This window comes from Zonotrichia leucophrys, chromosome 23 (genome assembly GCF_028769735.1).
Source record: "Zonotrichia leucophrys gambelii isolate GWCS_2022_RI chromosome 23, RI_Zleu_2.0, whole genome shotgun sequence".
Lineage (NCBI taxonomy): Eukaryota > Metazoa > Chordata > Aves > Passeriformes > Passerellidae > Zonotrichia > Zonotrichia leucophrys.
Genome location: NC_088192.1, coordinates 625,463 through 734,122, shown reverse-complemented (window position 1 = coordinate 734,122; position 108,660 = coordinate 625,463). Strand labels below are relative to the sequence as shown.

Here is a 108,660-nt window from a genome sequence, read left to right as displayed (position 1 = left end):
TAAAAATTCATTTTAATGCAAACACAGCCCAGGAGCCCACGGAACTGAAGAGCAGACCAAGATTTTTAGGGAGTGCCTCCCTCACAATGAAAGCTTTTCCACAGGCAGGAAACGTTTAAGGTAATTGATATTTGTTTACTGGAGGTGTTTAGGCTGCTACTATATTTATGCTGAAAAACACCATTAAGAAAACGCTCCCTTCGGAATAAATTTGCACTTCCCAACGCGCTGTTGGAAATAATTGAATTTCTGCGGCTCAGACAGGTTGTGGTTTTTTTGAGAAATTCACTCGAAATCTGTTAATTCCTCCCTTAAATGAGAGGAGGAGAAGCGCTGAGCACAGATGGCGACCGCGCCTGCAGCGACAGGGACGGAAATATCAATTAATTGCTTTGATATTGGGGCAACAGAGCCCTGAAATGGCACCTTCAGCAATGGGGCTGCAGTGCCTGGTTCCCAAATCCTGAGGGTGTGGGGGTGACAGGGCTCTGGGGTACAAGGAGAATGTCAGATATTGATGGAATAAAGACAAAGCTCCAGGGACGCTGCTTCCCTCCTAAAAAAATACCCAAACACTCAGAAAGAGTGACCCTGAAATAAGGGATTGTCACCACGAGCAGCTCCATCCCCTGGACCTTGGAGCCAGCCTGGGCAGAATTCCCTTCCAGCTGCCCCTGGGTGTTTTCCATCCTTTAATTCCCAGGAAAATGGGATTATACAGCCCCAACACCATGTGTTCCCAACATCTCCATCCCTGCAGGTGTGTTCCCCTGCTGAAACCATCACAGCTCCCTGTGGGTGCTGCCCCGACCCTCCCCGTGCCCCCAGACCCATTTTGGGAGCCCTCCTGGCCATCTCCTCACTCCCAACCACGCCCTGAGCCATTTCTGTGCTCTCCCCACTCCTCTCCCAAGCCGAGCCCGTAAATTCCCGTTTCCATATGGAGCACGGAGCCTTCCTGCTATTCCAGGCAGCCCGTGAGCATCTCAGCACAAAAATACCCGAGCTGGGAGCCCAGCAAGCACCAGGGGCTGGGTGGGAGAGCAGGAGAGGGGCAGGGCTCGGGGTTTGGGGTTTATCCATGCCCTGATCCCATCCCCAGAGTGCCAGGGCCATCCCCTGGGATGCTGCAGAGGATTTGGGGTTTATCCATGCCCTGATCCCATCCCAGCCCCATCCCCTGGGATGCTGCAGAGGTTTTTCCATGCCCTGATCCCATCCCAGCCCCTGGGATGCTGCAGAGCCCACAGGGGCATCCTGACAAACCCATGGAATAGCCACGCACACAGGAGCTATGAAATATTCAACAGCCACAGAACATTCCAGCACAGTGGGGCTTTGAAAATAAAGAGGAGGGGAGGGGGGGGGGGAAGCTGAAGAAAAGCTGGGTATGGCACTAATTATCCCCCAGCTCCTAATTAGTTGCTTGAATTTAAAATACGGGTTGGGCTGCGGCAGCAGCTCGGCGAGCCCATTGTGCTATTAATACATCCCTGGCGTGACATGGTTAAAAATACTCCCACCCTGTCAAGGCAAAATGAGCCTTGGAAGTGTCACGAGGGGAGGAGTTGAGGGATGGAAATCCTCTTAAAGGAGCACGACTTGCCCAGCACCAAATAAACAAAATGAACGGGTTTGTTCCAGCCCCCACACCCCAAATAATTCTCGGTGCAGAGCTCGTGGGACACCCAAAATCGGAGCAGTTTCTCTGGCACAGCCAAAAGGGAGGAGTTTTTATTTTCCAGGGGCTCTCCTGCCTGGGGAACAGGTGGATTTGCAGCTCTCGGGGGCCTGGGTGCTGAAATTGTGGGCAAAAGGGGGAATTTTATAGTGGCCACCCCTCCTCACAGCCAGGGGATGCAGGAGAGCACAGAGCAGCTGCCAGAGATGATTTTTCCACGGAATATCTATATTATATATAGGTAAATATATATATATATATAAAAATATATAGATATTCCATATATATAAAATATAGATAATCCATATATATATAATATAGATATTCCATATATATACACACACACCTATATAAAAGATAGATATTCCATATAGATATACACACCTCTATATAATATAGATATTCCATATACGTATATACACCCATATATAATATAGATATTCCATATTTATATACACCTATATAAAATATAGATATTCCATTTATATATACACACCCATATATAATATATTCCATATATATTTATACCTATATATAATATAGATATTTCATATATATACACACCTATATATAATACAGATATTCCACATATATATATATACACCTATATATAATATAGATATTCCATATATATATATACACACCTATATATTATATAGATATTCCACATATATATATATATATATATATATATAAAATATAGGTATTTTTGGGTGGGATCCATCAGACACCAGGGGCCTTCTTCCCACAGGATTTGTGAGCCAAGGAAACCACTCTGGGGTGGGGTTTTATGGATCAATCCAGGTCTGAATTCCCACATTTCAGATCCTGTCAGGATGAGGAGCAGCTGCCCTCCTGTCTGCACTGACAATAATTCCACATCCAAAGGGGTTCACTGCTGCTCCCTGCCCCTGGAATCTCAGCCATACCAGCACAGAAACAATTCCTGCACTTCACATTTGCCCCCTGCCTTCTCATCCCTTTTTTTCCCCCTCCAATCTGAGCCCCTGATAGATCAATACATAAATTAAAAGACAAAAGAACCTGACACATCCGCTGTGGCCGGGAGAGCAGGCCAAGCCAGGCTTTCTGCTGGAAAAACATCCATCTTTTATACAATAAACCAGCAATCTGCTGCTCCACGCCAAAACCAGCGCCCTCAGAGGCACCCTCGTGTGATGGGCAACACACGGGCTTTGTTTTAATGAAATTATAAATAAATCATGCCCCAAAAGCAGCGCCCAGCCAAGGCTTTGTGTGGTGAATGGTGGCAGGAGGGGTGAGAACCTGAATGGGTCTGGGGGCTCTGGTGCCCCCCAGGGAGGGCTGGTGGCGGTCTCAGCACCAATTCTGGGGTGAAAATATGAGCTAAAGGGTTAAAAAGGAGGATTTGGGGTCACCCAGCTCCCCAGTTTCCTCTGGGGGGAAGGCAGGAGCACCCACAGGCTGAGCTCACTTCCCAACACGGGGAAAAGCTGGATTCCACCCAAAATGCTCCATTTCCATCTGTCCCAGGGGCTTTTCCAGAGCGCACACACCTCACACAGCCCCTCCCCTGCCTCAGTTTCCCTCCTCAGCCCTTTTTTCCTCCCTGTTCATTCAGGAACCATCCCTGGGTTTGCACGAGGTGGCTCCAGCCCAAAACAGGGCTGAGAGAAAACTGCTGGAAAAGCGAATTGTGCCCCAAAACCCCTTCGGGTGCTGCTGTGGGGTGAATTTTGGGGGGCAGTGAGTGGGAAGAGCCCTGAGCCCGCAGCTCTGAGCTGCTGCAGCCCCCGAGGGTCCGTCCTGCCCCAGCTCCAGCGTGGGAGGAACTTGGGAAGCTTTAAATGTGATTTCCATGTGATTTAAATGTGGAGCTGCATCCCTCGTGACTGGCAGCAGGCAGGCTCCTCAGCTCAGGGATGAGAGGATAAAAATTTCACTTCAGAGAGCGAGAAAACTTGGTTTTCCTCACCCAGGGCAATGCTGGGATTTTGTTTTCCAGTGGAAAAAACCCAGCGTGAGAGGGAGTGGATCCCCAGCAGCCAAAGGGATTTGGGGAATTCTGCTCAAGGAGGGGAATTGGGGCTGGACACAGCCCCAGAGCTCCCACTGGGCTGTGGGGAATCCAGGCTCTGCTATTTTCCTTAAAAACACGAGAAAAAGTGAAAATAAAAATAAAAAAAGTGAAAATAAATACCCAACAAAAACCACGAGAGCCGTACGGTAATCACAGGGAGCTTTAACACCAGCCTGGATTTGCATTAATTAAATCAACAGGGAAGCACCAACTGAAGAAATGAGGTTTTCTATGGATGGCAGCGAGAGCTGGAATTTGGGGTTTGCTGCAGGGATGAGCCCTGGAAGGGGGAGAAGGAGGAGGAGGAGGAGAAGGAGAAGGAGAAGGAGAAGGAGAAGGAGAAGGAGAAGGAGAAGGAGAAGGAGAAGGAGAAGGAGAAGGAGAAGGAGAAGGAGAAGGAGAAGGAGAAGGAGAAGGAGAAGGAGAAGGAGAAGGAGAAGGAGAAGGAGAAGGAGAAGGAGAAGGAGAAGGAGAAGGAGGAGGCTCTGGGCTGTGCTGACACCGTGGGATTGCACATTCCAGGGGGAAGCTGTGGTGGGAGAGCTCACAGAGGCCGTGGGGAACAGGAATGTGCCCATTCACAGCCCAGCCCGGCTGCAGGCACAGCTGTGAGGGGAATATCAATGGGCAGCAGCGCTTGTTGCATTTGGGGCTGGGGTTTTTTCATTTTTAAAGTCATAGGTTTGAGTATAGTTTTTTTAAATTTATTTTTAAAGCCATGGGTTTGAGTATGGCGGAGGGGTTTAATTTTGAAAGTCATGGATTTGAGTATGGGTTTTTTTTTTTTTAATTTTTAAAGCCATGGGTTTGAGTATAGGTTTTTTTATTTATTTTTAAAGCCATGGGTTTGAGTATGGGTTTTTTATTTTATTATTTTTAAAGCCATGGGTTTGAGTATGTTTTATTATTATTATTATTTTTAAAGGCATGGGTTTGAGTAGCCTCTTCCTCACCCATCCCAGAGCCAGAGAACAATCCCAGCCCTTTCCTCACCCATCTCCAAACCATCCCAGGCCCAGCAGAGCGGTTTGAGCTGGCTCTGGGCTGGGCAGGGTTAACCCCAGTGCAAAGGCCGGGCTGGGGCAGGGTTTGGGTTTGTGCTGAACGCAGGGTTGGTAACACAAAGATGTTTTGTTGTGTCTCTGAGCAGCCTTTGGGCAGTGCCAGGGCCTTTCCTGCTCCTGTGTCACCCCCGGGGAGCAGGGAGGGGACACAGCTGGGACAGGTGAGCCCAGGGGTGTCCCAGACCATGCTCAGGATGGAAACCAGGATTAAGGGGAACACTGGGAGTGATGGGTTTGTCTTCTCAGCTCACCTTAGGGAGTGGCTGAGCCCCTTGGAATGGATTCCTGTCCATGTGAAGTGGGGAATGAATTCCTGCCCATAGAAAGGGGGAAATGAATTCCTGGGAATGAATTCCTGGGAATGAATCCCTGTCCATGGGAAAGAGGGAACGAATTCCTGGGAATGAATTCCTGGGAATGAATCCCTGTCCATGGGAAAGAGGGAACGAATTCCTGGGAATGAATTTTTGGGAATTAATTCCTGCCCATGGGAAGAGGGGAATGAATTCCCTGGGAGTGAATCCCTGTCCATGGGAAAGAGGGAATGAATTCCTGGGAATGAATTCCTGCCCATGGGAAGAGGGGAATGAATCCCTGGGAATGAATCGCTGTCCGTGAGAAGGAGGGAATGAATTCCTGGGAATGAATTTTTGGGAATGAATTCCTGCCCATGGGAAGGGGGGAATGAATTCATAGAAATGAACCCCTGGGAATGAAATCCCTGGGAATGAATCCCTGCCCATGGAAGTGGGAATGAATTCCTGGGAATGAATCCCTGCCCATAAGAAGGGGGGAATGGAATTCTGGGCATGAAATCCTGGGAATGAATCCCTGGGAATGAATCCCTGCCCATAAGAAGGAGGGAATGAATTCCTGGCTTCCCCCTGCTCGCACACACAGCTTTTCCTTTCCCTTCCCTATCAAACCTCCCTTATCTCAGCCCACAGGTTTCCCTCAGCCGCGCCGTTCTCTCCCCATCCCAGCGGCTGCGTGGGGCCGGGGTTGGAGCATTCCGGGGAATCCTTCCCGGGGTTGGTGCCGCATCCTCCCATCCCGGCTGGAACGGAGCGCGGGGAGCTCGGGAGGGGCCGCTCCGGGCTGGGATTGAGTGATTCAGGGATTCGGGGTTGGTTCAGCATCCTCCCGGCTATAACGGAGCACCGGGAGCTCCGGAGGAGCCGGCTCCGGGCTGGGATTCAGGATTCGGGATTGTTCAGCATCCTCCCGCTATAACGGAGCAGGGTGAGGGCCGCTCCGGCTGGGATTCAGGGATTCGGGGTTGGTTCAGCATCCTCCCGGCTATAACTGAGCACCGGGAGCTCGGGAGGAGCCGGCTCCGGGCTGGGATTCAGGGATTCGGGATTCGGGATTGGTTCAGCATCCTCCCGGCTATAACGGAGCACGGCAGGAGCCGCTCCGGGCTGGGTTTCCGAGCCGCTCAATGAGGAGGATGCTCAGCACCGCACACCCCACAGAACACAAACTGCAGGGTTCCTGCCCTGCCCCAGAGCCCCCGGGGGCTTTTTTTGCCTCTTTTCTGTCAGGATTTTTCTCCAGAGGCACAAACCCGCTTTTTTTGGGTGGTGGCAGCGCTGCAGGAGGAGCAGAGGGATGCGGGGATGGAGAGGAGGGTCCTGCCTGCTCCCCACGGGCACCGGGGAGGGGAATGAGCCCGCGGGAGGGGAAGGGTTAATGCCAGAGCCCCCCGGGAGCCCAAGGGTTAATGCCGGAGCCCCCCGGGAGCCCAAGGGTTAATGCCGGAGCCCCTCGGGAGAGGAAGGGTTAATGCCGGAGCCTCCGGCAGCCCAAGGGTTAAAGCCGGAGCCCCCCCCGAGCAGAGCCGGTGACCGCCGCCCCCTCCCGAACCCTTTACATAAGCGCCCCGCAGAACTCCAGCCTGTGCCGGCACAAAATGGGATCGGATTGGATCGGATTGGATTCTGCACCAGCGCTGCCTCTCCCTGCCCAGCGGGACCTGCCGGGCTCTGAGTGTCACCCCCGGCTCCATTTGTCACATCCAGCGACCCGGAATGTCCCCCCAGCACAGCCCTGTCCCTGGGAACAGGGCTAGGAACGCTGCTCTGGGTGTAAAACATGGGAAAAAAATCACGTCTGGAAGGGTTAAAAGCGGCAGAATCCTGTGGGTTTGTTCACATCAGTCCTTTGTGTGTCACTGGGGGGCGGAGGGGACATTGAATGGTGTCGTGCCAGGATGTCACCTGTGCTGAGGGATCCATCCCCATCCCCATCCCACAGCTCTGAGGGGTGCTCAGAGACTCCCCTTTCCTTTCCTTTCCTTTCCTTTCCTTTCCTTTCCTTTCCTTTCTCCTTTCCTTTCTCCTTTCCTTTCCTTTTTCCTTTTCCCCTTTTCCTTTCCTTTCCTTTTTCCTTTTTCCCCTTTCCTTTCCTTTTTCCTTTTTCCCCTTTCCTTTCCTTTTTCCTTTCCTTTCCTTTCCTTTCCTTTCCTTTCCTTTCCTTTCCTTTCCTTTCCTTTCCTTTCCTTTTCCTTTTCCTTTCCTTTTCCTTTTTCCTTTCCTTTTCCTTTCCTTTCCTTTTCCTTTCCTTTTCCTTTCCTTTCCTTTCCTTTCCTTTCCTTTCCTTTCCTTTCCTTTCCTTTTCCTTTCTTCCTTTCCTTTCCTTTCCTTTCCTTTCCTTTCCTTTCCTTTCCTTTCCTTTCCTTTCCTTTCCTTTCCTTTCCTTTCCTTTCCTTTCCTTTCCTTTTTTTTTTTTTTTTTTTTTTTTTTTTTTTTTTTTTTTTTTTTTTTTTTTTTTTTTTTTTTTTTTTTTTTTTTTTTTTTTTTTTTTTTTTTTTTTTTTTTTTTTTTTTTTTTTTTTTCTTGCTCTGGGTGTAACATGGAAATCCCTGGAAGGTTAACGCTAGAATCCTGTGTTTGTTCACATATCCTTTGCTGTCCTGGGGCGAGGACTTTGAATGTTCGTGCCGATGTACCTTTGCTAGTTCCATCCATCCCCATCCCCACTCTGAGGTTCAGCTCCTTTCCTTTCCTTTCCTTTCCTTTCCTTTCCTTTCCTTTCCTTTCCTTTCCTTTCCTTTTCCTTTCCTTTCCTTTCCTTTCCTTTCCTTTCCTTTCCTTTCCTTTCCTTTCCTTTCCTTTCCTTTCCTTTCCTTTTTCCTTTCCTTTTCCTTTCCTTTTTCCTTTCCTTTTTCCTTTCCTTTTTCTTCTTTTCCTTTTTCCTTTCCTTTTTCCTTTCCTTTTCCTTTCCTTTTTCCTTTCCTTTTTCCTTCCTTTTTCCTTTCCTTTTTCCTTTCCTTTTCCTTTCCTTTTTCCTTTCCTTTTTCCTTCCTTTTTCCTTTCCTTCTTCCTTCCCTTCCCTTCCCTTCCCTTCCCTTCCCTTCCCTTCCCTTCCCTTCCCTTCCCTTCCCTTCCCTTCCCTTCCCTTCCCTTCCCTTCCCTTCCCTTCCCTTCCCTTCCCTTCCCTTTCCCCTTTCTTTCCTTCCTCCTGCAGGAAAATCCCATAATTGTCCTTCCATCTGCACAGCTTTGCGGGACAATTATGGGATTTTCCTTACCTGGGGATGGTTTAAAGCCCTTCCCAACCCACCCCTGTTGTTTATACTCTGCACACCCAACTCCGTTTTCATCCCTGGGGGTTTTATTCCCTCAGCGCAGGCACAGGGGCAGGGAGGGCTCTGCTGGCACCTTCCCTGGCACTGCCCCAGCTCCTGCTCCCCTCAGGGCTCCTCTGCCCCTCCTGGCTCTCCATTCCGGGTTACAGAGGCCACTTTGCAGTGCCCGGGAGCAGCTACAGGTGAGAGCGGCCAAAGGGCACACCTGGAACCAGCGAGTCCCCAACGCCTTCCAGGAGCTCGTCCCACTGTCCAAACTGCTCCTGCAGCTCTGCACGGGGCACAGGGGGTGGCAGGGTTACCACGGTGTCCCTGTCCAGGTGACAGGGCCACCACAGCCTCCTCTTCACTGACAGAGCCACCAGAACCTCCCCTCCAGGTGACACAGCCACCAGAGCCTCCCCTCCACTGACAGGGCCACCACAGTGTCCCCTCCACTGACAGGGCCACCAGAACCTCCTCTCCAGCTCACAGGGCCATCACAGTGTCCCCTGCAGATGACAGAGCCACCACAGCCCCTCCAGGTGCCCCCAAGGGGCACCCACTGATCCCCCTGTGCTTGGGGCAGCCCCATCCCCAGATTCCCCCATCCCAGGTGCCCCCCATCCCCAGATTCCGCCATCCCAGGTGCCCCCCAGCCCAGAGCCCCCCATCCCAGAGCACCCCATCCCCAGAGCCCCCCGTTCCCCCTGCTCCCCATCCCCAGAGCCCCCCAGAGCCCCCCAATCCCCAGAGCCCCCCATCCCCAGAGCCCCCATCCCAGAGCCCCCGTTTTCCCTGCTCCCATCCCCATCCCAGAGCCCCCCAGAGCCCCCCATCCCCAGAGCCCCCCGTTTTCCCCTGCTCCCCATCCCCAGAGCCCCCAGAGCCCCCCATCCCCAGAGCCCCCCGTTCCCCCTGCTCCCCATCCCCATCCCAGAGCCCCCCATCCCCAGAGCCCCCTGTTTTCCCCTGCTCCCCATCCTGCCCATACCCAGGTGTCTCTGCAGGAAGGCCAGAGCAGCCCGGCTGGTGATGGCCAGAGCCCTGTGAGGGTCCAGGCTGCCCCTCCTGCCGAAGATGAGGCTGAAGAGCCTCCCAGGGAGGAAGGCAAGGTCGGTCTGGCCCTCGTGCACGGTCCCCCTGGGCAGGGCAGGGCAGGATGGGCATCAGGGCACGCGCAGCAGCACCCAGAGAGGTCCCTGCTGGGCACCCACGGGTGCTGCCTGCAGCAGGAGGGGTGGGTGATGCCCTGGCTCACAGCACGGTCACAATCCTCGTCTGGCTGTTCCTGGAGCTCAAACTCCTCATCTTGGCAGCGCTCTCCGGGGTCTGGAAGTGCTCAGTGTTGATGAAGAGCACGGGGCTGGGCACCTCTGGGTACAGCAGGTTCTCCAGAGGGAACATCCAGGCATCCAGAGCCACAGCACACCTAGAGCAGACATCTTTTATGGAAAAGCTTTTCTTTAGGATTTTTATTTCCTGAGAAGCTGAGAGGCCTCAGGGACAAAATGCAAACATGGATTATCTGCTGCTGTGGAATGTAACAGGTGCATCTGGGATTGGTCTCATGTGGTTGTTTCTGATTAATGGCCAATCACAGTCAGCTGGCTCAGACACAGAGCCTGAGACACAAACCTTTGTTATCATTCCTTTCTATTCTATTCTTAGCCAGCCTTCTGATGAAATCCTTTCTTCTATTCTTTTAGCATACTTTTAATATATCATAAAATAATAAATCAAGCCTTCTGAAACATGGATCAGATCCTCATCTCTTCCCTCATCCTCAGACCCCTGTCACAGCCCACCAGGGCTCCCCTTCCCTCCAGGATGAGCCCAGAGTCCCCAGAGCCCCTGCAGCCCCTGGCACGCCTCACCTGAGGCTGGGCACACCTGAGGCTGGGCACACCTGAGGCTGGGCACACCTGGAGCTGGACACACCTGGAGCTGGGCACACCTGAGGCTGGGCACACCTGAGGCTGGGCACACCTGGAGCTGGGCACACCTGGAGCTGGGCACACCTGAGGCTGGGCACACCTGAGGCTGGGCACACCTAAGGCTGGGCACCCTCACCTGAGGCTGGGCACCCTCACCTGAAGCTGGGCTCCTTCACCAAGGCCAGCACTGCTGTCACTCCCCCGAAGGAATGGCCCATGACGGCCACCTTGGTCAGATCAAGGTTGTCCTGCAAAAGGGAGAGGGCTGAGGGCTCTGAGCCCAAACCTCACAGCTGGATCAGGGATTGGGGGAGAAAAAGCCAAGGGAAGGTGAGCAGAGTGCCCCTAGATGGGGAAATGCCATGTTCCACTGCTGGGGTTAGGGGCTGGGGACACTCAGGTGTCACAGACATCTTTTATGGAAAATCCTTTCCTCAGGATTTTTCCTCCTGAGAAGCTGAGAGGCCTCAGGGACAAAATGCAAACAATGGTTATCTGCTGCTGTGGAATGCAACAGGTGCATCTGGGATTGGTCTCATGTGGTTGTTTCTGATTAATGGCCAATCACAGTCAGCTGGCTCGGACTCTCTGTCCAAGCCACAAGCTTTTGTTATCATTCCTTCTTTTTCTATTCTTAGCCAGCCTTCTGATGGAATCCTTTCTTCTATTCTTTTAGTGTAGATATAATGTAATGTAATGAATATAATATAACACGATATAATACGATATAATAATATAATATAATATAATATAATATAATATAATATAATATAATATAATATAATATAATATAATATATATCACAAAATAATAAATCAGCCTTCTGAAACATGGAATCAACATTCTCATCCCCTCCCTCACCCTTGGCCCCTGTGAGCACTGTCACACTGTGTCACTCTGCACAGACCCCTCTTGTGCCAGCAGGACAAGCCTGAGGCAGCCAGGAGCGATCCTGGGGCACCCAGAGCCCCCCCAGAGCCCCCCCAGAGCCCCCAGTACCTTCAGCACGGAGAGATCCCAGTCCTGGGGGAGGATGGCAGGGACAGCCCTGCCACCAGCGATGCCCTGGAAGAGCCGCAGTGCCCGCACGCACTCCTGGGCCCTCTGGTGAACCTGGAACCAGCAGGGTGAGCCCAGCTCCTGCCAGCCCCAAACGGGGGCCACAGCTTCCCCACAGGACCCCCCTGGCCCTTTCCTGCAGTGCTTCTCTCCCTGAACTGAGCAAACACCACCAAACCTCTGCAGGGGATACAGCGCGTGTATTGGGGTGGATCTTTGTGGGGTTTGCTTTAATTCGGCCAATCTGGCAGCAGGCAGCTGGAAATGACCAAAGGTCTCTGCTCTGGGGAGGAAACAGAGCAGGGAGAGCCCAGGATCCTCACCAGCTGTCCCCAAGCTGAGCCATCCCCTGCTCAAACCCCCCCAGAACCCCCAGCCCAGGACACACCTGGGTGTCCCCCTAAACCCACCCAGGAGCACCCCGAAACCCCAAATGGTTCAGGGAGAGGCTGCCCAGGACACACCTGGGTGTCCCCCAAAACCCACCCAGGAGCATCCCAAAACCCCAAACGGTTCAAGGAGAGGCTGCCCTGACTCAGAGCCACTTTGAGGCCACGTCCTCAGCTGCCCTAAGGACACCAGCGCTGCTGTCTGTGCACATTAAAGGTGACAAGTGACAAAAAACTCCAATGAAAACCTCCCTCCTGCTCTCTGCAACACAGAATGGAGACTGACCTGGCAACTATTACCATTTATTTCTCTCCCTCCCTCACCATTTGTGCTCGTGGGCTCAGGAGAGCTGTTTCCCTTTTGTGCGCAGCGTGCCATGAGGCAGAGCACACTCACAAATAACAGTTTGGGAGGTGATTCGAGGCTGCCAAAAGCACCTCCGTTCCTAGAGAGCTTTCCCACACTAATCTGCACTCGCTGCTGTCCTTTTAAACGAGGCAGGAACAGACAGGGGGTGGGGGGAACGTGGCTCAGCAGGAACCCTCCCTGCTCCCCAGCCAGCAGCTGTGCAGGATAATCCCAGAGAGACAAAAATCCCACTGGGAACAAACCCAGCAGCTGCTGCGGGGCTGGGCACAGAGCCCTGCTGTCCCCAGGGCGTGGGGACATTGTCCAGGGCCAGGTCAGCTGGAGCTGGACAGACAGACAGACCCCAGGAGACAAACAGGCTGAACCACGTTTTGCTCATCTCTCAGGAGAAAGCTCAGCCCCAGCAGCATGGGAAGAGCATCCCCAGGGATGCAGGGCCAGCCTGGCTCACAGGAGGAATTCCCAGGGCATCCCCAGGGATGCAGGAAGAATTCCCAGCCCTCCCCTGTGCCCACCCTGGATCCCAGCCCTGGTACCTGCTTGTTTCTGAAATAAAACTCCTTCTGCCCCTGCGGCACCCTCTGGAAGGGGATCCACTCCTCCGTGCCAGCCTCTGCCGGGCAGAAATAGGTGGTGGCAGCAGAGTGGTCCCTGTGGGGCAGGAGGGAAGGGGACACTGGCCACAATGTCCCACCAGCCCCAGGATAAACCCTGTGGGCACCTGGGCACCCACCTGTGCTCCAGAGCTGCCACCACGAAGCCCCAGGACGCCAGCTCCGTGCAGATGGAGGAGTACGAGGTCCTGGAAGGGAGATGGGAGCAGAGGGGGCTCAGGGTGGGGCCAGGGAGGGTCCCCACAGCCCCAGCCCTGCTCAGGGCTCACGTTACCGAAAGGCTCCCAGGCCGTGGGAGAAGATGATCAGGGGGTACCCACGGCTGCAGGGCTTGAGGGGCCCATTCCAGCTCACCGGGACTCTGCAGGAGCCTGCAGGGGGAGAAGCACCAGGAACGGGCGGGGACAGGGACAGGGGGTGTGAGAGGTCTGAATGGGGAGGGGGACACGGGCAGGGGGACGGGACTGAACCCCACCGGGGGTCCCTAAGGGTGGGCACGGGGTGTCCCCTCACCGATGGCCATGCCGAGCAGCGCGGAGCACCAGCGCCGACCCAGGGCGACATCGGCCAGGCCCCCGCAGTACTCGGGCCGGGGCATCCAGAGCGGCTCCGCGGCCCCGGCCCGGGCCAGGCACGGGTAGAACAGGCGCAGGAAGAGCCCCTGAGGGGGACAGGGAAGGGGACACCGTGGGGACGGCACACAGGGGGGTGGCAGTGTCCAAAACCAGCTGGCTGCAGCCACCTTGCTCTGCAGAGAAGCTGTCCCTGTCCTCATTCTTACCGCTGTCCCCATCCTCATCCCTGTCCCCATCCCCATCCCTGTGCCATCCCCATCCCTGTGCCATCTTCATCCTCATCCCTGTGCCCATCCTCATCCCTGTGCCCATCCCATCCCCATCCCTGTGCCATCCTCATCCTCACCCCTGTGCCATCCCCATCCCTGTCCCATCCATCCTGCCATCCCCATCCTTGTGCCATCTTCATCCTCATCCCTGTGCCCATCCATCCCATCCCTGTGCCATCTTCCCTGTATCTTCATCCTCATCCCTGTGCCATCCTCATCCCTGTGCCATCCTCATCCTCACCCTGTGCCATCCCATCCTGTCCCATCCCATCCCTGTGCCATCCCCATCCCTGTGCCATCCATCCCATCCCTGGCCATCTCATCGCACCTTGCATCCCATCCTGTGCCACTCTGTCCCCATCCCATCCCGTCCCCACCCCGTACCTGCCGCGTGTGCCCCACCATCACATCCGTGCATCCCACCGGGTGGGGTCCCTGCCCCGGGGGCAGCGCCAGCATCGCCCCCATGCTGCCTGGGCAGAGACACGGGCTCAGGGTCTGTCCCCACCCCAGGGACCCCAACCCGCTCCCTCCTCCCTTCCCCACCGCTCTCCCATTGCCCAGAGCCCCCCAGCGACCCCAATTCCACCCCGTCCCAGGGCAGAGCCCCCGGGGGCTGCTCAGGGGTGAGACCCCTCCATTCCTGTGCCGGGATCGTGGGGTGCGGGTGCTGTCCCCCCGCGGGGACAGGGACAGGGACAGGGGCACAGAGTGGGGCTGGCACCCCCGGCACCCCGCATCCATCACCCCGAGTGCCGAACTACAGCTTCCAGCAGCGCCCGGGGCTGCGGCACCGCACCTCCCAGTATGGCCCAGCCCCGGACCACAGCTCCCAGTATGCGCTGGGAGCCCGGACTACAGCTCCCAGTTGGCGGTGCTGGACTACAGCTCCCAGCATCGCATCCCCGTGCCCGAGCCGTGCCCGCGGCTCCCGGCGCTCCTCAGCGCTCCCCAGCGCTCCCAGTCACCATCGCCGCTCCCAGTGCTCCCCAGTTCCCTGTGACCGCCCGCTCCCAGTGCTCCTGACAGCTCCCAGTGCCTCCCAGTGCCTCCCAGTGCCACCCCAGCTCCCAGTCACCATCGCCGCTCCCAGTGCTCCCCAGTTCCCTGTGACCGCCCGCTCCCAGTGCTCCTGACAGCTCCCAGTGCTCCATGCTCTCCCATGCCTCCCAGCGCCCCCAGCTCCCAGCTCCCAAGCTCCCAGTGCTCCCCAGTTCCCTGTGACCACCCGCTCCCAGTGCTCCTGACAGCTCCCAGTGCCTCCCAGTGCCCTCACCCATGCAGCTCCCAGCGCTCCCAGTGCCCCTCCCAAGCTCCCAGGGCTCTCCCAGTTCCAGGTGTCCCTCTGTGCCCTCCCAGCTCCCAGTAAAACCAGCCCAGTGCCCCCCAGTACCCCCTCCCCGCTCACACCAGTGCAGCGCTCACAGCTCCCAGCACGCCCCAGTGAACTCTGCCCGGCAGCTCCCAGTGACTCCAGTGCTCACGGACTGCAGCTCCCAGTGGCCACCAGTACAAGAAACCACAGCTCCCAGTGACACCAGGACAGGAAACTACAGCTGCCAGTGACACCAGTACAGGACACTGCTCCCAGTGTCACCAGCAGGAAATCACAGCTCCCAGTGACACCAGTACAGCTCCAGTTCCACCAGCGCAAAACCACAGCTCCCAGTTGTGGGGGCTGTGCCCGTGCCCAGCACCCCAAGCCCAGGGCTGCCCTGTCCCTGTCTGTCCCCAGCCGTGTCCCTGTCCCCAGCCCTGTCCCCCCCAGAGGCCAGCGGTGCTCCGGGGCTCTCTCTGCCCGCCCCCACGTTCCCTTTGTTTAATCCTCTTTCTGCAGCTAAAGCGGCCCCGGGTCCCCGGTAATCCCCTCTGCGGCCGGGGATTAATTCCCTGCGGGGCTGGGCTGGCCAGGCTGGCACAGAAACACCCAAAGGTTTGGTGACAACTGTCCCCAGCGAGGTCCTGCTCACACAGCCCCGCTCCGGGCTCACCGGGGAAACTGAGGCACGGCTGGGCACAGGACAGAGCCCTGGGGAAACTGAGGCACGCTCAGAGCGTTGCACAGAGCCCTGGGCTCGTCCCTGCCGGTGTCCCCGGGGCCGGGGTAGGACGGGAGCGCTGCCCGTGCCCTCCGGGCGGGGCCGGCCGGGCTGTCCCGCCCGTGGCCGCCATCCAGCGCTCCGGTCCCGGCTTGCCCGGCCGGCGGGGCAGGGAGGGAGCCGGGACGGGCTGGGACAGACGAGCCCCGACCTGTCCGGCCCACGCCCGGCTCGGGGAATGGGGACAGCACACCCAGCACCCCAAAATACCCGGGGAAAGCCGCCCTGGGACACAGGGGGACACGGGCACGGGGAGTCACAGGGCCAGGGGGGCACAGGGACAAGGGAACAGGGGGACACGGGGACAGGGGGACAAGGGGACACAGAGTGACAGAGGGACACAGGTCCAGGAGGACAGGGGGACAGGGGGACACAGAGGGACAGGGGGACAAGGGGACACGAGGGCAGGGGTCCATGGGGACATGGGGACACAGAGGGACGGGGGGACAGGGGTCACGGGGTCCATGGGGACAGGGGGACAAGGGGACAGAGGGACAGGGCTCGGTCCCCCCTCAGCCCCGGCCCCCCCGGGACCCCCCGTGCCACGTGGGCGCGGCCAATGGGCGCGCGCTGGGGGCGGGGCTCCATTTGACACGCCCCACTCCTGTGAGGGGACAGCCAATGGGAGGCCGGGGGAGGGACAATCCGAGGAGGAGGGGGCGGGGCCAGGGCTCCGTGTAACAGATGCGGGGGGGGGGGGGGGGCACGTGGAGCGCGGGGGGGACGCGGGACCACCGGGACCGACCGGACAGGAGGGACAGAAACACGGACACGGGGACAGCCACACGGACACGGGACAGCCAGCCCCGCGGGACTGACCGACGGACAGCACAGCCAGCTCCCGGCGGGAACGGGGGACAGCCAGCCCTGGGCGGGACAGACACACGGACGGACGAGGGACAGCCAGATCTGGGAGGGGACAGGGGACAGACAGTCCCGGAGTGACAGACGGACAAGGGACAGCCAGCTCCGAGGGGTGCAGGGCACAGCAGGATAGTTAGCCCCGGAGGGGACAGACAGACAGACAGACGGACAGGGGACAGGCAGTCCCGGACAGGGGGACAGCGGAGAGCAGCCGGGGTCTCGGTCTCGGGGGGACACGGGAACAGAGAGCCCAGCGCAGGGACAGACGGACAAGGTGACCAGGGGGAAGCACACCCAGCGCCCCGGGAGCGGCTCCTCCGCCCGACCGCGCACCGGGAGCCCCGGCGGCCGCTCCGCCGCCCTCCCCGGCCGGGGATGCAGCCCGGAGCCGCGGGCAGGCGGCGATCGGGGCTCCGGGACACGGCCCGGCACCCACCGGGGCCGCGGCACCCCGAAGGTAACGGAGCACGGAGGGATGGGGGCTCCGGCGGCTGCGGGAGGGTTTGTCCCGGGTTTGTTCCCCAGGGAGCCGCGGACGCCAGTCCCGCCGCAGGGATGTGTGGAGCCACTTGTGGTGGCACGGCTGGCGGCGGCAGGACGGTGACGACGCCACCTCTCCCTTTCTGCAGGGATTTGAAGCTGGGTCAAGCCATGGAAATGTCACTGTGGCGGCTCGGGGGCCCGGAGAAGTGAGCGGCTGGGACACAGGGACACCGGGACACCGGGCTGGGCTCTGCACACCGGGACGGCCCCGAGAAACCAGCACAGCCCTGGGACTGTCACGGCCTGAAGGACACAGGACAGTGCCCGGGGCCAGGAGCCGTCCCACTGCCCACCCGGGGCTGGGAACACCGTCCTGACCGAGCTCTGGCACCCACGAGAGCCCGATGAGGAGCTGGGGCTGCGTGTGAACCTATGCAGACCAGGAAGAAATACATTTTCCTGGCTTTCCTGGCCTCTTGGCTCCTGCTTTTCTTCTTCGGAGGGGACCAGCTGCGCCGTTTCGCTTTGTTTTCCGCCAGGAAAGCAGAAGCCCCGAGGAGCTGGCCCCGCTGGACGGATCAGTCCCTCCTCAGGAGCTTTGCAGAGCCCGAGGAGCTGCAGAGGGATGGGGACGCTGCCCTGCTGTCCCCCCGGGAGAGGCGAGCGGCCTGGCTGAGGGCCTATAGGAGCAGCAGGTGCCGCATGGAAACCTGCTTCGACCTCTCCAGGTGCGAGAGGAACGGCTTCAAGGTGTTCACCTACCCCCAGGAGCGGGGCCAGCCCGTCTCGGAGACCTACAGCAAGATCCTCAGCTCCATCGAGCGCTCGCGGTACCACACGGCCCGGCCCGAGGAAGCGTGCCTCTTCATCCTCAGCGCCGACACGCTGGACCGCGACCGCCTCTCGGAGCACTACGTGCGCGACCTGGAGGGCAAAATCCACAGCTCCCCGCTCTGGAACGGCGGCCGCAACCACCTCATCTTCAACCTCTACTCGGGCACCTGGCCCGGCTACGGCGGCGAGCTGGGCTTCGACCCCGGGCACGCCATCCTGGCCAGGGCCAGCTCCGACAGCCGCACCTTCCGGCCCGGCTTCGACGTCTCCATCCCCCTGATCCCCCGGGAGCACCCGCAGCGCGGCGGGCACCGCGGCTGGCTGGCAGAGGTGCCCCCCAAGAGGAGATTCCTGCTGGTGTTCAAGGGCAAGCGGTACCTGACGGGCATCGGCTCCGGCACGCGCAACGCGCTGCACCACATCCACAACGGGAAGGACATCATCTCCCTGACCACCTGCAAGCACGGCAAGGACTGGCACAGGCACAAGGACACGCGCTGTGACCAGGACAACGCGGACTATGAGAGGTGAGGCAGAGATGGGGGCGATGGGACACCCCACAAATGTCCCACCAAATGCCTCTCTGTGAGGTGCAGCTGTGCAGGAGGGCCAGGGGCAATGGGACACCCCACAAGCGTCCCCCCAAATGCCTCTCTGTGGGGTGCAGCTGTGCAGGAAGGTCTGGGGACACCCCACAGATGTCCCCCCAATGCCTCTCTGTGGGGTGCAGCTGTGGTGAGAGGGAAGTTTTGGGTTCTCCTGAGAGAAATTCACTGAGGATTTCACTGCACGGTGGGGAGCGAGGTGCTGACTGCTCAGGGCTTTCCTGCTCTCTGTTAAAGTTGGAGTAATCTGGCCAGAGCAGCTCTTATCTGCCGTCGTGCCACCGCCTCTAATACGATTTCCCTTTCTCCCGACGCTGATGAATGACGCTTTTCTTCTCCCCCCTCCCGCTCTCCCCCAACACAAACGTTTCTCTTGGAGATGAGCCCGAAACATCCCCCCCTCACTGGCTCCACTGGAAATCCCACAAAACTGGCGGGGCTGTGGGCGTCCCAGTGTGGGCAGCCCTGAGTTTAATTGGTGCTGGTGGTGCCTGGGGGTCCCACTGCGTCCCCCACCACAAATGGACACAGTGGCAGCAGTGTGGGATGGACACAGTGGTGGAAAAATTTGGGGTACAAAGTTCTGTGAGTTTGGGGGCTCCATTCTGCAGGGAGCTCCTCACCTCCCCATCCAACTCCTTGGGACCCATGACCAGCTGATGAATCCAGGGCTGGTAAACACGGAGCCCATCCCACAGACAATGGGCAGGTGCCTGTCCCACTGCCTGGGGACATCCGGCTGGAGAGCAGATGGGGAGAGGCCACGTTGGGCATCATCCTCAAAGCGTCTTAGGAGGTGCTGGGAGGTAAAAGTGGAGCTGGGGTGCTGGCACTGGGATTACCGGGGCTTTGGGATGGGTCAGGCACCACATGGCCCTGTCTGGAGGTGCCCCCAGCCCAGCAGGGTCAGCCCCTGCAGCAAAGGCTCTTTGGGACGGGGCACCTCAGGACAGTGGGGCTGGCAGGGCAGGGGGCTCGGGTCAGCCCCACGCTGTGCCAGGGGGCAGCGGGGTGAGGATTCCCCCCCATCCACCCGCCCACCCAGGTAATCCCCTAATGCTGTTTGCAAACACGGGGGGATTTACACCTCTCCCAGCGCGGCTTTGGCCGGGGATCGATGGGGAACACGAGGAGCGGGCAGCGTGCTGTGTGTGACCCCGAGCCTGGCCTGCCCTGCTCCTCCCTGCGGGACACCGGGCACAAAACCGCGGGCACGGCCACCGGGGCCGGCTCTGCGGGGGCACCGGGGCCCTCCTGCCCGGGGAGATGCTCCCGTACCCGGGCAGGGGACACGGCGAGACCCGGCCGTCCCGTTCACCCGCTGTGTCCGGTGCTGGAGGCGCTCGGGGAGCAGAGGAAGGCTCTGCTGTGGGTTCCATCATCCTCCTCACGCCCGAGGGGCTGCCCCGAACGATCTGGTTCTGTTCTGGGATGAAGGGCGATTGTGGCCTCGCTGCCCCGTGCCCGGAGCGCTCGGCGGAGCCGGGAGCGGCTCTGCGGTACCGGTGGCCCCGTGCCCGGCCGGAGCGGCGCTCGGAGCCCCCGGTACCGGTGGCCCCGTGCCCGGCCGGAGCGGCGCTCGGGACCGGGAGCGGCTCTGCGGTACCGGTGGCACCGTGCCCGGCCGGAGCGGCTCTCGGGACCGGGAGCGGCTCTCGGAGCCGGTGGCACCGCGCCCGGCCGGAGCGGCTGTCGGAGCCCCCGGTGCCGGTGGCACCGCGCCCGGCCGGAGCGGCTCCCGGGGCCGGGAGTGGCTCTGCGGTACCGGTGGCACCGTGCCCGGCCGGAGCGGCTCCCGGGACCGGGCGGAGGGAGCTCGGCGGGCGCCCGTCCCGGCTCCTGACAAAACAAGGAAGCCCTGCCGGCGATTGCCCGGAAACCGCAGCGCGTCAGGAGCGAATGTTTCCATCGGGAGCGCTCGGCCCCGCAGCCCGGCCGGCGCCAGGGCCCCACCGCACCGGCTGCGGGCCAGGGACACCCCCGGGCCGGGTCCCGCTGCCCACCGGGGCTGCCGGGGGTCACGGCAGGGTCTGGGGCACCCAGGAGAGGTGACAGCCGGCTCTGGCCCCGGGATGTGCCTGTGGCTGCTGTGGTTCCGTGGGGGTTTGAGCCGCTGCCACCCCTCCGGCTGCCCCGCCGGGGGTTTGGGTGTTATCGGGTCAGGGATTTTGGCGTCTTTGGAGACACTGGGAGGTTCATCCAGAGGCAGATTTTATTGTGAAACTCTGTGCCTTGGCACTGGGGCTGGTTTCCCACATCCCGGAGCGCTGGGACGTGCCAGGGTGCTCAGGCACCCACAGGGGTGACACAGCCTCAGCTCCCAGCCTGGCACCAGCACCAGGAACACCCTCCCTCCTGGGACCAGCACATTGCAAGGGCTCTTTTTGCCTCCCACTCCCCCGGCTGGCCCATGCGGGTCCCCCCCAGCCCGTGCAGCAGCGCTGCCCCTCCCCGCGGGCAGGAACAGACGGGGTCTGTCCCGACCTAAAGTCAATATTGGATTTTCCGGCGCGGCCGCAGGGACCCGGCGGGGCCGAGCCGCTCCCAGCACGGCACAGAAGGGGCTTTGAGAGCCCCAGGGGCGAGCCCGGCACCCCCTGCCCCTCCCTGAACGCTGCCAGGGCAGGCAGGGCTGGTCCTGCCCAGCAGGTCTGGGCACGGCTCAGGAGCCGCTGCAGTTTCGGGCTCGGGGGCTCGGGTGGTGGCTTTGTGTGGGGTTTCACTGCTGGAGCGTGGGAGGAGCTGGGTCAGTGCCTTCGAAGGGCACTGGGGTCCCTTCCTGACCCCCCCTCTTTAAGGGATGCCCAGGTCCATCCCTTCAGCACCCAGGAGATCTCTGCTCCCACAGACCAGGGATGTTCAGAGCCAAAATCAGCCCAATCCGCTCCTAACCCTGCCCTGGCTTGGCTCCACACCTGGCAGGTGCCAGCAGCACCTCTGGGGTGCCCCCAGGAGGGGAAGGGGCCACGGCTGACCCCTGCCCATCTCCCACACCAGGTTTGATTACCAGGAGCTGCTGCACAACTCCACGTTCTGCATCGTGCCCCGGGGCAGGCGCCTGGGCTCCTTCCGCTTCCTGGAGGCTCTGCAGGTACAGGGAGGGCAGGGGGACGGGGGAGACCCTCACCTGGTCTGGGGGCTCTGTCCCAGCCTGCGGGGTCCCTCCACAGGCCGCCTGCATCCCGGTGCTGCTGAGCGACGGCTGGGAGCTGCCCTTCGCCGAGGCCATCGACTGGGGCAAGGCTGCTGTGGTGGGCAGCGAGAGGCTCCTGCTGCAGGTACGGGGCCCAGATCCTGCCCCACGCCAGCCCCAGACCCCAGTCCCAATGCCAGCAGCGGTGGAGCCCCCAGACAAGCCTGGGGATGAGACCCCAACATCCTGTGGGCAGTGCAGGAGGGTCTGGTCCACTCTGGAATGGGGGTCCCACCTCAGTGCAGCCCCTGTGGGCAGTGCAGGAGGGTCTGGCCCAGCCTGGAATTGGGGTCCCACCCCAGCTGCACTGTGGGCAGTGCAGGAGGGTCTGGCCCAGCCTGGAATTGGGATCCCACCCCAGCTGCACTGTGGGCAGTGCAGGAGGGTCTGGCCCAGCCTGGAATTGGGATCCCACCCCAGCTGCAGGCCCGGGGCTCTGTTCATCTGGGGGGAAGGTGGGAAGGATCTTCCTGGGCACAAACCTTTGGGAATCCTGGGCCTGATCCTGTTGCAGGGAGAGGAGATGCAGCCCTCTCTCTGTGCTGGCACCACATCCGTGGGCAGGGGCTGTCCCTGGCATGGTTGGGGGCACAGAGGTGACCAGCCCAGCCTGGGGGCACACTGAGGTGAGGACCCCTCTGTCCCCCGGCACAGATCCCCTCTGCCGTGCGCTGCATCCGCCCCGAGCGTGTGCTGGCCTTCCAGCAGCAGACGCAGTTCCTGTGGGATGCCTACTTCTCCTCGGTGGACAAGATCGTGCACACCACGCTGGAGGTGAGGCTACCCCCGCCCCCCGAGCCCCCTCCCCGGTCACGGCCGGGGCCCTGGGGCATCACTGGCGCCTCCGGCAGATCATCCGGGACCGGCTGGACCCGGCCCGCTCCCGCTCCCGCCGCCTCTGGAACGCGCTGCCCGGGGGGCTCCTGGTGCTGCCCGAATTCTCCACGCACCTCGGGGATTTTCCCTTCTACTACCTGCACCACGGTAGGGCCCTGCCCGCCCCGGCTGAGCGCCGCGAACTCGGGCCGTGCCCAGCACCTCTCCTGTCCCTTTCCCACCCCTTTTTCAGGCTACAGTCCCTCCAAGAAGTTCACGGCTTTCATCCGGGCGGTCTCGCAGGCAGGGTCGCTGTCCCAGCCCCTCCTCAGGCTCATCCAGGCCGTGTCTGGATCCCAGTACTGCGCCCAGGTGGGAGGAGCAGAGTCCCAGGGATCCGGGGGATGGTGGGGCTGGGCCCTGCGGGGAGCAGGAGAGGGGATGGGTGGGTTTAGGGGTGGAGGGGGTGGCTGGTGGTGTCACCTTTGGGTGGGCAGAGCTGTCTCCCAAGGCCTTTGCACCACCTGGGGGTTTATCCTGGTCCAAACTGCCACGAGACGGTTCTGGGATGGTCTGGGCTGGAGCAGAGAACGCACCCAACCCCTCCAGCCACGCCTGTCCTGCCCTTTGCAGATCGTGGTCCTGTGGAGCTGCGAGAAGCCGCCACCCCCGAGCGGGAAATGGCCCCAGAGCAGCGTGCCCATGACCATCATCCAGGGCAGGAGGAAGGTGAGGGGACAGGGACAGGGGCAGGGGGCTGGGACGGGGGACAGGGACACGGATAGGGGACAGGGACACGGACAGGGGCCAGGGATAGGGGCAGGGAGCAGGGACACGGGCAGGGGGCTGGGACAGGGGACAGGGACACGGACAAGGATCTGGGACACGGGCAGAGGGCCAGAACAGCCACCCCAGGGCATCAACCTGCCCTTCCTTCCTCCCCCCACAGCTCAGCGACCGCTTCTTCCCGTTCGAGGCCATCCAGACGGACGCGGTGCTGAGCCTGGACGAGGACACCGCCCTGTCCACCAGCGAGGTGAGGGCCCGGCCCCGGCTCCCTGTGGCTGTCCCCATGTCCCCGTGTCCTGCAGGGGCAGCGTGGTGCCCTGCCGCAGTCCCCGCGGTGGTGGCACTGCCCGGGGTGACACCGACACCGTGCCCCGGCCGTGCCAGGTGGATTTTGCCTTCTCGGTGTGGCTCAGCTTCCCCGAGCGCATCGTGGGCTTCCCCACGTGGAGCCACTTCTGGGACGCCGAGCGGGGCCGCTGGGGCTGCACGTCCCGCTGGACCAACGAGGTCTCCATGGTGCTCAGCGCCGCCGCCTTCTACCACCGGTACCGGCCCGGGACGGGGCTGGGGGGCTCGGGAGGGTCTCACCCACCCCCTGGCCCTCACCCCGCTCTCCCCACAGGTACTACCACAGCCTCTTCACCGAGTACCTGCCCGCGGGGCTGCGGGAGCTGCCGGCCTGCGAGGACATGCTGCTGAACGCGCTGGTGGCCGCTGTCACCAAGCTGCCGCCCGTCAAGGTGACCCAGCGCAAGCAGCACAAGGAGGGGGCGGCCCGGCAGGCGGGCTGCGGCGATGATGGGGCTGCGGGGACCCCCCCGGGCCCGCCCCCCGCTCCGGCCGGGGCACGGGGCACGGAGGGCGGCCGGCGGCTCGGGCAGCGCCAGGACTGCCTGAAGCAGCTGGAGAACTGGTTCGGCTACATGCCCCTGGTGTCCTCCCGGCTGCGCCTCGACCCCGTCCTCTTCAAGGACCAGGTGTCGGTGCTGCGCAAGAAATACCCGAGCCTGGAGAGGCCGTGAGGGTCGGGCCGGGCCCCAGGGGCAGGATCGCTGCTGATGCTGACGGGGTTTTACTCGTTATTGGCTTTCACCAGTGCAATAAAGGAGGGCGAGAGGTAGGATCAGATGGTGGAATGGAGGAAAGGCTGTGGGATTTGGGGGGCACCAGGTTTTGGGTGCTGCAACCCTTCTGCCATCGCACCCTGGGAACAACCCGGGCAGCCCTGCGGGGAGGGAGAGTCCTTCACCTTCCCGAGAGCAAACAGAGGAGCGATAAGAGCCGTGTGTGACCTCCCTGCGTGGCTCCAGCTGCGTCCCCCGCAGGCCCTGGGCAGCCCAGCACCCCCCATTGCCCAGCAGCACTCCCCACAGAAGGGAAAAGGGTGTTCCAGCTGGCTTTCCTCCCAGCTGGACGGAAATACGGAATGTTAGGTGCCTCCAACAGCCGCTCTGGGTGTGTCCTTGGCTGCTGCAGATAGCGGAGATAAAGCCGGGCCCAGCATCCCCCCGCACACACAGCCCCGTGTGCTCTGCTTTATTTGCCGCACATGGAAGGTGCCGGGGGTCAGTCGCGGGGGGGCTGGCACTCCCGGCAGTCCCGCATCTCCTCGGAGTAGCTCTCCACCTGGATGGTGGTGCTGTGGAAGCGGAAGGCGCCCTGCAGCCGCGAGCTCGCCTCCTCCAGCACCTCCTGCGCGCTGGCGGCCGCGTCTGAGGGGGGAAAGGTGGGGATGTGGGGGTGCGGGGAGCCCCGGCCCTGCCTGCCCGTTGTCACACTCACTGAGGGTGACATGCGCCGAGAGCATCGGCTCTGGCACCCCTGCCCCATAATGTGACACTCCCTGGTGGCTCTGGCACCCCTGTCCTCCCTGTAGTGACACTCAGTGGTGCTCTGTCCCGCTATAGGGACATTCACTGGTGGCTCTGGCAGCCCTGTCCCCTGTGCTGTGGCACCCACAGATGGCTCTGTCTCCCTGCTGTGACGCTCCTTGTCCCCCCTGTCCCCTCCCTGCGGCACTCACTGATGGCTCTATCCCCCCTGTCCCCGCACTGTGACACCCACAGATGGTCCTGTCCCCGTGTTGTGGCACTCACTGATGGCTCTGTCCCCTGTCCCCCATGTTGTGACGCTCCCTGGTGGCTCTGTCCCCCCTGTCCCTGCACTGTGACACCCACAGATGGCTCTGTCCCCCCCGTCCCCCTATTGTGGCACTCACTGATGGCGATGTACCTGGAGAGCAGCGGCTGTGGCAGCCCTGTCTCCACATTGTGACCCTCCCTGATGCCCTGTCCCCATGTTGTGACACCCACAGATGGCTCTGTCCCTCTCTGTGACACTCCCTGGTGGCTCTGTCCCCCCTGTCCCTGTGTTGTGACACTCACTGATGGCGATGTGGACCGAGAGCAGCGGCTGTGGCAGCCCTGTTGCTGTGTTGTGACCCTCCCTGATGCCCTGTCCCCCCATGGCACTCCCTGGTGGCTCTGTCCCCGTGTTGTGACCCTCCCAGATGCCCTGTCCCCCCTGTCCCCGTGCTGTGGCACCCACAGATGCCCTGTCCCCCCATGGCACTCCCTGGTGGCTCTGTCCCCCCTGTCCCCGTGCTGTGGCACTCACTGATGGCGATGTGCACCGCCAGCAGCGGCTGTGCCGCGGTCAGCGCCCAGATGTGCAGGCTGTGCACGGCCTCCACGCCCCGCACCGCCAGCAGCGTGTCCCGCACGGCGTTGAAATCCATCCCCTTGGGGGTCCCTGTGGGCAGAGCCGGGGGGCTGCAGGGACGGGCTCAGGGCACCCCTGGGTGCCCCTGTCCCCATTCTGGGGGTCCCTACCCTCCATGAGCACCAGCAGCACGTCCCGGAGGATGGTCAGCGTCGTGCCCAGCACCAGCGCCGAGAACAGGAAGGTGCAGATGGGATCCACGTACTTGTACTCGGGCTGGGGAGGGGGACAGGGGTGAGACCCCCGGGGCACCATCACTGCACCCCAAACCCCCATTGGGACCGGTGGGGCGGGCACACGGTCCTGGTTGTACCACCCTGGGCCTGGCCACAGCTGTTTGTGTCCGTGTCCCCAGACCCCATTTGCCCCCATCATCCTCTGTGCCTCCAGCACCCCTTTTGCCCCCAGACCCCCTTTTCCCCCAGCACCCCCTTTGCCCCAGTCATCCCCTTTACCCCCAAACCCCCTTTGCCCCTAGACCTTGTTTTCCCCCAGCCCCCCGTTTACCCCCAGACCCTGTTTGTCCCCAGCACCCTGTTTGCCCCCAGACCCCCTTTGCCCCCAGCACCCCATTAGCCCCCAGCCCCTCAGACCTTGAAGAAGATGATGTAGGAGGCGATGAGCACGCCGAGGCTCTGCAGCAGGTCCCCCAGGACGTGCACGAAGGCGGCTCGGACGCTGGCGTTGGGCTGCTCGCCGCCTGCCCCGTGGCTGTGCCCGTGGCCCGTCTGGTGCAGAGCCAGCCCCATCCTGCGGGCAGGGCACTGGTGACACCCCCGGGGGCCCTCAGGCTCAGGGAGGGGACACTGGGGACAGTGTGGTGGCACCTACACGATGTTGACGGCTACGGCGCAGGCGGAGGTGATGAGCATGACCCCTCCCTCGATGTCGTAGTCACCCGAGAGCAGGCGCTGCGCCCCCAGGTAAACCAGGACCCCCGTCACCACCCAGATGGAGAGCACGGAGAGCAGAGCGCCCAGGATCTCTGCGGAGAGACCCCCCATGGCTGTCACACTGCCGTGCCACCCCCAGCACCATCCCTGGTGATGCTGGGCACGGTGTGGGCACCCAGCACCCATCCCTGGGGTGCTCCTTGCACAGGGCTGGCAGCGCCTCTGCCCTGCCTTGTTCACGGTGCCAGGGCTTTACCAGGGCTCCCCAGGCCCCTCAGGGCACCCCAGCGCCCCTGTTCCACACGGGGAGGGCACCTTGGGGTGCTCTGATGTCACCCTGGGGTGGTGCCACCGTGTTACCTGCTCGGTGCCAGCCGAAGTTCATGGTTTTGGTGGGGGGCCGTGAGGACACCCAGAGGGCAAAGAGACTGATCATGATGCTGGCAAAGTCCGTCAGCAGGTGGGCAGCGTCCGTCAGGATGGCCAGGCTGTGTGCCAGGTACCCACCTGTGGACACGGGACATTGGGGGACATGGCCAGGCTGTGTGCCAGGTACCCACCTGTGGACACGGGACATTGGGGGACATGGCCAGGCTGTGTGCCAGGTACCCACCTGTGGACACGGGACATTGGGGGACATGGCCAGGCTGTGTGCCAGGTACCCGCCTGCAGACACATCGGGGGACATCGGGGGACACGGCAGGGTCCTGCCCCGAGCTGGGCACAGCTCAGCTCACCCCGTGCCACAGGCGGGTCCCACTGGGTGTCCTGACCCACACAAAGCCAGCAGGGAGCTGTGGCCGCTCCCTCAGGGCGGAACCAGGACAAGAGGGGCCCTGGGGCGACCCCCGGGTACCCCAAAGGAGCCGGCCCCCCGCACTCACCCACGGCCTCCCCCACCATGAAGAAGAGGCAGATGCCAGCCGCCAGGTAGAGCTTCCTCCGTGCCCGCTGCTGCTGCCCGGGGTGGGCGCCGTGTCCCCGCGTGTGGCAGTGCTGCCCACGCCGCGTGCCCAGCTCCAGCGCGGGCTCCTGTCCGTGCGCCGCGCTCTGTCCGTCCTTCCCCACCGAGCACCTGCGGCCAAGCCTGGGGCTGGGGGGCTTCGGGCGCACCCCGAGCGCTGCCCCCAGCCCGGTCCCCCCCAGACCCCGCTCGGGACCGCAGAGCAGAGGGGGCACAGCACCCCCAGCCCCCCGGCACCCCCGTACCCGCCGCTGCCCTCGCTCAGCAGGCGCCGCTTCTCATCGCCGCCCGCCATCCTCCTCCTCCTCCCGCTGCGGCCGGGGCTCGGCGCGGTGACCCCGGCGCTGGTGGCAGCCGGTGGCCTTGGCTCGTGTGAAGAGCCGGGATTCGTGTGCAAATCCCGGCTGGAGGAGGGACGGCCAGGCCGGCTGCAAAGCGCCCGCGGGGCCTGCCGCGGGCAGGGCCCCTCTCCGGCCAGCCGGGGGCTGTGCTGCTGCTGGGGGGGGATTAATGTGGGACCCCCACCCCGAGTGTCCCCAGGGGCTGCACAGACCCGGGCTGGGGGCAGAGGGGGATGGAACGGCCCCATGTCCCCTCCAAGGCACACGGTGACCCCCCATCTCTGCTTTGGAACCCCCCCAGTTTGGATCCAGCTGTGTGATGGATTAACCTGGACCCCCCCAAAGCAGAGGCTCCTGCCCCTGTCCTGGCTGAGCAGCGTTAATTACCCTGGGCTAATTGCCCTCGTGGCTCAGCTCTGGGTCCTGCCTTGGTTTCCCCTCTGAGCAGGACGCATGGTTTTGCAGGAGAAAAGCATTAATGGGGTACTTTCGCATTTAGGATGTGTATTAGAATTTATGGTGTATTTTTTCACCCCAGGTGCATTTCTGAGCTCAGCCAATGCATTTCACCCCAGGTGCATTCCTCAGCAGCAAACCAGCACCTCGCTGCCCACACCATCCCCATTTTGGGGGCTGGCCCAGCCTGGAGCACCCTCAGCCCCCCTGTGCCACCTCTCCAGGCCCAGAGCAAGCCCTGGACAGGACACCCCATCCCCAGGAGATAAATCCTGCCGGGTGCCAACCTGTCATACCCCGGGCGGGCGGCCAGGAGCGGCTGCCAGCGCTGCCAGAGGTGCTAATGAGGCTGGAAATGAAGAGCTGGACCCGAGGTGTCCCTGTGCCACGCCGGGTGCTGGCAGGGACACTCTGATGGCACCAGCCTGGCAAAGCCACCCCCGGTACCCACAGTGAGCCGAGAGCGAGAGGCGAGCAAGGAAAGAACCACTCGAAGCAGCGGTTTTTCTTTACAAAATACACAAATTCCAAATGCGTGACAATTATATACAAAACAAGGGAATTACAAAACGTGCGGAATTGTCCCGTTTGCACCCGTATAGAAAAGTGTCCTGTGCTGGAGCAGGGCCGGCTCGCCAGGCTGCCGGGCCCTGCCCCGTGTCCCCCCCATCCCGAAGGCGTCGCCGGACATCCCGTGCCCGTCCCAACGCTGCTGCGGCTACAGGGAAGCTGCCGAGGGAGAGGATGGGGTGAGGAAGGAGAGCCCAGGCCCCCAGAGCTGCCCCGTGGGTGCTGGGGGCTCCTGGGGACGTGGGCTCAGCCCTTACCCATCACTGTCCTCTCGGGCGCCCCGTTCTCTTCCACCTCCTCTTCCTCCTCCCCATCAAAGTACTCCTCATCTTCCTCTGCTGCAAACAAGCGGCCAGGGGTCAGCGGGAGGCACCGGGAGGAGCAGAGGGTGCCACCAGGTGAGGGGGGTCTGGGGGCTGCATTACCAGGGTCGAAGTCCAGGGCGTGCACGGCCTCGCTGAGGTGCTCCAGGCTCACCGAGAAGGCGTCCATGCTCTCGTAGCCCTGCTCGATCTTGTCCAGGCGAGCGCCCTTGGAGGCCTCCACGATCCTGGGCAGGAGAGCACGGATGGGTGCGGGTGTCCCTGTCCCCTCCCTGGGCTGGGGGCCGGGGGGCAGCAGGGCAGGGGCTCAGGGCAGCCCCCACTCCTCAAATCCTGCCCGTGGGGCTCGGATTGAGGAGATTGCCCCGGTTTGAGCACTTACGTTTTTATGAGCTGCTTGGCATTCTGTGGAGAGAGAGAAGAGGAAGGAGGAGGTGAGTGAAGCCGCAGCAGCCACCAGGCTGTCCCCAACAGTGGGACCCCACATTGGGGCAGGTCTGGGGGTCTCACCATGAGGAAGGCGGCCCCCCCGGTCTCCTCGGCTGCCTGGATGGCCGTCTCCACCAGGCGGCTGGACTTCTCCAGCTGCTCCTTGTACTGGCAGATGAGGCTCTGGATGAAGGCGGTCTTGTCCGCCTGCTCGCGGCTGATGCGCTGCAGCAGCTCCGCCTTCTTCTCCTCCAGCAGCGCCGCCAGCGCGTCAAAGCGAGCGCACAGCTCCCTCTTGGCCGCCTCGCTGTTCTCCTGCGGGGACAAGGGACAAGCGATGGCACCCGTGCGTCCCTCCGGCGCCTGCAGCATCCCTGCTCCGTGGGCTCCACACCGTGCCCCGCTGGGGTTTCACCCCCGGGTTTTGGGGGTTCCTTCCCTCTTTCCTCACCTCGGTGCTCTGGCAGGAATCCTCCAGCTGGGAGATGATGGTCTGGATCCGGTCGTTCCCCGCCACCAGCATGGAGATGCAGTTGTTCAGCTCAGTCTGGTGAGTGACAGAGAGGAGAATTTGAGGACAGGAACCTCTCCCAATGCCCAATGCCCAGCTGGGCATTGCTCATCCCAGCTCTGCTCCCCCACATTTTAACTCCTTTGGGGACAGGAACCTGTCCCAGTGCCCAGCTGGGCATTGCTCATCCCAGCTCTGCTCCCCCACATTTTAACTCCTGTGGGGACAGGAACCTCTCCCAATGCCCAATGCCCAGCTGGGCATTGCTCATCGCAGCTCTGCTCCCCCACATTTTAACTCCTTTGAGGACAGGAACCTGTCCCAATGCCCAGCTGGGCATTGCTCATCCCAGCTCTGCTCCCCATTTTAACTCCTGCAGGGACAGGAACCTGTCCCAGTGCCCAGCTGGGCATTGCTCATCCCAGCTCTGCTCCCCCACATTTTAACTCCTGCAGGGACAGGAACTTGTTCCCGTGCCCAGCTGGGCATTGCTCGTCCCAGCTCTACTTCCCCACATTTTAACTCCTGCAGGGACAGGAACCTGTCCCAGTGCCCAGCTGGGCATTGCTCATCCCAGCTCTGCTCCCCATTTTAACTCCTTTGGGGACAGGAACCTGTCCCAGTGCCCAGCTGGGCATTGCTCATCCCAGCTCTGCTCCCCCACATCCCAACCAACCACAGTTGCTCTGAATATTCTAAATATAGCCTGTCTCCTGGGCGAAGTCACCCGCGGGCTATTAATACCCCGTGAGCCATCCCCAGAGTTATTTGTCACTGTCCCAGCTCAGCACATGGCCCTGAGCCCCCCCGGGTCCCCCCTCAGGGCACCTTCTGTCCCTGGAAGACGCTTTCCAGAGGGGCCACCTCGCAGTCCTTGTGGGCACCAAAGACCTTGCACATGGAGCAGGTGGGCACCTCGCAGGTGACGCAGTAGATGTTGATGCGCTCGTCCTCGTGCTCCTTGCACATGGGGTGCTCCCCCTTCTTCAGGGGCCTGCTGGAGAGGGTGGCACAGCCTCGGTGACGTCCCCAGCATGGTGACAGCCACACCAGGGTGACAGCCACACCAGGGTATGTTCCCATAATGGTGACATCCACACCAGGGTGATGTCCCCACCAGGGTGATGTCCCCATCATGGTGACATCCACACCATGGTGATGTCCCCACCATGGTGGCATCCACACCATGGTGATGTGGATGTCACCTGTGATGATCCCTGTCTCCCCTACAGGGACACCCCTGCCACCACGGTGTCCCCACTTCAGCCTCACCCCCACCATGGGTGACACCCCCTCTGTCACCCCAAAATCAGGTCCCCGGGAAAGAGGGGACCTGGCACAATCCCACAGGTCCCCTCTGGGAGCCGCCAGCCCCTGTGTGTCCCAGTTCAGGGCACCATGGCAGGGTGGCACTGGGGACGGGGGGGCTGCGATCCAGAGGCGCTGCACCAGTGCCTAATTTTAGCCCTGTGCTGCCCGGATTTATTGTCACCATCGTGTGACCGGGGTGGGGACACCCAGAAAGCCCCGGGGGCTCCCAGACAGGGGCTGCAGCTCAATCGTGCCATGCACAGCGAGGAGGGACAGGGGGACAAGGCAGAGCTGTGACACACGGACAGCCCTGGGCCCCCCGGCCCCCCCGGCCACCTGCCACGTGCCATCGTCCCCGTCCCCATGGCTCTCACACAATATTTACAGCGACCCAGGGGATTTGGCTGGGATCACGCTCTGCCCCGAGAGCCTGTGACCCCTCTGTCCCCCCCAGCTCCATCCTTGTCCCCACTGGGCCCCCCAAACCATCCCTGTCCCCCTTATCAGCCCCGGTGCCTGCTGTCACAGCAGAGCCTGCGTTCCTTCCCCACACCTCTTATCTGCCCCCGAATGTTCCAGCAGGAGCACGGGGACAGCAGGACGTGCCACAGCCCCCAGGGACCTGCCATCCCCCTGGGACAGCCAGGGGCACTAACTGCTGGGGAAAATTGGCCTGGGGGAAGAAGTTTTGGGTCCAGGGAGGAAGTTTTGGGTTCAGGGAGGAAATTTTGGATCCAGGGAGGAAGTTTTGGGTCTGGAGAAGAAGATTTTGGTCGAGGGAGGGAGATTTGAGTCAGGAAAAGATCCGAATCAGGGATCACTGAGCAGAAAGGCCCCCAGGGTGATCTCTTGGGGTCTCAGTGCTGCTGCTGGGACATGGCAGGGCCACCCCCGTGTCCCCACGTCCCCACAGCCCCGGCGCCCACCTGGAGCACTCCTGCTTGTAGATGTCGATGATGTTCTCCACCAGCAGGTTCCTCTGCAGCCCGTAGACGCCGTGGCGGTCCAGCAGCACCTCGTGGCGGCACGAGGGGCACCGGAACCGGCCCCCCGAGATCAGAGTGCCCCGGCTCTGCCAGTACGGGTTGGCGGCCTGCCAGGGGGACACGAACGCGGGGAGGGTCCCTCTGTGTCCCTCAGTGTCCCTCGCTGTCCCCAGCCCGGCACAGAGACCCCGCTCACCTGGAACACGTCGTTGGCGCACTTGCGGCACAGGTTGTGCTGGCAGGGCAGGATCACCACGGGCTTGCTGAACATCTCCAGGCAGATGGGGCAGATGAGCTGCTTCTCCAGGCTCTCCATGGCGCTGCCATCGTGCAGGATCCCCGCTTGGAACTCCATGGGCTCGGCCGTGCTCCGCTCGCGGTGCTCTCGCTGCCGGCGCCCCCCGCCCCGCTATTTATCGGTGCCCCGGTGTCACGCGGCCGCCGCGGTGTCGGGTGTCCCGGGACAGCACCTGACACCCGGGCCGGGCCGGGAAGGGCCGGTAAACAAGACGGGCACAGCCTGTCCAGGCGGCGCTGCCCGCCCGTGCCGCGGACGTGCCCGGGCCGGCGCTGCTGCGGGGTAAACAGGGCCAGGCATCGAACCAAAGGGGACCCCAAACATCACCCTGGGGACAAGGGGGACATCGGGGTAAACAGGGCCAGGCACGGCTCCAAAGGGACCCCAAACATCCTCCTGGGGACAAGGGGGGACATCGGGATAAACAGGGCCAGGCACGGCTCCAAAGGGACCCCAAACATCACCCTGGGGACAAGGGGGACATCGGGGTAAACAGGGCCAGGCATCGAACAAGGGGACCAACATCACCCTGGGACATCGGGATAAACAGGGCCAGGCACGCCAAAGGGACCCCAAACATCCCCTGGGGACAAGGGGGACATCGGTAACAGGGCCGGCATCGACAAGGGGACCAATACCCTGGAGAGAAGGGGACATAGGTAAACGGCGGCACGGCTCCAAGGGACCAAACATCGTACAGAGGTGACACACAGCCGGGCATCGGGATAAGGGATGCAAGGACCCAAGGGACCCCAAACATACCCATGGGGACACACACTGGCATCGGGTTAACAGGGCCATGCATGCCCAGAGGGGACCCAAACATCCCTGGGACAAGGGGCACACACAGCCCGGGGACACTGGGGACATGGTGGTGGCGTTCCGAATCGTCAGAGCTGCCAGCTGCCAGTGGGGGTTTGTACAGTTTGTCCCTTTGCCCACCCCAAAACATGAACGATGTGATGTGCCAACATCTCACTGTGGTTCCCTGAGTGCCAGGAGGGGAGAGGCAGCTCTGGGGGCACACAGACCCCGTGCCTGGCACTGGCACAGGGCTGGGGGGCTCCTCGATGAGCCAGGCACAGTGGGGGCTGCTCAGGCTGTGCCCCAGAGCCCTGGCACAGCCCTGGCACAGCCATGGCACAGCCCTGGCACAGCCCTGCCATAGCCCTGGCACAGCCCTGGCACAGGGATGGCACAGCCCTGGCACAGCTGGCCTCGCTGCTGGGGCTCAAGAGCTGACCCAGAAACGGCCGTGGGGGCAAAGGGTGAGCAGAGCCCTGGCTGCCAGCAGCCTGACACGGTGCCAGCTGGCTGGGCAGGGCCAGGGCTGGCCCCAGGGAGAGCTGGCAGCTGCACTGCGCTGGTAACCCTACCCCTGGCACAGGGGGCACCGGGGGGGACAGTGTGGGGCAGGGTGAGCAGCCTCTCAGCTGTTTCGGGGTGCACTGACCCCCCTGTTCCCTCCAGGACAGTTCCTCAGCTGTTTTGGGCTCCTTCCTCGCTGGCTCACGTGTGCAGCGAGTGACTGTGCCCAGACCCGCCGGGCACATCTTGCAAAATCGTTCCTGTCCGGGCACTTGGGGCTCTGCCAGCGAGGCCCTGGCAGCAAACGGGGCTGGCTGGGCTCGGACCCTGCCCGGACCCAGACACGACCCGGCCCTGCCCGGGTGACATTGATTAATTAATTGCTTCTGGACTCGGTTAAGGGGATTCACAGGAACCGAGGGGGTGTAATGCCCTAAGCAGCTTTCCCAACCCACAAGGGGCTCGTTGGCCCCTAATTGGCTTGGGACAGCTTAGGCAGGACCCAGGGCATTAATCACGCCGGGATCCTTCCCAATTAACCCCGCAGAGCCCGCTGCAGGGATGGGTCTCCCTCTGCTTGGCTTCGCAGGGCTCTGGGCAGTGGGCGGCCTCTCCCAAAATGTCCCTGGGGTGGCTTTGCAATGCTTGGGGCAACAGCAGGGCCTGTGCCAGGGCTCCCGGGCATGGGGGGCACTTCCAGCCCTGCAATGCTTGGGGCAACAGCAGGGCCTGTGCCAGGGCTCCCGGGCATGGGGGGCACTTCCAGCCCTGCAGCCTGAGGAGGAAAGGGAACCATGGCACAGAACAGGGAACAGAACAGAACCGCTCTTCTGTCACTGTCACACCAAGCCAGAGCACAACAAGGGCGAGAGGAGCTGTACTGATTTTTTTTTCTGGACGCCAAGCAGTAAATCACAGCGTCCCAGAACTGTTTGTTTTGGAAGGACCCTAAAGCTCATCCAGTGCCACCCCTGCCATGGCAGGAACGCCACCAACTGTCCCAGGCTGCTCCAGCCTCACTGTCCAGCCTGGCCTGGGGCACTGCCAGGGATCCAGGGGCAGCCACGGCTGCTCTGGGCACCTGTGCCAGGGCCTGCCCACCCTCACAGGCACCAATCCCTTCCAAATTCATAAACAGAAATGTCAGTAATTAATAGATTAATTCATGTAATTAAACATTACCCACGCTCTCGCCCCGCCCCCTGGCCTGACCAATCACAGGGCAGCGTGCATGGGATGGGCGTGCCCTCTCAGTGGGCGTGGCGGCGTGGGCGTGGCCGCGCTGAGGAAGGCGGGCGGGCGCAGCGCAGCCCTAAGATGGCGGCCGGGCGGCGGCGGCGGTGGCGCTGAGGTAACGCGGCTGCTCCGGCCCGGCTCGGCCCGGGGCCGGCCCCTGTCCTCCCGGTCCCCGGGGGTTGGAGCGGGCGGGATCCGCGCTGCAGGTTGGGCGGGGTGGGGTCGGTGTCCACTGCAGCGGGCAGGGCCCAGCGGGCCGGCATCATCCCCGCTGTGGGGCGAGCGGTGCGCCGGTGCTTCCCTTCACAGGTGGGGGCCCGGTGCGGCCGCGCCGAGCGGGAGGGGTGCGTTTATATTACCTGTATTAATTACCTACATTCTCTATATATTTATATTATTCCAATGATATAAATTAACGCGGCGGGCGGTGCTGCCCGGCCCGGTGTCCGCTCGGCCGGGCCGGCCCCGGGGCCCCGCAGCACCGCGGGCCGGAGCGGGGCCAGGGGCGGCCCCGGGGCTCGGGAACAGCTCCCGGTACAGGGGCGGTGTGTGCCCGCTCGGAACCCGCTGTGCTGTGCCGGAGGAACGCGGTGTTTGCCCTGGAGCTGTTTGGCTGCTGGGAAATTACAAATTACACTCCTGCCCTTGTTGGCCCCTCGGATCTCGGTGCCGATGGGAAATTGAGGCTCCGGCCCTTGTTGTCCCTCAGATCTCGGTGTTCGGGCTCTGACCCGGAGCTCCAGCCCTGCTGCAGGTGCAGCCCCGGCCCTTCCCGCGTTCCTCACCCACGGCACATCTCGGTTCAAATCCTTACTGCCAATGTCCCTCGCACAGCTTTGCTGAAAGGTTAAAATATTGCTCTAGCATTGCCTGAGACTGATGATACCTTTTTTCTCTCTCTTTTTCTTTTTTTTTTATTTTTTTTCAAAAAAAAAAATTGCCTAAAGCAGTGGAAATACTTGAAATCTTCCTACTAATAACAGGCTGTTTCAATGTGGTCCTTATTGCCTGACATAAAGAGAATTACCTTTATCACTGGCTGTCTTAAAGCTATTGTAGTTCTGATCTATCAGTGTGATTTTATTTATTTATTTACTTTTGCGTTTCATTCTGTTTGACCAGTGATCCTTGGCTAGTCAAGCTCGGTTTTTTGGTTTTTTTTTATTTTATTTTATTGCTGTCTCTAGTCAGTGTCCTGTTTTGGTTTGGTTGTGTGAAGCTGGTGCTGGTGTTTGGTTTGTAATCCTGTAGGGCAGCGTGCAGGGAGGGTCATAAATCTGCAGCAGGGTTTGGTGGCTTTTTTTTTTTTTCCTCCTTTTTTTTGTGTGTGTGTGTCTCTTGTTTTACTTCCAGAGCAATAACTTAACTTTTGTCCTTGCTCTGTTGAGCAAAAGTGAAAGCTAGATGCTGGGCGCAAACTTCTGCAATCAGCTATCCTTTTTAACCTTTCATAGCTGTAGATCCCTCATGCAGAGGAGGCTTGGTGAAAAACCAGTCACCTCAAAAGACAAATGGGGAGCGATTGAAGCTTTCTCTTGTCTGAGTAAAACAATTATAACAGAAACGTTTGCTCCTGCAGCCACGCGCACAAAAAGGCAGTTTAATTAAGATTGCAGCCCAGGCAGGGGTTCAGCTGGGACCTGCTGTGCTCTCCGGGCTGGATGGGGAGCATGCCAGCGTGCTGCTGTTCCTGCAGATGCTCACGGAGGACGCTGAGGCAGAGGAGCAGGAGCGCTCTCCAGAGCCCTGGCTCGGCGCCGTCCCAGTCTAGGTTTGAATTGCTGCCACCTTGAACACGCCGGGCTGTATTTGAAATTGTAACCAACAAAAAGATGTGATTTCACTTCCACCTGGTCCGTGGCAGGCAGGTGCAGGTTTATGGAGGAGCTTCTGGAACGTTCTGAGCCCCCGTTAACGGCGGGGTCTGGGCAGGCCAGCCCCTAGGGGGGGAAATACAGCCCGGCTCCTGTGCCTAAGCTTTAGCTGTGTGGGTTTCTCCCCCTTCCCCAGAACCTTTGCTCTTGAAGATGGTGAGTAGCCAGCCTAAGTACGATCTAATTCGGGAGGTTGGTCGTGGCAGTTATGGTGTGGTGTACGAAGCGCTCGTCAGGAGGACCTGTGCCCGCGTGGCCGTCAAAAAGATCCGGTGCCACGCTCCCGAGAACGTGGAACTGGCTCTGCGCGAGTTCTGGGCCCTTAGCAGTATCAAGAGCCAGCACCCCAACGTCATTCACCTGGAGGAGTGCATCTTGCAGAAAGATGGCATGGTGCAGAAGATGGCCCATGGCTCCAGCTCCTCCCTGTATCTGCAGGTACACGAGGCCGAGGGGACGGGGTGGAAGGAATTGGTGATGCTGAGCTGGGGGGAAGGAGGTTGGAGAGCCCAGGGGTTTGAGCCGTGCTCAGCAAGGCCAGGGGATTGTGTGCATTGCTGACACCCAGAATGTAATAGAGATTTAGATAGAATGTAAAAGAACCTGAACAATCACCTGGATCTTGGGTTTGAAGCTGGGGTTCCATGGCTCCAGCTGCTCCCTGTATCTGCAGGTACACGAGGCCAAGGGGACGAGGTGAGGTGGGGCAGCCCAGGGGTTCAAGCTGTGCTCAGCAAGGCCAGGGGATTGGCTGCATTGCTGACACCCAGAATGTAATAGAGATTTAGATAGAATGTAAAAGAACCTGAACAATCACCAGGATCTTGGGTTTGAAGCTGGGGTTCCATGGCTCCAGCTGCTCCCTGTATCTGCAGGTACACGAGGCCGATGGGACGGGGTGAGGTGGGACAGGCCAGGGGTTTGAGCTGTGCTCAGCTAGGCCAGGGGATTGTGTGCATTGCTGACACCCAGAATGTAATAGAGAGCTTTAAAAACAAACTGAGCAATCACCTGGATCTTGGGTTTGAGGCTGTGCTGCTCTGAAAGACTCCAGAGTTTGTGTTTAGTGCAAATCTGCTGTGATAACCTGAGGAAGCCCAGGGCAGGTGCAGCCTGTGGAGTTCTTGGCAGGTGCAGGTTCAAGAGCACTCCTGTCCTGGGACAGAGCTTGGAGGAATTCCATCCTGGGTGCCTTGGAAATCAGTGTCTTGATTTATAGGAAGCCAGCGCTCAAAATTCTTTCAGAAACAAGCATCAATTGGTAGCACATCATGAGCTGGTTTTAGTTTTTAATAAATAACTGTTTAAGTTAATCTCTTCAAAGAGTATAAATTAGGGAGTACATATCACTGTGGAAGTGCCCTTTTAAGTTTGAAGCTGTGTATGTTTGAAGAATAAGTAGCTCTGGAAAGACATTGAAAGACAATCTAATTAATTCTCTTGTCAAGAAGCAGCCCTGAGTATAAATCACCCCCAGGCAGAAATCAGTGTTCCTGGTTCAAACAGCCACAGCCTGCTCAGTGTTTGCTGTGTTCTCCCTACCCAGCTGTTCATATTTCAGTGTTCATTGCCACCCTGCTGTCTCAGAACCAGAATCCCTGGCTGTGCCAGCTCCCCGTGGCCTGGGAGCTGCTCCTGACTTGTTCTCAGGGAAGGATTAGGCTGAAATAACAGGGGCAGGAGTCAGAGCCTCACCTTCCTGGTGTGCTGGAGCTGCAGGGAGGGCAGGTGTGCAGGGAGGAGCTTTGAAGGCCCTGGGGTGGAGCTGAAGGTGGGGAAGAGGCCCCAGCTCTGGCTGGGATGGCGGTGCTGGGAGCAGCTGGCACAGGTGCCAACAGCACGGATTGTTTTGCTGCTGCAGGGAGGAGGGCAAAGGGCAGAGCTGAGCTGAGTGCCAGGGTCACTGTGGGGCAGCTGGGCTGTGCCAGGGGCAGGCAGAGCCCCTCTGCTGTCCCAGGGATGGCACAGAGCTGAGCTGAGTGCCAGGGCTGTGCCAGGGGCAGGCAGAGCCCCTCTGCTGTCCCGGGGATGGCACAGAGCTGAGCTGAGTGCCAGGGCTGTGCCAGGGGCAGGCAGAGCCCCTCTGCTGTCCCGGGGATGGCACAGAGCTGAGCTGAGTGCCAGGGCTGTGCCAGGGGCAGGCAGAGCCCCTCTGCTGTCCCGGGGATGGCACAGAGCTGAGCTGAGTGCCAGGGGTGAGGCCTGGGCAGACCCATGAGCAAATCTGCAATTGATCCTCAGTCATCTGTGTGCTGTGCTTTGCCACTGGCACAGATGTGGGGGTGGATTTTGTTGTCTGAACTCTCACAACGTCTGCAAGTGCAGCTGCTGTGACTCTGTGTTGGTGCCCTCTTGGCAAGGGAGGCTCCCTGCTCTCCTGAGATACCTTAATCTCACAGCTCCTGGCTACAAACCCTAAATAAGGCATTTCTTAGCTCTAAAATAGATTTACTGTTAAAGAAGATGCCTGTAAATTACTATCATTTTTCTCTAGAAAAGGTCACTTTTTAAAAGCATTTCAGAATGCCTGTCTAGATATCAACACACCCCTTCATTTTTGAAAGCCAGTTTGATTTAGCATCCATTGGTTTACTACTAACAGAAATAATTGCAGGATTTTCCTTCCAGAGCCACCTCAGAGGAGCTGAAGAGGCAAATGCAGTGGTGTAAACAGGATTAGTAAAATGATTGCAGGTTTTACTTTGCTTTCTGTGTGGAGCAGCTGTAAGAACTGGCTGTTCCTGAAGATACCCTGTGGGTAATGATGGTGGGAAGGGTGTTCTGTGCTCAGCTGTGCCTGCAGATCAGCGTTCTCCTGAGTTCAGGACCCTGTGTTAGCTTGCTGGAAGTCATGGATGTGTCAGGAATGGAGACCAGGCTTTAAAAATCTCTCCTGGATAAATACAGCTCTGTGGAGTTACTTGTGAGACTTTGTTTATCCCGAAGAGCTGTTGGCAAAGTGGGTGGGACGGGCTTTGTCAGGGTGGGACACTGTCCAGCTGGGACAGATGGGAGGGCAATGGCCACTGGTATCTCTAAAACCTCTGTTATCAGGGTCGAGCTCTGCTGCTGGGCAGGAGCCTGAGCTTGATACGCTCCACACCAGGGAAGATAAGGAGGCTGGCAAATACATTGTGATTTTGTTTTTCTCTTTTACATAAAAACATTTGCATCGTGTTTTCTTTCCCCTGCTGCAATACCTTGTCTCTGGATTGTTGAGGGGAGGGTCAGACAGAGTGGTCTGGGTTGGAAGGGATCCTAAACCCCATCTCATTCCCGTGGGCAGGGACACCTTCCACTCTGCCAGGCGGCTCCAGCCTGGCCTTGGGCACTTGCAGGGAGCCAGGGGCAGGCACAGCTGCTCTGGGCACCTGTGCCCTCTGCAGCCCCCCAGGGAACAGTTCCTGCTGTGTAACTAACCCAGATTTCCCCTCTCTGTGAAGATCCTGACTCCATGCACTTTGCCATCAAACCCTTCCCTTCCCACCATGCCCAGGTACTCACATCCCCTCTTCTCCTCACTGCAGCTCGTGGAGACCTCACTGAAAGGAGAAATAGCCTTTGACCCCAGAAGCGCTTACTACCTGTGGTTCGTGATGGATTTCTGCGACGGCGGCGACATGAACGAGTACCTGCTGTCGCGCAAGCCCAGCCGCAAGACCAACACCAGCTTCATGCTGCAGCTCAGCAGCGCCCTGGCCTTCCTGCACAAGAACCAGATCATCCACCGCGACCTCAAGCCCGACAACATCCTCATCTCGCAGGGCCGCGCGCCCGCCGAGCCCACGCTGAAGGTGGCGGATTTCGGCCTCAGCAAGGTGTGCTCGGCCTCGGGCCACAGCGCCGAGGAGCCCGTCAGCGTCAACAAGTGCTTCCTGTCCACCGCCTGCGGCACCGACTTCTACATGGCCCCCGAGGTGTGGGAGGGCCACTACACGGCCAAGGCCGACATCTTCGCCCTGGGCATCATCATCTGGGCCATGCTGGAGAGGATCACCTTCGTGGACACCGAGACCAAGAAGGAGCTGCTGGGCAGCTACGTGCGGCAGGGCGCGGCCATCGTGCCCGTGGGCGAGGCGCTGCTGGAGAACCCCAAGATGGAGCTGCTCATCCCCGTCAAGAAGAAGTCCATGAACGCCAGGATGAAGCAGCTGATCAAGGAGATGCTGGCGGCCAACCCGCAGGACCGGCCCGACGCCTTCGAGCTGGAGCTGCGCCTGGTCAACATCGCCTTCAGGGACAGCAGCTGGGACACGTGAGGGCGTCCTGCAGGGGTGCTGAGCCCCTGGCTGCTGGAGATTTGGAGATTCCCCACCGGAATGTGGAGTTGGCCGGCTGTGAAATCCCCGAGGGCGTTCCTGGGGCTGCTGCGCTGGCACGGGCATGGCACAAGAGCCAACACTACTTGATTTCCAGCACTCTCTCGTGGAGTGTCCCACACATTCCAGTTTCCTATGTCAGTATTAGGAACTCTCATGGAAAAAAAAAAAAGGAGAAAAAATCGATTTGCATGCTGGCAGTGCAAATCTTGAGGCTTTGTAATGTAGTCTGTGTATATATTTATGTATATGGGTGACTGGGAGTGTGTGGCACTTAAATTATTTGCTGTGGGTCTGGATGATTGGGGCCTGCTAGAAATCTGGGTGAAGAAAGTGAGTGAGAAAAACTCCTTCTTCCCCAGGCCTGAATGACTTTATTATTTATTTTTGTTATCTAATTTCAAAGACTTGACTTTGTAAACAAAAAAAAGCAATGCAAGGGGATCAGCTGCTTTCAAAGTGCTAACATGGCTGGTCTTGGCACTTGGAGCTTAATGAGCTCATCACTGAGGGAGTCAAATTAGAAATGTACAGTCAGGTGCTGGCAGGGGGGCTGGCTCACTGATCAGTTGATTTTGCTTTTATTAATCAGTTAATTTGCCTTTTCTCACCTGGAAATGGCTGTAAGTATTTCCTTGTACAATTTGCTTTTTGAAGTCTGTTCCCTCTTAGTGTTGGGACAGCAGTTCTGGGCACTCAGTGTTCATTTTCCGAGTGCAAATAAACAAAATGTTATTTTTTGGTTTTCCAAAAGCAAAGGATTCTGATTCCACCCAACTTGTGAGGCTTTACAGGCCGCAGGTGGCTCTTACCTGGTGCTGTGTGAGCTGGTGCCTGTCCCCAGCTGGCCTTAGTTCATAATTCTTGTTATTTCCTTTCACTTCATCCTCGTAGGGAGTGATCCTCAGACAAACACACTTTGCTTGTGCCAACTCTGCCTCTCAGTTCTCACATCTCAGCAGGGTGAGAAAAGGAGGTTTATTATTCATGTTAAACTTGGGAGCTGTTTAACACCAAAGGGGTGAGCATCCCCTCCCTTACCCAGCCAGAATGGCAGAATTACAGAGCCAGAATCAGCACTGCTCCCCTCTGAGGTGCTCTGTGAACCACCTGGCTCCCCTCTGCCTGCAGGGCACAAATCAGGGGCTGGCACGGGGAACTTTCGGGGTTTTTGACTCCCAAAGTGTTTCTTTGCACTGATTGCCACTTTATAGGTTGGGGGTGCCTGAAATCCCTCTCATGGTGCTTCTCCTCGCTGTTGGGTGACACTGGTAGTCCTCGAGCTCTGTGTTCTCTTTGATTTTTTTTGTTGTCTGAGGTCTTTTGTTTTGAGAAAATAAATCAAGTTGTTGTAGCAGCTGCGGGGTCGTTCACCAGCGTGACACGAAGTCAAGACACTTTTCAGCACTTGGGAAAGATTTTTTTTTTTGTTTTTTCCATGTTTTTCCTTTAAAAACTGTAAAATATATTTTACGGAGAATTTATAATGAGGAAAATTATTGTGTAATTTATTAAGTTCATGACTGTTTTTGAAATAAAACCTTGAATTTCGATGAAGTTTTAGGAAGTGCTTTCAGTGCAGTGTCAGTGCTGCCCTCCAGGGACAGCCCTGAGAAACCTTGGGAGTGGAGCTGAGGGAACATCATTACTGATCCATGCCAGGAAAGTGTGGCCCTCATTTGCATGTTTTAATTAGCAGCGCTCAGGACAGAGGGATCTGCAGGCTGGAAATGCTGTGAGTGAGTTTCTGTTGGAATTTCTTACACCCACAGCAAACCCAAGCCCAGCCCTGTGGGTTCCTGTGCCAGGAATTCCCACCTGGAATGGGCACCTGGCAGGAGCCTGGTGCTTGGGTCAATGCAGTTTGGGTTTAGATTCATTTTTTTAGGGGGGTTAAAGAACTGTAGTAAAGGAGAAAGTCCCACTTTTGGATTAGCTCTAAGAGTGGTGATTTTAAATAGAGGCACAGGCTGAATTCCTTCCCCACAAAATGAAGAATAGTAAACCTGAGATATATATACACACACATATATATATAATATATATTATATATATATGCTGTACTTCAAATATATTTAGCCCCTAGGGAGGGTGTGGAAAGCTGCAGGGAGATGCCCTGGTGCAGAAATGAGATATAATTAAAGCTCATTGGGCTGGGAGAGCCCAACCCCAGAGGTTCAGGCTCCAGCCTGCCCCTCCCCATTCCCAGGGCTGGGAACTCGCCCTGTTGGTGGTTTTGGTTTGTTTTGGTTCAACCAGAGCTCGTTTTTGGTTTGTTTTGGTCCAACCAGAGCTTCCCTGGGCCTGTGTGGGGGAGGCAGAGCCCTTGGGAGGTTGCTCAGCTGCTCCCTCCTTGGGGCACAGCCAGCCCGGGGTCTGGGGGCTTTTCCCTTTCTCACAGCCCCTGGGACATCCCAGGCTCCGTGGTTTGGGTCCCTCCTGGTGCTTTGGGGACAGAAGGGCCCAGGGAGAGCCAGTGAGGAATTTAAACCCCAGCCTCAGTGGTGCGGGTGGTGCTGCCAGGGGTCCCCTTTCCTGCCCAGGAAATCCCTGTGCTGCAGCCCAGGAAAGCACAGGGATGTGCCCAGAACGCCACAAACCCCCCAGAGCGTCTGAGGGACGCAGGTGAGGTGGGAACACCAACCTGAGCTGCTGCAGAAGGGTTTGGGGAAATCTGAAACCCCATTTCTAGGAGCAGGGAGGTGTCAAGTGACCACTGCTGGAAGAGGAGCCCAGCCCGGGCTGTTCCTGTTCGTTCCAGAGGCTCCTTCACCCGCAGGTTTGGGATGGAACCAGATGCAACCCAAAAACCTAAAAAACTTTGTGGCAGTGCTGGGTTCAGGCTTCATCCTGACCCTGGGCTGGTTCCCTCAGCCCCGGCAGCTCCTCCTGTCCCTGTCCTGGCTGTCCCTGTGTCCCTGTGCCGTGGCTTTGGAGCCTTTTGGGATTGGAGCAGCCCCAGGAACTCGTCCTGTCCCTGTCCTGGCTGTCCCTGTGTCCCTGTGCCGTGGCTTTGGAGCCTTTTGGGGTTGGAGCAGCTCCAACCCCGACCTGCCCCGACACGCGGTGCCTGCTCGGCCGGGGCGCTGCTCTCGGGTTTGTCCGTGCCCGTTTGAGCCCTGAGGTTTGAAACTCGTCGGACAAGCTCCCATCGCCGCCCCGTCCCGAGGGAAGCCCGAGCCGGGGGCAGATCCCAGAGCTGCCGAGGGTTCCTCCATCGTTGGCCTGATCCTGTTCCCTCTCCTCCACCAGATTGGCTCCAGCGCAGCCTCACCGAGTGCTGCCGGCTCTCCAGGGTTATTACAGAGGTGATCCGGCCCTTCCTTGCTGTCACTGGGGTTTTTCCAGCCTGCAGAGCTCAGACCAGGCCTGGCCCCTCTCCCCCTGCCCAGGCCCCATCTCAGGCCCCGTTTTCCCGCACAGGACTCCCGGCCCCAGCCCCTTCCTGCCCCGCTGCCGTCGGCCGGGAAGGTGCCGGGCACAGCCCCAGGCCCGTTCCCGGCAGCTCCTCAGGAAGGAACCGGGCTGGGGATGGAGAGCTGGGGCACAGAGCCCCCCTCATGCCGGGGTTTGTGCCCCTGAGCCCCCTCACTCCCTGTGAGCAGCCCGGCTGTGCCCCAGCTCTCCCCAAACCCGGGGGCGCAGGGGCTGCGGCTCCCGGGGAGCTCCGGGGCTTTCTCTGGTTCCTCTCCGAGGGTCGGGAGCCCAGCTCGGGGGGCACCAGGTCCTTCTTTCCTTCCCCCTCTGCTCCAGTGCCACGTTCGCGGCCCCCCGGGCTGGACTGGGCATGGAGGGGGCCGGGATTGTCCCTGTGGGAGCGCTCGGGAAGGGAAGAGGGCAGAGATAAAAATAACCCCTGGGCCAGCTCCAGCCCATTGTGGCTTCCTGCGATTTACAGCCCTTCCCAGGGGGAAGAGGCAGGAACGGCCGGCTCGGGGCCGGCTTTGACCCTTTCACCGCCAAGAAGGGCCTTCCCTCCTCCTTCCCGCCTGTGGGATCCTGGGGAGGGGATGGTGGAAGGAAGCGGAGGGAGGAGAGGAGCGGGCAGAGCTGGAGCTGCGGGAGGAGAGGGGTTAATGCTGGCCAGGGTCAGCACGGGTGGGCTCCTGCCGCGGGGCTGGGCTGGCACGGGTTAATGGGTGGCTCTTCCTCTTCCTCATCCTCTATATGAGGCTGCTCCCGGATCTGGGCTCAGTTTTGTGCCGGAGGGGCTGGAGCTGCGTGAGGCTGGAGCATCGCATCCCTGCATCCCATCCCTGCATCCCTGCCAGGGCTCAGGTGAGCGAGAGCATCCCCCACCTGCCTGGCGGTGTGGAGCCCGTGGGCTGCGCGTGGGGCTGCGTGGCCGAGGCTCGCTGGGCTCTTTGCTCCCCTGAGCTCTGCTCGGCCCGGCCCCGTGTCCCTGCTGTCCCCAGGGCCGGTTCCGTGTCCCTGCTGTCCCCAGGGCCGGTTCCGTGTCCCTGCTGTCCCCCAGGGCCGGTTCTGTGTCCCTGTGTCCCCCAGGGCCGGTTCCGTGTCCCTGTGTCCCCCAGGGCTGGTTCCGTGTCCCTGCTGTCCCCAGGGCTGGTTCCGTGTCCCTGCTGTCCCCCGGGGCCGGTTCCGTGTCCCTGCTGTCCCCAGGGCTGGTTCCGTGTCCCTGCTGTCCCCCGGGGATGGCTCCGTGTCCCTGCTGTCCCCCGGGGCTGTTTCCGTGCCCTCCGCACATGGCAAAATGGGGAATTTTCCCTCCCAGCCCAGCCTGGCTGTTGGGGGGCCCGGCTCCGGACCCCCCAGCCCCGGGCCGCTGTCCTGAGCCCGGCTTTGTTCCGCCGCCCGGGAGGACAAGGCGGCGGCCGGCCCCGGTATTTTTTCCTGTTGGAAGCCGCTCCTGGGATGCGGCCGGAGCCGGCGGATGCTCGGCGCTTCTCCCTTCCTGCCCGGGGCTGTTCCTGCCTGGAGTGCCAGGACTCGCTGTCCGTGTGCCATTGAGGGGACCCTCAGCTCTGCTTCAGCCCCATCCTCATCCTCCTCCTCCTCCTCACCGCTGCACCCTCGGGGCTGACCCTGACTCTCCTCTCTCCTCCAGGGCTGAATCCAGGAGCCAAACGAAGCTTCGGGAGCCTCCTGACACAGAGCGATCGGCAGCGATCAGCAGCGATCGGCAGGATCGGCAGAGACCATCAGTGATCAGCAGATATCAGTAGCGATCAGGAGCGATCGGCAGAGACCATCAGTGATCAGCAGAGATCAGCAGCGATCAGGAGCGATCGGCAGCGATCAGCAGCGATCGGCAGGATCGGCAGAGACCATCAGTGATCAGCAGATATCGGCAGAGACCATCAGTGATCAGCAGATATCGGCAGAGATCAGCAGCGATCAGTAGCGATCGGCAGCGATCAGTAGCGATCAGGAACGATCGGCAGAGACCATCAGTGATCAGCAGATATCGGCAGCGATCAGCAGCGATCAGTAGCGATCGGCAGCCCCGTTCCGGGGCCATGGTGCCCTTGGGCAGCCCCACTCTCGCCGTGTGCGCCTCCAGCAACCTGCGCCTCATGGCCCCGGGGCGCGGCTCGCCGCTGGCCTGGCTGAACCGGGGCCCCGAGTGCCCGGGGGGCAGCGGGGGCCGCAGGGCCAGCGCCGTGGAGCGCCTGGAGGCCGACAAGGCCAAGTACGTGAAGTCGCAGCAGGTGATCAGCCGGCGGCAGGAGCCGGCCCTGCGCGGCTCCCCGCGCCTGTCCCCGCACGGGCGGCGCCGCCTGGCCCGGCAGCAGTGCGGGGAGCTGGGCCCGGAGCTGCCGTGCCCCCCGTCCCCCGTGTCCCGCCGCAGCGGCGGCCGCCGCCTGCTCAGGCCCGACTCGCTCATCATCTACCGCCAGAAACGGGACTGCCTGGGCGGCGACAAGGAGAACAACGCCAAGGGCTCGGGGCTGGTGCGGCGCCTCTTCCAGGGACCCCTGAGAGCCACCCCGCCCAGCTCGCCCCCCGCCCGGAGCCCCCAGACCCCCATGCTGTGGGCGCCGGCCGAGAGGGAGGAGCGGACACCGGGCGGGGACAGCGGCGGGGACAGCGGCGGGATCCCCCCCGTGCCCGTGCCCGTGCCCGCGGAGCAGCCGCCCGGTGCCCCCGGGAAGGAGCCGCTGGCTCTGCGCGTGTCGCTGCCGCTGTCGGAGCAGGAGCGCTTCTTCAACTACTGCGGGCTGGACCGGGCGCAGGTGGAGCTGCTGGGCCGGGAGCGCTTCGGGCCCGCGGGCTGGGACAGCGGCTCGGCCCGGGCCGGCTCCGGCGAGTCCGAACCCGGCCGGGCCTCGGGGGGCAGCGAGGGGGACGCGGGGCCGGGCGAGGAGGAGCCGGACACCCGGGCGGGCTCGGCCGTGTCGGTGGTGGAGCGCAACGCGCGGGTCATCAAGTGGCTCTACGGCTGCCAGAGAGCCTGGGCGGCTGCCAGGGAATCCACGGTGTGAGCGGGGACGGCTCGGCCGGGACCGGGACAACCGCGGGGCTCCCGCTGGCCAGACCGGGCCCCGAGAGCCCGCGGGATGTGGCCGAGGGGCTGGGGGCACCCCTGGCCATGGTGACACCCCTGGCCCCGGTGCAGTGGGGATGCTGCGGGCTGGGAGAGCCGCCAGGTCCTCAGGCTGAGTGTGATGGGGACGCCTGAGGGCAGGTGAGGAAGGGCCACCCCCGCTGCTGCCCCCCTGCTGTCCCCACCTTCTCCCTGTCCCCAGACCAGAGGGTGGCACGGGCCCGCAGCCCCCACTGATACCCAAATCCTGCTCTGGCTGGGGGTGGGCAGAGCCCGAGCCCCCTCCCGTGGGCAGCGCCCACCCCTCAGCCCCCTCCTCCTCCCCAGAACAGCGGCTGCTGGGGCCAGAGCTGCCCTCAATAAATCTGTTTGGGGTGTTTTCTAGCCTGGCATGTGTGTGAGGCTGTGGGGGGATGCCCAGGGCTGGGGGCCCGTGGGGCTGTTGGGGGGTGAGGGAAGGAAAGCAGCAGGCAGAGCTCAGGGAAAAGGGAATTTCGGGGTCTTTGTGCAGCTGTGACCCCCAAACCCAGGGCAGAGCCCTCGGGCACGGGCGGGGCGCTGCCCACCAGCAATGGGGACCGCAAATAACTTCTGTTGAGTCCTGCTGCTGCCCCCTCCTCTAGTTGCCCTTGGGGGCGCTTTTATTGCGGATCTCGGCCAGTTTGCCGGCCAGGAAGCCCCAGTGGAAGGCGCCTTCCTCCGGCTCCCGCAGGTCGCTGCCGTCGTCACCCGGCGGCTCCCCCGGGCTCTCGTCGGGCTCCGGGGGCGGCCCCGCCTTGTCGGGCCCCGCCGCCTGCTGCCACTTGGTAGCGAAGAGATCCCAAAACCCGGGGGCCTTCTCGGTGTGGGGCGGCTCGGGCGGCTCGGCCAGGGGGCTGCGGGAGAGAGCGGGGACGGGAATGTCGGGGCAGGGACCGGGACCTTTCCCCCCGGCCCACCGTGCCCCGTCCCTGCCCACCGGGCAGGGGATGCAGGAGATGGGGTGGGGGGATATGGGTGGGCTGGGCAGGTCCCGGGGGTCGGATCGGGGTTCTGGGGTGGGACCCGGGTTCTGGGGTCGGATCCGGGTTCTGGGGTCGGACCCGGGTTCTGGGGTCGGATCGGGGTTCTGGGGTCGGATCCGGGTTCTGGGGTCGGACCCGGGTTCTGGGGTCGGATCCGGGTTCTGGGGTCCCCCCAGCGCTCTGTAACTCACTGGTCCGGGCAGGGCTCCGGGCTCAGCAGCTGGTGCTCGTCCTCGCGGGTGAAGAGGGACGAAAGCGTCCGCCAGCCGCGGGCCCCGACCCCCTGCACCTGCGGGGGCAGCGCCGGGGTCACCGGGAGCTGCGGCCGCCGCTGTGCCCCCGCCCCGCCGCCCCCAGCCCCCTCCTCACCTTCCGGGCCAGCTGGGACACGGGGCTGGCCCCCTCCTCCAGCAGCGCGGGGGGCTCGGCCGTCTCCATCAGCTCGGGGGGCTCTGCCTGCAATGAAGCCCCGGTGAGGGCACGGCTGCAGGCAGGAGGGGAGCACAGGAAGGTTGGGCAGCCCCTTTTGGGGACCCCCCACCGTACCTCGTCCTGCAGGGCCCCGTCGGGGCGCGGCGCCCCCAGGGTCTGCAGCACCTTGGCCTTGTAGAGCCGCCAGAAGCCCTGGGCCATGGCGAGGGGCTCGGCGGGGCCGCAGCCGGCAGAGCCGCGGGCAGCGGGGCGGGCCGGACGGGCGATCCGGTGGCTTCATTAAAGTTTCAGCGGCCGCTTGCTCAGCACAAAAGGAATCTGAGCCCGGGCCGAGCCGGGGGCAGCGCGGGGGCGGCTCCTCCGGTCACCCCCAAAACCCATCCCGAGCCCCCCGCCCCAGCCCCCCGGTGCCCCTCGCCCACCCGGGACCCCCAGGGCTGGGACACCCACCCCATAGTGCAGAGGAGGCGCTGGAGCTCCGCGCTCCCCCCGCCGCGGGTCCCCATCTATAATTGATCACGGGGGAAACACGATCGGTGCCGGGACACGGCGGGACACGCTGAGCCCTGCCCCGCTCATGGCAGCGGTGACCGGGGCAGCGCAGGGGACACGGGGGGACACGGGAACAACATAGAAACGGTGGCACCGGGGCCAAGGGGGGGCGGGGAGCGTCCCGGGACCGTCCCGGTACCGGGGACACGGGGCTGGGGGCGGGGTCTGACCGGGCTGGGCGTGGCTTCACGCGATGGGCGTGGCCATGAGCGACGCTCATTGCATATGGGCGGGGCGTGCTGCTGTGTGGGCGTGTCCCGCGCCTGCGCACTGCAGCACAGCGGAGCATGAGGCCGCCATGTCGCCGCGGAACGGGCGGCGCACCGGGGCGCACCGGGCGCACTCGCTCGCTCGCCAGCTCAAAACCAAGCGGCGCCGGCGCGACCTGGACGAGATCCACGCGGACCTGAAGCCCGAGAACGCCGCGCGGCTGCTGCGGCAGGAGATCGACCCCGACCTGCCGGGCTGCGCGCAGTTCTACTGCCTGCACTGCGCGTGCGTGCGGCGGGGATACCGGGGGTCCCGGGGCTCGGGGGGCGGCTCCAGCCTTGGCATGGGCTTGTCCTGGTCCGGGGGGTTCCGGCTTCCCGGGGCAGGTGGGGGAGTTCTCCCGGTCCCTGAGGTTCCTGGGATGGGGTCCTGGTCCCGGGGGTCCCTGTCCCTGGTTGGGGTGTTCAGCCTTGGGGGTCCCTGTCCCCTCAGAGGTTGATTCTGGGGGTCCCTGTCCCTGGTTGGGGTGCTCAGCCTTGGGGTCCCTGTCCCCTCAGAGGTTGATTCCTGGGATCCCTGTCCCTGTCCCCCTCTAACCCCTGGGGGAGCATCTTGTCCTGGTCTCACGGTGACCCCAGGGCTGTGGTGGGACCCTGCCCCCTCGGCAGGAGCCCCCCAGCCCCCCTTCAGTCTCAGGGTCCCCCTGACCCCCATCCTTTCCTTTCCCAGGCGTTATTTCGTGGACCTGAACAGCATGAAGGAGCATTTCAGATCCAAGGTGCACAAGAAGAGGTGAGGGGTGGGGGCAGACCCCAGATTGAGGGGGTGCAGGGGCGGTTGTGGGCAGTGCAGTCTCACCCCCCGTGTGCCCCCAGGCTGAAGCAGCTGCGAGAGGCTCCGTACACGCAGGAGGAGGCTGAGCGTGCTGCCGGCATGGGCTCCTACGTGCCCCCAAAGAAGGTGGAGGTGCAGACCCAGCCCCTGGAGGAGGTCACGGAGATGGAGACGTCGGGCTGAGCGCAGGGACAGGGGCTGAGAGGCTCGGTGGCTCTGTAAGGACGCCTTTGTCTCAGCTCTGTGACAAAACCGTGTCCCAGCTCTGCCAGCCAAATCCACCCTGCTCCTCCCACAGCCCAGGCACTGACAGGAGCAGGAGCCAGCAGGACCCTGGGTGCCCTCCCTGAGTGTCCTCCTCCTCAAAGGGACACATTCATTGTTCTCTGAGTGTGCTGGGACTGCACGCTCGTCTGCCTGCCTTTGGAGCAGTTCTGCTCTGTCCTTGGCTCAGAGGTTGTTCCAGTGATGCACCCATTAAAATATGTCAGCTGACGGTGTGGCAGTGTTGAATGTGAGGGTGACAGTCCCCCCAAGGGGTGAGGGGACACCTCAGTGTTGTTCTCTTCCCTGTTATCCAGAGGTGTCCGTGCCAGGAGCCTCGTCCTGGAGCTCTTGCCTGCTAAAAGTCCCTCTGCCCTGGCAGCTTTTTGTGGGGAATGTGAGCTCGGGTCACCTCTTCATGGAGCACTTGGGTTTGCAGCTGGTTTGGCCCTTGAGGGGGCAATGCTGGTGTCCCCTTGGTGAGGGCACTTTGAGGCTCCTGTCCCCAAAAACTCAACTCCTGCAGTGATTTCATGCTCCTGTTGGGCTGCATGGTGATCAGCCTGTCCCTGAGGGGACACTGAGCGACAATGGCACCGAATTCCTGCAGAGTTCGTGTCCCCATTCATCCCTCCTGCCCAGCTGGGGACTGGGAACTGCTGGGAACTCAGAGCAGTGACACGGCCGTGCTGAGGCACACAGAGCAGTGACAGAGCAGTGACACAGCTGTGCTGGCTAAGGAAGGGTTTATTTCCACGCAGCCTGCCTGGATTTGTCCCCGAGGCTCTGGGGGAGGGAGGGAGAGCTGCAGCTCTGCGGGAGCTGGGGAGGCTGTGGGATGTGCCAGCCCAGGGACACGGATGGGATGTGCCCATCCAGGGACACGGATGTGATGTCCCTGCCCAGGGTCACGTCACCGCCCGTGTCCCCCCTGCCCGTTATCTAACACAGCGCTGCCCTCATTCCTGCGGGGCCGCCGCGCGTTCCCATGGGGACAGAGGGGCTCTGTGGCCCCAGCGGTGTCCCCAGCCCCCTCTGCTCCCGCGGGGGATGGGGATGGATGCAGCTCCCGGCTCTTCCGTCCCTCTGTCTGTCCGTCCGTCCGTCCAGCCTCTGCTCTGGCGGTCTGATCCCGCTGTCCCCCGTGGCTCGGGCTCAGCCGGCAGCTCCGGAGCTGGAAGCGGCTTCTGCGTTCTGCATCCCGGCTGCCCGAGGCGGGAACAGGCGGGGACAGCTGGGGACAGGTGGGGACAGCTGTGTCCCCCGTGCCCAGGGCACCCATGGCGGTGGGAAGGGCTGGATGTGGTGCAGGTCAGCTACAGAGCTCGGGTGGATGGAGGGGACCCCGACACCCCCGGGGACTGTCCCCAGGGTCCCCAGCACCCCACAGGGACTGTCCCCAGGGCCACAACATCCCTCGGGCACTGTCCCCAGGGCCCCCAGCCCCTGCTCACGGCTCCGGGGGGGCCTTGGCAGGGTCAGCCATTCTCCGGGCGCTGTAGAGGGACAGGCAGAGCCCCGCGGCCGCCAGCAGCAGGGCCAGGGGGGTCAGCAGCCGCCCCCCCGGCTCAGCCTCGCGTCCCGCTGCCAGCTGCATCTGTGGGGACACAGAGAGCCATGGGGAGCACGAGAGTACCCCAAACCCCATGGGGACAGGGGCCTGGGGCCTGAATGCCCCCATCACACTGCGGGGTATAGAGGTGATGGGGGCAGCTTTGTACCCCTCTGGGTGTCTCAGGGGGGGTTTAGGGTGCCCCTGCAGCATTTGTGGGCCCCCATCGGCAGCAGCGTCACTGCCAGTGTGGAGCTGGGCTGGAGCTGGGCACGGCTCCCATGGCAGGCCTGGTGGGCAGCAAGGAGGGCAGTGAGGGCAGCGAGGGCAGCAGCGCCCGGGGCTCCCCGTGGGCTCCCTGTGGTTCCCCGGCCCTGCTCGCCCCTTACCTGCAGCAGTCTGAAGTAGCCCGGGGTCAGGCGGCGGGGGCGGATGATCATGGCGAGGGGGAGCAGCGGGGCTGGGATAGAGCCCCCCGGTCCCGGCGGGGCGCTCCGTGCGGGGCCGGGCTGGGCTGGAGCCCCCCAAATGCCCGGTCCCGGCAAGGGGCGCTCCGTGCGTGCCGCGGCCCCGGGCAGGGCGCGGAGCAGGAGCCGCTGTCAGCCGCGATCAGCGCCCGCTGCTCCCCGGAGCGGACACGGCGGGCGGGGGGGCCAGCCCGGCCCAGCCCAGCCCGGATCTGGGGGGGCTGAAGGGCCGGGCTTAACCAGAGAACCCCTCTGCAGGCCTGCAGGGGGCTGCCTCAGTTTCCCCACCTGTAAAGGGGTGTGAGCTATGATTTGGGTGAGGGGTGACACCCCAAAAACTCCAGGGCTGAGCAGGGGCTTCCCTCTGGTTCTTCTGGGGGTCTCCGTGGCTTAACTTTGCACCCACAGGGTACTTGGGGTGTCCCACTGGTGTCCCACTGGTGTCACAGGGCTCCTGGGGTGTCCCACTGGTGTCCCACTGGTGTCACAGAGCACCTCGGGGTGTCCCACTCATGTACCACTGGTATCACAGGGCACCTAGAGGGGTCCCACTGGTGTCCCAGGGCTCCTGGGGTGTCCCACTGGTGTCCCACCTCGGGGTGTCCCACCGGTGTCCCAAGCGCTGTGGGGCCTCAGCCCTCGCTGGGGCTGACACCGGTGCCGTTTCCCGGGGTTCCAGGGCCCGTGTGTCACCGCCCGGGCTGTGACTCACTGGCCGCGCCCCACGGCACCGTGCGGGGCCATCCGGGGCAGGCGGGCCCGGCGCTGAGCGGCACCGGGGAGCGCCAATGGGGCCGCGGCTGCGGGCGCAGGTGAGGCCGCGCCCGGCGCAGGTGAGGCCGCGCCCGCCCCGCCGCCGTTCCGGTCCTGCCGTTCCTGCCCCGCCGCCCCGATGGAGCCCCCGCGCTCCTGGGGCCCCGCACAAGCGGCCGCCTGGCTCCGAGGTGAGTCCCGGCTGTCCCCGGGGGCTCTGGGGTGTCCCCAGCCTGGGGACACGGGACAGGGGGTGGCGGCGCTTCCCGTCCTGCTCTCCTGCCCGGAGGGGCATTCCCGGGGTGGGGTCCGGCCGTGCCCACCCTTTCGGCTGAGGCCGGAGGACCCTGCCACCAGCCGGGGGTCACCGCTGGGGTGGCACTGCCAGGGGACACTGCCAGGGGTCACTGCCAGGGGACAGCCCTGGGGTGGCACTGCCAGGGGGCACTGCCAGGGGACAGCCCTGGGGTGGCACTGCCAGGGGGCACTGCCAGGGGGCACTGTCAGGGGACAGTCCTGGGGTGGCACTGCCAGAGGGCACTGCCAGGGGGCCTGCTGGGTGTGGCACTGCCAGGGGACAGCCCTTGGGGCATGCAGGGTCACTACCAGTGGGACAGTCCTGTGGTGGCAGCCGGGGTCACTGTCAGGGGACACGCCGGGGTCACTGCCAGGGGCACTGCCAGGGGACAGCCTGAGGGGCACTGCCAGGGGACACTGCCAGGGGGCACTGCCAGGGGGCACTGCCAGGGGGCACTGCCAGGGGACAGCCCTTTGGTGGCACTGCCAGGGGGCTGGTCTGTGCAGGGCTGGACGCCGCCGTGCAGGGATACCCTTTCGAGGCCTGGGGGCTCTCGGGGCCCGAGCTGCTGAGGCTGGAGCCGGGGCTGCTGGAGGCTCTGGGCGTGCGGCCCGTGGGACACCAGGAGCTGCTGCTGGAGGCCGTGGAGCAGCTCCGGAGCCTGGTGAGTGCCGGGATCGTGGGCAGGAACATGGGGGCTCCCTGGGCTGAAGGACCAGGATGTGGGGTCACCCTGGGCAGGGTGGAAGGTGGGGACACAGGGGCACCCTGACTCAGTGAAGGGGGGCTCTGAGCTGGGCAGCGGGAAGGACATGGTGGCACCATGGGCTGGGTGAAGGTGGCACCCCGAATGCCACCCTGCCCGTCCATCCCCTGTCCCCCCAGGACACAGGGCTGGCGAGCACCAGCCTGCGGACGCTGACGGAGAGGCTGCAGGAGCTGGCCCAGGGCATCCAGGGCCTGATGCAGGGGGGGCTGTGGGCAGGGGATGCCCCCCAGCCGCCCTCCCTCACCCTCCTGGCCCGAGCCATCGAGCTGCTCGGGGCTGCCAAGGAACTCTTCTCCTGGCTCAACAGGTCTGGGGCACGTGGGGGCACCCCTGGGTGCTGGGTGCCCCCACTCTGGGGCTGAGCTCTGTCTCCCCCCCAGGTACCTGTTCTCCACCCTCAATGACTTCTCAGCCAGCCAGGACATCATCCTGCTGTGTGCCCAGCTGGCAGAGACCCTGCAGGCGGTGAGTGCCCAGGCTGGCTGCTCTCCTGACCCCAGAGCTCTGCTGAGCGGACATGGGGTGCAGGGGGTGCCCCACAGGGACCCTCAGCTGGGATGGAGCCACCCCATGGTGCTCATCCCCCATCCTGTCCCCCAGGACCTTCCTGCGGCCCAGAGGAGCAGCGGGATCCTGCAGATTGTGAGTGCAGGGTGAGGAGGGAGGGGGTGGCAGGCCCGGGGGGCTGCCAGGACCCCCCTGACACCCTCACTGTCACCCCCAGTGCCAGCACATCGAGGGCATCTGCGAGAGCATCGTGGGCTGCAGCCCCCCGGCGCTGCTGGACCGCAGGGCTGTGCTGCAGAGCGTGGGGCTGGCGCTGCTGCCCGGCCCACGGGGCAGCCCCCCAGGGTCCCCTGAGACCCCAGCACTGCCCCTCGGCCCACAGGGCAGCCCCCCAGCGTCCCCTGAGACCCCAACGCTGCCCCTCGGCCCACAGGGCAGCCCCCCAGCATCCCCCAGCACCCCAACGCTGCCCCTCGGCCCACAGGGCAGCCCCCCAGCGTCCCCTGAGACCCCAACACTGCCCCTCGGCCCACAGGGCAGCCCCCCAGCGTCCCCCAGCACCCCAACGCTGCCCCTCGGCCTGTGGCAGAGCCCCCCAGCATCCCCTGACACACCAACGCTGCCCCCTGGCCAATGGAGCAGCCCCCCAGGATCTCCTGACACCCCAACACTGCCCTGTGATGTTCTGGGGAGCCCCCAGGCACTGCTCACTGCCCGGCTGGTGAGTGTCCCCCACCCCAGGGCCCCCCTCTGCCCTGGGACCCCCCATCAAACCCACACCTTGTTCCCCCAGGGCTTTGAGATCACCTCCACCAGCTCCTGCCTGCACTTCGTGTCTGCCACCAGCCCGGGGGTGAGTGAGGGGCCCTGTCACCCCCTGCCCCTCCGTCACCCCCTTTTGTGGGGGGAACACCCCCCACCCATGGGATCCTGTGAATCTCTTAGGGCCCTGATCTGCCCGACCCAGACCCAGACCCCAAAAAATTGACAAAAATATTCAGGAAAAAATTGAGAAAAAAATTTGGGGTTAAAAGGTCCAAAAAAGAGCAGAGGCGCTGCCTGTGGCTGAGCCCATGTAACTCATCCCATGAGTGAGCACAGCCCGGGCATGGGGGAGCCCCCTCTGCACCCCAAGCCCAGCAGCAGCTCCGGGGGTGCAGTTGGGTTGAACCCCCCTGGTTCTCCCTGGCCAGGAGAGACCCTGAGTGGGGTTAGACTGGGAGGGAAGGAGGGAATGAAGGCAGGAGTGGGCACCCCACTGTCCCCCTGTCTGCCCAGGCCCTGGCTGCCCACGGGGGCCTCGTCCTGCCCGGGGATGAGATCGTGCAGGTCAACGAGCAGGTGGTGGTGAGTGGGGCACAGGGGCTCAGGGTGGGAGGACATGGGCAGGGAGGGCTCAGGGGTTCAGGTGGGGATGCAGGAGCTGTGAACAGCAAAAAGCAACAGCCATGGCTGGGAAAGGGACACAGGAGGATTGCCAGGAGGATTTGAGGGATGTGAGATCAGTGGCTGGGTGGGTTTGGGGGTGAAGCATCCCCACAGCTCACACAGCATTTGCAGGTGGGTTGGACACCTGTCAGCCTGGCCAGGAAGCTGCTGGAGAAGGGGAACAGGGTGACTTTGGTGCTGAAGAAGATCCCCCTGGACCTGCCCAGCTCGCCCCCCTCTCCCAGGCAGCAGGTGAGTGATCCCAGTGCTCCCAGCCCAGCCCCAGCGCCGCACTGGGAGTCAGGCAGGGATGCTCAGAGCTGGGCATCTCCCATCACCCTGGGGATTCCTAAAGCTCTGGGCTCCATGGTGGGATGGGGCTGGCACTGACGCTCCATCCACAGCCCCCAGGAGCATTTTTGGATGCTGCAGATTCCCCTGGCACCAGGAGTGGTGAGAGCCCGGGCAGCCCCGTGTCCCTGAGCTCCAGGTGAGCCCCATCCCGACACCCCAACACCCCGAGGAGATGTTTGGGTGCACCCAGGGCCCTTTTTAGGGGCAGAGGTGGCAGCAGTGCAGCAGCGGCCTGTGAGCAGCCCGGGACGCTGACAGGAGTCTTAAGGAATGACAGAAAGGGGAGTTTGTAATTCATTCACTTGGTAACGTTTTAGTGGGGCTGGAGCTATATTTAGCCATGACCCTTCTCCCCTCCCGGAATGGAAAGGCGTGCGGAGAGCCAGCGGCAGCGCGGGGCAGGGCAGCCCGCTGGGACGGGGCTGGAACCGGGCTGGAATCGGGCTGGAACCGGGCTGGAACCGGGCTGGAACCGGGCTGGAACTGGGTTGGAACCGGGCTGGAACCGGGCTGGAGTGGGGCTGGAATTGGGCTGGAACCGGGTTGGAGGTGGACAGGAACCGGGCTGGAATTGAGCTGGAGCGGGGCTGTAACCGGGCTGGAACCGGGCAGGAACCGGGCTGGAACTGGGCTAGAGCTGGACTGGAGCTAAACTGGAGCTCTGCAGCGCGCCCCTGCAGCCCCTTCCCGGGCAGGCAGGGAATGCCGTGGGTGCCCCATCCCGGGGCGGATCGGGGATCCCGGCAGCGCTCCCGGAGCTCGGGGCTCAGGGTCCCGTTTCCCTCCCAGCGTCGCGGCCGACCTGGACTCGGGAGCGGAGTCTGTCCCGGACCCCGCCACTGACGAGGAGCAGGAAGAGGCCGAGCGGGAGCCGGGGCTGCCCGGGGCAGCCGTGGAGGAGCGGCCGGGCCCGGCTGGGCAGGGTAGGATGGAGCGGGGCTGGCCGGGGATGGAGCAGCTCCCGAGGACAGGAGGGACAGCTCTGCTCGCTGTTCACAGGCGCTGCAGAGGAGCTGTGGGACAGCGGCACCCCCCTGGACACCCCCCTGGACACCCCCGCTGCCCCTGAGCCCCCTGGCACAGAGCTGAGCCCCAGGGCAGCCGGGGGAGCAGAGCCCGGCCCTGAACAGGTGAGAGCTGGGGGGGTCAGAGCTTCCCCTTGAGCTCCTGCTGTGGGTGCGGGAACTGGGGGTCCCTAAGGGGGTCCCTGTGGCTGTGGTGCTGCTGGGGGGGCTCAGCAAGCACTGCCCTGCACTGTCACTGACATGTCACCTGTGTCCCCACGCAGGGCAGCCCCAGCACGGCACGGAGACCTAAAGGTGAGCAGAGCCCTGCCAGGCTGGGCTGGGGGCTGTGCTGGGGGGCTCTGATCCCCCTGCTGTGCCCTGGGGGTCTCTGCTCTCCCTGCCCTGCTTTGGGGGTCTCTCCCCGCTTGTCCTGACCCCGGGCCGTGCTGCAGGCGTGGCCACGCGGCTGAGCCGCCGGCGGGTGTCGTGCCGGGACCTGGGCCGGGCTGACTGCGACGGGTGGCTCCTCAAGAAGAAGGAGCACGTGGGGTTCATGGCCCAGAAGTGGAAGCGCTGCTGGGTGGTGCTCAAGGGCCACACGCTCTACTGGTACAACCACCCCAACGTGAGTGGGGGCACACCTGGGCAGCTGGCATCTCCCACACGGCTCTCATCCCTGTTCCTGGGGTCCCTGTGCCCGCCCGGGCAGTTGGCATCTCCCACACGGCTCTCATCCCTGTCCCTGGGGTCCCTGTGCCCGCCGGGCAGCTGGCATCTCCCACACGGCTCTCATCCCTGTCCCTGGGGTCCCTGTGCCCGCCTGGGCAGCTGGCATCTCCCAGGATGGTGCCCACACGGCTCTCATCCCTGTCCCTGGGGTCCCTGTGCCCACCTGGGCAGCTGGCATCTCCCATGTGGTGCCCACACGGCTCTCATCCCTGTCCCTGGGGTCCCTGTGCCCACCTGGGCAGCTGGCATCTCCCATGTGGTGCCCACACGGCTCTCATCCCTGTCCCTGGGGTCCCTGTGCCCACCTGGGCAGCTGGCATCTCCCATGTGATGCCCACACGGCTCTCATCCCTGTCCCCACAGGATGAGAGGGCTGCAGGCCTCATCAACGTGGCCACCTACAACCTGGAGAGCACCAGGGAGCAGAAGAAGAAATAGTGAGTGGGGTCTGTGTCACTGTCACCCCCAGATGGTGGCAGAAAAGGAGGGGGGGATGCCGTGCCAAGGCCAAGTGCTGATGTGTCCTGCTGGGAACCACCTGCGTGTCCCCGTGGGGCTGGTGGGGTTTCCATGGGGCTGGTGAGGTCCCCACAGGGCCATTGGGGTTTCCATGGGGCTGGTGAGGTTTTCATGGGGCTGGTGATGGCCCCACAGAGCTGGCACTGGTCCCCACACCCTGAGCAAGGCCTGCCCTGTGTTCCTGGGGTTATCTGGGATGAGGCTGAGGGCTGGGCTGGGGGGCTGCAGGGGTCTGGGGGCTCCCCTGTGTCCCCACAGCAGCCCAGCAGCCACCCCCCTGTCCCCAGCGTGTTCCAGCTGTGCCACCAGACGTACAAACCCTTTGTGTTCGCTGCTGAAACCCTGGCTGACCTGAGCATGTGAGTAACAGAGCCCATGGCCAGCGCTGGCCCCAGCAGCCCAGGCTGGCCAGGAGCCTCCTGTCCCTCTGTCCCTCCCCAGGTGGGTCAGTCACCTGGTGACAGCCAAGACAAAGCACACGCTGGCCCAGCAGGCAGTGCCAGACAAGGAGGAAGGTGAGGAGGGGTCGGTAGCAGGGGTCCCCATGGGGTAGGAGCATCACTGGGAGCTTGGCCCAGGATTTGGGAAGGTGACAAACGCTCCCTGAGGGGCGGCTGGGATGATTCTCAGCCCTGGGAGGGAATTTCTGTCTTCTCCCATGGTCTCCAGACTGCTACAGTGAGACAGAAGCTGAGGACCCCGACGATGAGGCCCCCAGGCACGGATCTGACCCGGTGAGTGGCCCTGGGGACACCCTGGGGTCACAGGGACAGAGTTCCCTGTGTCACCTGCTGCCATCTCTCCCCCAGGCAAGGAAGAGGCTGCAGAACAGCCAGGAGAAGGCACAGCTGTCCCCAGGCAGCAGCCCCCAGGGCAGCCCCCGGCCCTGCTCCCCCTTGGGTAGGTGCAAGGGGGCACACCTGACCCCTGTCACCCTGTGTCCCCCCTTTTGGGTGGGCTGGGGGAACTCCAGTGGGGTGTGCTTGGCTGTGAACCATCTCGGGATGAAGGAGCCTGCAGGGAAGGTGGAGAGGGATTTTATATGAGGGCACAGAGTGACAGGGCAAGGGGGATGGATTTGAACTAAAAAGAGAAGGTTTAGATTGGTTCAGGAGGAGTTGGTTTAGATTGGTTCAGGAGGAGTTGGTTTGGATTGGTTTAGGAGGAGTTGGTTTGGATTGGTTTAGGAGTTGGTTTGGATTGGTTTAGGAGGAGTTGGTTTAGAAGTTGGTTCCGGAGGAGCTGGTTTGGATTGGTTTAGAAGGAGTTGGTTTAGATTGGTTCAGGAGCTGGTTTAGATTGGTTTAGGAGGAGTTGGTTTGGATTGGTTCAGGAGCTGGTTTGGATTGGTTCAGGAGCTGGTTTAGGTTGGTTTAGGAGGAGTTGGTTTGGATTGGTTCAGGAGCTGGTTTGGATTGGTTCAGGAGCTGGTTTAGGTTCGTTTAGGAGGACAGTCCTCCCTGTGTGAGTGATCAGGCCCCAGCACCAGTGCCCAGAGCAGCTGTGGCTGCCCCTGCATCCCTGGCAGTGCCCAAGCCCAGGCTGGATGGAGCTGGGAGCACCAGGGACAGTCTGAGGTGTCCCTGCCATGGCAGGGGTGGAACAGGATGCTCTCTAAGGCCCCTTCCAGCCCAGCCCACTCCCCGGTCCCACAGCTTCGGGCCCCGCGGGGTCCGGGCCGTGCCCTCCCGCTGCATTCCCCTGTCCCCGCGCAGATCCCGGCGGGGAGGATCTGGCGAGCCTGGCGCGGTGCCTGCGGCAGGGCGGGCTGTCCCTCACGGGGCAGCGGCGGGCCCTGACCCAGGAGCAGTGCCGCAAGTCCTTCCTGCGGCGCAACAGGAACCCGCACATCAACGAGCGGGTGCACGCCGTGCGGGCCCTGCAGAGCACGCTCAAGGTGGGACCCCCGAGCCCCTCAGAGCCCCCCAGAGCCCCCTGCCCGCGGCTGGGCCCCATAAAACCTGTGCGGTTTGTACGGGCAGGCCAAGCTGGCGGAGCTGCAGGCGCTGGAGCAGCTGCTGGGAGAGGCCGCGCTCACCTCGGACACGTTCCGGCGCTGGAAGGAGGAGCACCAGGAGCTGTACCAGGAGCTGCGGGAGGGCTGGGCCGGGCAGCGGGGCCAGGGCGGTGCGGGGGAGCAGCACAGAGAGGCGGCCGAGCCCTGACATCCCCCAGCCCTGGCACCCACCGGCCCTGGCACCCACCGGCCCTGCCCTGGCTCGCTGCCCAGCGCGGTGGGTGCTCCGTGCTGAGGGACCTGAACACGTCCAGGAAAGCTCAGCTCCCCGAGGGGCCATCTAATTCCTTTATTTTAAGGGACAGTCTTAATTTTTCCTTGCCTGCACTCGGCAAGGAGGGGATTTTGAGCGCCTGCTGTGGCGCTGCCAGCCGGCCCGGCCATGGGCTGTTCTGCTGTAAATAAACGTGTGGACAGGGCCTGGTCCCGCCGTGGTTTTTCTTGGCGCTGAAATCATCAAATCATGGAATTGTTTTTCTTGGCGCTGAAATCATCAAATCACGGAATTGTTTAGGCTGCAAGAGACCTCCGAGATCAGCGCGTCCAGCTGTAAACCCGGCATTGCCGCGTTCACCGCTAAACCAAGCGCCACATCCGCGTGCTTTTGAACACTCCCAGGGATGGTGAGTCAACCACTGCCCCGGGCAGGCTGTGCCAGTGCCTGACCACCTTTTCCATGGAGAAATGCCTCCTGACGGCCAACCTCACCCTCCCCTGCTGCAGCCTGAGGCGGTTTCCTCCTGTCCTGTCGCTCCCCTGGCAGGAGATCCAGAGGCGCCCCCGATCTCCCATTCCCATTTATTTCCATGTCTATTTCCCTGGACTGAGCGCCCACCCTACGGGTGCCGCCTGCGGCCACTCTTCCCCAGCCAGAGCCCTTCGCGGCGGGGGCGGGGACAGCGTTCAGACGAGCCAATGAGGCACTCTTAGGGGCGTGGTCAGAATATTCAATTGGCTGGTACACCAGGAAGCCACGCCCTCCCCGCCATGTGCCACGCCCCTCCCGGCGGAGGTAACGGTCGCGGCGCGCGGGGGTGGCGGGAGCGGCGGCGATCGGTAGCGGCAGGTGAGGGATAGAGCCCGGTATCGGCACCGGCACCGGCCCTGAGCCGCACACACACGGTACCGGCACCGCCACCTGGCACCGGCATTGCCGCTGACACACCGGCACCGCAGCCCGCACCCTCCCGCCCGTCCGGGACCGGTGTGTCCGCTCCTCGTGGCCGCCCCTCAGCGACCGGGCTCCGCTCTCCCCCTCAGAGACCGGGGGTACCGGCATCCCCCTCCCCGCCGCCTCCTGATCGGGTGCTGAGCCCCCAGAGCCCCCAGGGCTCCTCAGGTCTGCCCCGACCCTCACGGACCGGGACCTCCAGCCCGTCAGAAATGGACCTAAAATTATTTCTGCCTGAATTAACCACACCTGAATTAACCATAATGAGCGCTGCATTTATGTAGAAGCGTTTCGTTTCTTTGCTGAGTAAATTGCTGCTCCTGGTTCGTTATCCTGTTGTATTCCCAATGTTTCAGCTAGCTTGTAGCATCTGTGTACATTAATCTTTTCTAGGAATTAATTTCTTATCTGAGCTCTTTGAATCAGTTTAACAAAAATCTGTAAGAGCTGCTGGTTGAGGATTGAGTATGGGTTTGTAGAGGCCTTGAGTTTCCAGTGTGTAATTTGTAAATTGCACTCGCATTACCAGAGACAGGAAATTGACTGACTGAAGCACTCCGGGAAATGGATAAATTAACCCAGAACTCTGGGCAGATAAGGATTGCCATTCATGGCACAGAAAGGCTGAATTTTGAAGGACTTCTTTCCTCATGTAGTTGCTCAGTGACCTCTACAGAGGGCAGAAATGATCTGGTTGAGAGTTGAGACTTTTAAAGAGAAATTTTTGATCTCTGTAGACACAGATAACAGCTGGAAGGTGCTGCTGAGTACCTGGAGAATGGTGCAAACAGGCATAAAGAAAATCTACAAGGGTTTGGTTTGGAGTTTTTTTTTTATATGTTGCTGCAGGTAAAAACCAGATATTATTGGGAGAAGAAGGTAATTAAATACCAAATGCTGTGCTATTCTGATGAGTAGCTGCTGTGTTGGTTAGTGGGAATGGGGTGTGGATTATACTCAGTCAAAATAAGATTTTTATTCATTTATCCAGCTCTCTAGGTAGATAAGATGGCTGCTCCTGAGAAAGATCCAGACCTGAGGCTGCTGCAGAAGAACCCATTGGGTAAGGACAGTCCTTTCTGCAAAGCTCTGCTGCTGTCAGATCCTATTTCACTTTCTCTGAGGAGACACATGGCCCTCAGAAAATTCTCTACCAGAAGCTTTTTGTTCAAAAAAAGTCTTTTTTTTCTCCCCTTGCCTGCTTTTTCAGCAGTCATTTGGTAAGGAATTTCTCCCTTAAGCTGATAGGGGAGAGTTCTTTAGAGTTAATGTAAAAATATCTCTTTAACTTGCCCAGTTTTGCTGTGCTGCTCCTTTTAGTCAGAGCACCAGCTGGCTGTAACATGACCAAACTAATCAATGGGAATATAATTTACAGCTTCTGCATTCTGACTTCCTTACCAAGGTTGTTTTTCAGTCTCCTGTTGATATTATTTCACTTCCCTGCCATTTCCTTTTGCAAATATATTTTTTAACAGGAACACAGGGAGCGAAGCAAGGAGTGCTTGGGGTTTGGAAGCGCTGGTAATTACATATGGCTTAATTAAAGGGTAAATATCTGTGTTTTTATCTCTGCAGACCCCAGCAGCTGTCAGAAGAGCCAGTTCCTGGAGAGTGAGTGGAAGGCAGCCATGGTGTCCCTGAGGTCGCTGAGCCGCTGTCCCAGCGTGGCCGAGAGCAGGGACGGGGGCATTGGCACCTCCTGCTCGGACAGCACCGAGGGTGAGGGGCACAGGGGGCACAGCCTGGCACAGTTCTGCAGCTGTTCCAACCCAGGGGAGGGCTGTGTTACATTGACTGTGTCCCTGAGCTTGCTTATTGTCTCACTGCAGGGCTTTAACTGACCAAAAGCCACCTTGGCGACTTGCTGGCTCTTATTGTCCAGTGACAGATTTATCAGCAAGTCTGTTGGGTGATTTTAATTTTTTTTTTTAAGGAATAATTTGTGTTTTAAGGAAATAATTTGTGCCTTTGTGTTTGGCTCTGCAGTGTTAGAGCTGAGAGCTCTGCAGCCTGGCCTTCAGCTGAGGTGTGCTCTGTGAAATTTCTGATCCCAGCAATCCTTTCCACCTGTTATTTTAACCTTCATTGATTATCTTTTCAGTAATGAGGGACTTTGTGGTGTTCCTTAAAACACTTCACACATCCCTGTGTTCCAGGGAGCCTTTGGAATGAGATTTGGAATAATTATGGAGATTGTAGATGTCAGTAACGCGCCAGTGAAATGGAGCCTTGAGCAGGTCTGGCTGTTGGAGCTATTGCTGGAATATTACACAGGCACACATTGAAGTGCTCCATCAGTCCTCAGAGGATGATCAAACACCATTTGGCAGCTGGGGGCAGGGGAGATGATTTCCTTTGGGAAATGGCCCTGCTGGGCTCTGGTGATGTCACCGCCATGCTGTAAGAGCCGAGGGTGACCCGCAGGCCTGGCTGCTGCTGGGGCACGCTGAGCTCGGTACATCAGTCAGAAATGTTGTTGTGAGGACCCCGAGCACACTCAGGGAGCTGATTGCAGCACCCCCACGTGATGGGCTGCTCAGGGACCTCGGGTTCCTGACAGTGACACCAGGGGATAAATTTAGGGGCTGTAAAAGGAAATGGTGCTGTCCCTTCCCTGTGCCAAGGTGAACGTGCTTGCAGCTGCCCAGGAGCATGGTGTTCTCTGGAGTCCAGGCTGTGCTGAGAGATTTTCTCATTTGTGATGGAAGGATTGAGTGCATTTATTGTGGCAGGTCTCAATATTTCACTTCCCTGTGCTTCCTGCCATTTCCTTTAGCGTGGTTTTGGTCTTTGCAGAGCCTGATTTGGGCTGTATTCAAATTGTAGTGTTTATATTCATTGTTGTAGCAGTGCTTGGAGGGTACAAACAGGTGTGAGTTGTTGGAGCATCACATGGGGATGGGCCTTGGGCCAAAGCCATGAGGAAATCAAGAGTGTGTTCCTGGGACAGACCTGGAGTTCCTCTGACACAGAACGTCTCGGGACAGGAGTGGGAACAGGCACTTTGCTGTTTGCCTTTCTCAGCCCTGGCTGTTGCTGTATTGAAATCTGAGAGCTGCTAAGAATAACCCGAGTTGCCTGCAGCCAGGTTTGGTGCCCCGCTGGCAGGACAGGGGCTCTGCCTCACTTCCTGTGGCCGTAGGTGAGAGCCATTGCCCTGCTGTGGGACAGGCTCTGCCGAGGTGTCCTGCAGGAGCTGGAAGGTCAGATCCTCGGCTCAGCAATGCTGCAGGCTCATCATGGGCTCAGGGAAGGCTCCTGTTAGCTCTGCTCACCCTTTGGAGTCGCTGAGCTGTGGGACGGGCAGAGCAGGATCGCGGGCTCGGTGTGCAGACCTGTAAGTTTCAGCCTTTTTATTCAGCACCAAGGACTTGATTTCTAAACCTAGAGAAAGATAATCTACTCTAGTATAATCTTGAATCAATGTTAAAAATATGGATTAAACTCGGATTCTTCCCGTGGTGGTAGGAACAGGTCAGCAGGTTCCTGAAGCTTGTAGTGAGGGGGAACACAGGTATGCCTGAGTCATGCTGCTTTCAGTGGGAAAGGAGCTGGTTTTAAGATCATTTTGGACAGCTGACTGGAGGATTGTATTTTCAGGACTGTAATTAGAGTATCACTCTTCTTCTTCCCCCAGACTCCTGCAACTCCAGTAGCGGCTCCTCATTCCACCCCATCAAAACGCAGGTGACCATTCCAACAGCCCACGTTATGCCTTCCACGCTGGGCGCCTCGCCCTCCAAGCTGTGCCCCGCAGGGGACCAGGGCTCTGCACAGCCTGCCGGGCCGGGGCTGGCCAGGAACGGGGAGCTGAGCGCCGGGAAGGCCTCCCAGGTGCCACCCAGGGAGCTGCTGCGTCTGTGCAGGGCCGCGGGCGACGGGGGCTGCGAGCACGCCTGGCCTCCTGCCGCCGACCGCACCCGCACCGAGGGAGCCTGGAAGTTCGACACCCCTGCCATGGAGCAGACCCTGAACCAGTCCCTGCTCACGGACAGCCTGTGCACCGACCCCCTGCACCGGTGCCAGCAGTTCAACCCCAGCTCCGAGGCAGGGAAGGACCATTACAAGGTGCTGCCGGAGAGCAAACAGGCGCCCAATGGAACCTGCGAGGGGCCGTGGCCCAGCGGGAGCAGGGTGATGCCAGCAGGACTCCAGGCCAACAGCTTCTATTCCAAACCCGTGGCAGCTCCCCCAGGCCGAGCCTGGCTGCAGGAGGGCTGCACGCTGCACCCCCACCAGGGAATCTGCGAGCTCAGCGCCTGGAAACAGCAGCTGGACAAAGTGAGGCTGCAGGTGGAGCAGATGCAGGTAGGCAGCTGTGGCTGTGTGAGTTTGAAACCCTTCCTGTCTCTGCAGTCAGGAATTGTTGTCCCAGACTAAGGAGGCAGGGGGAAAATGTCTGCTGCTGCTCCCTGAGTGACAGCAGGAGTCTCCTGAGGGTCTGTTTGTACAGCTTGTGGTGTCACAGGTATCGTTTGACACGCTGCGGGTGCAGAGCAGCCCTGGATTGTGTTACAGCCTGCTCCACCTGCCAGATCAGGAGCTGAAATGGCCTGTCTGATAGAAACTGGGAAGAAAAAGCATGCCAAGAGGTTTTAAGCAGTGTCTAGAATGGCTTTGTTCTGTAGCTAGGGTTAAGAAAGACTTTTTTGAAAAAAATGCATGAAACTCGCTGCAGTTTACTAGGTGGAAACAGTTTGTTTACTACCTCCCACCAGCTGTACCCTAATGGAGACAAATTGTTTCCAGCGAGCTAGGACAGTGATCTAAAATTATTTGTTAATCTCCAGTTGTGCTTGGGCAAACTTTCTTGTTCTTGGACATCACCAGAGACTGAAATAGCCCTGCCCTGGCATGCAGATGAGCACACAGTGTGCAAAATAGCTGCAGCAGTGTTGCAATTACCCCTGTGGGGCACAGACCTCTCCCTCCTTGTTTTGTCTCCTCTTGCAGTTACAAAACGGAGGCACCTGCCCCCATTCCTCTCTGTGTTCCCCATCCCTGCCTGCCCCCGACCCAGCCCAGTGGATCAATATCCTGAACTCCAATGAAAACCTGCTCAAGGAGAAGGAGCTCCTCATTGACAGGTGAGGCTTTGATGCTGACACGTTGTTCAGAGAGTCCAGTCCAGTTCCATTTGGAAAGTACCAAGGAAGGCTCATTTCTCAGAGTCCCTTTTGCCCAGCTGATCTTGTTTTGTTGCAAAGAACAATAAAAGCACCTTAGAGAACAACCTGAGCTCTTCTCTCCTTGGAATTAGGATGATGATCCTAAAGGGCTCAAATAAACTAATTTTAGTTATGGTTTTCTGTGTTTTATAAGGGATAAAGATTTGTGTTCATGTCATGATTATCTGGAATGTCAAAATAACTGCTTTTCTTGCTTAAGGACTTTTTGGGAGCTCTTTGAGACCTTTATTTTAAATTTGGTTTTTGTGACTTGAGGCTGGCAAACAACACTTCTCTTATCTAAGCAAGCTTTTTGAAAAGTCAGTCCTAATGAAAAGTACCTTCAACATCTGGACTGTAAATACTTTTCCTTCCTTATTTTGAGTCATCTGTTGTCTGTTCATTCCACTCCTAAGCTCCAGAGTCTAGCTGGATCCTCCAAAACATGCAAGGCTTGTGTGTTTTATCTGTAATCATGGTTGGGGGAAGGGTTTTGAAGGGAAGAAAAGTTAATAATAATTGTAAAAACGGTTCAAGTGTTTATTTCTCTGCAGGTGAGCCCTGAGTGGCAGCGTTGTGTTTGTGCTCTGCCTGTCACTGAGTGGAGCACAGTGCTGTGCTGGCTCTGTTTGTGCTGTGCTGCTGCTCTCTGTGTTTGGGAGCAGTGAATTGCCTGTTTTGTTGCAGACAGAGGCAGCACATTTCCCAGCTGGAGCAGAAGGTCCGTGAGAGTGAGCTGCAGGTGCACAGCGCCCTGCTGGGCTGCCCAGCATCCTATGGAGACCTCTACATGCTGAGGATGCAGGTACAGCAGGTGCTGGATTTAACAGCCCAGAGTGCTGCTGAGGTGTTGGCTGAGCAGGACTGTGCACAGTCAGATTATAAATAATCCCTTGTGTGGAGTCACCATCACCTCTGTGTCCCTTTGGTTGGATTAAAGCTGTGCTGTGATGCAGGAGCTGTTTCAGATGGGCTGAGGGGTGTTTGGGGTCTGGGCAGGATGAGCACACGGCCCTGGGGCAGTTTGTGACCCCCTCATTGAGGAGCTGTCTGTGCCTGCAGGAGCTGCAGAGGGAGAACACCTTCCTGCGAGCGCAGTTCACAGAGAAGACTGAGAGCCTCAGCAAGGAGAACATTGAGCTGGAGAGGAAGCTGGCTGCTGCAGAGCTGGATGTGAAGCGGGGCCGGGAGTCCCTGAAGGAGACGGTGCAGAAACACGCAGAGGAGCTAAAGAAACAGGAGGAAAGGGTATGATCCTGTTGCTCTAGAGATGGAAAGGTGTTTTCTTGTCAGTGTAGTGCTGAGGTGAAGCTTTTCTGTGGCATTTTCTCATCTTGTTGTAGACTATGGTTTACAAGCAAAAGCCTCTCCTCCTGCATTAGAAGCCTTTCAGTGCCTCCTCTTTTAACCAAAAAAAAATCCTGCCTTTCTCTCAATGAGCAGAAATGAGTGGAGGGGATCTTGTATTTTGCCATTGTGTAGTGTGCAAAAAGCTAAATGAGTGGGCTTACACAAGACTGAAGAATAAATACTAAAATAAAAACTAAACTTGTCTGTAACTGTCCCTGAAGGTAAAGGGAAGAGACAAACACATTAATAACCTTAAAAAGAAGTGCCAGAAGGAATCTGAACAAAACAGAGAGAGACAGCAGAGAATCGAGACCCTGGAACGATACCTGGCTGATCTCCCCACCCTTGAGGACCACCAGAAACAGAGTCAGAAGGTAAAACTTCCTCTGAGCTGCAATGCTGACCTCACATACTTGCTTAGGTGACATTTCTGTAGTTACATCTACTCCTTTTTTGTTGCAGCTGAAGGAGTCTGAACTGAAGACCACTGCCCTGCAGGAAACAGTGCTGACACTGGAAAGGGAGCTTGGAGATGTCCAGGCTGCTTTCAGGGAGCAAGAGCTGCAGCTGGAAACCCAAAAGCACAAGGAGAGGGAGCTCCTGTCCACTGTGCACAGGTAGGAACGAGGGATCAGCTTCATCCTGGCACTGCAGGAGTTGCTGCATGAGGAGAGCCCTGGCAGGTGCTGGGATGCAAACAGGGCAATGCTGATATCTGATATGAAATTAATTTTACTCCTCATATTGTTTCCTTCCTTAAAGTAAGGGAGGGATCATAACTAAAACTGTTTTTTCCCCCGTGGTTCTGCTCATTGCAGCTTGCAGGACAAGCTGCAGCAGTATGCAAAGAATGCAGAGAGAGGAGCCCCTGGCCAGGATGGGGAGAGGCAGAAAATGGAGCATGACTCTCTGAAGAAGGAGTGTGACTGCCTCAGGAAGGTAAGGGGCTGTCCCAGGCAGGAATCACACATTTTTCCTTCCACTGAGTCACGCCAGGCACTCAGAGGAAATCGGGGACTTTTAAAGGCAGACTAAAGCAGCAGTTCCTGGAATTGCAGACTGCAGGGTGCCAAAAGCTGTTCTTGATGTGATAACCACACACTTCTCCAGAAATGCTGGGGAGAAGCTGCAGAATGCAGAAGAGGGGAGAGGAAAGCCACAAGAATACAATGTCTGGTTTTAGCTGATAAATCTAATGGTGCCTTTTATCCAAGTGCACTCCTAAGAGCATCTGTGATTAGAGCAGTAAATGGACAGGAAAGAGGAGAGGAGATGCTGTCTTACTGAAGGAGAATTCCTGGTGGTATTTCTGGATCTGGGTGGCCATTTCTGATGCCTCTGCTTTTAATTCCAGATTGTGGACAAAAAGCAGAAGAAGATGGAGCAGTTATCCTTGCAAGTCAAGGTGAGAGGTGGTGGGGAGGGACCCTGAACTTGGCAATATGCTGTGAAATGAGTTACTTACTGTGTTCCCATGGTCTGTTCCAGAACCTGGAGGAACAGGTGGCCCAGGAGGAGGGGACAAGCCAAGCTCTGAGAGAGGAGGCAATGAGAAGGGAAAATGCTCTGCAGCAGCTCCGGGCTGCCGTGAAAGAGGTCAGGGGGGGTTTGAGTGAACAGTGCATTGTCTCTGAGCAAGGCCCTGAATTCAGTCAGCAGCTCAGTCTCTCCTGCTAGTCATTGTCCTGTCAGGGCTGAGAAGGGAAGCAGGAGGAGCAGGTTGTGCCTCGGGAATTGATGGGGATGGGATGGAGGAGGCTGAGTTTGCCAGCTGGGGGCAGCAGAACAGGAGCCCAAGCACAGCCCCGGGGTCAGAGCTCCGTCCCAGCCCTCTTGGCAAGGTGCTGGGAGCTTTCACTGGAAGCTCCTGGAAGCTTTCACTGCCCTGGCTGGCAGGGACAGGGCAGCTTCAGTTCCCCTGTGGCAGTGACACTCGCTGCTCTGGCCACGGCCTGGAGGGCTGCATGCAGCCCAGCCCCTGCCCCAGTGCTCCCCTCACACAGCAGCTGCTTCAGCATGCAGCGCTGCCCCTGACGTGCGCTGTCCGTGTGTCCAGCTGTCCGTGCAGAACCAGGAGCTGATAGAGAAGAACCTGACGCTGCAGGAGCAGCTGCGGCAGGCGCAGCTGTTGGCGCAGCCCCTGCCTGCTGACAGCGCCCGCCTGGCCCAGGAGCTGCACGGGGAGCTGGCCAGCTGCCTGCAGGACTTGCAGTCTGTCTACAGCATCGTCACCCAGAGGGCTCAGGGCAAGGACCCCAACCTCTCCCTGCTCCTGGGCATTCACTGTGAGTACCTTTCCTTTCCATGGCACAGCAAACCCTTCAGTCTGTGCTGTGGCAGAATGAAATAACTCACATAGAGCATGGGAAGTGCTCTTTCTGGGCTCCTGAATGCTCTTTCTGAGCTTGGCTTGCTTCAAAGGTGCATGTTCTACTTAACATTCAGTTATTACAACCTCTTTTGCAAATGTGAGTTGGTTTTTCTGGCTGATTTGCAAATGTGTGCGATTCTTGCTGAGAACTGCGTGTGAGGAAACTCCTTCTTTCTCTGACCCCACAGCTGTGCAGTGCCCTGTGAAGGAGAAGGGTGACCTGCTGAGCCCTGACGGACTGGCCAAGAAGCTGGTGGAGGTAAAAGAGCTTCACAAAGAGGTGGAGGACTTGAGGACTGCAATATCTGACAGATACGCTCAGGACATGGGAGACAACTGCATCACCCAGTGAAGAGCACTCCCCAAGTAAGGCAGGGAATGAAGACTTGAACCTGTCAGGAGTCCTGTGCTCCTACAACCCTAAACTATTCAGCACTTTACCATCCCTCTGCTTGGGTACAGGACGTATGGCCTGTCTGATCTGTGAGGAATCAGGGGGTTTGTGGCCAGAAGTGTTCAGCTGCTGACTGGGATAATTCAGGGCTTCGGTGTCAGGCTTTGCAGTAGCTTTGATCTTGTGGAATGTGTTTTATGCTGTGTTTGCTGGAGCTGCCGTGGCCTCTGATGCTGGGAGATGGATTCTGACTTGCCTTGCAGGCATGTCAAATGCTGAGCATGCAAGTGTGACAGTTAAAATGATGGCTGAAAGGAAATGTACGCCCTGGTCTCGCTGATAACCTCCCTGTGCAGGTCCTGTGGGACCAGAGGCTGGTCAGGGTGTTTGTGGGATATCTGGGCTCCACGGGCAGGCAGCTGTGCCAGTTCCACTGCTGGCATTTACATCGAGGTGCTGCTGCCTTGCACTGATGGAGCAGGACCTGCTCTCCTCAGGTAATGCAGCAATTCAGCACGAGCTGAGGAGTAAAGCAACACTAAAAGACTCTGGAGCTGCTCCCCCTGGGCACTGTTACCCCAGAAGCCTTAAGCCTGTTGTGCCCCTGCATCAGCACTGGCAGTGGGCTGTGATCAGACTGCAGAGCCAGTGGATTGGTGCTGAAGTGCCTTAATGAGCTGGAAGAACCCTCTGTCCCCACTCTGCTCTGTGCCTAATGCATCCCCTGGCAGGTGAGGGGCTGCTCTTCCCTCTCACAGCCTTTTAGAGCCATCAAACCATCCTGGGGAGCCCCAAGTGTCTGTGGGCCCTGCCAGAGCCCCCAAGAGCCTCTGTGCCCTGGGGACGCCTCTGCTTTACTGGAGAAAGCCATACTGCTCCTGATGTGGAGGGGTGGCACAGGGAGCCCTTCTGCGGCCACCTGGGCTCTGTCCCAGCCCTGTCCCTCCTTCCCTGCTCCTCTGTGAGTGATGGCATTTCTGAATGAGTCCCTGAGGGATCAGTCTCACTGTCCCACCACAGCTTTGCAGTACTGAGGGTGGAACTTGGGTTTTCATCTTAAGAGCAAGATGCCCAAGCTGTGACAGGGAAAGTCCTGCTGCCACTCGTGGTGTTTGGCTGCTCTTGGTTCACCCTGGGGCTGTGAGCCCTGGGTTTGGCAGAAATGCTTTTGTTGTTCCTTTGTGTTACAATTTTAAGACCAAATCTGTTTTGTTCTCGGTGTTTGGCCACCATGGGGGACTGGTTGGTTTGTGCCACACAGGGAGCACACAGCCGTGTCTGTCTGTCTGTCCTGCTGTCCCCGGGTGTTCTGTTCCTGGCTGTGTCTGTCCCCAGGCTGCTGGTGCTGTGTACTGGGGAAAACGCATTTCCAGGGCTGTTTTGAAGCCGTTTGTCCTGACTGCTGGGAGCTCTGCTGGCTCCTGCAGCTTCTCAGGGGCTTTGGGGGTGCAAGATCTCGTTCATGGGTGCTGTGAGGGCACAGCTGTGCCCTCTGCCCCTGCGGAGGTGATTCTGAGATGGGATTATTGTGGCTGGAACCGCCTGGCTCTGTCCCAGCTGCCCTGTCCTGTGTCCCCTCCATGGGGACATGTCCTCTGCTCATCCTGCTGCTCAGCTGAGCCCCTCTGGCCCTGAGGGTGATGCTGCAGGGAAATCCTGGGCTACAGAACACCCCAGCACGGTGTTCCCTCCCTGTCCCCCGTCCTCGTCCCACGCGTGTCCCCCGGTGTCGTGCCCGGTCCCGTTGGGCTCGGTGTCTTTGTCCCAGCCTGTGTCTCGGCGCTTGTTTGTATCGGGTATTTGGAGTATCAAATAAAGCTGCTCTGCCCCAGCGTGCGAGGCCGTCCTGCCTGGGGAGCGAGGGAGGAGCTCCGGGGCTGCTGCCGGTGCGGGCGACGCCTCGGGGCCGCTGGCTCCGCGGTGCCCGGTGGGAGCGGTGCCCGGTGGCTCCCGGTGTCTGCCGGGCCGGTGTCAGTGGTTCCCGGTGCCGCTGGGCGGTGCTGGTGGTTCCCGGCGCCGGCCGTTCCCGGTAGTGCTGGGGCTGTGTTGACGGTTCCCGGTGCCACCGGGGCGGTGTCGGTGCCTCCCCGGTGCCCGTCGGGCCGGTGTCGATGGCTCCCGGTGCTGGCCGTTCCCGATGCCTATCGGGGCAGTGTCGGTGGTTCCCGGTGCCGGCCGTTCCCGGTGCTGCTGGGGCTGTATTGATGGTTCCCGGTGCCGCTGGGCGGTGTCGATGGTTCCCGGTGTCGATGGTTCCCGGTGCCGCCGGGCGGTGTCCGGGGCCGGCCCCGCCAGTTCGCATGCGCGGTGCCGCCGGCCCCATTGGCCGCCGCAGTCACGTGCCGGCCGGGCGGCGGCGGGGCTGCCGCTCCTCCCTCCCTCCCTCCGTCCATCCTCCTCCTCCGTCCCTCCCTCCCTCCCTCGCTGCTCCCCTGGCCGGGCTGGCGCTGGGAGCGGCCGCGATCGCACCATGAGCACCCTCAAGGTCTACAGCACGTCGGTGACCGGCTCCCGGGAGGTGAGCACCGGGCGGGGCAGCGGGCAGGGCTGCGCGGCTCCGTCCGTGCGGCAGCGCAGCCCCCCCGCCCCATCCTCGCTGTCCCCTCTCCCCTGCACCGGCCCCATCCGTCCCCAGAGGCACCGCTCGGTGCTGGCTGTCCCCCCACGGCCGGGGACACCGTGCCGAGCCCCAGTGGCACGCTGGGTGTGTGCCCACCCACCCTCGGGGCTCCTCTCCATCCCCCGTAACCCGCTCCTCTCCCACCCGGCTTCCAGATCAAATCCCAACAGAGCGAGGTAACCCGAATCCTGGACGGCAAGAACATCAAGTACGAGCTGGTGGACATCTCCCAGGACAACGCTCTCCGGGAGGAGATGAGGGCCAAGGCAGGCAACCCCAAAGCCATCCCGCCCCAGATCGTCAACGGGGACCAGTACTGCGGGGTGAGGCTGTGCTCCACGCTGGGCTGGGGGTGGCTGCTGTCCTGTCCTGGATGTGCTGGACGCGTTCAGGGTGCCCTGTAAATTATTTATGGTGAGGTGCAGGGACCAGCACGGCTGTTTGCCTCGGGAAAAGGGGGACCCAGGCGGGGGGTTTGGGTGGCAGCGGGGCTGTGCCCGCTTTGTCCCGTCATCCTTGGCACAAGCAGCTGTGCCAGGGCTGTGGAGCAGATTGTGCCGTGGGCTCAGGGCCCCTCCTGCCTCGGCAGTGACCCTGCGGCGTTTCCCTGCAGGATTACGAGCTCTTCGTGGAAGCTGTGGAGCAAAACACTCTGCAGGAGTTCCTCAAGTTGGCCTGAGCCCCGCTTCCCCTCCCAGCCCGGACTCTACTGCGTTCCTGAGCGCCCTCATCTCCCACCACCCTCACCCGTCAGCGCTGTCCTGGCACCTCCACCTGCATCCCAGCCCAGGGAAACACCCACGACCAAAACTCCTCATTGCAGCTGCCTCCGACTCCCTCCTGCTGACCCGGCCTCGTCTCAGAGGGATCCAAAGAAAGCGCCGCTCGCTGCTCGGGCTGTGAGCAGAGCTGGGCCTGGCTCACGGCAGCTTCCAGTGCCTCTGTAAACAGCAAAGCCTCTGGGGCTGTGCGAGGTGATCCTGGCCTTCAGCCCCCTCCTCTGCCTCGCCACGGAGGGGCTTAGGGCTGCACGGGACTTCCCACTTCTCCCAGTTGCTGTTAAAATTGTAAATTCTGCTGCCTCACTTCCTTTTTTTTTTTTTTGTCTTTTTCCCTCCTCTTCATCTCAACAGCAGAGATTATGGTAACTTAGTAAGGGGTTTTTGTTGGTTTCTTTTGTTTTTTTGGGTTTTTTTTTGTCTTAATTTAATGCAAAAGTACTGCACAGAATTTGGGTGTGAGTGCCCAGCACGGTGGGGCTGGGGCTGAAGGCTGCCTGGGGAATGGGTGGGGCTGGCAGTGGGATCCGTGCTGCTCTGGCCGCCCTCCACCCGAGCAGCTCCCCGGTGAGCATTAATGGCTCAGGGCTGCCCCACAGCAGCTGATGCTCCAGCTGTCCCATCTTCTCCTCTTTGTGTTGGCTTGTTTGCGATCCTGGACCAAGTGCATTTTGTTTTCCTGCCAAAAAGCAAGTTTATAACCAGTGTTGTCTTCCGAGATGCTATTAAATGTTACTGGACCTTTCACGGCGCCGCTCTTGCCTTTCTTTTAAATTCGGTTTTATTTTGGCTACAGGTTAAACACCGCCCTACCTAAGGATTGTGAGTCATTTCCAGCTGAGTGGGTTGTGCCTGCTGCTGCAGCCTGACACAAAGACCTTAACACCTTAGCTTGCTGCTGCTAATCAGAGGCTCCCAGGACGTGTGTGAATGTCCTACGGCGCAGCAGGGACAGGTACCAGAGCATTCCTCCCCTCTGCCCGGGGCAGGGACAGCCTCAGCCAGACGTGGCAGGGAAAAACAAACATTGGCACAGAGATTGGGACACGGAGGGGCAGGGGAAACAGCTGCTACTGACTCTGCTCCAGGTGGGAAGGGAGGAAGCTGAGGGAGAGCTGGGTGGGTTGAGTCAGTGCTCACGGGGAGCTGGGGAAGCTGCTGGTTTGCTTCCTGTGTTTGAGTGGTGCAGCTCTGCCCAGAGGGCTCTGGGAAGAGCTCTGGCCTTCCAACCATGCCTCAGAAATCTGAAGGAAATGGAAATTGCAGTGGAATAAAGGGTTTTATTGGGAGCCTTTGCTGAGGGCTGGGTCTGTGTGAAGAGGGAACCTGCCAGCAGCCCTGCCCCACATGAGTGGGAGTGCTGTCAGCTGGGAGTCAAGTGAGAGCTTGTCACAGCTGGAATGGGAAGAATGTGCTGGGGAAAGGGAAAGGGAAAAGCGCAGCCCCAGCCCACGGCCAGGGAGGAAGATGCTTTGTTCAGGGCTGGGCAGAGAGGGGTTCTGCTGCTCTCAGTGACACGGTGTCCTGTTGCAGCAGCAGGAGGAGGAGGAGGAGGGCGGGTGCCTGCAGGCAGGCTGGAGCCGGGGCCGCTGCAGCTGGGGGCTGTCCAAGGGAAGGAGCCGTGCACGTACAGGAAGCCCAGCAGCAGCAGCAGCAGGATCTCCCAGCTGAGCCTGGCTCGGCCCCAGCCAGGCAGGAGCTCAAGGCCTTCAGGTTTAGCTCCAGCACAGACCGTGGCACTGGGCCTGTGTGTCCCCTGCTGTCCGTGCAGGTGAGAGCTGCAGGGAGCTGTGTGCAGAACGCAAACTGCCCTGGCTGCGTGTCCATCCTGCTGCTGCAGCCCCTGAGCGCTGCCCAGTGCTGGGGGAGGCTGGCAGGCTCCTGGGCAGGGCTCAGCCCGTGTAACCTGCACAGAGAGGAGGAGCCAGGCCCAGGTGAGCTGCTGGAGGTGTCCCTGTGCTGGGGAACAGCAGCCACCGTGGGGCAGCAGGGCTGGCCTGGCCCCTCTGCCACAGGGAGTGGCCAAATGGCTGCTCCCACCCAGCTCTGCTCCATGTCCAGCACGGTGAAACTGAATCTGGAAAGGAAACCTCTCCCTTTTCCCAGCCGGGTAAGGTGAGAGCAGCTCCTAGGCTGGCTGCAGCCCCCTGCCCTGCCCCGGGGAGGGGTCTCTCCTGCGGAGCAGCAGCGAGGCCCGGGGCACCAGCCCGCATTCCTGCAGGCTCCTGGAGCTGTCCGTGTACACCCGCTGGGGAAAGGTGCTCAGGATCTCATAGTCCGAGTTTCCACCCCTAGGAAAGAACAGCACAACCTCCTCCTACTCACGGCATTCCCCAAGGTTCTGACCCATCCAGCTGTGGTTATGCAAGAGCAGAAAAAAGGGTTTGCAGCCCAAAGTGCGGCCTGGCCAGCACACAGCTGCAGTGGGGAGGAAGGAGGCTCCTGCACCCCATCAGCACTGAGCTCATCCTGGGGACAGCAGAGGGGTCCCTCGGGCACCTGCACTGTCCCCAGCAGGCTCAGGGAGCCCCTGGGCAGCGCTGGATGTTTGGGACACAGCTGGCTGTGCCAGGCCAAGGCTGCAGCTCAGCCTCCAGCACCCTGGGAAGGGTGGCAGCAGCTGGGTGAGTGCTGGGAGGAGGCAAAGGCAGCAATGGCCTGGATTGGTGGCAATTTGGAGAGGACAGAAGAAGTTTATCTCTGTTGCTGTGTGGCAAAGGTGGGTATGAAATGCTCTGAGCTTCTCAGAGCACTGGAGAGTGCCGGGTGGGCACGGGGCTGTGCCCCAGCTCGTGTTTGAAGCTCCAGGGCCTCAGGAAGCCTTTCCTGGTGTCCTGCAGGGTCAGGCAGGGTGGGAGGGAGGGCTGGCCTACCTGAGGTGGGCGAGCAGCCGGCGCAGGTCCCCGATGGTGTCTGTGAGCAGCATCCTCAGCTCGTACGTCTGCTCCCCGCTCTCGGACCGGACGCGCAGCCTGCAGAGCTCAGGGGCTCCAGCCTGCTCTGCTGCCCTCCCCCTGCGGCCACAGAGCCCTGTCAGCCCCGGGGACAGCTCCTCTCAGCAGCAACAGCCTCCATGGCCCGACCAGGGCACGGCAGTTTGGTGTTTGGGAATGTCCTTGAGGTGAATGAGGCCCCGTCCGACCAGGGGCACCCAGACCAAGCCAGTGCCCAAACTGCTGAAGGTGCCTTGGGGAGGGTTATTTATGGGCCTTTTTTAGCTTTTTCATTTTAAACCAGGGCTGTCTGCTAAGTGCTCTGCCCTACTTCTTTGATTAAAAATAATCTGCTTGGGGTTTATTTTCATTAGTTATTTGGGTCTTGGCTTGCCAGAAGACTGAGTGGAAAAGTGCTGCTAGTGAGACCTCCCACCATCAGTTTCTCCATTTAATATGACTGCAAAGATCTTCAGTGGTTACAAACTCTTAGGCCTTGGCTTGCTGTCGGGAAAACTTTCACATTAATAAGTGACATTTTGAACAACAGAAGCTTTTTGTTAGAGATGTAAAATATGGCATGTTTGCCATGAAAAATTCAGTGGTTTTCCCAAAGGACCAAACTCGGCCTTTTGTCTCACTGTTTCTAAGGTCTAAAAGGGGAAAGTCCATTCCTCAGCTGAGCTCCCTGAACTAAACCTGCAGAGCTGAAATAGGAGGAAGAGGAGATGCTGAAGGGCAGGGGTGGGGGGCTGTGCCTGTACCTGTCCAGGGCAGCCAGCCCAGGTGTTTCCAGCAGGATTTCCTCGCTGCTCTGCTGCCCATCAGAGCCCTGCAGCCGGAGCAGGTGAGTGTGAGCCCTGCAGGGCGAGCAGCCAGAGCTGGCACAGCCACACAGTGCCACGTGTGCCCTGCTGCTGCCTCTCTGGAGGTTCCGTGGGGCTGAGAGAGGCCCAGGGAGGGGCTGTGGGTGCTGTGCAGGGCGCTGAGCCCAGAGCATCCCCCTGCTCTCTCCTGGGGTGTCTGGGGCTCGCTGTACCTGTGGAGCTGCTCCTTGGGTGCTGTTGATGCTCCCTCTGCGCTTCAGGGGCTGGGAAACCTCATTGGGATCCTGCTCCCAGGAGCATTTGGGACCTAGGGAGCAGAGAGGAGATATTTCCATGTGTGAGCTTTGTGGCAAAGGTTTTGGCTCCAGAAGAGGCAGATTTGGTGAAAGGAGAGAGCAGCAGCCGACAGGGAGAGCTCTCGGCACCCCAGCCGGGCCCAGAGCAGCTCTTGGGCTGAAGCTGTCCCACTTTGTGCCCCACTGGATGTCTGATTGTGAGCATCAACAGTGAGAGCTGTGCACAGCTGGGGTGCACGGCAGGCAGGCAGCTCTGCTGGGAAAAACTGGGGCTGTCACCATTTTTACAGACTTTTTTTCACCTTGTCTGTGAAAAAAGTCTGTAAAAGTCACTTTTTTACCTTATGAGGGTGAATTTGTAGGTGTCCATTCCTTCCTGCTTGGACAATTCTTTATTTTTCTGCTTGGGTAAAGGGGATATTTAGCTTTATCCTTGAGCACACCTGTATGAAGCAGGCAGCTGTTTCTCATGAGGGATACCTGTGCTGGGTCATTCAGTGATGCACCCACAGCCCCACTGAATTCTGACTTCCCAGCCCTGTCAGACATTGCTTACACAGACTGCAAGTGTCTAGAAGCCAAATGAGGAATCTGTGGCCTTTGATGTCCCATATTCTGCTGTGAAAGTCTGAAGAGAAACCATCCTGTGCTGGGTGCAGTTACGGTAAATCTGCCTTGACGATATCTTCATTTTTGGAATGACTCGTTGAAAGGGGCAGTGTTTGCAGGCAGCTCCCCCCAGGCCTGCAGGGTTACCTCAGCATCCTTTCATGTGGTCAAGCTGGAAGGAAGCTTGGCCTTTCAGAAAGGCACGGGGCAGATTTGTTTTTGGAAACCTGCTGAATTTCTATTATTTCATTACTTGTCACGTCTCATTCCTGAGCAGGATTAATGCTGAGAGGATCCTGTGTGAGCTGCTGGCTCACAGAAGGGTTGAGACCCTCACATTCCCCTCCTACCACCTGGTAAGGTTTAAGAATGCTCCTCCTCAAGACTGAGCAGCATTTTCGAGGCAGGTTTAAGGTTTTACCTGGGATCTTGGATGTTTCCTGCACTCTGTTGGATTCTGCAGTCCCCACCACATGGCCAAGGCCAGGAAAGCTCCCTGCAAGGTCTGGCTTCTGGAACACCACATCCCTCCTGTCAGTGACCTGTAAGCAAATCTGGGTGTGGCACAAGCTCCTCCTGCTGCATCTGAGCCCAACCAAGCACAGCCATGCCAGGCAGCAGCTGTGAACCCCAAACCAGGGCTGCACAGGGAGCCCCAGAGCTCTGCACAATCCCATTTCCATGGGGATTCCTCACCCCAGATCTCTGCACAATCCCATTTCCATGGGATTCCTCACCCCAGAGCTCTGCACAATCCCATTTCCATGGGATTCCTCACCCCAGAGCTCTGCACAGTCCCATTTCCATGGGATTCCTCACCCCCAGAGCTCTGCACAATCCCATTTCCATGGGATTCCTCACCCCAGAGCTCTGCACAATCCCATTTCCATGGGATTCCTCACCCCAGAGCTCTGCACAATCCCATTTCCATGGGATTCCTCACCCCAGAGCTCTGCACAGTCCCATTTCCATGGGATTCCTCACCCCAGAGTTCTGCACAATCCCTTCCATGGGATTCCTCACCCCCAGAGCTCTGCACAATCCCATTTCCATGGGATTCCTCACCCCAGAGCTCTGCACAATCCCTTCCATGGGATTCCTCACCCCAGATCTCTGCACAGTCCCTTCCATGGGATTCCTCACCCCAGAGCTCTGCACAGTCCCATTTCCATGGGATTCCTCACCCCAGAGCTCTGCACAATCCCATTTCCATGGGATTCCTCACCCCAGAGCTCTGCACAATCCCATTTCCATGGGATTCCTCACCCCAGAGTTCTGCACAGTCCCATTTCCATGGGATTCCTCACCCCAGAGTTCTGCACAATCCCTTCCATGGGATTCCTCACCCCCAGAGCTCTGCACAATCCCATTTCCATGGGATTCCTCACCCCAGAGCTCTGCACAATCCCATTTCCATGGGATTCCTCACCCCAGAGCTCCCAGCTGGCCCGACCCTGTCCTGCTCAGCAGCTGTGCCCTGGTTTCCCCTGGCACAGGACAGTCCTGCCTCTGGCTGTGCCTGCTGACATTGCAGGGGCACTCCCAGACCTACATTGGAGTCCTCTGAGGCTCTCTGCCTGCAAATGCGGCTTTGGCTCTTTGCCATTTCTGCAAAATCAAAAACTGGGGCCCAAGAGAACCTCAGGTGGCCAAATCCATTTAAACTGTGGCAAAACAAACTCTCACGACATCCCCTTCAAAAGGTTCTCGTTCAATCTCACGTTACGAGCTTTTCCAGGGCAACTTCTGAGAACATTTTCCCCCTCCTTTTTGCGACACAGCCCTTCATTTCCTGCATGTGCTGCCTCTGTCACAGAGCCTGCTGTGCTCTCAGAAGCCTCGTTCCAGGGCAGCTTCACTGGGGCACAGGAGCCCTTGAGCCCTGATGCTGAAACGTTTCCTGTAACGGCTGCTGCAGGTGCCCGGGGTGCCAGGCACACCTGCACAGCCCCACAGACCTCAGCCCCTCTTCTGTGGCTCCAGGAGCTGGGCTGGCACTTGCCTGCAAGGGGACCCCGTCGGGGTAGCGTGGCTGCAGCTCGGAGGGGAAATAACCGTCCATGATGTCCTGCAGGCATTGCTGAAACAACACGAGAGCTCCTGCTCGCACCTCAGCCCTGCTGGGCAGCTCCTGCCTGTGCTGCTGTGGCCGTGCAGAAAGGTCTGCAGCACAGGCATGGAATCTCCATCTGCAGAAATTACTGCACAGGACACGAGAGGCTTTACAGGCACTGTGTAGCCATGAGATTTTCTGAAAAATCCTTTCCTTAGGATTTTGTCTCCTGAGAAGCTGAGAGGCCTCAGGAACAAAATGTAAACAATGGTTATCTGCTGCTGTGGAATGCAACAGGTGCATCTGGGATTGGTCTCATGTGGTTGTTTCTAATTAATGGCCAATCACAGCCCAGCTAGATTAGACTCTGTCCGAGCCACAGGCTTTTGTTATCATTCTTTCTTTTTCTATTCTGTGCAAGCCTTCTGATGAAATCCTTTATTTTAGTACAGTTTTAATATAATATATATCATAAAACAATAAATCAAACCTTCTGAAACACGGAGTCAGATCCTCATCTCTTCCCTCATCCTCAGACCCCTGCCAACTGTGATGGTGTTCACTGGGGTCCCAGGATGAGGGAAGGGATGAGAATGTTGACTCCGTGTTTCAGAAGGCTTGCTTTATTATTTTATGGTATATAAAACATGACATACCTGCGTGCTGGGGTGCTGGTAGGGCCGGAAGGCTCCGTGCTGCCCCACGGTGATGCCGTCCCGGTACAGGGTGACGGGCAGGGGCTCTGCCCGCCGCAGCCGAGCCCCCCGCGCCGTCTGCTCCACCTGCGCGCTGCCCTCGCCCACCAGCGAGTTCAGGTCCCTGATGTGCTCCAGGATTAAATCAAAATCAATCTGCTGCTGGCAATGAACGGCCTCACCTGCGGCACGGGGAGCAGAGTTAGGGGTGGCGGCAGGACATCTATTTATCTGTGAGAACCTGAGCTGTGATTGAGCCCTGGCACTGCTGGGCTGCCCTTCACACCTTTGCAGGATGCGCTGCAGCCTTTGCTGCGGCACAGCCCTGCCAGGGCCCTGGGCTGTGTGCTGAGCCACAGGGGCAGGGATGCAGGGCTGGAGCTGCAGCTCCTGGAACTCCTGAGCAGCTCCTGCAGCTCCTGAGCAGCTCCTGGAACTCCTGAGCAGCTCCTGCAGCTCCTGAGCAGCTCCTGCAGCCCACCCTGGGCTCCCCGACCCTCCCAGCAGAGCTGTGCTGTCCCCGTGCAGGATCTGCAGCTGGACTCAGCAGATTGCATCAGGTGCAGGGCAGGTGCCAGGGGCAGCAGGGGCAGCTGCCTGCAGCAGGGCAGGGGCTGTGCCAGGATGTTTGTCTGGGGCTTTGAGGGCTGTGATGGGGCACAGGAAAGAAGTCAGAAGAGGAAATGAGAGGAAAGGGCTTGGCTGAGTTGAAGTCCTTGCTTGTTCTGCTTTTTGTACGAGTTGCAAAAGGATGATGTGAAACAGGTCAGTGAGCTGAAACCAAAACCGTTTCTGTTGCTCTCCCTCTGTCTCCCTCCTCCTGCATTTAAGGGAAGTTCTGGTCTGATATTTCCATGGTGGTTAGGAAGCAGCACTGGCTCTACAGTACAAATAATTTTCTGTTTTTTCTCTACCTAAGGAGGCAGTGCCAAAGCTGCTGGGCCCCAGAGAGCAGAGCCAGGCCCCAATCAAACCCTCACATGTGGCAGGGAGGGAAGGCAAACAATACTCCCTGATGGAGCAGGCTCTCCTGTGTACACAAAGCACCTGATCCTGCTCCACACCCACTCTGTGCCAATGTCATCAGAGCAGCCGAGCCTCAAATGTGCAGGGGTTGTGAGTTCTGCAGGAAGCAGCTGCTCCGAGGTCTCCTGAGCCATCAGGCTCTCTGCCCTTCCCCCAGAATGGGTGCACAAAACACAGGAATATGAAATTAAACCTTCTGCTGAGCTCCCTGTCTGTGTCCCTGAGAGGGACTGATGGGGAGATCCTGGCCCCCAAATCCCGAGGGTTCGGTGCCCATCCCCGGTCCCTGCTGGCAGCTCCAGCCGGCAGGGCTGTGCCTTACCCGGCCTGCAGAGGCTCCCTGCGGGCGGCTCCGCTCCGTCCCGGGCTGCTCCCGGCTCCTCCAGCCGCTCCCGCGCCTCTCCAACCCAGATCAGACCGTAATCGCTCAGGAACCGCTGCGGGAGCAGAGGCAGAGCCTCAGAAAACTGGGAAAGGGAGCCCGGGAGGGGTCGGGACAGGATTGTCCTGGGGCTCCTGGCCCAGACAGACAGACGGATGGAGCAGCTCTGGCAGCACAGGGAAAAGGAGCAGGAAGGATTTGCAGTGCCAGGGGAACCTCCAATGCTGCAGGAGCTGGGCATCCCCACAGCCCTGGGAATCAGGATGGAGCTCACAGGAGGCACAGGTGTTTGTGTGTTTAAATCCTCCTCCTCCTCTCACATCCAACCTGCTCCTCCTTTTCAGAGCTGAAGGGCTGTGAGGACCAAGGGGCAGCTTGGAAAAGGCCAAAGTAGGAGTGCAGTGACCCCAAAGCAAAGGGGAGCTGGCTCAGGGCAGTGACAGCAGCTCTATCAGCACAGGGAAAAGGAGCAGGAAGGATTTGCAGTGCCAGGGGAACCTCCAATGCTGCAGGAGCTGGGCATCCCCACAGCCCTGGGAATCAGGATGGAGCTCACAGGTGAAGGAGGCACAGCTGTTTGTGTGTTTAAATCCTCCTCCTCTCACATCCAACCTGCTCCTCCTTTTCAGAGCTGAAGGGCTGTGAGGACCAAGGGGCAGCTTGGCACAGGCCAAAGTGGGGCTGAAGTGACCCCAAGGGCTGTGAGGACCAAGGGGCAGCTTGGCACAGGCCACACTGGGGCTGCAGTGACCCCAAAGCAAAGCAGGGCTGGCTCAGGGCAGGCACAGCAGCCTCACCTCCATCTCCCAGACCTGGCTCTGCAGCTCAAGGCACCTCAGCTCCAGCTCCTCCGTGCTGGCCGGGTCGGGAGCACCTGCAGGAGAAAAAGCTGCTGTTCCTGTGAGGGTGCCCTGTGCTCAGAGAGCTCCCACCCTGGCACACAGGGGCTGGAGGGGCAGAATCCACCCTGCAGGGTCTGACAGTGCTGCTGACAGACTAAAAATGCAGTTTATTCCATCCAAGAGGTTACAGTAGCCCAGAGCTGTGCCCACAGCTGCCAGCTCCAGCTGCAGGCAGGCCTGGAGACCCTTTGGTTTTGGTTACAGTGCATTATATACTTTTCTTTTAGTTACATTGCATTATATACTTTTCTTTTAGTTACATTGCATTATTTACTTTTCTTTTGGTTACAGTGCATTATTTACTTTTCTTTGCTGAGCATCTCTACAGCAGAACCAATCTGTGCCTTAACTGTTATCTATAGCCTATCATAACTGCTATAATTACCATATTCATGTTACTGCTCTCCAATCACTAAAAGTCAGTATATTACAGTTTAAGCTAGATGTTTTTCAGTTTTCTTGCAGAGGGAAATTCTGAGACCTTTTTTCTACCTGCAACATTTGCTGCCTTGTTTGTCTGTGGAATCTTTTTGCTTGGTAAAAACATCTTGTTTGGAGTGGGTTTATCCATAAAAACCCCTTCTAACTAACACACCCTTTGCCTTTTGGTTATCCAGCGAGACTGGCTCAGCAATTCTTTTCTTCTCTATCAAAACTTGCTTCCATCTCTATTCCTTCACCAGACTCCACATGTAAAAATCTTTCTGCCAAGCACAGATTTCTGTGAGACTTTCCTGTCAAACTTTCCTGCTTCCCAGCAGTGGGAGCTGGTGTGATTGGTGCTGTTGGCAGCACAGGGTGGGACTCAAGGATCCCAGGAGGAGCAGAGTCCCTGCAGCCGGGTCCTGGCTGCCTGGCAGAGCACGTGGCTGTGGTTTCACAGCCCCGTTTGAGTTCAGAGCTCAGGAAATGGAGAGCTCAGCACAGCCCTGCCCACGGGGGCCCTGCAGGAAACGTGTGTGGGCTCCAGCTGGGGCTGGAAAGCTGCTGGGCCCAGGTAAAACCCTCCAGGGATTCACTGGAGCTGGCTTCGATTCAGAGCCAGGCTGGCCTGGGATGCTCTGGGATCTCCCAGTGGGATTTTGGTTTCTCCCAGCTGTGAGGAGCTGCTCTCCAGCTGTTTGCTCCCTTTGCTGCTCCCCTGCCCATCCTGGGCTGCCTGTGCTTGGCTTCACACCCATGGAAAGCCAGAAACGGGTCAGGAAATGATGTTTGACACCAGAGCAACGGCCACAAAGAGCAGCTCTGCCCCGGGACATGACATGGCCCCTCTGTGTGTGCCCTCACCAGGGAGGCTGCTGGAGCCAAGGGCAGGATCCAGGATCCAGCTGTGCCCAGCTGAGCCCTGCAGCTCTCCACAGCTAGAACGATTTTTACCTTCCTCTTCCTGAAGATTCCTTATCTTCTCCTCGAGCTCAGCGATCCTCCTGTCCTGGAGGGGCAGAACAATGGCCTGGGTCAGTCCTGGGTCAGTCCTGGGCCAGTTCTGCCCTCAGCAGCCCCAGGCACAGCTGGCACAGGCAGCTCCTCTCACCCCACCCAGCCCAGGCCAAAGGGCTGAATCACCCCACAAACACCTTCATGAGGCCCAGGTGAGGGCTGGGATAAATACAGAGCTCCAGGAGTGGTGACCCAGCTCCCGCCCTCCCTCTGGGTGTGCTGGGTGCTCCTGCTCAGAGCTGCAGGGAAGGGCTGAGCTGGAAAATAAACCACTGCAGCCACTTCTTAAAAAAACCCCAAACAAGCAACAAAAGGTATTTATTCTAAGATTTTAGAGAGTATTTGTGCTAAGATTTTAAAGGATATTTATTTTAGATTTTAAAGAGGATTTATTTTAGATTTTAAAACATATTTATTTTAGATTTTAAAGGGTATTTATTCCAGTCAGAGAGGGCTGCTCCAGTATGGCTCTGCCGTGTGAGCAGCTGCTGCTTCAGAAAACAAAAGGGGAGATGCATCACCACAACAGGAGGAAAAACATTAAATTCTGAAGCCAAAGAGCTGCTGCTGTTAGTGCCAGGGTGCTGAGAGTCACTGCTGCAAGGAGTCCCAGCAGGGACTGTCCCCTCTGTCACCCCAGCCCCTGATCCCACTGCTCTGCTGCTTTGTAAAGGGCTCATTTGGGTAATTAACAGCAGGCCACAGATTAACTGAGCCCACACAAGGTCTGGGAGGTGGAATTCCTGTGGCAGGGGACAGAGCAGGCTCAGCAAGAGGCTGACTTTTACCTTCAGCTGGATTTCTCGTGCCTGTTTCTCTACTTTCTGTTCCAACAGGGAGATTTTTTCTGCCAGAGAGGACACGAGCTCCACGTCAGCGTGAGCTGTACCTGAAAGCACAAGCACCTGTGAGCAGGGCTGTTGGTCTGCCACAGCAGGGGGGACTTTTTGGGTAGAAATCCCTTGATTCCTCATTGTGCGTGCGAGAGGGGAGCCACAGGAATGGGTCTGGCCTGGGGTGCCACCAAAAACTGATGGCCCAGAACGCCCAGATCCCTCAGGGCTTCACCCTCCGTGTTCTTTTGCAGTGCTGTCCCACAGAGCAGGAGCAGAGGGTGCCTTGAAAGGATTCCCTGGCCCGGGACACTCACCCCCCGCCGCCATCTTGTTTACGGCCGGTTGCCACGACGACGAGAGGCCCGCTGCGATTGGCCCGGCCCTGGTCACGTGGCGGGCGCTGTTGCGCCGGGAACTACAACTCCCAGCATGCACCGCGCGCGTTCTCCCAAGATACCGGGACAGGTCCCGTTTTAGTCCTCAGCCCCGCTCCGCACGTACCCATCAGCCTGGCCTGAGGCTCCTCTCGCCGCGCAGGTCCTCCCGATTCCCTCACCTGCTTCCTCTGTCTCTGTTTTCTCACCTGGACCCCACTGATGCCCTGAGCTCCCCCAGCGCCTGTCCCACCCCGGAGCCTTTCCGGGCTGTCCCCACCCCACTGCTGCCTTTGCTGCTCTCCAGCAGTTCCGTCTCACCTGCTTGAGGTGAGCAGGACAGCCCAGTTATCCCCCCTGTTTTACCCCCTTTGATGGGGACAGGCCAGTTCTCCCCCCAGTTTCACCCCCTCTGATGGGAACAGCCCAATTCTCCTCCCTGTTTTACCTCCTTTGATGGGGACAGGTCAATGATCCCCCCAGTTTCACCTCCTTTGATGGGGCGTGCACAGAACCACAGCCGGGTTTGGACCCCAAAGCCCATCCCATCCCACCCCTCCATGGGCAGGGACACCTTCCACTGTCCCAGGCTGCTCCAGCCCTGCCTTGGGCACTTCCAGGGATGTTGGCTGTGCTCACGAGGCTGTAATTTCTACTTGGCCAAAAGCAGAACTAAATTTGGTGACGTTTTTCTGCAGAATAACGCCAGCCCTGGGCGGAAGCTGGCGGGAGCTCACCTCACCGTGATGAAGCACATCACCGTGATGAAGCACATCACCACGATGTGCCCCAGCAGCACCAGCCCAGACAGCAGGTGTGTGGTGTGGTGTGTGCTCCCAGCACGCCCCAGTGACTTTATTCACTTCAAACCATCTTAAAATAACCGGATCCCTTTTGTTTCCCGTGCTCCCATCCCCTTTTCTGGGTTCCCTGCAGGGTGAGGGAGCTCGGGGATCTGCAGTGAGCGCACGGAGCTGGGGTTAAAGGAAGCGTTTCCTTTATTTAGGATTTAACTGAAATCCCGAGGGATGCCTTGGCTCCAGCTCCACCTGCAGGGAAGGAGGTTTGTTCCTGCCAGCCCTCCGCTGATCCAGGGAGGGTTTCAGTCGCTCCTGGATGGGTGTGAGCGCAGAGAGACCCAGGGAGAGGCAGAGCTGAGGGGTTTCAGCCTTTCCTTGGGCTTTTCCTTTGGGCACGCACCGTTGCTCGTTTTTACATACAAAAACCCCACTGTAGTATCTGTTTCTCTGCTGCTTCCAGCCACGTGCTCACCCCTTTACGTCCTTTTATCTTATTTTGCCACTTGGCCTTTAAGCTCTATGCAGTGACTCCGGGAGAACTGAAAGTATCCAAATATCTATAACATACATCTAATATATATTAAAATTTCTATATTCTGTCCCCTATTCCTGCCATGCCAGGGGATGCGGAGGAGCAGCTCCTCTGCTTCCAGCCACATTTGGCATCCTGTGCTCACCCGTTTACATCCTTTTACCTTATTTTGCCACTTTACATCCTTTTATCTTATTTTGCCCCGTCTTTAAGCTCTGTTCAGTGACTCCGGAAGAACCGAAAATATCTATATATCTATAACATATCTCTAATAACTATCTATAACTGAAAATTTCCATATCCTGCCCTTATCCCCGCCATGCCAGGAACAGGGAGCTGCTGCCGTGCCAGGGGATGCAGAGGAGCAGCTCCACTGCTTCCAACCCTTGGTATCCTGTGCTCACCCCTTTACATCCTTTTATTTTGCCACTTTACATCCCTTTACATCCTTTTATCTTATTTCGCCCCGTCTTTAAGCTCTGTTCAGTGACTCCGGAAGAACCGAAAATATCTATATATCTATAACATATCTCTAATATCTATCTATAACTGAAAAATGCTATATTCTGCCACACCAGGAGCTGCTGCAGGGCATGCAGAGGAGCAGCCCCGCGGGTCCCTCGCACGTCTGGCACCCTTTCCTGCCATCACCGGGGACCTTCCCCCTTTGGGGCCGGGAGGCGCGGTCGGTGCGCGCTGCCCCCGCCGCCTTAAAGGCTGGGGCGGGCGGGGAGCGGCACGGGAGGCGCCCGCGGAGCCCCGGCCATGCAGCGCTGCCGCCTGCTCGCTCTGCTCGCCCTGCTCGCCCTGAGCCTGGTAAGCAGCCTGGTAAGCAGCATCTCCCTCTGATTGCTGCTCACACCCGCTGGGGTTGGGGTTTACCTTGGGCTCTGAGCGCTGTGAGCTCAGCCAGGGCTTCGTGCTGGGCTCCAAACGCTTCCACGTGGGGGTTTTTTGATGCTTTTCTTCACCTCGAGGGTATCACGCAGCTCTGTGAGGCTGGAAGGGCTCTCCAGCCCATTCTCCAGCCTCCGTAACCCCAGCAGGGCTCTCCAGCCCATCTTCCAACCCCTGTAGCACCAGCAGGGCTCTCCAGCCCACTCTCCAGCCCATTTTCCAGCTTTTCTAAGCCTGGCAGAGATCTCCAGCCTCTGTAACCCCAGCAGAGCTCTCCATCCCATTTTCCAGCCTCTCTAACCCCAACAGAGCTCTCCATCCCATTTTCCAGCCTCTGTAACCCCAGCAGGGCTCTCCATCCCATTTTCCAGCCTCTGTAACCCCAGCAGAACTCTCCAGCCCATCTCCCAGCCTTTCTAAGCCTGGCTCAGCTCCCCAGCCCATCTCCCAGCCTCTCCTGCAGCGGGGATGCTGAGCTGGAGGGGACTCAGGGCTTTGCTTTCCTCTCTGGGTTTTTTCCCTTCCTGCTGGGGCTCCATGGGCTGAGAGCAGGGCTGAGGGACATTGGGGCTCTCCTGGGTGTTAGGGATGAACCCACCAGCACTTTGGGGCAGCTTTTGGGATGATTTTTTTCCCCCTACAACGTGTTGGGGCCAGATCTGTCTGTGCTTATTTCACTCTGAAGCTCCCCACAGCTGGGCCCTGCTGCTACCTGCACGGGCTGCATTTACATTTTGGGATTACCCTCTGTAAAGGAGGCAAAGAGAGCAGAGTTTGGGCTCTGCTCCTGGTCCTTCCCCATCTCCAGAGGGCCCTGAGGAGGGGTGTAGGACAGACTGGGAAATGGAATTGCTTTTCCAGCAGTGTTGGAGAGGGAAAGGGGCTGCCCTGAGCTCACCCCCAGGCTGTGCTGCATCCCCAGCCCGGCTGCACCCCCTGATTGCCCAGCCCGGCCTCGGGGGTCCCTCCTGCCCCTGCCCCTCGCTCCCAGCACGGGGATTCCCCGCACCGAGCCCTTCTCGCTGCGCAGGGCCGTGCCCGACACCTCCTCACCACTTCCTCCGAGCGCGGGGCCGCTCCCCGCCCTGCGCTTCCCCTGGTGGCTGAAAGCCCCCGGTGAGCGGCCGGGACAGCGACTTCCCTCCCCGAGCCCAGGGACAGGCGCTGCAGGGTGAGGGGAACCTGCGGGGGCACAGACAGGCGGCTGTTTGTCTGTTTGTCCTGCCGGGGCTGGGCAGGGTGGGCTCTGGTGTGCCCTGCTCCTTTTGCCCCCAGGACCATCCTGGGCAAGGGATTTTACCCCCAGAACCCCCCTGCTCCTTTTGCCCCCAGGATTCCCTCCTGCTCCTTTTACCCCAGGACCCCCCTGCTCCTTTTGCCCCCAGGACCATCCTGGGAAGGGGATTTTGCCCCAGGACCCCCTGCTCCTTTTGCCCCCAGGCTTCCCCCCTGCTCCTTTTGCCCCCAGGACCATCCTGGGAAGGGGATTTTGCCCCAGGACCCCCTGGTCCTTTTGCCCCAGGACCACCCTGGCAGGGCTCTGGGGCTTTCACCGCCCTGCTCTGTTGGAGGGGTGCCTGAAGCTCTTTTCTCTGCCAGTCCCTCTGCCAGGCGAAGGAGGAGGACACGGCCAAGGATGACAAGGGGAAGGATGCGGTGTCCCCGCCGAAGAATGCTGCCCCGAGCAACGCCACGGCCATCAGCAGCGTGAGCGCGCCCGGCGCCAGCGCCCCGCTCCTGTCCGCGGCTCTGGGGGGGCTGGCGGCGCTGCTGCTGCACCTGCGCTGAGCCCGAGGGTCCTGCAGCCCCCCGAGACCCTCCCCAGGACGGCACCGCCCCCGTTCCCGCCGCTGGAAGCGTTCCCTGGCCCCGCCGAGCAATAAACGCTGGTGCCGCCATACAGGGCTTGTCTGCGCCTTCTCCCGGTTCGGTACCGGGGCTGCCGGGGGTGTGTGGGCGCAGAACCGGCCCCGTCCTGGGGCTTCAACCCTCGGGGATGGGGGAGTCGGAGGGGAGAAGGACCGGGACCCTCGAGCGAGCATCCCCCAAGCGGTCCCCGCCTGTCCCCCGGCGGTCCCCGAGCTCGGCTTGGCCGGTGCCTCCCTCCTCACAGTCCATGCCCAAGGAGCCGCCGGTGCCCGTGGGCACTAGAGGGCACTGGGATGCCATCCTGGCACCAGCATCGGGCTGCGGGAGCTGCCAGGCTGTGGGCACGACAAGGACAAGGACACCAGCCAGCCAGGCAGGGCTGTATCTTACACACGTACATAAATACAGTTCAGGGGGCAGGAACGCCTGTGGGGAGGGCCCTGCTGCTCTCCAGAGGGTGCCACGCTGGCCGTGTCCATGGCATCCTGCATGGGCCGTGCTCAGGCCTCCACGGAGGGAGGTGGGGTGGTACCCCCGTGATGGAGAGGATGGTGGTCATCCCCCACACCAGCAGCTGGGGCAGAGGAGCTGAGGATGCAGCGTGGATGGGTCTGAGGCCTCCTGCCCCCGTGTGGGGACGCTGGCACGGTGTCCCCATGCTGCCCTTGTCCCTCAGAGCACCTGGATGTCCCAGAGCTGCGTGGGTCTCTCCTCAGCCACGTCCCACACCACGGCGTGGTCCCGGTCGTAGCTGCGGCCGCCTGCAGAACAAGGGGAGGTTTGGGGAGGGCAAACCCAGCTCCTGATGGAAACACCCCCTCCTGGGGCATCCCTGGGCAAGCAGGGTGTGCGGGGCTGAGGGCTCACCCTTGATGTCCAGCACCATGTCCTCGAACATCTGGCTGTGGATCCGTCCCTGGCTGTCCACGCTCCAGGTCTGCCGCGGCAGCCGCGTCTCGGACCAGAGCACGGCCTTGGCGCCTTTCCCCGCCGGCCCGATCACCTGCAGGCTCATGGTGGGGGCCACCTGCAGGGGACACGGGCAGGGAGGGCCCTCTAGGGCGGCTGCATCTGTGCTGGGATGTGGGTGAGCAGGGGGAGCCCCTCGGTGAGAGGTGTGGGTGGTGAGGGGGATAAAAGCTCAGCAGGGAAGGCAGAGATGGCCTCACACCATCTCCAGGGGATGGAGATGATGGCTGTGCAGGTGAGTTGGATCCCCGGGAGAAGGCTGAGGGGTGGGGAGTGCCCAGAGGAGCCCTGCCAGGGCCTGCCCGGGTCCCCTGGGTGGTGCTGGCTGCCACTGCCCAGCCCTGACCTGGTTTTTGATCAGCCCGTCCTCGTAGTACCACACGGAGCTGCTCTGCTCGCTCAGGCTGGACACCACCACCCTGCCCGCCTTCATGTCCTCCACGTCGTCGGGCACCGAGAGGAGGAGCTGCAGCTCCCTGCTCCTGATGTGGAAATAGACCCTTCTCTGCAAGAGAGGAGCCTGGCTTGGCACCCCAAACCCTTCTCTGCAAGAGAGGAGCCTGGCTTTGCACCCCAAACCCTTCTCTGCAAGAGAGGAGCCTGGCCTTGTACCTACAGACCCTTCTCTGCAAGAGAGGAGCCTGGCTTGGCACCCAAACCCTTCTCTGCAAGAGAGGAGCTGGGCTTTGCACCCCAAACCCTTCTCTGCAAGAGAGGAGCTGGGCCTTGCACCCAAACCCATCTGGCTTTGCACCCCAGACCCGCCTGCCTGCAGCTCCTCACCCAGCTGGGGCTCTGGGAAGGAGGATCCTGCACTCAGAAAGGTTCTCCCCATTGTTCTCCCCCCCAGGATGTCCCCAGGTGTCCCCAGGGCGATGGCTGTGCCCGTGACCTGTCCCTGGCAGCTGGCACAGCTCACCACGCTGCCATGCTGTGTGTTTTACGAGGCATTGCCCACAGGGAGCATTTCACCACAAAGGCGGCCACTCCCAGGGTGGGGGACAGGAATGTGGGGTGACAGCACCGAGCTGGTGGCACCTTTCCCGTGCCAGAGCTGCCAGGATGCCCAGCTCCCCCAGCCCAGGGCTGGCAGCTCTGTGTCCATGTGAGCTTCGTGTCCCGGGGTTTTGGGCTCACCCCAGCAGGTGACACAGCCCTGTCCCCTCCCAAAGGCGCCCCTCACCTGGCGGATGGGGTAGAGGGAGCCCACGTGCTGCAGCCCGCTGTAGGTCAGCCAGTTGGTGATCTCAGTGCAGTCCAGCAGCCACTGCCGCCCTCGGAAATCACCGTGCTCGCACAGCACCCAGCTGGGGGACAGGGGGCACAGGATGGGGACAGGGGGGCACAGGACAGGGGACACAGGATGGGGACAGGGGACACAGGATGGGGACAGGGGGGCACAGGACAGGGGGCACAGGATGGGGACAGGGGACACCCAGGGGGACAGGGGGGCACAGGACAGGGACAGGGGACACCCAGGGGTCACTCACATCCCTCCTTTGACCCGCACGGACAGCACGTGGTTGTTGAAACCCTCGGCCTGCAGGCTCCGCACCTCGGCGTTGAGCTCGATCTCCTTCCCCTCGAAACACTCCAGGCCGTGCAGGAAGATGGAGGGCTCCGAGAAAAACTGTGGGATTGGGGGGAAAAGGGGGCAGTGAGGGGTCCTGGGGGGCTGAGGCAGAACTGGGAGTGCCCCTAAGAGGGGAAAAACATCAGGGAAGGGAAGGGAAGGGAAGGGAAGGGAAGGGAAGGGAAGGGAAGGGAAGGGAAGGGAAGGGAAGGGAAGGGAAGGGAAGGGAAGGGAAGGGAAGGGAAGGGAAGGGAAGGAAGGGAAGGGAAGGGAAGGGAAGGGAAGGGAAGGGAAGGAAGGGAAGGGAAGGGAAGGGAAGGGAAGGGAAGGGAAGGGAAGGGAAGGGAAGGGAAGGGCTCACCAGCGGAACTTTCCTCAAGGAGCAGATGGCGGTGGAGCACAGGCAGCCCATGGCACTGAGCGTGGGGTACTCGCCCTCGGACAGCACGTGCTGCTCCCCAGTGAAGTCCTGCCCGTCGAACAGGATCCAGCTGGTGGGGAGGACATTCCCGGGCTGACAGAGCTGTCATGGAGGGCACCCATCCCTCCCCAGCACCCCGACACCCCACCTGCCCCCACGGACTCGGCAGGAGCGCGGGGTGAAGGCTTCGGGCAGGGCACCCTGGTCCTCCTCAAAGGCCACGTGGTCCCCCAGGAAATCCGGCTCTGAGAAAAGCAGGATCTGGGGAGGGAGCACAGGGCTGAGTGAAGGGGCAAAGCATGCCCACCACCCCCCAAGGGGCTGCAGCCCCTCCCCATCAGCAACCCTACCTTGGAGACGAAGTGCAGGTTGTGTTCCCTGACCTGGAATCAAGCAGAGCGGGTCTGGTGGGGGTCTGGCTGTGACCCCACCAGCCCGGGGGGTGCCATGGGTTGGGGGCTGTCCCTCACCTGCAGGATGGGCTGTGCAGAGGCGATGTGGCAGTCGGTGGCACCCCAGTCCTCGCAGCTGCGGTACACGCCCTTCTCCAGGATGTACTGCTCCCCGGAGTAGTTGGGGCCCTCGTAGGCCACCCAGCTGTGGGGGGAGGTCAGTGCTGGCCCGTTCCCCCCTCACTCAGCCCCCATTTCCCCTGGCACACTCACACCCCGCTCAGCACGTGGATGGACTGTGTGACGCTGCCATAACCAGCCAGCCCCGTGTCGGGCAGCGCCTCGCTCAGCTCCACGCTCGCGCCCGCCTCGAAGTCCATGGCCTCAAACAGCACCAGGGCTGGCTCTGAGAAATCCTGCGGGGAGAAGGAGCCCCCCAGGCCCCAGGGTCTGTCAGGGGAAGGGGCTGTGGGCTGGGCACCCGCACAGTGAGCTCCTGCCTGGCTTTGGGCACCTAAAGCTGCCAAAGCTGCCAAACCTTGGCCTGGATAATTTTGGGGATCTCAAGCCTTGTCCAGCTGCCTGATGCAGGCAGGGACGGCTCCCTTTGGGGGTGAGGATGGGATGGGGGTGCCTGGCTCTCTCAAATCCCTTCCCCAGCCATTCCCAGCCTTTCCTCACCGTCCGGATGAGCCGCAGGGACACCAGCTCCGGGCTGTAGCCGCCCCAGTGCCTCCAGTCCTGGTACTCCCCTTCCTCCAGCAGGTACTGGTGGCCACGGAATCCCTCCTTCTCGTAGCCAACCCAGCTGTGGCACAGGCAGACGGGCGCTGAGGACTCCAGAGCGTTTCCACGTGCTGGGGCACGGGGGCACCATGCACAGCCTCTCCCCCAGGTGCCCCAGAGCCATTCCACAGCCCTTCCCAGGGGTGGCCGTCACCTTCCCGGCCCTGCCCTCCCCGTGGCACTCACCAGCCCCCCAGGACACGCAGGGAGCCCACGGTGGGCAGGGCTGCCTCGGGCACGCGCCTCAGGTCGTAGATGTCTCTGCTGACGGTGAAGCTGCGGCCCTGGAAAGCTGCAGCCTCATAGATCAGCACCTGGGGACAGGTGAGGAAGGTGAGGAGGGGACAAGGCGGGGTGAGGATGGTCCCAGGGCCAGCCCAGGGTTGCTGGGAGCTGCCCCAGAGCTCACCTGAGGCTCACCAGGTCTCTCCACGACGGGGCAGCCCTGGAAGGAGAAGGAGCCCCAGTGAGGCTGTGGTGGCAGGAGGAGACATTGCAGGGACATCTGCTGCCACCCTACAGAGCCTGAGCTGGTTTTGGCTCATTTTCATTCAAGAAGCCCTTTTGGAGCTTTCCCTCACCCCTGACCCACAGGAGCACTTCCCAAAGCCACGTTTGGCCTGTTCCCACACCGTGATCTCACTGATGGAGCCAGGAGCTGCCAGAACCCACTCACAGCTGGACACAGCACCCCAGGAGCCGGCACTCACCAGCCTGATGGGGTGCATGGAGCAGATGGACGGCTCCTTTGCTCCCCACGCCTTCAAATTGGGGTACCCGCCCGGCTCCAGAACGTAGGGATCGTCATCAAAGAAAGGTTTGGAGTAAAGCAGCCACCTGCGGATGGGGAAAGGCGTCACCCCCTGTTCCTGTCTGTGCCTGAGCCCACCTGGGGATGGGGAAAGGTGTCACCCCCTGTTCCTGTCTGTGCCCACCTGGGGATGGGGAAAGGCGTCACCCCCCGCCCCCGTCAGTGCCCGAGCCCACCCGCAGCCCCCAGCCCCGGGTCCCCTCACAGGCCCGAGTGCACGATGATGGAGGCGGCCGCCAGCGCCTGGCCCTGCTCGCGGGTGTCCTCGGCCGAGCCGCTGAAGCGGAGCCGGGCGCCCTCTCCGTTCTCCTGGGCGAACAGGCTGATCTGGGGCGTGCGGTAATCCTGCGGGGACGCGACAGCGTTCGGGCCCCGCTCCTCTGCCCGGGGACAGCGCTGGGGGCTCCGGGGGTCCCGGCACTCACCCGCACCACCCGCTTGAAGGAGCCGATGCGGAACGGGCGGCTGCCGCGGGGGTGCCCGCTGTGCCCGCTGTCCCCGCTGTCCCCGTACGCCGTCCAGGGGTTGTCGATCTCCACATCCCCTTCGGCCAGGACGCATTTGCGCCCTCGGAACCGCGGCTTCTCGTACATCACCCACCTGCGAGCGCCGTGGGGGCGACACGGGGGAGACCCGGCGTTACCGGAGCCCCCCGGGGCAGAGCGTGGGTGGGGACTGGCTGCCGGTAATTAACAGCGCGCCGGTAATTAGCACGGGCAGCACGGGCCCTCCCGAAGCCCGGGCTGCCCTCCCCGGTGTCCCGGCCCCGCCGCTGTCCCTGCCGTCCGTACCCGCCGCGGATGACTCGGATGGAGATGGTGTGGGACAGCTCCCAGGACGTGGCGTCGGGGATGTCGTCCCAGATCTCCCGTTTGTGCCCCGCGAAGCCGGCCTCGGAGTACAGGATGATCTGGGAAGGGTGACACGGCTGCCACACCGCCCTGCCCGGCCCGGCCCGGCCAGCCCAGCCCGGCCCCACCGCCCTCCCCGTACCTTGCCGGGTCTTGTGTTGATCTTCAAGCCCTCCTTATCGTCCTGCAGTGGAGAGCCCGGGGGTCGGGCGGGTGAGGAGCGCGGGGGGAGCTCGGCTGCCGCAGCCATGTCCCCGCAGCCTCGCGTCTGGCGTCTGCCAGGCCCTCCCACCGCCCCGGGCAGCCACACCTGAGCGAGCATTCCTGCCCTGCCGGGGATCGGCGTCCCGTCTGCCCCCGACCCTCCTGTGACCCGCCCGGGACCCTCCTGTCACCTGCCCGGGACCCTCCCAGCAGCCGTGGTGACACCCTCGCATCCCTTGACCTCGTATCCCTCATCCCAGTATCTCCCATCACCATCCCAGTGCCCTCCCATCCCCATCCCAGTATCTCCCATCACCATCCCAGTATCTCCCATCCCCATCCCAGTGCCCTCCCATCCCCATCCCAGTGCCCTCCCATCACCATCCCAATGCCTGCACTCTCCCCCACGGCCTCTCTGACCGGAGAGGAAGCACCAGCCCCATTTTGGGAGCAGGACAGGATGCTGCAGGGTTCACGCCCCCCGCCCCCGGGGAAGAAGAGCATTCCCCAGGGCTGGATTCCCCAGGATTCACTCACCAGGACAGGCTCGAGGCTCAGGGTCACGCTGCCCTCTGGCTCCTCGGGGACAGCAGGGACAGAGCCCGGGCTCAGCGCTCCCAGCACGGCCACCTCGGGGCCAGCAGGGCCCAGCCCGTTGTGGTGCCCGGGGCAGGCTGGCTCCGAGCCCCCGGCGCCGGGGCACACGAAGCGGCCGTAGAGCACGCTCTTGTCCAGGCGGGAGTAGGGCTTGCCCTCCTCAGCCCCGGCTGCCCGCTGCTCCAAGAAGTGCGACAGCAGCGCCATGCCCTTGAGGACGTTCCCTCGGAAGGGCGCGCTGCTCTCGCCCGCCGCTTTGTTGTTCTCATCCTGTGCCAGCGAGCCCCCCTCCACCCACCCCTCACCCCCCACGCCATTCCCGGGCACCCCCCGGCGGCTCCCCGCGGCCGCCCGCTCCTCGGGGCTCAGGTAGGGGTTCTCGATCTCCTCCTCCTCCTCCTCCTCGGGGGGCTCGTGGGGCCGCGCCGGGGCCGGACCCCGCTCCAGCAGCTCCCGCAGGGCCTGGGGCAGGGGCAGGGCCAGGGGGGCGCGGGGGGCCACGCGGTGCTCGTGGATGGGCGGCAGGGCAGCGCAGCGCCCCAGCGCCGACGGCCGCGGCTGCCGCGGGGCTTTGGGCGCCTTGCGCATCTCCGAGGGCTCCATGTTCCGCAGCGTGTCCACCAAGATCTCCATGTCCACCAGCAGCTCGGGGTCCTCCTCGCTCGCGTCCGGGGGGCTCTCGGCCGGGGGTTCGGGCGCTGGGGGCTCGCTGGGGGGCTCTGGGGTGCTCTCAGGCTTTTGGGGGTCTCCCATCGTCTCATCCCCCTCCAGCTCAATCTCAGCCTTGGCTGATGCCGCTGTTTCAGATGAAGGCTCTGGACCATCGCTCTCCTCTGAGGGGGGGGTCTCGGGGGTGCTGCCAGCCCCCGGGGGGCTCTCTGTCCTCGCTGGCGTGGCTGGCATGGTGCCATCCAGGTCTGCCACGCTGCCCTCACCCGTGCCAGCCGGAGCAGCCTGGCCAGCCGAGGGACCCTGCGGGGAGCAGCTCACGCTGCTTTGGGGGTCCCCGGGCCTGTCCCCGGCCCCCGGAGCCGCCTCCACCGGAGCCGCCTCCGCCGGCGCGGGCTCGGCTTGTGCTGAGTCCTTCTCCTCGGGAGATGCCTCCTCCGGGGGCCCAGCGGCCTCTGCGCTGCCAGGTGAGCTCTCCGAGCCCTCTGCAGCCCCCGCAGAGCCGCTGCCCTCCTGCCCGGGGCTGTCCCGCCGTGCCGAGGCCGCGGTGGTCCCGGCAGTGCCGAGTGTCCCGTTCGGAGCCCCCCGTCCCTCCGCGTCCCTGCCGGTCCGCAGCACGGTGACCTGCCGGGCCCTGGGCAGGGCGGGGGCGCCGCCGGCCTTGGCGGCACCGGGGGCACCGGGCCCGTCCCCGGGAGCCGCCGCGGGGCGCTCGGCGGGGCCCGTGGGCAGCAGGGTGCCGTGCACGTAGCTCTCCCGGTGCACCGGCACCTCCGGGCCGGGGGAGCCGTCCCCGCCGGGCCCCGCCTTGCCCCGCTCGTCCTGGCGCCGGGGCCGCTGCGCCGGGGCATAGACCTGCGAGAAGATGGGGCCGTGAGCCGTGAAGCCCTTGCGGAGACCGGCGGAGGACGGGGGCTCCCGGTGGGCCGGGGCGGCGGGGCCGGAGCCCGTCTTCTTCTCCACGATCTCCCTCTCCCAGGCCTGCAGCAGCAGGGACACGCGGGACGGGCTCCCGTCCCGGCCCCGGGGGCTCTCCAGGCGCCGCGACACCAGCGAGACCTTCTGGAAGCGGGAGCGGCCCTCGGGGGCGGCCGCGGCCCCCGGCTTCATGCTGAGCTCCGCGCTGGAGATGAAGGCTCGGCTCTTGCTGTGCCGGAACGGCGGATCCATGCCGGGGAACCGGGCAGGGCACGGCTCCGGTCCCGCGGTGCTCCCCGCGCTGCCGGGCTCAGCCCCCGCGGCCGCCGCGCTGGGCAGGCAGAGCTGCGGGGAGAAAAGGGGTCTGGGAGAGCAGGGAACAACCCCAAACCGCGGGGCCCAAAGCGGCCTTTAACCCCCCCAGACCTCCCTGTGATCCTGGGGGACATTTTGGGGTCACAGGAGGCGGCTTTGGGGCTCCTCGTGATGCTCATTTGGGGTGTGGGGGCACCGTGGCTCCTGAGCCTGGGGGTCTCAGGTGAGCCTGGGGGTTTCAGGTGAGCCTGGTGGGGCACAGGTGAGCGTGCCGGGGCCCAGGTGAGCGTGCAGAATGCAGCCGGGCCGTGCCGTGCCCCGAGCTGCGGGATGAGTCAGGCGGGCAGCAGGGCTGCGCCGAGTCAGCAAAAGCAGCAAACAAACAGGCCCAGAAAACAACAGGGAAGCGGCTCCGTGGGGGAAAGGGCTGGCTGGGATCGGGAGCAGGGCTGGGAGGAGGAGGAGGCCTGAGCAGCTCCATCCCCTGACCCTTCCCTGTGTCTGCCTGGGATTTCTGCGTCCTCCTCTGCAGCTCCACGAGGAAACGAGCTGGAATAATCCCCCAGAGCTCACCCCCGGCCCGAGATTGTCCCCAGCTCTCAGCTCCCTCTCCTGGCATTGCTGCTGCAGGGTGGGCATGGCTCTGCTCCCCGGGGCCCAGGGCAGGGGACAGGGACACCGTGCCACCTCAGCCGGGGGGATGTGCCGTGCTGTGGGCACATGCCTGCCCAGAAAGGTTTTATTGCTGGTTTGGGGCTGGGAAGCAGCTGACACAGCAGGAGCTGGGGAGGGAGCTGGCAGGGCACCCACGTCCCAGTGTCTCCCAGTTCGGAGCTGTCACCGCCCAGCTGGGGGCAGTGGCGGGGATTTGGGGTCAGCCCGAGGACAGGCTGGGATTAATGTCCCTATCCAGGAATGGGGACACCTCCCTGCACAGATCCAGGGGGGACACCTCGGGAGAGGAGCTCACCCTGCAGCAGCCGGCTGGGACCAATCCAGCCCTGCCAGGCTGGGTTTCCCCAGCCCCAGGGGGATCAGGGGCCGGGGGCAGGCGGGGAAGCGCTGGGTACAGGCAGCTGCCTGCCCCTGCTGCCAGCCCTCCCGAGCCTGCCCTCCCCGGCCCAGCAGGTCTTTCCAGAACAGATAGGAAGAGTTTGTGTCATTTCTCCGGAGGGCGATGAGACCTCGTCTGGGGCGGCCAGCGCCGCTGGAGGCTGGGACCAGCCTGGGTGGGGCTGCACAGCCGCCACATGGCCACAGCTGGGTCCCCAGGGCCACAGCTGGGTGCCCAGGGCCACAGCTGGGTGCCCAGGGCCATGGCATTCGCCAGTGGAAGGGGGATGGATGCACTGGCCGTGCCCGTGGCTGCAGGACAGCACAGGGACACAGGGACAGACACAGGGACAGACACAGGGACAGACACAGGGACAGACACAGGGACAGACACAGGGACAGGGATGCTGGCTCCGTGCTAGGGGGAGGGAGCACCTGCTGACTCAGCATCCCGCCTCTCACCTGGAGCTGCATTTCCGAACATCTCCAGGTCTGTCTTTCCCATCCCACCCCATCCCTTCTGCTGGCTCCCCCCTGAGCCCCCAGGACCTGGGAAAGGAGCCCACCCAGAGCCCAGCTCCGCCCCAGCACTTTCTGTTTCTGCTCAAGCCGTTCCCACTGCAGCAATGGGTCAAGGACACGAGGACGCAAGGACAGGAGGACAAGAGCCTGCAGCTCCCCGGCTGCCGCTGCCGGCCATCCCCGCCTGCCCGGGCGTGCCAGGCTGCATCCAGCGCTGTTGCCACACCGGGGCACCCAGCGCGGCTCTAATTGATCCCCTTCGGCCAAGCCGCGCCGCTGACCTGGTTTGCTGCCTCCCGTCACCCCAAAGGGTCCCCCAGCGCCCGAGCCAAAGGCACGAGGTGCTGTTCAATGTTCAGCAGGGACGGAGGGGACGGAGGGGCCGGTGAGCGCGGACTGGGCCGAGCCTGCGCCAGCGCCGGGCTGAGTTCTGTCCCCGCTGGCTGAGCGGACCTGCCACCTTCAGGAGAATCGGGGACCTGGGCTGGGCGGCTCAGGGTCACGGCGAGGGCAGGGGAGCCCCGGCCCCGCTCGCTGCCCCTGTCCTGCCGGGCCATGGCCAGCCCTGTGGCACGGAGGGGGACAGAGGTGACAGGAGAGCCCCGCTGCACCCTCAGCCCGGGTCCTGCAGGCGGGCAGCAGCCGCAGCTCTCTCCGGCACCTCTCGGGATGCACTGTGGTGTCAGGAGCTGGATTACACCCCCGCAGCCCCCCCAAATTCAGGCACCGACTGTGAGAGGGTCAGAGCTGGGCTCAGCCCCCACCTGCCGGCCCCGTTCCCGTGGGGGGCAGCGGGACGGGAGCCCCGGAGCCCGAACCCCGAACCCCTTCCGTGCCTGCCCCAACCAGCCGGGCTAGCCCGGTGCCCCGCACCCCCGGTACCTGCCGGCCGAGGGTCCCGCCGTGCCGGGTTCTGAGCCGTGCCGGGCCGTGCCGTTCCGTGCCGCGCCGAGCGGGCTCGCGGGGCTGCTCTGTGCACACCGCACAGCTGGGCGGACCGGCAGAGTCACCCCGAGCACCCAGCCCTGAGCACCCAGCCCTGGCATTCCTCAGGTGCTGACAGCCGGGGAGCCGGTCAGGCTGGTTCCAGACCCGGCTCCCCCGTTCGCTCCGACTCAGCAGCGCCGCAGGCAGCGCAGCCGGCCTGGGTGGCTCTGGGCCCCCCCCGCTCTGTCCCACCGCCCACCGAGCCATGGAACCTCGGAGGGGACACCGGCGACGGCTCTGTCCCCTCGCCTCCGGCCAGCGAGGGGCTGCAGCAGGGCCGGGGGGCTGGCAGGGTCCCTGCAGGGCAATGGGGGGCTGGCAGGGTCCCTGCAGGGCAGTGAGGGGCTGGCAGGGTCCCGGCAGGGCAATGGGGGGCTGGCAGGGTCCCAGCAGGGCAATGAGGGGCTGGCAGGGTCCCGGCAGGGCAGTGAGGGGCTGGCAGGGTCCCTGCAGGGCAATGGGGGGCTGGCAGGGTCCCGGCAGGGCAATGGGGGGCTGGCAGGGTCCCGGCAGGGCAGTGAGGGGGCTGGCAGGGTCCCTGCAGGGCAATGGGGGGCTGGCAGGGTCCCGGCAGGGCAGTGAGGGGCTGGCAGGGTCTCTGCAGGGCAGTGAGGGCTGGCAGGGTCCCGGCAGGGCAATGGGGGGCTGGCAGGTCCTTGCAGGGCAGTGAGGGGGCTGGCAGGGTCCCGCAGGGCAATGGGGGGCTGGCAGGGTCCCGGCAGGGCAGTGAGGGCTGGCAGGGTCTCTGCAGGGCAGTGAGGGGCTGGCAGGGTCCCTGCAGGGCAATGGGGGACTGGCAGGTCCCGGCAGGGCAATGAGGGGGCTGGCAGGGTCTCTGCAGGGCAGTGAGGGGCTGGCAGGGTCCCGGCAGGGCAGTGAGGGGCTGGCAGGGCAATGGGGGGCTGGCAGGGTCCCTGCAGGGCAGTGAGGGGCTGGCAGGGTCTCTGCAGGGCAGTGAGGGGCTGGGGGCGCCCCGGCTCGATCCTCGGGGGTCCCACACGAAGCCCCCAGCGCGTTCCCGAGGGGCTCCGAACGCGGGGACACCCCCAGGCCTGAGGGGCTCTCGAGGGGCTCCACACGGGCTCGGGGAGGGGGCGCACACCCCAATAGCCCTGGCCCACCCTGAGCCTGACCCGGGGCGCGGGGCCCGTCCCGGCAGGGCTGGGAGCGCAGCAGGGCCGGCCCTGCCCTCCCCGTGCCCGCTGGGTGCCAGCCCCTGCCCGGGGCCACCACTCCCGGCTCGGCCCGGCCCGGGAGCCTCCCCGGGCACCGCCAGCCCGGCGCAGGCGGTCACAGCTCAGCCCCGGGGCCACCCGGTCCGGGTGACAGCGCTCACGTGCTGGGGAAACTGAGGCACGGCCGAGCTCCCTCTGCCGGGTTCCGGGCTGTGCCCGGTGCCCTCCCGTGCCCTTGGCCGGGCTCCCAAGGGCGGCTGAGCGGGTCCTGGTGGTTCGGGAGCGGGATGTGCCCCCCGCATCCCCCCGGGGCTCGCAGGAGGGGCAGCCATGGGTCCCGGCCCGGTGCTGGGGCTGGGTCAGTGCGGGTGCACGCGTGTGTTCGGTGTGTGCCAGGGTGTGCCCGGGTGTGCCAGGGTGGGTGTCCGTGCCCAGCCAGCCGCGGCTCCAGCGGAGCTCCCTGCGCAGCGGCCGCGCAGCGCTGAGTCAGCGCTGGGGAGGGTCCCCGCAGCAAACCAGTTCTGGAGGAACCGGAGGGCTCTGGGGAAACTGGAGGGGCACCGGGGCGAGCCTGGGCCTTGAGTCACTGTGTGCGAAGGGAGGGACACGGAGCGGGGCACGCCGGGGACGGGCGGGGCCGGGCTGGGCAGCGGCTCCCGGCGGGGAAACGGGAACGGGGGAGCCCCGGAGCGCCCCGAAACCGGCCCCGAGTGAGCCCGGCCCCGAATCCTGCCCCGAGTCCTCCCGGGGCTGCAGGGGCGCCCCGCGGTCACCGTCCCTCCAGCGGGGGGAAATGGGACGGTGGGAGTGGAAAAGGAAAAGGAAAAGGAAAAGGAAAAGGAAAAGGACTCCCCCACGAGCCGTGTCCCCTCCCCGGGTGGACTCGGGGTGCCGGTCCCCGTTCCCAGCGGGATCCGGAGGGCTCGGCTCGGCTCGGCTCGGCTCGGCCACAGCTGCAAAGCGTTCCCAGCGCTCAGCACCGGGGCGGGGCAGCCGCTGCTGCGTTTGAAGGCACTGAGGGCCATGGGGTCTGAAGGTACCAGCCAGCTCAGCTTCCTTGGGAGCCTGAGCAGGACTTTGAGGGGGCTCTCCAGCCCCCCAAGAAAGACGAGAGCCCCGTTTGCCAGGCCAGCGGTGAGAGGAGGAAGATGCAGGAGAGGCCGATGCTTTGGGAGGTGAGAATCAGCTGCCTTTCCTCAGTGCCCTGCTGTGCCCTCCTGGGTCCCCCAAAGCAATTTTAGCGATTTTCTCCCCCCCGTGCCTGGGTTTGCTGCTGGGAGAGCGAGGTTTGAGCAGGGCTGGGGGATTTAAGGGGCGAGGACAGACGTGTGAGCTCTGGTCTGGGGGGGTCTGCAGCCTCCGAGGAACATCCTTCAGCTATCGATCCCCTTTATCAGGGAGCAGGAATATGTATGGGCTGAGGCGCTGATCAATCCCGCTCTGCCACCGATCGATCCATCAGCTGCTGCCCCGAGGCTCCTATCAAAGGGAGCTGCCGAATTTGGGCCCAGCCCATCCCCGCAGGCCAGGGGGCAGGGCTGGCTCTGTCCCCCTCTGCCCCTGCCCTGGGAGCGAGCCTGGCCCGGGCAGGGCCCTCAGGAGCCTCCTCATCCTCCCCTGGCCCGGGCAGAGCCCTCAGGAGCCTCCTCATCCTCCCCTGGGTCCTGGCAGGGTCCCAGCAGGGTTAGAGTTAGGGTTTAGGGTTAGGGATAGCGTTAGCGTCCTCAGACGCCTCCTCATCCTCCCTCGGCCCCGGGCAACACCTCAGGAGCCTCCTCATCCTCCCCGGGGCCGGGGAGGGAGGGGGAGGAGCAGCCCCTGGCCTCATTTATTGATTGCTCCGTAGGCAAAGGTCAGCGTGGCAGGGTGGGGAGGAGGGAGGTGGGCTGCGAGGGGCTCGCTGCCAGCCCTGGGGCTGTGCCAGCCCTGGGTGGAGTGCCCAGCATGGGCACACAGCGCTCCCCTCGTGCCTCAGTTTCCCCAGCAGCAGTGGGCTGGCAGGGCTGGGCAGTCCTGGATGGGTGGGTGGGGAAGGAGGGCAGGGTCTGTGCCCACAGGAGGGGGTGGAGTGGGGCTCGGAGAGGCTCGGACGAGGTTTGTGTGCAGCCAGGGGGGCTGGGCAGGGACAGGGGTCGGTTTTCCTCGGCAGGAGCTCGGAGGAGGCTCGGCTGGTCAGCGGTGACAGCGACAGCGCTGGGAGGTGGCGCTGGAGCCTCAGCCCAGATAAGATCATTTTCCACGGCCCTGGAGGGGCTGGCAGCGCCCTGGGGACACCGGTGCCATCTCTGCCCGGGCGCTGCCCATCCCAGGGCCCATCCTGCCGGGTCAGGGCCCGGGGGGAGCCCCGGGGCAGCTCCGTGGCTCCGGCCCGGGGACAGCAGCGCCGGCACGGGGCTCGGAGAGCTCCTGAGCTCACAGAGCTCTTGGGCTCCCAAAGCCGCTCCTGGGCTCCCCGAGCCGCTGGCCTGGCCCCGGCCGTGCCGAGGGAAGATTTACAGGCTGTCAGAGCCGGGGCCAGAGGTCAGCAGGGGTCACAAAGTCCATTTCACTGAGGTCACTGTCCACTTCTTTCAATCTAATGAAGCCATTATTCGTGAAAGCGGCCGCTTTGCCGGCTCTTGCCTTGAAGGCGAGCAGGGCACAGCCGCGGGCTCTGAAAGAACAGGAAGGAGTCCCCGTCCCTTCCCGTCCGCGTTTCCATTCAGCAGCGCCGAAAACAAACACGGCGCGCACGGAAATGTGACACTGCTGGGACACAGCACGGGGAGGGGATGGAGGTGCCCAGATCGGGGCTGCGGCTGCATCCCCTGGCTGGAAACTCACTGCGAACGGGCAGAAATCGGGGGGAGCTGGGGAAGTTGCCGCTGCCTGCAATAGTTGCAGGAAAAGCCTCGGGGGCTGCTGCTGTCACTCTGTCCGCCAGGAAGGGGCTGCAGGGGAAGGTTGTGCAGGCTGTGGGTTATCTCCTGGAGGATTCGTTGTGGAGAAGGCAGGAATGAGCTCGTTCCTCAGCAGAGCCTCCCCCCGTGCCCTCACACCGTGCAGAATCCTCCCCAAATCCCGAGTGGGACGGGGAAAACGGGGCAGGAACCGGGATGGAAGCGGGGATGTGCAGAGGGGGATGAGCCGTGTGGAGGGTGGGTTGTTTTCTCTCCTCCTGCCCCAGCTGTCCAACAGCCGAGAGGAAAACGAGGATGAGTGTGGAACCCCTGCAGCCAGGGGAGGGGGCCGGACGCGCTGGGACGGTCCCGGGCCGCCCCCTGAGCTGTGAGTGCCTGCAGAGAGGGGAGCGAACAGGGACAGGACCGCGGGTTCCCTCCTGCCAGGGCTGCCCCAGCCCCGGGTGGGGTCACTCGTGCCACCTTCCAGTCTGTCTGTGTGGGACACGGATCCACCTGCACCGAGTCCTGGCTGGTGGGGCGCTCCCGGCAGCTCACTTGAGGGCCTGCACAGAGAAAAACCATCCTCTTCATCATCTTCATCCTCATCCTCTTCCTCCTCCTTTGCCGTCCACCCATGGGGTCCAGTGGGGCTGCTCGGCTCTGTGGGGAAGGGGCAACGAGGAGTGCCCGGTGCGCGGGGCAGGAGCGGGAGGAGCCGGAGGAGGAAGAGCAGGAGGAGGAAGGCACAGCCAGGACCATGGACAGGGCCCGGTTCAGCACCACGGCCAGCGGCGGCGGCCCCGCGGGCGGCGGAGCCCTCACGGGGGGATTCCCCACGCGGGATTTCGCCGCCAGCCCCGGCCCGGCCCGGGGTCCCCCCGTTGGTGACACCGCGGCCCCGCCGCTCCCGGTGCCCGCCCGGTGCCCCCGGTGCCCGGCTCGGTGACACCACGCGGGACCGGCCTCGCGTGGGGCGGCCGCGGGGGGCTCGGACGCAGTCCCCAGCCCCGGGTTGCCCTCGGGGGGCGCCGCCGGCTCGGTTCGGTTCGGTTGGGTGCGGGGGCGGCGCGGGGCAGCCCCGGTGCCGGTGCCGGTGCGGCGGCGGGCGGCGCTGTGCCCCCGCGGCCGGCCGGGCCATTGTCCGCCGCCGGAAATGGAGCCGCTGGTCACTCGCTCGCCCTTTGTCCCCGCCCGGC

At 61.4% G+C, this 108,660-nt stretch overlaps 14 protein-coding genes across 24 annotated transcripts; 7 read left to right on the top strand and 7 right to left on the bottom strand.

The window, feature by feature from the left end:
- Positions 1–8,400: 8,400 nt before the first annotated feature.
- Positions 8,401–15,136, bottom strand: PAFAH2 (platelet activating factor acetylhydrolase 2). Of its 4 annotated transcripts, none has more exons than XM_064731508.1 (11): positions 15,014–15,136; positions 13,973–14,061; positions 13,258–13,405; positions 13,019–13,115; positions 12,864–12,932; positions 12,667–12,781; positions 11,312–11,425; positions 10,469–10,560; positions 9,637–9,807; positions 9,370–9,518; positions 8,401–8,667 (listed from the first exon to the last, which is right to left on the bottom strand). In XM_064731508.1, the coding sequence occupies exons 2-11, from the start codon at positions 14,054–14,056 to the stop codon at positions 8,573–8,575; spliced, it is 1,134 nt and encodes a 377-aa protein (XP_064587578.1). In that variant the 5' UTR covers positions 14,057–14,061; positions 15,014–15,136; the 3' UTR covers positions 8,401–8,572. The 4 variants fall into 4 exon arrangements, with proteins under 4 accessions (XP_064587578.1, XP_064587574.1, XP_064587576.1 ...); XM_064731504.1 differs by having other exon boundaries at positions 14,999–15,050; XM_064731506.1 differs by having other exon boundaries at positions 13,973–14,057; positions 14,997–15,034.
- A 1,281-nt stretch (positions 15,137–16,417) lies between these two features.
- EXTL1 (exostosin like glycosyltransferase 1) lies at positions 16,418–24,767 on the top strand. Its single transcript, XM_064731725.1, has 11 exons — positions 16,418–17,008; positions 17,181–18,395; positions 21,471–21,564; positions 21,644–21,751; positions 22,321–22,440; positions 22,518–22,650; positions 22,736–22,854; positions 23,116–23,211; positions 23,432–23,518; positions 23,656–23,816; positions 23,894–24,767. Exons 2-11 carry the CDS (start codon positions 17,467–17,469, stop codon positions 24,291–24,293), a joined length of 2,247 nt encoding a protein of 748 aa, XP_064587795.1. The 5' UTR covers positions 16,418–17,008; positions 17,181–17,466; the 3' UTR covers positions 24,294–24,767.
- Positions 24,664–28,211, bottom strand: SLC30A2 (solute carrier family 30 member 2). The gene is made up of 8 exons (XM_064731726.1): positions 28,095–28,211; positions 27,770–27,960; positions 27,246–27,392; positions 26,824–26,977; positions 26,586–26,742; positions 26,103–26,208; positions 25,888–26,022; positions 24,664–24,983 (listed from the first exon to the last, which is right to left on the bottom strand). The coding sequence occupies exons 1-8, from the start codon at positions 28,142–28,144 to the stop codon at positions 24,838–24,840; spliced, it is 1,086 nt and encodes a 361-aa protein (XP_064587796.1). The 5' UTR covers positions 28,145–28,211; the 3' UTR covers positions 24,664–24,837.
- A 937-nt stretch (positions 28,212–29,148) lies between these two features.
- Positions 29,149–33,133, bottom strand: TRIM63 (tripartite motif containing 63). The gene is made up of 9 exons (XM_064731777.1): positions 32,973–33,133; positions 32,717–32,883; positions 31,308–31,476; positions 30,420–30,515; positions 30,050–30,283; positions 29,922–29,944; positions 29,642–29,766; positions 29,474–29,554; positions 29,149–29,375 (listed from the first exon to the last, which is right to left on the bottom strand). Exons 1-9 carry the CDS (start codon positions 33,129–33,131, stop codon positions 29,365–29,367), a joined length of 1,065 nt encoding a protein of 354 aa, XP_064587847.1. The 5' UTR covers positions 33,132–33,133; the 3' UTR covers positions 29,149–29,364.
- Positions 33,134–34,242: 1,109 nt separating this feature from the next.
- PDIK1L (PDLIM1 interacting kinase 1 like) lies at positions 34,243–43,364 on the top strand. 3 transcript variants are annotated; one of them, XM_064731485.1, is made up of 3 exons: positions 34,243–35,733; positions 37,629–37,930; positions 41,020–43,364. In XM_064731485.1, the coding sequence occupies exons 2-3, from the start codon at positions 37,646–37,648 to the stop codon at positions 41,749–41,751; spliced, it is 1,017 nt and encodes a 338-aa protein (XP_064587555.1). In that variant the 5' UTR covers positions 34,243–35,733; positions 37,629–37,645; the 3' UTR covers positions 41,752–43,364. The 3 variants fall into 3 exon arrangements, with proteins under 3 accessions (XP_064587555.1, XP_064587553.1, XP_064587554.1); XM_064731483.1 differs by having other exon boundaries at positions 34,244–35,733; positions 36,569–37,930; XM_064731484.1 differs by having other exon boundaries at positions 34,244–35,733; positions 36,566–37,930.
- A 3,702-nt stretch (positions 43,365–47,066) lies between these two features.
- On the top strand, positions 47,067–48,685 carry FAM110D (family with sequence similarity 110 member D). Its single transcript, XM_064731579.1, has one exon. It carries the CDS (start codon positions 47,289–47,291, stop codon positions 48,252–48,254), a length of 966 nt encoding a protein of 321 aa, XP_064587649.1. The 5' UTR covers positions 47,067–47,288; the 3' UTR covers positions 48,255–48,685.
- A 250-nt stretch (positions 48,686–48,935) lies between these two features.
- Positions 48,936–49,953, bottom strand: C23H1orf232 (chromosome 23 C1orf232 homolog). Its single transcript, XM_064731855.1, has 4 exons — positions 49,867–49,953; positions 49,690–49,776; positions 49,512–49,609; positions 48,936–49,191 (listed from the first exon to the last, which is right to left on the bottom strand). Exons 1-4 carry the CDS (start codon positions 49,951–49,953, stop codon positions 48,936–48,938), a joined length of 528 nt encoding a protein of 175 aa, XP_064587925.1.
- A 580-nt stretch (positions 49,954–50,533) lies between these two features.
- Positions 50,534–51,843, top strand: ZNF593 (zinc finger protein 593). Its single transcript, XM_064731533.1, has 3 exons — positions 50,534–50,799; positions 51,244–51,306; positions 51,390–51,843. Exons 1-3 carry the CDS (start codon positions 50,603–50,605, stop codon positions 51,529–51,531), a joined length of 402 nt encoding a protein of 133 aa, XP_064587603.1. The 5' UTR covers positions 50,534–50,602; the 3' UTR covers positions 51,532–51,843.
- A 519-nt stretch (positions 51,844–52,362) lies between these two features.
- ZNF593OS (ZNF593 opposite strand) lies at positions 52,363–53,720 on the bottom strand. Its single transcript, XM_064731534.1, has 3 exons — positions 53,554–53,720; positions 53,067–53,209; positions 52,363–52,846 (listed from the first exon to the last, which is right to left on the bottom strand). Exons 1-3 carry the CDS (start codon positions 53,602–53,604, stop codon positions 52,768–52,770), a joined length of 273 nt encoding a protein of 90 aa, XP_064587604.1. The 5' UTR covers positions 53,605–53,720; the 3' UTR covers positions 52,363–52,767.
- A 745-nt stretch (positions 53,721–54,465) lies between these two features.
- CNKSR1 (connector enhancer of kinase suppressor of Ras 1) lies at positions 54,466–62,421 on the top strand. Of its 3 annotated transcripts, XM_064731607.1 has the most exons (22): positions 54,466–54,575; positions 55,189–55,346; positions 55,568–55,758; positions 55,832–55,916; positions 56,052–56,093; positions 56,176–56,273; positions 56,448–56,679; positions 56,752–56,811; positions 57,237–57,305; positions 57,519–57,638; positions 57,791–57,876; positions 58,530–58,663; positions 58,740–58,870; positions 59,029–59,059; positions 59,200–59,372; positions 59,840–59,913; positions 60,283–60,354; positions 60,437–60,510; positions 60,665–60,729; positions 60,805–60,895; positions 61,711–61,892; positions 61,978–62,421. In XM_064731607.1, exons 1-22 carry the CDS (start codon positions 54,524–54,526, stop codon positions 62,158–62,160), a joined length of 2,403 nt encoding a protein of 800 aa, XP_064587677.1. In that variant the 5' UTR covers positions 54,466–54,523; the 3' UTR covers positions 62,161–62,421. The 3 variants fall into 3 exon arrangements, with proteins under 3 accessions (XP_064587677.1, XP_064587675.1, XP_064587676.1); XM_064731605.1 differs by lacking the exons at positions 56,176–56,273; positions 56,448–56,679; positions 56,752–56,811; positions 57,237–57,305; XM_064731606.1 differs by lacking the exons at positions 56,052–56,093; positions 56,176–56,273; positions 56,448–56,679; positions 56,752–56,811; positions 57,237–57,305.
- A 572-nt stretch (positions 62,422–62,993) lies between these two features.
- On the top strand, positions 62,994–74,300 carry CEP85 (centrosomal protein 85). 4 transcript variants are annotated; one of them, XM_064731601.1, is made up of 14 exons: positions 62,994–63,078; positions 64,175–64,246; positions 64,762–64,905; positions 66,824–67,494; positions 68,140–68,273; positions 69,042–69,159; positions 69,417–69,602; positions 69,926–70,078; positions 70,167–70,321; positions 70,523–70,643; positions 71,059–71,109; positions 71,193–71,300; positions 71,761–71,989; positions 72,264–74,300. In XM_064731601.1, exons 2-14 carry the CDS (start codon positions 64,192–64,194, stop codon positions 72,425–72,427), a joined length of 2,289 nt encoding a protein of 762 aa, XP_064587671.1. In that variant the 5' UTR covers positions 62,994–63,078; positions 64,175–64,191; the 3' UTR covers positions 72,428–74,300. The 4 variants fall into 4 exon arrangements, with proteins under 4 accessions (XP_064587671.1, XP_064587674.1, XP_064587672.1 ...); XM_064731604.1 differs by having other exon boundaries at positions 63,000–63,024; XM_064731602.1 differs by having other exon boundaries at positions 63,012–63,506.
- Positions 74,301–74,789: 489 nt separating this feature from the next.
- SH3BGRL3 (SH3 domain binding glutamate rich protein like 3) lies at positions 74,790–76,629 on the top strand. Its single transcript, XM_064731731.1, has 3 exons — positions 74,790–74,987; positions 75,245–75,412; positions 75,703–76,629. The coding sequence occupies exons 1-3, from the start codon at positions 74,940–74,942 to the stop codon at positions 75,766–75,768; spliced, it is 282 nt and encodes a 93-aa protein (XP_064587801.1). The 5' UTR covers positions 74,790–74,939; the 3' UTR covers positions 75,769–76,629.
- A 28-nt stretch (positions 76,630–76,657) lies between these two features.
- On the bottom strand, positions 76,658–88,409 carry UBXN11 (UBX domain protein 11). The gene is made up of 12 exons (XM_064731729.1): positions 88,369–88,409; positions 87,820–87,920; positions 86,969–87,023; positions 85,487–85,563; positions 84,630–84,744; positions 83,243–83,463; positions 82,536–82,613; positions 80,955–81,075; positions 79,841–79,935; positions 79,566–79,633; positions 78,742–78,882; positions 76,658–78,159 (listed from the first exon to the last, which is right to left on the bottom strand). The coding sequence occupies exons 1-12, from the start codon at positions 88,370–88,372 to the stop codon at positions 77,997–77,999; spliced, it is 1,239 nt and encodes a 412-aa protein (XP_064587799.1). The 5' UTR covers positions 88,373–88,409; the 3' UTR covers positions 76,658–77,996.
- A 4,602-nt stretch (positions 88,410–93,011) lies between these two features.
- CRYBG2 (crystallin beta-gamma domain containing 2) lies at positions 93,012–100,782 on the bottom strand. Its single transcript, XM_064731721.1, has 19 exons — positions 98,884–100,782; positions 98,285–98,326; positions 98,083–98,201; positions 97,717–97,891; positions 97,497–97,636; positions 97,191–97,317; positions 96,890–96,925; positions 96,667–96,794; positions 96,376–96,502; positions 95,968–96,110; positions 95,773–95,899; positions 95,653–95,685; positions 95,451–95,563; positions 95,243–95,372; positions 94,799–94,938; positions 94,492–94,615; positions 93,655–93,813; positions 93,207–93,366; positions 93,012–93,100 (listed from the first exon to the last, which is right to left on the bottom strand). The coding sequence occupies exons 1-19, from the start codon at positions 100,780–100,782 to the stop codon at positions 93,012–93,014; spliced, it is 4,011 nt and encodes a 1,336-aa protein (XP_064587791.1).
- Positions 100,783–108,660: the final 7,878 nt, after the last annotated feature.

Excerpts from the sequence above, each read along its gene's own strand:
- CEP85 (XM_064731601.1), top strand. The coding sequence starts at position 64,192 with ATGGCTGCTCCTGAGAAAGATCCAGACCTGAGGCTGCTGCAGAAGAAC. Across the intron at positions 70,079-70,166 it reads ACCAGAAACAGAGTCAGAAG|CTGAAGGAGTCTGAACTGAA; the intron begins GTAAAACTTCCT and ends TTTTTGTTGCAG. Across the intron at positions 71,301-71,760 it reads TCCGGGCTGCCGTGAAAGAG|CTGTCCGTGCAGAACCAGGA; the intron begins GTCAGGGGGGGT and ends CCGTGTGTCCAG.
- ZNF593OS (XM_064731534.1), bottom strand. The coding sequence starts at position 53,604 with ATGATCATCCGCCCCCGCCGCCTGACCCCGGGCTACTTCAGACTGCTG. Across the intron at positions 53,210-53,553 it reads GCTACTTCAGACTGCTGCAG|ATGCAGCTGGCAGCGGGACG; the intron begins GTAAGGGGCGAG and ends GTGTCCCCACAG. Across the intron at positions 52,847-53,066 it reads GCCAAGGCCCCCCCGGAGCC|CTGTCCCCGCCTGTTCCCGC; the intron begins GTGAGCAGGGGC and ends ACCTGTCCCCAG.
- EXTL1 (XM_064731725.1), top strand. The coding sequence starts at position 17,467 with ATGCAGACCAGGAAGAAATACATTTTCCTGGCTTTCCTGGCCTCTTGG. Across the intron at positions 21,752-22,320 it reads GCGAGAGGCTCCTGCTGCAG|ATCCCCTCTGCCGTGCGCTG; the intron begins GTACGGGGCCCA and ends CCCCCGGCACAG. Across the intron at positions 23,817-23,893 it reads GCCGCCGCCTTCTACCACCG|GTACTACCACAGCCTCTTCA; the intron begins GTACCGGCCCGG and ends CTCTCCCCACAG.
- FAM110D (XM_064731579.1), top strand. The coding sequence starts at position 47,289 with ATGGTGCCCTTGGGCAGCCCCACTCTCGCCGTGTGCGCCTCCAGCAAC.
- CNKSR1 (XM_064731607.1), top strand. The coding sequence starts at position 54,524 with ATGGAGCCCCCGCGCTCCTGGGGCCCCGCACAAGCGGCCGCCTGGCTC. Across the intron at positions 56,094-56,175 it reads GCAGCGGGATCCTGCAGATT|TGCCAGCACATCGAGGGCAT; the intron begins GTGAGTGCAGGG and ends TGTCACCCCCAG. Across the intron at positions 57,306-57,518 it reads AGGTCAACGAGCAGGTGGTG|GTGGGTTGGACACCTGTCAG; the intron begins GTGAGTGGGGCA and ends CAGCATTTGCAG.
- SLC30A2 (XM_064731726.1), bottom strand. The coding sequence starts at position 28,144 with ATGGCGGGCGGCGATGAGAAGCGGCGCCTGCTGAGCGAGGGCAGCGGC. Across the intron at positions 27,961-28,094 it reads CTGAGCGAGGGCAGCGGCGG|GTGCTCGGTGGGGAAGGACG; the intron begins GTACGGGGGTGC and ends GCTTGGCCGCAG. Across the intron at positions 26,209-26,585 it reads CCTACATCATCTTCTTCAAG|CCCGAGTACAAGTACGTGGA; the intron begins GTCTGAGGGGCT and ends CCCCCTCCCCAG.
- SH3BGRL3 (XM_064731731.1), top strand. The coding sequence starts at position 74,940 with ATGAGCACCCTCAAGGTCTACAGCACGTCGGTGACCGGCTCCCGGGAG. Across the intron at positions 74,988-75,244 it reads CGGTGACCGGCTCCCGGGAG|ATCAAATCCCAACAGAGCGA; the intron begins GTGAGCACCGGG and ends CCCGGCTTCCAG. Across the intron at positions 75,413-75,702 it reads ACGGGGACCAGTACTGCGGG|GATTACGAGCTCTTCGTGGA; the intron begins GTGAGGCTGTGC and ends GTTTCCCTGCAG.
- ZNF593 (XM_064731533.1), top strand. The coding sequence starts at position 50,603 with ATGTCGCCGCGGAACGGGCGGCGCACCGGGGCGCACCGGGCGCACTCG. Across the intron at positions 50,800-51,243 it reads TTCTACTGCCTGCACTGCGC|GCGTTATTTCGTGGACCTGA; the intron begins GTGCGTGCGGCG and ends TTCCTTTCCCAG. Across the intron at positions 51,307-51,389 it reads TCCAAGGTGCACAAGAAGAG|GCTGAAGCAGCTGCGAGAGG; the intron begins GTGAGGGGTGGG and ends GTGTGCCCCCAG.
- UBXN11 (XM_064731729.1), bottom strand. Across the intron at positions 79,936-80,954 it reads GGAAACATCCAAGATCCCAG|GTCCCAAATGCTCCTGGGAG; the intron begins GTAAAACCTTAA and ends TCTGCTCCCTAG. Across the intron at positions 79,634-79,840 it reads CCCAAGGAGCAGCTCCACAG|GGCTCTGATGGGCAGCAGAG; the intron begins GTACAGCGAGCC and ends CTCCGGCTGCAG.
- CRYBG2 (XM_064731721.1), bottom strand. The coding sequence starts at position 100,782 with ATGGATCCGCCGTTCCGGCACAGCAAGAGCCGAGCCTTCATCTCCAGC. Across the intron at positions 96,926-97,190 it reads CCATGCACCCCATCAGGCTG|GGCTGCCCCGTCGTGGAGAG; the intron begins GTGAGTGCCGGC and ends TTCTCCTTCCAG. Across the intron at positions 94,616-94,798 it reads GTGCGGGTCAAAGGAGGGAT|CTGGGTGCTGTGCGAGCACG; the intron begins GTGAGTGACCCC and ends CCTGTCCCCCAG.
- TRIM63 (XM_064731777.1), bottom strand. The coding sequence starts at position 33,131 with ATGGAGTTCCAAGCGGGGATCCTGCACGATGGCAGCGCCATGGAGAGC. Across the intron at positions 29,945-30,049 it reads GGGGGGCCGCCTTCCTCATG|AATGCCAAGCAGCTCATAAA; the intron begins GTGAGACCCCCA and ends CTCTCTCCACAG. Across the intron at positions 29,767-29,921 it reads GCCAAGCAGCTCATAAAAAC|GATCGTGGAGGCCTCCAAGG; the intron begins GTAAGTGCTCAA and ends TCTCCTGCCCAG.
- PAFAH2 (XM_064731508.1), bottom strand. The coding sequence starts at position 14,056 with ATGGGGGCGATGCTGGCGCTGCCCCCGGGGCAGGGACCCCACCCGGTG. Across the intron at positions 10,561-11,311 it reads GGGATCTCTCCGTGCTGAAG|GACAACCTTGATCTGACCAA; the intron begins GTACTGGGGGCT and ends TCCCTTTTGCAG. Across the intron at positions 9,519-9,636 it reads ACGAGGATTGTGACCGTGCT|GGGGACCGTGCACGAGGGCC; the intron begins GTGAGCCAGGGC and ends TGCCCTGCCCAG.
- PDIK1L (XM_064731485.1), top strand. The coding sequence starts at position 37,646 with ATGGTGAGTAGCCAGCCTAAGTACGATCTAATTCGGGAGGTTGGTCGT. Across the intron at positions 37,931-41,019 it reads GCTCCTCCCTGTATCTGCAG|CTCGTGGAGACCTCACTGAA; the intron begins GTACACGAGGCC and ends TCCTCACTGCAG.
- C23H1orf232 (XM_064731855.1), bottom strand. The coding sequence starts at position 49,953 with ATGGCCCAGGGCTTCTGGCGGCTCTACAAGGCCAAGGTGCTGCAGACC. Across the intron at positions 49,777-49,866 it reads ACGGGGCCCTGCAGGACGAG|GCAGAGCCCCCCGAGCTGAT; the intron begins GTACGGTGGGGG and ends GCTTCATTGCAG. Across the intron at positions 49,192-49,511 it reads CCGGAGCCCTGCCCGGACCA|CCCCCTGGCCGAGCCGCCCG; the intron begins GTGAGTTACAGA and ends TCTCTCCCGCAG.